The sequence below is a fragment of the Gopherus evgoodei genome, chromosome 10 (genome assembly GCF_007399415.2).
Source record: "Gopherus evgoodei ecotype Sinaloan lineage chromosome 10, rGopEvg1_v1.p, whole genome shotgun sequence".
Classification (NCBI taxonomy): Eukaryota; Metazoa; Chordata; order Testudines; family Testudinidae; genus Gopherus; species Gopherus evgoodei.
This window is the reverse complement of record NC_044331.1, coordinates 32270396-32414574: the sequence shown is the minus strand read 5'-3', so window position 1 is coordinate 32414574 and position 144179 is coordinate 32270396. Positions and strand designations below refer to the sequence as shown.

The window sequence follows — 144179 nt, the reverse complement described above, 5'->3', positions numbered from 1 at the left end:
ATATATTTATTTGCGTTCTGTGAACTCCTCAGACATTGCTTTAGTTGTTGCTTTTAGATGCAATATGTTAACAAGGAGAAACATATTTGATTGAGTGGTTTCCTAAATAATGAATATTAGATTCTGATTCAAAATCATAAATCCATTTTGTGACCTCTCATGGAGAAGTGTTTTGCTTATGAGTCATGTGCCAGATAACTGAGGGTGGGGATCCAAAGCATTAGTTTTCAGCATAAAAGTAAAAATTTTACTATAACAACCAAGGAATTTGAACTTTGGACACAGGCTTGTTAACTTCATGCTGAGTTTGCCCTAATATCTGGGTGTCTGAAAGGCTTAACCTTTCAAGTCTCATAATATATTATGTGCAATCCCAGTTATTGTGCAATTAAAATGGACAGGAATCTAAAGGTTAAATGAATACCCATTATATCATTTGTATGTACTGTTGCATTTAAAATTTCAGATTCAGATAAAACTTGGACTCTACAGACTTCCTGATTAACTGGATCTGTGTAGTTTGCCCTCTCTGATTAGGATGAATTAGGTGTTGGTGTGAACAGAACCAGGGAACACACAGGCTTTTAGCAAGTTGCATTAAATGTGTGGAATGCCTCTTCCCCGAGATACAGATCTTTGAGTGGCCAATGTAGTAGGTGAAATTTGGGATTAAACTAGTGTATCAATGCTTCAACTAATGGCACGACAAGCTTCCCACCAGGGAGGAAAGCTGTTGTCATGTTTGATCCTGGAGTTGCCAAAACTAATAATCTTGGGGGACTTCAGCATATAGGCAGAAGAGAGATTTGGTGCATTGGCGCAGGACAGTTGACTCTGGAGACAGCCTTGGGTAATGCACTTGTAGTCTTGGGCATTACTTATGCAGGTAGATTCACTTTTAACTCTATCTTGATCTGCACTGACACAGAAAGCAACGTGAATGCCACCTTGATCACCTATAGTGACCTCATTCAGGTCAGGGCTGCAAAAACCCTGTTTTGTAATTTTCCCTAGGAGTCCATTGGATCCTTTTCGAATCCCAACCCCAACTGGATTATCTAGGAATTACTGTGAGGCAAATAATACTTTGAAAACTGTTTGGGGAACAAAATCATCCTTTCTTTGGATAGCAGCATTGGCAGCCTGGTAGGGCAGTGGTTTTCAAGCTTTTGTTATTTGCAGACCTCTAAAAAAAACTTCAAATACAGGTGCAGACCTCTTTGGGTATCTTAGACATAGGTTGAAAACTACTGTTCTGTGGTAATGACGACCTTTCACAGACACCTTAGACGCAGGCATCTGCAGACCGCAGGTTGAAAGCCACTGTTTTAGGGCATTAATACAGTCTACTGTCCACAACCATAAATGGTCTGGCCCTCAAGAATCCACAGTAAAGATTTCTGTGGTTTATCAATGACCAGAGAAAAATGAAACAAGAAAGGAGGACAGTGAAAATCTAGAATGGATTCATTTCTTTAACAAAAAGGTATTTTAAAATTCTCTGTCATGGCTGTGGTAAAGATTCAGCTCCATTTCCTCCACTATTGCATCAGTGAAGTTCTGTCCATTGGAACAACACTTTATCCTGTGTGCACAAAATTCATTGTTGATGAGGACTACACAATAGATTGCTCAGAAATAATGTAATTATTTCTCTAATTACAGGAAATTCTATACAAAAATAACTCAAGATTAGGCTAGATTAATCAAAGTGCAAACATAACAGGAACTGAAAGGCTAAGTGAGTTTCTGGCTTCAGCTCTAGTTTCTGATTTCAATTTAACGTTTTAGAGAAAGTGTTTAGCAGACTTTCTTAAGGAAAGTAAGTGTTTGTAAAAAAGATTTCAATCAACCCAAAACCGCACTGGTTATGGAACTGTGTACTCAGCTACTGCTGTGGGCTGTGAACTGATTTCATGGTAGTAACCAAACCATGGTAGGGAGGCAAGTTGAATGAAGAGAAGAGTTTTTGTTGATTCTATGAAGATAGTACCAACTCTTAAACATGTTCCAAATCCTAATCCAGAATAGAATGTTGTGAGAAGCAGTTTACTGGTTAGAGAAAGGATTTGCTAGTGGTGAAGGAAAGTAAGTACTCCTGTGGCCTAAGTCTTGGTTTTTACTACTGACTTGCTTTATGAACATTAGCCACAACCTTTAGGGCCAAATTTTGAAAGGGTCTTACACACCTGCCACTTTGTGCCCAGAATAGATTATGGATATGTGAGAGAAAATTCAGATTACTCCAACTTGTGGATTTTCAATTGGTTACTGCTCCCTGTCAATGTAAATTCTTAGAACAGAATTCATCACCTGGGTATCTCCGTCAGTTTGGCGCTCTCTCAATGGGCCTTGGATAACTTCAGTTGATTTTTCAGTGATCTGGCACCTGTTTAGTTCATGGTTCATGGGTGGTAGATTTTTAACCAGCCCCTCACTAGGCAGATGGAAACAATAAATCATCAAGGTATCATTTTGCCTTGGCCACCTTAGGACTTTGCTTACCCCTGACCTATAAGGTAGAAGACCTATGGCACCAGTGCCACCTTCAGCACACGAGCTGATTTTCAGTGGCACTCACACTGCCCAGGTCCTGGCCACCAGTCTGGGGGCCTCTGCATTTTAATTTAATTTTAAATGAAGCTTGTTAAACATTTTAAAAACCTTATTTACTTTTACATACAACAAGAGTTCAGTTATATATATTAGACTTATAGAAAGAGACCTAAAAACGTTAAAATTTGGCACGCGAAACCTTAAATTAGAGTGAATAAATGAAGATTCAGCACACCACATCCAAAAGGTTGCCGACTCCTGTTATAGGTCAAGGTCAGCTGGAGAAAAGAAGTTTTCTATCTTTTAAACAGACGTGGTGAGCTATTTGGCCATTGATTAGCGTGGGAAAGGGCATATGAATAGGTAAGATCGTCCTCTTCAGTTTCTTTTTACAATAAAAGATTTTTTCTCCTCCAACTCCTCCTCCTCCAATTTATGAGGTTAAGTTTTCACATTGTGTAAGCACATAGGTTTTGCCATGCTGGATCAGACCACTGGGCTTTCAAATCTAGTAGTTTCCCTTCACTAATGGCTATTACTTGGTGCTGCCGAACAAGATGAAAATGCCCTGTAACATAGCTGGCCAGTTGTGCATTGCTTGGTGAGGGATGGGCTATCAGTTTACATCTGGAAGCGTACGATTTTATTAGTCCCCTTTCTTAGCATGCATAACCCTAATGGCTATTGTTCATAAAATGCAATTACCCCTCTTCAACTCCTGCAGTAGCAAGCAATCTCAAACATTATCGCAGCATGTACCACATATTGGTGGAGAGATTTATGGACCTCCTCCTTTCCTATATATGATGATTGTCTGGGACTCCTCTCTTCCTCTTGGCAATTGCAAAATATCTCCATGGCAATGACAGAAATTGTTTATGTACAAAAAAAAATTAGGAAAGTATTTAAATATTTTTCCACTGTCTTTTAATGCAGTTTAGCAGCTGGAAGCAAGGAGGAGAGCCAGCACCATATGACCAGAAAGCTCCCCAGAGGTCACAGTTTGGGAATCTCCCACACAGTAAAGGCCACTAGTTAATGATGCACTGTTTGAAGAGGTATTTCCTTTTGTTCTCAATTTATTTGCCATCCAGTTGAAGTAACCCTTTGTTATCAAAAGAAGAAAACCATCAGTTCAGACGCAATCCTCCAGCATATTTAATACTATTCTCAACTTTAGTCTCCTCTAGCTTTTCTCCTATCTAAATGAATGTATCTTTTACAGTCTCTCATCCTCTGGAAGTCCCACTATATCTGTAATATCCCTCTAAAGCAGGAGTGGGCAAACTACAGCCCAGGGGCTGCATCTGGCCCTTCAGACATTTTAATCTGGCCCTTGAGCTCCTGCTAGGGAGCAGGGTCTGGGGCTTGTCCCACTCTGGCACTCCAGCTGAGTAGCGGGGGCTTGCCCTGCTCCACACATGCCATGGCTCTGCATGGCTCCTGGAAGTAGTGGTATGTCCCCGCTTCGGCTCCTATGCGTAGGGGCAGCCAGGGGGCTCCACGTGCTGCCCCATCTCAAGTGCTGCCCCACAGCTCCCATTGGCCAGAAACTATGGTCAATGGGAGTTGCAGGGGTGGCATCTGCGGACGGGGCAGCATTCAGAGCCACCTGGCCGCGCCTCCACATAGGAGCTGAAGGGGGGGACATGCCGCGGCTTCCAGGAGGTGCTTGAGGTAAGTGCCCCCTGGAGCCTGCACCCCTGAGCCCACGCCCCTACCCCAGCCCTGATCCCCTTCCCACCCTCTGAACTCCTTGGTCCCGGCCCGGAGCACCCTCCTGCACCCCTAACCCCTCGCCCACACCCCCAGCCAGGGTCTTCACTCCCCCCGGCCCCTGAACCCAACCGACTGCCCCAGCCCGGAGCCCTGTCCCACACCCTGAACTCCTCATTTCTGGCTCCACCCCAGAGCCCTCACCCCCTCCCGCACCCCAACCCCCAATTTTGTGAGCATTCATGGTCCGTTATACAATTTCCATACCCAGATGTGGCCCTCTGGCCAAAAAGTTTGCCCACCCCTGCTCTAAAATGTCCCTTTGAGGAGTTGCTAAATGACCTATATCTTTTCTAAGCGATATTGAACACAGTATATCTCATAAGAACATGCTATTGCTAGATATGTCCTCGTATTTCTTCTTGCTTAATGCCCACTAGCATAGTGTTTGCTACTGTTTTTAAACTGTTGCTAAAATGTATTTGTCCGACTGTCCACAATGAGTCTCAATTTTTTTCCCCATGAAAATTCAGAGCCACTAACCTGTACCAGAATTGCTAGATTATTTTTGCAAATGTGGATTACTATATACTTAGCCAAGTTACATTTCAAATGTGAAGGCACAAAACAGACTTAAAGCCAGCATAAATGGTCAACTAAGGATGTATTACCCTTGTACGACAGATCTTCCACTACTTGTAGCGCCCAGCATAGAGGGGGTCCATGGAGGAAACAGTTGCAGGAGTGCCTCAGTATTCCAGCAATTCCCAATTGTCAGATTGACCCTTGGGAGGACCATTGCAGATAGGCATAATTTAGAGAAGCCATGAGACTGTTTCTAAGGCCTGGTCTACACTACACGTTTATACCGATTTTAGCAGCATTAAACCGATTTAACGCTGCGCTCGTCCACACAATGAGGCCCTTTATATCGATATAAAGGGCTCTTTAAACCGGTTTCTGTACTCCTCCCCGATGAGAGGAGTAGCGCTGAAATCGATATTACCATATCGGATTAGGGTTAGTGTGGTCGCAAATTGACGGTATTGGCCTCCGGGCGGTATCCCACAGTGCACCACTGTGACCGCTCTGGAAAGCAATCTGAACTCGGATGCAGTGGCCAAGTAGACAGGAAAAGCCCTGTGAACTTTTGAATTGCATTTCCTGTTTGCCCAGCGTGGAGCTCTGATCAGCATGGGTGGCGATGCAGTCCCAAATCCAAAAAGAGCTCTAGCATGGATCGTACAGGAGATACTGGATCTGATCGCTGTATAGGGAGACAAATCTGTTCTATCAGAGCTCCGTTGCAGAAGACGAAGTGCCAAAGCATTTGAAAAAAATCTCCAGGCTATGACAGAGAGTTCACAGCACAGTGCTGTGTGACAAGTGTAACGGAAAGTCAAAGAATCAAATGGACGCTCATAGAGGAAGGGAGGGGGGACTGAAGACTCCAGCTATCCCACAATCCCCGAAAAGCATTTGCATTCTTGACTGAGCTCCCAATGCCTGTAGGGTCAAACACATTGTCCGGGGTGGTTCAGGGTATATCTCGTCAATTTACTCCCCCTCCCGCCCCCGTGAAAGAAAAGGGAAAAAAATCATTTCTTGACTTTTTTTCAATGTCACCGTATGTCTACTTCATGCTGCTGGTAGACACGGTGCTGGGGCAATGAACAGCAGCATCCTCTCCCCTCCCTTCCCCAGTGGCAGACGGTACAGTGCAGTAGGACTGGTAGCCGTCCTCGTCATCAGCCTGAGAGTGCTCCTGGCTGGCCTCAAGTGAGGTCAGCCGGGGGCGCCTGGGTAAAAATAGGAATGACTCCCGCTTATTCCCGGCAGATGGTACAGAATGGCTGGTAACCATCCTCATCATAGCAACTAGGGGCTGAACTCCATCAGCCCCCCCGCCCATGTCTAAAGAAAAGGTTCTGTACTGCCTGGACTATCACAGCAGCGGGATGCTACGCTCCTCTTCCCTCCACAGTTTAATGTCCTGCCTGGACTATCATAGCAGCTGGAGGCTGCTTCCCCCTCATTTTATCTCACTAAAAAGTCGGTGTTTCTTATTCCTGCATTCTTTATTACTTCATCACACAGATGGGGGGACCCTGCAATGGTAGTCCAGAAGGGTTGGGGAAGGAGGGAAGTAACGGGTGGGGTTGTTGCAGGGACACCTCCTAGAATGGCATGCAGCTCATCATTTCTGTGGGATGTGACATGGAGTGGCTGTGCTCTCTGGTTCTCTGATACACTGCTTTTCTAGCACACTTGCCCCATATTCTAGGCAGGACTGACTCTATTTTTAGATACAACATAAAGGAGAGAATGACCCGGGGGATCATTCCCATTTTTGTCTTTGCGCCCCTGGCTGATCTCAGCAAAGGTCAGCCAGGAGCACCCATGACAGCAGCAGATGGTACAGAACAACTGATAACTGTCATCTCATCGCCAATTTACAATGGCACAGCAGACGGTACAGAACAACTGGTAACCGTCTCTGCTACCTTGCAAAGGCAAATGAATGCTGCTGTGTAGCGCTGTCAGCGGCATCCAGTACACATACGTTGACAGTGACAAAAGGCAAAACAGGCTCCATGGTTGTCATGCTATGGTGTCTGCCAAGGCAATCCAGGGAAAAAGGGCGCGAAATGATTGTCTGCCGTTGCTTTCATGGAGGAAGGAATGAGTGACGACATTTACCCAGAATCACACTGTTTTTGCACTATCATGCATTGGAATCTCAACCCAGAATTCCAATGGGCGGGGGCGACTGTGGGAACTATGGGATAGCTACCCACAGTGCAATGCTCCAGAAATCAACACTAGCCTTGGTACATGGATGCATACCACCGAATTATTGTGCTTTGTGTGGCCACGTGCACTCGACTTTATACAATCTGTTTTCCAAAACCGGTTTATTTAATATCGGAATAATCCTGTATGTAGACATACCCTAACTTGCAAACCAGCCCCTAGTTGGCCCCAGAACAGGCAGGGCCTAAAGGTAGCTTGCAGCTACCTTTGCTTTTCCCTCACTCCCTTCATGGATCCTGTGCCAAGCAGAGCTCATCTTGACTCCTGGACTGAGCCCTCTTGTGGTTTTTGTTTTGTTTTGTTTAAACTAATGGAAACAATTTCATGTCATCAGCAAACTCAAACTCTGTCTTCCACACCATTTAAAAATAATTAAATGGGATTGGTCCTGGCTAAGCCCATGGAGCTACTCACTTTTAATCATTTTCCTCTCTAAGGAGCTGGTCAGTATATTAGTGTAGGAAAAAGTGCCTTGAAGACAAAGTGGGAGTTTTGTATGAAGTATAATACTAGAGATAATTAAAAATAAAAGTATATGACAACCATAACTCAAGAACTGTTCATATTTATGTGTGAGCATTGATTGATTTGTTTTTTGTTAAAAAATACAGGGTGTTTTTAAAATTTAGATTGGTAGTAAAGCCTGTGAAATAGCATCACCAGAGGAAAAGGGGAAGGGCACATTTTTCATTAAAGAATCTAACAACTTGTCCCAGGTTCCTCATATATAGTACATCTCACAATTAGAGCAGGGTGGAATTTGCTCGGCAAATAGTTTCTGTTGAAAAATGCAATTTCATTTGACCCAAAACTGTTTGCAGATTGGTGTCCAGTACACTGAATAGTTTCTACTGAACCAAAAAATCAAAATGTTGGTGTTGAAATGAACCAGTGGTGGTGGTGCCTTCTTTGTAACTTTTAGCCAATAGTTAGGGTACTCTTCTTGGATGTGGGGGAGACAGCTTCAATTCACGTGGAGAAGTGCTTGGATTTGAGTCTCCCATGTTGCAGAAGGTTGCCCTTGTCACTGGGCTATGGGATATTCTGGAATGGGGCTTTCTTAATCTCTCTTGTAGAAGCTGTTCCACTTGGTGTATATAATTAAATAGTAATTATAGTCGGGACTTCAACTGGATGTTCTACATGCTCGGTGAGTACCCTAATCACCAGGCTACAGAGTTACTCTCACTCTTTTCCCTAGCCTAATGACTATTCATTGCCAATCATTGCCCATTCATAGTCAGTCATTCATGAAATGTGTTGTTCGATCTGACTCGAAATATTTTATGCCTTCTCAATTTGCCAAAAAAATTGTGGGGGGAGGGAGAATTCTGGTTGACCTGAAGTGAAACTTTTTTCCAATTTTTTAGAATTGCTAGCAAACCAAAAAAAGCCATTATTCAGCCAACACCTTTTTGACAAATAGCCTGTTCTAGAGATGTACCTCTCAGTACTTAATATTGTCAGAACATAATGGAGGGAGGCTCCTTAATCTTCAGTTGAGTAATACTCTTCTTCGTGGAAGTAAAAAGAATCAGTACGCTAATTTTCTTTCCCAGGAATATGTCCAAATCAACCAGCCCCACTCCCTTGGATGATGGCATGGGTCCAGCTGCAGCTCTATAGATATATTCAAAAAGGCTGTTTATTCCAGGAACCATATGATTAAATCTCAGTTTTAATAAAACTTGTGCCAGAGCATCAGCCTATATAGTCTCCCACATACAGGTGAGATTTTTCTGTAATGAGATGGCGTAATTAGCTAGAAGCATGATACAACCTGTCTAGGTCTCCAAATTGAAGTGTGCACCTTTTATTTCTGCATTCCCTTAGGTGCTGCCATAGTAGTAGTAGTTCTGCAGAAAGGGGCTTAGGAAGGCTGTGGTAATATCCCATACCCAGTATTATACTGATCTAAAATGTTGAAAAATCATCAGAGTGGGGGAGGGGAAGAGGGGGGAGTCTAGGTTCTTTTTCACCTTTTGAGTTCTGAGCATTTAGGGTCATGTTTTCAGGCTTTTCTCTACAACTATGAGGACTAGAATCTTCTTTAAAAATGAAAGCTGAGATTCTCACATAATCATAGGATTCCAGGAGTGTGGCTTTTAGAAATACACCAAATATCATGAGACTCGTCATAAAATTGTGGGAGCTGACAATGCTGCACACTTCCATGATGATGTAATCAATCCCTCTGCACCAACCAGTGTGCATTACGAGGCTCATGCAGTCAATGGAATGTGTATAACTAAAAGTAGCAGGTGTGGGAGGAATGGTGGAATATTCCTCTGAAAAAGCAGTATCACAGATCATGGAAGTTCGGCCAAGTAAGCTGTCATTAATTGTTCCTTACACAGCTAATGCAACTCATTGAGGACTCTCAGGACTACAAGCACTAGTGAGAAACCAGTGACAGCATGGCAGTTTGACTCTGATGTGCTGCTGATGTTGGTGAGAAGGCCACAAAGTGAAGAGGCACGTCAGCTGTGCATGCCTCCCTGGCCTTCTACAATATCCCCATCCTGTGTTTTTAGTGGGATCATGCAGCATAACTAGTCCCCCTCTGCTATCCTGGATTTTCCCTAGTAAATTCTCCCCTTTGGCATATATTTACATGGAAGGTAGAGAACACGGCCTTTTGAATTTAATGCAAATACTTAAGTGCAGCTGCTAATGAGGATTGCTGCCAAATTTCCTCTATGATCAATATTCCTAATGCAATTTACCAGAACCCATTTAAAACCATCAACAGGATAAGATGATGATAAATAAACACTTCAGAAATAAATTTAATGGCTGAAAATTAGTTTTAGAATAATTGTTCTAGCAGTAAAATAAATCACTTTCTATTTTATATATTTATGAATTCATGGCTCCTTTGTAGACTTGAAGGTTTGTTTATCTCATGTCTCTGTGAACTACATAAACGTCATCCTAACCAGTGAACATGTCAGTACCTGCAGAGCTCCACCTACCAAACTTCTGAGCAAGTAGAGTTGTTCTTTCAAGGACAAAATATAGGAACGAATTGTGAAAATGTTTCCCACAGAGTCAAGTGGTTTTTCAACTAGCTCTGTCCATAATGTGTGTTCTCAGATGGCGCCTGATGAGCTTTTACTGGAAGGTAGTTTAGATAGCAGTTTGAATTCAAACATTAAAAAGAGCACCGAAAATAACCTCCACCATATCTCCTTATGCACAAAGAATGCAGAATATCCCCATTGAGAATCACTGGACCATACAAACACCTATTTAATTCAGATTCTTTTATATATAATGTACCCAGTACCATGGGTGTGCATCGTATACAGGTCTATTCTGGTAGCTACACAAAAGGAACATTAATTACCTTAGTGTAAATCTGAGGCTGTCTACACTTGCCATTGTACATGGTTACATGTGCATTGTGCCATAACCCCCCTGTTGACCAAATATAAAGCATGTTCTGAAGGAGAGCACACAATAGGTAAGCTAGCATGTCTGAGTGGTGTTGGTATGTACATGCTGGAGAAAGAGGAACATCTGATTTTGCACTTCTACCTGACAGACCTAGAACCACTGCAGGAACCAGAATCCAAGGTTGATAAATTTTTGCAGTGATTCTCCCTACTCCCACTTCCTAGAAATACCCTCTCCTCCTGCTCCAGTGATACATGCCTGAAACCAGCCTTCCTTCCGCTCTTGACATGATCCCAAGCAACACATTGCTGAAAGTCAGTGATTGTATTGAAATCTCGAACTACAGTAAAGTATTTAGAGGAAGCTATAACAAAGATTTTTAATGAGCAGTCACTATGCCCCTGTGTCTCTGTATTTCTCAGCCAACAGCTTTGCATGGATAGTCCCAGAGCCATGCAGACCAGAGAGAAAGGGAAGGAGGGAGTCAGGAGAAAGAAAGAAGCCAGTCATTGATGAGAACTGTCACTTTGGCATGTTTCACAAGTACTAAGTGTGTGTCTGTATGTAAAAACAAAGTTGGTCTGTCTCTCTTCACCAGTTAAGATATAAACCCCATGTCATGTCTCATATCATCTGTGAATCCAAAGAACAGATGTAAACATGAAAGATTCCCCTCCATGCCAACTCCACAGCCTGACAGGATAAAGACTTTGACTTTTAAGTATGTAATCACATCCCTATTGGTTTGACAGCTTCTATCTCTGCAGCCATGCCTTGGAACTGCTGGTCCCTTAACCCTATTTGCCCACAAAAGTATCCTCAAGTCTTCCTTTGGGACAGCTTCAGAGGAAAGATGACAGCTGTCACTCCATGTCCACACTGTAGATCTGGTATCACTTGCACCTTTCCCTGCCTCCCTTAAGAGGTCAGAAATCAGTTCCTTTTAGGAACACCAGCCAGTCCCCCAGATACAACAGTCAAAAACATTCCAGCTCAGATAAAAGCATTTCTTAGAGGTTTATAAAAGAGAAGACACTAATGAAATACACCTCTTCCTCTTACCGAGTTATAGGTGAAACCGTGTTATATTGAACTTGCTTTGATCCGCCATAGTGCGCAGCCCCGCCCCCTCTCGCCCGAGCACTGCTTTACCGCGTTATATCCAAAGTCGTGTTATACTGAGTGGCGTTATAGCAAGGTAGCAGTGTATGTTAAATATTACACACAGGCTATGTAACCATGCAGTCATTCATGCCAACCCTGCACTTAGGTTACAGACGATTTGTATATTTATCTGGCCCACTATCTGGCAGAAATCTCTTGGGCTAGAGCTCAAAATTGCACCTCTGCTCCAAGAGTGCAGGCTCACTATGTTTTACCGAAACGTTGCTAATGACTACTACAGTGGTTTGACACCCTCCTTCATTGAATGTCCTGTCTTCTTAGACACCAAGTTAGCTATACCTTGCTTCAGCTTTGATCTTGCTTGCTACCCCCCAACGCTGGCCCTGCCTTTTATATGCAGAAAAACTTTGTGGCACAGGTGGGCTTTGGAGTTTTTATAGCATGGGGGACGGGGGGGGTCAGAAAGAGAGGTTGAGAATCCCTGACCTAGGCATCAGAGATAGTAAATAGGAAACAGAGATTTGTGGCAAGTGTTTTAGGCCTGTCTGATTGTATGTAGTCTGGTTTAGTGATATATTTATTAGTTACTTTGTCACCTATTGAGGATGAAACTGAGGGGTTATAGTTTCAAAAGGGCCTAAGGCAGTTACACTCTCAACTCCCATTGTGTTTTGGTGAGAGTTGGGCATCAAACTCTGTTAAGCTCTTTTGGAAAGACATTATAAATATCTTATGTCTACTCTGCCATCTAAGGGCCTGTCTACACTTGCAGGGCTGCAGTGGCACCACTGTAGCACTTAGTGAAGAAACTACCTATGCCAATGAGAGAGCTTCTCCCATCGCCATAGATACTCCACCTTCTCAAGAGATGGTAGCTAAGTTGATGGGAGAAGCCCTCCTGTTGACATAACCGCTGGTGCAGACTGTCCTAAGTTGGTATTACGTCGCTGAGGGGATGTGGATTTTCTACATCCCTGAGCGAAGCAGTTATACTGACATCAGTTATTCAGCTACTCTACTATCAGGGAATACTGGTTAACATGGCATTTCTCACTACCCAAAAAAGGACTGAAAGGGGCCAAGTTTCAGCTTGCTTTATAACCATAATAGTTGGATAAAACAACTTTTAAAGTAGCAATATACAAAACCAGCAATGAAGTGGAGGGGTTTGAAACCATATGGAACCTGATTTTGGAAGATGCCAAGGGAAAAGGACTTCTAAAATTTCTATTGAGGGAGGAAAAAGTATAGAAAATATGAGACGTGAGAGTGTAATGACCTTTTTTGATAAAGGGCACAGAAGACACTTAGTGGGATAATGTACTCTTTGAATTCGTTAAATTAAAATCTGATTTGAATACACTTGTTTAAGTAGTTACTCCTTTGGTGACAGTATTTGCTAAAGGAATATTTATTTGTCCAATTGTTAATTTTAAGCTCTTTGGGACAAGGACCATCTTTCTGTTCCATGTGGTCCACAATTTGGACTCCTAGGCATGACCACAATATAAATAAAAAACCTGAGCATCACTTTTATTCAGTTTTGGTGGACCACAGAACAGGAAAAGGGTATACATGGTATAGATGGTGAGATGCATATGTTTTGTCTAATGTGGCGCTTATACCTTTGAAAATATATGGATTTCCTTGTGTAAACAAAAATGTTTGGGAAAAAAGTGGGACAAGTTGATTATATTTGTTTCAACCTCTTCAGTAATATATTGGGAAAGTAAAAGCAACAAAGTCCTTCTGTAATTTAGTTTTTTTGGCAGGTTGTGCACGTGCCTGTTTGTGTATGTGAGAGAGATCACAGAAAAGGTTCAACAATCCTTGTATCTGAAGAGTTTCAACAGAATGTATTTCATCAACATCAGTTTAGGCTCTGGTTATCACTGCATTCCCTCAACAATGCTTGATTTGCAATTACTTTTCTTGAGTGATATCCTCTAGATCTTGAAACCAAAAAGAAACCTATCTCTTTGTCTGAAAAGCAAAGTGAAAAAATGTTAAACCAAAGAGGTTTCCTTGTTGTAATACTATAGTGTTGCTTGGCGGTGTTGATCTTTTAATCTCTGTGCTATATGTGTGTGTGTGTGTGTGCATGTTTGGTTTGGTTTTGTTTTTTGAAGGGGCATGTTAGAGGTAGATCTGTCAATCTTAAGTACTGATACAGGACAGTTGCTATAATATATAGGTGCTGATATATAGTTGTTTCATGCATTTCACTGGGAAAGAATGTCTTGTCTATGTATTGTTTAAAATGAGTTTGAACCTAATACTTAACTACATTCCTTGGCCATGACAGGACCATTGCTCCAAATCAGTAGGTGTTACAACCTTCCCACCCTTTGGCAGGAACCCGCTGTTTATCCAAACTATAAAATTGGCTATATTGTGAATCGCTGAAATGGAAGAGTAGGTTGCAGGTAGGGTGACCAGATGTCCCGATTTTATAGGGACAGTCCCGATTTTGGGGGCTTTTTCTTATATAGGCACCTATTACTCTCCACCCCCTGTCCCGATTTTTCACACTTGCTATCTGGCCACCCTACTTGCATGTAAGCAGTAGTACAAAAACAGAGCTGATTTTCTAAGCCCACGTCCAGACTAACCCGCCGTATCGGCGGGTTAAAATCGATTGCTCGGGGATCGATATATCGCGTCTAGTCTAGATGCGATATATCGATCCCTGAGCGTGCTTACATCGATTCCGGAACTCCATCAACCCGAACGGAGTTCCGGAATCGACACGGAGAGCCGCGGACATCGATCCCCCGCCGTCTGGACGGGTGAGTAATTCGATCTTAGATATTCAACTTCAGCTACGTTATTCACGTAGCTGAAGTTGCGTATCTAAGATCGATTTTCCTCCCCTAGTCTGGACGAGGCCTAAGACAACTTTTTAAGGAGAAAATCTCTTAAAAGTTTTCTGAAGCTTCTATCTTCTAGTGTTGCTCCTAAGCCATTCCCCAGGAACAGCAAGTTGTGGAGTAGCTATATGTGCTGTTTCCACCACAATTGCTGCTGCTGCCAAAGGCCTAGTTTGCACTGGGAACATTTTTTTTCCTAATTTCCCACTGTTGCTAACACTGGTGTCAGCAACCCAGGGGAACGCTAGTGGAGCCAGCCAGCTGGCTGCTGCCAACATTTTAAGTACTCTGTCATTTAATCCTGCTCACAACCTAATTGTGATGGTGCTTAAAACACAGGAAGAAGCAGTAGTCCATCTACACTAGGGGTTTGTGTATATGAACACTTCGTTTACGACAAGCTGGGGTGTAAATCTACCTTGCACTAACCTGCACTAGACACACTAAGTGTCTGTGTGGGCCCTGCAGCCGCACAGAAAAAGTTCCCTAGTTGGCTTTGATCTGTCCCATTTTGAAACTGGAGTAGTTTCAAGTGCAGTTAGGGAACTTTTACTGTGTGGCAGCACAGTAAATGCCTAGCAGTGATAATACCAGAGCTGAATCAGTCTCAGCAATGGTGGAAGATCTTTGAAAAAATGTCCTTTTTGTCTTTGGGACACAAGTCAGTAAAAATATTCAGATTCAGGCAGAATAACTAGTCTCTGCATTCCAATGACATGCTGAAGCTGCTTAGTGGATTTTCCCCCTTTCAGTGTCTGATTTTCTTTTTATACTTAAAGTGGTGTAATGGACTGGACCAGCCCCCTGAAGGCAGCCAGATATTTTGCTTTAGAAGACAGTGTCAGGAAATCCTCCTGTATTCAGGAAGTTAATTGAAACATGGTTACACACAATAGGGCTGCTTGTTTGTGTATCCTGTGACTGTTTCATTCATTCTGTGTAGACAGTTAGTTCATTCACACTATCAGTTCTTGGTATTTATCAAGTGTGTTTTTATTTCTGTCTGCATGTGTATGTAGGCAGCCTCTAATCTCTGTAGCACTAGACTAGTAGGTCTGTGTTACATAATGAAAGACCAAATAGCTGGGCATTGGTGTTTCAATTTAGAAATCAACTGAACTCAGTTCAGTGTGCTCAGAAAACTCGAAAGCTTGTCTTTAAATATTTGTAATAAATGAAGGGCAGTAACATAGGTAGCAAATTGTAGTGCGGTACCTGCCCTGTTTGGTTGGGGTTCATTCATAGTGTATATCCTACACTGCGTGTGTAAAAGTGCTAATCCCACACTGTGTGTCTGTTAGCACTGGACAATCAGCCCAGTAGGATTTAGCCATAATGAGTGAAGCCTGACCAGGAATGGCAAATTTAGCAATGCAGGGTGAACAAAGTTGCCTTGAAACAGCTTTACTTTATTAGCCGGTGTCTATATTTAATAGAGTTTTTTCCTCATTGAAACTGCACCTGTAATTATAGTCCTACCATGCATGCTTCTTTGGCACCATTGGCAGGTGTTCCTAGGAAGTGGGCAGACCACTCCCTTCCTTTAAATCAGATTCCACTCCTCCTAGACATTACTCTGTATCTGGAAGGACCTTTCTGGGGGGAAAAGAGCCAAACATTTACACCTGGATTGTGAACTCAAAGGATGGGGATCATGGGGGAATTTCCAGTGATGATAGACAAGAGAGGGAGTAGAAAGACTTTGGGAAGAAAGATGAAGTTCAGCTGAGTTCCACTTGGTGGGATATCCAGGAAAATCTGTCACAAGATACAATCAGAAAGATGACAATGAACAGAACAGAGAAGTATAACTGCAAGTAGTCACCATAGAGGAGGTAGCAGAAGACATGCCCAGGGATAAGGGTGCACTGGGAGATAAGGAGAAAGCTAAGAACACACCAGCAGAGAGTGGGAGGGAAGAGGAAGAGGTCTTTTACTAACTACCAAAAATGTTGGCGCCCAAGATCCAAAGAAGTGTTTGTAAAGCACTTTGAGATCCTCCAGTGAGAGGCACTAAATACATACAGAATTTGAGTTCTGTATCTCATCAATGTTTGAGAAGCTGTATTTCAGAAAACATCTGGCCAAAGTGGGTGGACTTAACTAAGGAAAATTGGTCCTAATGTATCATACAAAACAGGTGAATCTTGAAGCAATTTGTTGGGTGTAATTTATTCCACTGCCTTGATGGAATAATTTATGCCTTTGATCACCTTCACTTCTGGAGAACTCTCAGGCTCCATGAGTTAACATACTTTGCAACAAAAGGCAAATGCACATCCTACCACTGAGCAATATCAGGTGGATCTGTAGTGCTGCCTTAAAGATCAAAGGCAGCACAGCAGGCCAAGAGCCATGGTATGGATGAAAGGGGTAGAGTGCTGATCAGCCAAGATCTCTGGCAAATGGCTCTTTTCTTGTGCTTCTCTACTTTTCAGCGGACTTCCTAGCCGCCAGCTGACCATTTCATTTCTCTCATTAGGTTCATCAGCTAGAGCGGGGCAGGTGGCAGTGCAAAGCTGGCCAGTGCCCATGGAACTGTGCAGTGCTTTAATTTTATACAGCATGCATCCCCTTCAACGGTAGCTGTGGTGTAAGTAAGTGTCTAGCATAGTTTACATAGGTGTTGTGGAAATATAAAATGTAGTAGTGTTAAAAGTGTTTCTGATGTACTAGATTATCTTTAACCTCAACCAGTTAGGAAAACAAAGTAAAACCACAACGCTGAATTCAAATAACAGCTAGAGTCAAATTTCAGAACAATGAAGTTCTGCTACAATGTGATTTTGTTTGGTTAAAGTTACATTAGACAATCCCAAAAGGCAGCCTCTACACACTCTCAAGTTGCAGGAGCTTGAGGGATTCAGCTGTTATTATTTATCATTTCATAGATTTTGAGGCCAAAAGTGACCATTGTGATCATGTAGTCTGATTTATAACACAGACCATACAATTTCCCCAAAATAATTCCTTTTGAATTAGAGGATTTTTTAAAATTCCAATCTTAATTTAAAAATTGCTTCCAATGGAGAATCCTTCATGATTCTTGTTCCTGTGGTTAATTGCTCTCACTTTGACAAATGATGTCTTATTTCCCATCTGAATTTTTTGAGTTTCAACTTCAGCCATTGGATCGTGAAGCCCCAAGTGATATTCAGGCCCTGTTGTGCTGTACAAACATATAGTAATAGGCAGTCTCTGAAGAATTTATGGTCTAAATAGAAAAGACAGACAAAAAGTGGGAGTGGGAGAGAGGCACTGAGAGATGAAGTGACTTGCCTAAGGTCACACAGCAAATCAGTAGCAGAGCCAGAAACAGCCCCAAAGTCTCCTAACTCCCAGTCCAGTGTCCTGTCCACTAGAGGACACTGCCTCCCATGTGCTCAGATATAACTGGAGTTCTATTTCTATGATACAAACCTAACTCCACTTGCAATGTATTTCTTACTATAATGATGAATTCCTTAAAATATGAGAGTATGTGAGATCTATCTTACAGACAAGATCTTTCCCAGGGATAATTAAAGCCCTTTAAAAGAGAGCATTTTAAGTAAATTGAATTCTGAGCAGAGCATGACTTTTGCACAGGAATTACATTGCACAGAAAAGAACTCCTCCCATTGATTAGCTTGTTCGGTGGAGCACCTAACATGATGTCTGGCTCTGCTGTGCTGAGTTAGATAAAAGATGGCTTTGATGTACAATGTACTATCCAACATGCAGCAGGGTTACAATTCTATAAGACTTCTAGTGTGTAAATCATTGCAGACCTTACTACTGAAACTCCTACATTCTGACAGAAGAGGTTAACACTTTGCATGTTCACAGAGAATGATTAATATCTACTGAAGCAGGATCCTTCAGAGAAGGTCTGTTCTTTCACAGTGGCTGTGTATGTATGTTTACTGTCCTGAGCACCTGAATTGCTATTTATATTTAACTTCATGTGTTGCCTGTGGTCAATTTAAGAGAGTGGCGAATTTGTATTTTTCTCTGGGTCTAAAGGCTGCTCTTCCCCCTGGGTTATACATCAGTTTGGCTTGAACTCTGTTCATTTGCTGAGCAGATTTCCCTTAAACATCATTCTAAGGGGACAGCTTCACTTTCTCTTAAAGATGTGAATATGATAGGCTCAATTTGTGTCTTCTTAGTTCTGCAAACTGAACAGAAACACCCAGGGTGGAAAAAAGCAGAGGCCAACTTAACCACAGTGGGTCGGGTGGGGTGATTTATTACATACAGCATTGGCCACAGCTAAACTAGAGCTGTGATAAAGGCCCTAATCCGTGTGTGTGTAAATAAGTTTGTGTTTGGGGAGAGGGAGAGAGGAGGATAAATATCTGGAATATACAAACGGGGTGATGAAGATTAGAAAAAAAAACGTGTTGCAAGGGAGACAAAGACAGTTGGGACAGAGGAGAAAAGTGCCAAGAAGTAAAGGTTAATAGGTTAAGTTTAAAAAGATAGGGGCTTCTGATAATGTGATCAAGAACAGGTGAAGAAATAGAAAAAGGAAACACTAAAGGTATTTCTGTGAGAGCTGGCAGTGGATCAAAGCAGAAGTCAAATAGTAATATCAAGCAAATTAAAACGACAGGCGAGTTGGGAAGGCTGGAAGTGAAGAGAGGACTGAGTGAAGTCTGTGGTGACAGGGTAAACAGACAATAAGGACATCCACTGTACAGTGCAGGAAGAGCTGAACTCAGGGCAACCGAAAGAAGAGAGAGAATCAGAAACTAGCAGAAAATACAGCTGTTTTTCCATCTTCAGGGCTCTGGAGAGCCCGAGAGCAGAAAGTGCTCTCTGTTTGATTTCTGTATTGGCATCCAGGAAGCTGAACTGCACAAGTGGAGAGATCATTGTTTGCAGTCATGGTGGTTGTGGTGAAATGGGACTCAAAATTTGACCTAAGTGTTGCCTTTTATTAAAGAGATCATGAAACTAAACAACATGAAAACTAAAAACACCTCCTCTCCTGGTCCTTGTAGACTATGCCTGGCATCGGGGAAGGTGCACAGCTTCTCTGATCCAGCAAAGCTCCAGGAGGCAATCTGTCCTGGGGTGTTGCTACGCAGCCTGCCTAAGTTCCTGGGAATCGCTGCCACAGTACCATCTTCTAGGCTTTGGGTAAAACATTCAAAAGCACCATAAGAGAGTTAAGCTCCTAAATCCTATTTTCAGAAGCCACATAGGCACTTAGCCTAACCAGGGGCGGCTCTAGACATTTCATCATCCCAAGCAGGGTGGCATGTCGCGGGGGGCGCTCTGCCAGTCGCCGGTCCCGCGGCTCTGGTGGACCTCCTTCAGGCGTGCCTGTGGCGGGTCTGCTGGTCCCGCAGCTCCACCAAAGATGCGGGACCAGCAGACCCTCTGCAGACACGCCTGCGGGAGGTCCACCGGAGCCGCGGGACCAGCGGAACTTCTGCAGGCATGCCGGCGACCGGCAGAGCGCCCCCAACGGCATGCCGCCCCAAGCACACGCTTGGCATGCTGGGGCCTGGAGCCGCCCCTGAGTCTAACTCTCATTGAACAAATGTTACTCCATTTGTTTGGCTGCTTGTGGTAGTCTATCTTGATCCCACTTGTTGGCTATTCCTTCTGCACTTCGATCACCTCACTTGAGCCAGTGCATGTTTTAAGCTAACTGTCTCTGCAGCATCAGTGTTCAGGACCCTTTGATATCAATTTTTTGGTGAACCTACACCAATTTACACCAGCTGCAGGTCTGGCAATACATTTAATATAATATTCAATTCTGTATTATTCTAATTACAGAGCTGCTTTCCTCTGCTTTCTTTGCTGCATCTCACATTTGGGCTCTCTCCAGCATTCCCTGAGTTTCATTTACTTTGGTCTTATAGAGGCCATGGAATCTTGAAGACTGTTTTAAACTGAAGACTACAGAATCTCTTTTACTGAAGTAATGTGATTGTTTCTGAGATCAAATCATGGATATGTAACTAATGTAAAAACAATCATGCTGATTTACATTCTGGAAAGGGAATTAGCAAAGGATCTCTTCAAAATGTTTTTATGTTGTAGTTAATCTGGATGTCCTAGATAACAATTCACTTCTTCAGAAGAAGGTTTCTTTTGGAAACTGGCTCATATAGAGATCCTAATACTTGCAACGGGTAATAAGACACTCTGCACTTGCCTTACTTGAGATTTTTAAGAGTACTGAGCCATTGAAAGGGGGACAGGATTCTAGAGAGTAGGGGTTAATAATGTAACTGGCAACAATCTGCAATAAAAGATGAAGATAAGTGGTCCTTCAGTTACAGGAATACATTTGGCCCTCCTGGCCAATAACTTCACTGATGGCTCAGCAAACACAGGAATATGGTATGCATAGTGTGTGTCCTGGTAATCTATTACATATGTGAAACCCACATGCAACACATACAGTATGTATGAGGTTTAACAGGGTTAAGCATCTATGCAGAAGCTAGCCAACCTGCCTATAAATGGATTCAGGCTCCCTCAGGATAATCTCTCTCCCTCTTCTGGTATCTTTGGGAGTGATTGAAAATAGATAAGGGAGAGAGATTATCTTGAGGGCACCTGAAACCATTTATAGGCAGGTTGGCTAGCTTCTGCATAGATGCTTAACCCTGTTAAACCTCCTAATATGTACTGCAATATAAAATTGCTATTATTCTAAGGACTTGTGGTGTATGTTTGATCTATAAATTATTTTACCAAACTGTCAGTGAGTTTTCTAAGGTCAGATTTACACTACAGAGTTTGGTCAATATAAGGCAACTGATGTTGACCTAACTCTAAGTGTCTACACTACAGCATTGTTCCCACCGATGTAAGTCCCTCACTACACTTAACTAATAACTCCACTTCCACGAGAGGCGTAGTGCTTAGGTCAATGTGGTTAGGATTACTCACATGGTCTGTCAGCTCCATGCAGATCTCACACTTGTGAGCCCTTCTGCCAGATGCTGCTAGTCCAGGCTGTCAGCTTCCCACACTGCCCCACTTAAGTGGGTGCAAGCGCTCCTGGTGAGGACATGCACCATGGGCAGAAGGAGGATAGTGTGGACATGAAAAAATGCAGTAACTACTGCAGTGGTATGTCAACCTAGCATAGGTCGACTTCATTGCATAGTATAGACAAGGTCTAAGCACCTGGGGAAGTTACCTGTATAGCTAAATATTCAGTACTGGGTGCTGATAAAACTGGCACAGAAAAGTTCTTCGAGTGCTTGCTCATGTGTATTCCACAGTAGGTGTGCGTGCTCGCCATGTGCACCAGTGCTGGAAGTTTTTCCTTTAGCAGTACCCGTACTGGGGGAGCGCTGCTGCAACCCCTGGAGTAGTGCCTCTATAGCGCGCTATAAGGGGAGCCGCTCACTCCCCCCACCCTCAGTTCCTTCTTGCCACCAGTGAGGGTGCATCGGAACTACTTGCTCCAGCTTCACTTTGCTGCAGCTCGTCCCAGAACTCGTTGTTCATTGTTAGTGGTACTTGTATTCGTTAGTTCAACAAGTTTCGGTTCAGTTAGTTAGCGTTTGGGCTGGGGCATGCCCTGTGCCCCAGGGTTTAAATCATGTGACTCTTGCAGGCATTCAATGCCCAGAAGTGACCCACATGCCAACTGTTTCCGCTGCTTGGGTGAATCCCACATTAGTGACCACTGTAAGATCTGCAGGTCCTTTAAATCTAGAACTAAAAAGGAAAGAGACATCAGACTTTGGGCCCTTCTCATGGAGTCGGCACTGGCCCCAACCTCGACATGAGCAACAAATCTTGAAGAATGCCAGTTCCGGAACAGGTAACAAAGCATAGTTCTAATAATGCTCAGTGATTCAACATCATTCCTCTGACAACGGCCTTGCTGAAGCTTAAGCTAATGAACTTTCATTAGAGTCATACATTTATTATAAAATTTATATAACATTAGTAACAAAATCCTATGCCATTTCACACTCCTTTCCTTCCTTGTCTGCCAAATGACCTCTGTGTCTCTCAATGCCTCTTTAAAAAGACTTTGCAGAACTGTATTTTAGTGTGAATGCACCAAACTTTAACTGGATGATTGTAAGCCTATGTCTACACTACAGACCTTACAGCAGCACTGCTGTAAGGTCTGCTGTGGTGTTGCTCTATGCTGGTGGAAAAGAGCTCTCCTAACAGTATAATTAAACCACTCCAATGAGTGGCGGTAGCGATTTGGTTGGGAGATGCTCTCCTGCCAACATAGCTCTGCCCACATTGGTGCTTTTGTTGAAGAAACTTTTGTCCGTCAGGGGTGTGGGGTTTTTTCACACCTGTCACCTACAGAAGTTTTATCCACAAAAGTGCTAGTGTAGACATGGCCTAAAAGACTTTGAGAATAGAACTTAATCACTTGCATAATGGGCCTCATCATGCTGTTACCTAGCAGCTCTGTGTTCTTGGGGAACCAGGGTGCAGTACCCACCTGGTCCTCTCAGATGTGCTGTTATTGCGTGTTTGTCTGATTGTGGGGCTGGAAGAACCCAGCCCTGAGGAACTTAGGTCTCACAGGACAGCTCCATGGGGAGGGAACCTGCAGCAAGGAGAAGTAGAGCTCGTATGAGTGAGCCACAAGCAGCACATTGATAGAAGTACAGAACCCCACCCCGCTAAGAGTAACCCTAATAAATGAGCCTACCCCAAAGTAACAGGCAAAGCTGGTAACAATGCAGTAAGTGTTACTCCTATAGCTAAATTATCTGTTAGCAACTTCATGGCCTAGAGCACAGGAGTGGGACTATTGGGACCTGGGTTCTAGTCCCAGCTGAGCTGGTGATCTTGGGCAAGTCAGCACCAACTTATGCCTCAGTTTCCTCATATGTAAAATGGGTATACCTAGCCTGACATTCTTTATAAAGTACTTTGTAAGCTATGGATGGAAAGCACTCTCTAAGAGCTGGGTATTATAAAGAATAGCCTGGTCACCCTGTGAACTCCTTGAGGGTGGAGGGGGACCATTTCCCCCTCAGTGCTTCACACAGCAGACACTAGCTGAGGGTACTGGGTGGTGGTTAAGATCTAGGGGTGACACTGCCCGAGTGCCCTGACTTGCGTTGGAGACGTGCCTTCCTGGGAGAGGCTGCAGTGCGCTTGGAGAGATGGGAGGCTGTGCAACCTGCACACTAGCGATATTTAGCTCAGGAACAAAGCGCGCCGATTGCCCGTAACTCCTCTGTAGCCCAAACCAACCAGCGGGCTGGGGCAGTAGGAGCAGAGGCGAGGGCTTGATGCTGTTGCTGTGTAATGCCCACCCTCAGGGCCGTCCTTAGGATTTATGGGGCCCTAGGCAGTATTATTAAACTGGTGCCCCTATGCTGGATGGCAGCCCAAGCTCACAGCCTGGTGGGGGAGGGGGAGAAGGGACTTGACAGCAAAGGATAATGAGATGCCCAGCCTGCCTCATGGTGGCGGAGAGTCACAGTTCCCCGCAGAGACTTGCATGCACTCTCCCTCATGCAGAATGGACATGAAGAAAGTACCTAATTAAAAGCACTAAAATTTGGGAATAAAAAATGTCAGTCACAGGTTTTTTGATATGTCCTGAAGTTTGTCAGAGATTTATTTGCAAAAACTTCATAGTAAGGGTGAGTCAGCTGTCCTGCTGAATACAACATTACATATAATGGAATACATGATGCAGCTCTTCTCTGTTTTACATTTTCTTCATCAGTATTTCTAAGTTGAATTTATATTTTAAATGTACTCAAATCTTAAGCCAGCATTCCAGATTACTACATATTTAACTCACTGAAACAAAGACATTCTTTTAAATTAATCAGAGAGGTTTAGTGTGTTCATAACAATGTTCATTGCTTTTAGAAAAAGGGAACAGTAATTTACTTTGTGTGATCTCCATAACAAGAGACATGGTTATGAAATTTCACCAACTTTAAAAAAATATGTTTCCAAAGATTTTAGGTATAACAAGGATTTTGTTTTACTAAGGTACTGATTTTGCTGGAGGGTTATTTTAAAACTAGTTTGTCGGATAGTCAGAAGTAAAGAAAGGGAACTCTTTGTCCAGCTATCTGGAAGGGAAGGACTGTTGTCCCTTAAGGGCTCTCTTCAGTGGGGTGTGGGGGGAGAGGTGGTGAAGGGATGGACAGAAAGGACAGGAAGACTTGGAAGCACTTTTTTTTTTTAACTATAGTAATTAAAATGTGTATTTTAGATAAGGGAGGTCTTTTGAAGGATTTATTTAAAAAACTATGTGTGAAGATCCACACATTTAAGGCTAAAGATGATTGTGCATCTAAAACTCTATGCAAGCATTTTTTAGAAATGTGATTTTATAATCTTCACCAGCTCACTAATGAAATATTTTTAAAGCAAATTTTAAACTAAGGTCCTGTAGACTGACATGTTCTGTGTAAATATTACATTAATGCACAACTGTTTTTGTCAGTAAAGTCAGAAACTGACAGTATAAAAATTTATTTGGGCATAAGCTTTCGTGGACATCTGATGAAATGGGTTCTAGTCCACAAAAGCTTATGCCCAAATAATTTGTTAGTCTTTGGGCTTGTCTACATCAGAAAGTTGCAGCGCTGGTGAGGGAGTTACAGCGCTGCAACTTTGAAGGTGTACACATCTGCAGGGCACCACCAGCGCTGCAACTCCCTGTTTGCAGCGCTGGCCGTACTCCCGTTTTGTCTCGGGTGTAGAGGATCCAGCGCTGGTGATCCAGCGCTGGTAATCCAATGTAGACACTTACCAGCGCTTTTCTTGACCTCCGTGGAAGGAGGAAGCCTCTGGTAATCAAGCTGGTCTCCTTTCCCGGTTTGCTCTCTCGTTCCCGGAACCCCGAGCAAGCAGGTCTCCTTCCCTGCGGTTTGCTGGGTGGCTCCGGGAACGCGAGAGCAAACCGCGGCGAAGCTGGTCTCCTTTCCCGGTTTGCTCTCTCGTTCCCAGAACCCCGAGCAAGCAGGTCTCCTTCCCTGCGGTTTGCTGGGTGGCTCCGGGAACGCGAGAGCAAACCGCGGCGAAGCTGGTCTCCTTTCCCGGTTTGCTCTCTCGTTCCTGGAACCCCGAGCAAGCAGGTCTCCTTCCCTGCGGTTTGCTGGGTGGTTCCGGGAACGCGAGAGCAAACCGCGGCGAAGCTGGTCTCCTTTCCCGGTTTGCTCTCGCGTTCCCGGAATCCCGAGCAAGCAGGTCTCCTTCCCTGCGGTTTGCAGGGTGGTTTGGGGAACGCGAGAGCAAACCGCGGCGAAGCTGGTCTCCTTTCCCGGTTTGCTCTCGCGTTCCCGGAACCCCCGTTGAAGCCGCCCAACAGCGCTGCAGTGTGGCCACATCTAACACCACTTGCAGCGCTGGTTGCTGTAAGTGTGGCCACTCTGCAGCGCTGGCCCTATACAGCTGTACTAATACAGCTGTAACAACCAGCGCTGCAAAATTTTAGATGTAGACATGGCCTTTGAGGTGACACAAGGACTCGTCCTTGTTTTTGCTGATACAGACTAACAGGACTACCACTCTGAAACCTGTCAGTATATACCTTGGGGTTGGCAAATGCCTGTTAAATGGCTTTATTACCCCTTGAATGTCTCTTTAACAGTTTCAATGTTGTGCTAATAGGTCTGGCAGGCCGGAGGTTTTTTCACTTTTAACTACTCGATTCCCTCCCAAGGAAGGCTCACCAGGCTAGAGCAGCCATCTGAGAGAGCCTGCAGGAAGGGTCAGAACAGGGATAGGAAAACAAGAGGGTGGACACTAAGACCCAGTGGTTCCCCAAATTTTCAGGTGCCCTACGCAGCTGCCTATGTTGCCTATGCCTAAGGACGGCCCTGCCCACCCTGTCTGCGGGTAGCTCTCCCCCTCCCCGCTGGAGGTTGCTAAACCCTGCTGTGCCCAGCCAGCGTGAGTCAAAAGGCAGATGAGTCAGAGGCAGCCTGGGATGGGTGGGGCGCCTCTCGTCAGGCTGCCGCAGGCTGGGTGAGGGGCGGGGGAGAGGCTGGGGAGTGCCAGTGGGTGGGGCTAGGCCAGACTGTAGATGTGGCTCTGTACAAAATCCCCACCCAAGCTGCCACCGTCCTCCCTCTCTGAGTCCTGAGGAGCCCGGCGCAGCCTGTGCTTTGCCCCAGGTAAGTGCGCCCCTCCCCCAGCCTGGCTGCCAATGCTAGTCCCTGCGGGGGGGTGCACCGCCTGGGCATTCACTAGGTGCGGGGGGGGTAGTTAAGAAAAACTCTCTGGGGGACTGCAGCTGAACGAGGCGGCTCCTTTTGCAGACGTTGTTCCTGAAAGGTTTGGTATTTGAAATAGACTCGCTGAGCAAAGCTCTCGGAGCAAGAAAGTTTCCCTGCCTAGTATCTGCAGGGGAGCTGGGCAGTGTAGGGCTAGGAAAAGTACAGCAGTTTCCTCTGCTAGGGACACATCCCGCCTCTGCTTCTGATGTGCAAGATGCAACTTATTTTAAGGGAGCCAGGAGGAGCTTGAAGGTAACTGTAGCTGGCTAGGAATTCCAGGGACGGGGAGAGAGGGGCCGCATAAAACAGCCTTAGGAGGCAGTAACTAGCACCTGTAATAAAGTAATTAACACAATTGCTTATGCTGCAAATACCAGAATCTCTGCTAGACTGTTAGATGTCATGGCTGTTAATCAGAGAATTAGCCAGACTGCAACGTTGGGTGTGGCCTCCAGCGGGTGGAGTGTCTCTTCCCCCTCTCTGCTTTGCTCCTTTTTTCTTTTTAAAATTTTTGCTGCACTGTTCTTTCCCCTCCCCCACCTTTTTAAGGTGATTCTCAGTGTTCTGTTGCACACTCATGTGGCTTCAGATGATCAGATCAAGTCCTGTTTTTAAACTTGTTAGTATGAAACTACCATATTGATATCTCAACATTATCCTCTTCTGGGGTGGAGAAAAAGGAGGTTCGATTAATAACCCTTACTAGGAGGAGCTGGTCCCAAACTATTAAGAAGTCACTTAAGAACTAACTCCCTTTTCTTCCCCTGTTAAAGTACATTAAATCTCTTTGAATGAATGAGTGGTTTTGCCATAGGCAAACGTCACTTTTTGACCAGCAGCTTTGCAGAGTTTATTTTAGACAGTCAGCTGAGCTTTTAACTTTCAGTTTAAATGCAAATTTGATTTAGGTATAACTAAGCTAATGTTAGACACAACAGAATAAAGTGTGACCCTGCTCCATAACCTGAGTAAATTGGCCCACTTGTGGGGCTCTGGGTTACAGAAAATGGAATACTCACGCTTGCTTTCACAGGGCGTGGTGGAGCAGTGCTACTGCAGCTTCTAGCAGTTTCTGCCCCTACACTCTTTCTATATTGGTAGCTCTAGATAACGACTGTCCATAGCTGAGCCTCACTTCTCCTCTTATACCTTCTTCCCCCCACCACACAGATATATGTGCTGTCTGCCATGGAGCACTGTAGTGTGGCTGGGGTGCAGTTCTGATTTATGCCCCCCCCCCCCCATTAGCAAAATTGCTGAGGTGGTGCTGCTCTTTGGGCCTTGTGGGTAGGTTTTGCAGTACCCCTGCTGTGGGTGTGCAAGGAATATGACTGGAGGAATACTGGGGTGCTTTCAGGGGGGCCACGTATAGATCTGGCTCATTACTGGACAGTTACAGTACAGTTTAGGATTCACTATTCATAAAAGTATTGAAACCATATGCATTAGGACTCTGAATAAAGAGCACTTTTGTACATGGAAATAAATGAAGACTGAAAGAGGTAACAGAATTACTCAAGGCTAATGTTCTATGCCACAGAGAGAGTTCAGTTGAAAGATGCACTTACTCCTATATGTGGACACTGCCTGCTTGTCCACTTACTAAGTTAAGTGGGCTCTGCAGGGTAGGTTTGTGGTAGGACAGAGATTTCCTTCTTGGGTTGATGTTGCAGGATTTGTGTTACTTCTGTTGCTTGGTTTGGTGGTACTGAACAGCCCCAGTGAGTGTATTTTTCTAGTTGCTCTTTTATGGAATGTTTTTAATAGGTTTTCCTGCAGAATCTCAGGAATATTCTATTTTAAATATAGATCTAGAGAAGTCCTAGCTTTACTGTTGGTTAAGTACTCATATGGTATAGGCAATTAGCATATTCCTGAAATGGAACGTCTGTAGCCTCTGGATTATGTAGTATTGACCTCTGGAAGAGAGTGAGTCTTAGAATATTGTGTGTTGTTAATAGATCAAAATAATGTTTTTCACGTGGCCTATGAAAAATTTTCCTTTCCAGACAGGGGCTTCATTTGCCCTCCTGAACTCTGGGTGTAGCTTGGGGACACAGCCTGACTTGCTGTATTTCCAGTTACGTTGTGTTCAAATAAATGACTTTCGGTCCTTGTTCTATTCACTTCAAAGACATTCTGTTCCTTTACTTTTTTGTGGTACTTTTCTTCCTCCTCCACACTTTTCCCCTAGCCCCTGGAGCAAAGCTCCTCTGTTGCCACACCCTGTCTTGGTTGGAAGACTTAAACCAAACGGGCTCTTGATTGTAAGAGCTTCTATTCTCTATTTCTCTGCTTCATAAGTCTGAGGACACCCTTCCTTGTCATCCATAAAAGTGGTGCACGTTTTCAGGCTAGGACAATAGGTTAGCTGTCTCCTCACATGATGATTGCTGCTTGTTTAGTTAACATCTGGCTTTTTTATTTTTTCCTGGAACCTATGCATGTTTTCTTTCATGACACATCTGAATTGTGCTCAGAAACCAAGAGCTGTGTCTAAATCAACATTAGCCGCTATAGCACTGTCACCAAATTGCCTGATGGTTGTTATGTGGGTGGGGGATCAGACACAGAGCAACAACAGTGTGGGCAATTGACCTGCAAGTATCTGAACTGTCTTCTCTAAGCAAAGAATAACTGAGAGCTCTCACTTCTCTGTGTATTATTAAAATAAAGAAAATTGTGATTCAGAATCACGATAGCCTTCTGAAGAAAAACAAATTGCTTCAGCTTGTCTACAAGTATGAAGTCTTGCCTTAAAGGTTTGGAAATAGAGGCCCAGATTCCTTCCAGTTAAATGAAGAGCAAGACCGTGCATGTGGTTTTTATTTTAAATACATCCAAATCCAAACAGTATTAGTCAGAACTTCACCAGTAACAAGGGAGTTTACTTGAGGACTGCAAGAGTATCTTGACAGACATGGGGCCAAAATTCTAATGAAGGAATTTGTGACTATCTGCACATTTATTCTGTAATTGAAGATCTTTCTCTGCAACCTTGAATTTACAGAAATCCCCATTATGCTACCAGTTTTCTTTTGATTGGCTTTTGGTTGTTATGGCATTATTTGGTAACTCCATGAACATACCATTTTCTTCTGTACAAGAGGGTGAGTTAGCTCAGTTACTGGACTTGGTTCAAGTTTTGTGTTCCAACAAGCCTGATTCAGTGTGGTTTTTATTTGATTTAGAAATGGCAGGCTTGCAAAAAGCTGCCTGGCAACTGTTGCTGTATGAAAGACTATACTGCAAATGCATTCATTTCAGCTTCCAGTGAAGCTTTTTAATTCTTTGTGGCATGCAAGACCAAAGGATTTCTTAGTCACATGTCTCGAAGATGCTCTAAAATTGACGGTCAGTACAAAGATTGCCTTGTTTGTAACATTTACTTTTATTAAGAAATAACAAGTATTTTTGGCTTTCATAATGTAACTGCCTTATCACAATTCCCATGATTAAGGCTTGTGCAAGACCTTAAGGCTTTCTCTCTCTTTCCTCTTTTTAGATGGTTGAACCTGGATTGTTCTGGATTTCTGTCCTAAGACTGATTATTTCAATGCAGTTGATGTTATCCCAAAGTTCCTCCCTTAGATACCATATCTTAATTATTCCATAGGCAAATGAGTGGAGTTAAAATTCTGTTCTTTTCTCACCTAGATTGCTCCAGACGATTTAAGGATTCTTACTGGTCTGGGTGCTTATAAGCATACAAGCTTTACAGATGCTTAAAACAAGCTAGGACAGTTAGATATGGATGAGATTACAGTAGCTATGTTACGTGAAATAATACAACAGCGTTCCTACTATTTACTGTTATAACAATTAATACATTTTATAATTAAAAAAGAACTGATACCTGGAGTACATATTGTACAGCATTCCATTTGGTATTGTTTTATCAAAGACATTGATGGGAAATAAGACAAGTTTGGAAGGAAGGAAAAATCATTCTTTACGGTTACAAAATTGTAACCATCACAATAAGCAAATCTAGCCGGGACAGCTGTAGAACAGCTGGGGCAGTTCTTTTCATTTCTGTCTTGAACTCTGGGGATTGGTCCTGCTTTGAGCATGGGATTGGACTAGATGACCTCCTGAGGTCCCTTCCAACCTTAAGATTTTATGTGACCTCTTAAGCAAGGTAGAAGAAAAAGCATTTGACAAGTAGGGAGGCTGAAGAAAAATAAACATTCATGATGTCGTCTTAGCCAAATATAATACTGTCGCTAAAAATAAGGTGCTTGGGGGGGGATATGGGCAGAGGTAGGTTTTATTTTTGTATTTAAAAAAATTCGAAGCCTTATTTCTTACCTTATGTAACTTATTACACCAGACCCCCTTTTTCAGTAATAACATTTAGTACTGCAAAGATATCTAGGGACCAATGCTTCTTTTCTTTTGAATGTTTTCCTGGCAAGATCATGTTTTTTAGCAGCACTGGCTGATTGTATCTGCTCATCCCATCTTTTGATGACCCCGCGTGACAGAGAGGGTTGTTCTTTGCTTGGTATCGACTCTTAGAACTCTCATCTGCTTTCAAGAGAGCAACACTTGGAAACTGGGTACTGTATTGTAAGGGGTTGGGATGTACTAGCTCATGGATGAGGGAGAGTTTCCAGCAATTTGGAAATGGATGAGAATTCTTCTAGAGGGAGTCCCACCGCGTATCTCTCCCGTTTGGAACCCCTGGACCTTCTCAGCTGAGCTGCCTCTGAGCTATTGACTCCCCATCAGACTCCTGAGTGCGGGGCTGGCAGTTGGAAGACTGACTGAAAGGCTGTGGGCAGGGTAGGATGTCTGGGAGCAGGGAGATGGATTAGGGGAGTGAGGTAATGGGAAGGGGAAAACTGGCAGCAGGAGGAGCATTGCCGAGGACCCAAGAGGAAGGGAGGGAGGAATTCAGAGTGAGTTCAACCTACTCTCGTTTAGTTTCTTGGTCCGGTGTACTGAGGACAAATATTCTGATCCTACATGTGCTAAATTTGTGCATGTGGGTGATGTACAGGCAATGCTATTGGTCTAAACACGAGAATGTCTAGTTTACAACACCTTAACATAGCGTAATGCCTAAGATTAGTGGTATTAGCAGGGGACTGTTTCTCGCCTATTAGCAGAAATGCCTCTGTCTAATCTAGCTAGTTCCTTTTCCCTGTCTGACGTTTCCACTAGATTTCTTGGTGCTGGAGTCCTTAGAAGGCAACTTTCAATTTTAACTGATGAAATAGTTAATGCTTATTTCAGTGGCACCATCAGAAGGTGACACAAATGGCTACATTTCTCTCCTTGCTAGTGGAATTTGGGAGTGCCTACCTTCCTGCCAGAATTTCAGGAATGCAGTGATGTTGCCCAAACTCCTTCCGTTTACACCCCTCAAAAATATTCTCCTCCTCCTCCTCTTACTCATGATGATTTAGGACCCTCCCAGTCAAACAATACTACTGCCCAGGCAAAGAAACTAAACTTGTCAGGGAAAAATGGTATAATGGCATCAGCTTGTCCAATTGAAATGTTCATTTTTGTAGTTTATAGGATCTATGCACATTAGGCTTATTTTTCATACATCTAGAAGTATGATCATATTAGGTGCTTAAAAACCAATAGTCTTTGGAACTTGGAAAATCTCGGCATGCTTAGTTTCCATCACCAAGTATTGCTGAGCCAAGGCAACAACTACCTTCTATGTTGTGAAATGGATAAGCTTTTTTTTGGCCACGGAAGCTATGCCCCACAATTATGCAGATGATCCTACTCCATTGCATTGTTCCTTTTGGGGTCTGTATTTTGTTGGGGTCCTTAGTATTTGTGATCAGATACTCCTGCTGCTCATCACTATTTGTGTCCCTGGCTTGTAATTTTTATTGTTAAGCCACTAAAGTAGCAAAGTTAGGCAAGTGTTCTGGCTCAGGTGTTCCAGATCAAATTACATCAGCTGCTTCTGTAAAATACAAATACCTTCTGTTCACAGAGGCCATTTCAAGACTTGTGATTTGAGGAATTTAGCCTCTGAGCTGCAGATTGTTTGCCTAAAGCAGTTGTTTTTAATTGCTTTTTGGCAGTTGTCTGAGCCGAGGGTACAGTTTCTCTAAAAGAAATTTGTTGATACTAAAAAAAGTTGATCAGTGTCTCTATGTTCAAAAAATCATTAATATCCTTAGTGTGGTGGTATTCTAGCAAAGCAGTCATTAATTAGAGTCATGACTCAGATCTGATTTTTAGGAAATGGCCCTCAGTTGATGAGTGGTATTGATTTTGAAATGTGTTTGAGGGTTTTTTGGTTTTTTTGGGTGGTGGGTTTTTTTTGTTTTTGTTTTTGTTTTTGGTAGGAGTTTTCTTTGACTTACTGGAGACCTGACAAGTCTGGTTTCTTTGCCTGGATAGTAGTAGTGTTTGACTGGGATGGTCGTCCTAAATCATCATGAGGAGGATTCTTTTTGAGGGGAGGAATTTAGGCAACATCACTGCATTCCTGAAACTTAATGACTGAAATTTAAAAGTGGATTTAAAAGTGGACATCAGCAAAAGTGATTAGAGTAAAAATAGTCTGCCATATAGGAGAGCGAAGGCCAATTCCTATCCAGGTGTGATGTGTGCCATTTATTGTATACTCTTGAGATACTCCCTTACTTGTTACTTCAGCTCTTGCTGCAGGGGTGGCCAACCTGTGGCTCTGGAGCCACATGCAGCTCTTGTACAGGAGGGTGGAGCTGCAGGCGCCAACTTCCCAGTGTGCCAGGGGGTGCTCACTGCTCAACCCCAAGCCTTGCCCTCACTCCACCCCTCCCCTGAGCCCTGCCTTCTCTCCTGCCCCTCTCCCTCATCTCTTGTATGCCACGAACAGCTGATTGGGAGGGAGGGGGAGGTGCAGGGAATGGGGAGGGGGTTGTTTAATGAGGGACTGCTGACCTATTAGTGTGGCTCTTTGGCAATGTACATTGGTAAATTCTGGCCCTTTCTCAGGCTCAGGTTGGCCACCCCTGTCTTGCTGGATTGTCCCAACTAGTTTAATGTGCTGTAGCATGTTGGTGTTAAAAAAAAAAAAAAATGTTTATGAAGTCTTTCTCTTTTTCTCCCTCTCCAGTTTCCTTTCAAGATGTCCACGGTTCATGAAATTCTAGGCAAGCTCAGCCTTGAGGGAGATGTAAGTATCACTGAGGAGCTAGAAAAGAGATTTGGTATGGCTTTCTCTTAAATACCTGTCTTGTTTCTTTTCCAGGATGCCTTTGTTAGGGTTGAGACTGAACTGTACTGATTATAAGGTGTGGCTATAGACTCCACATACTTGAACTGACCCAGACTAAAAGCTAAGTCAGTGATACTCCATCTCTGGTGCTAGAGACATGTGACCCATAGGGCACCACTCACATCTCTTGAGGAGTCCCTGGATTTAATTCAGGCTTCTGCAAAGCTGATGGTGTGGTCCTGGTGCTGCTTGACATGTTAAACGCAGGGAACACTGAGCAGACAGACGAGTTGATGTGACTCCTCCCTGCCTCTCCAGATGGACAGGAGCATTAGAAGCAGGAAGGGGAGAGAAACGCCCCCATAGTTTACGCCATCCAAACAACAAGAGAGGTGGAGAGGACAGAGAAAAAGACTAAGTCTGGGCCAATTCCAAAGTTGGTTGATAAGTGGTGTGAGTTAGAGCTGGTCCGGGAATGCTTTTTTTCCTGCATAATTTTTTGATGAAAATGGAAATGTTTTCATTTACGTCAGAAATGGTCAGCTTTTTGTTGAAAAACCAAAAAAATTTGAAAAACTGAAACATTTCAGTTTTTGGTTACTGAAAGTTGAAGATTAGAAAAATGTTCAATTTTGGTGGGTTCTTTGGTCAAAACACCAGATTTATTTCCCCCCCCCTCCAAAAAAAAAAAAAATCTCCATTCTCTCCCCCAAAGTCATTTTCTGTACAAAACAAAACAGTTCCCCCGCCCCCCAGTACAAGAGTCCGGACAATATTCTACCAGCTCTAGCATGAGGCCATGGATGTTTGCTTACCCCATGTCTGCATTTGTCTTAGTGTATTAGTGGAGCAGTCCCAGAAAGCCACAGGTGGCTCTGTGTGCTTCATGATGTTGCAGTGGTACATGATGATGATATCACAATGTAATAGCAGACTATTGTGCCATGAATTTGTGGTTGCCTGTGATTGCAATCAGGGAGGAAGTGAATCCCAGCTCTGCAGTTTTGACTACCTTCTTCTGGCTGGGTACATTTTCATGGCTGGTACCTGCAGAGCTGTATTGGGTAACATCAAACTTTTTTGCCTATTTTTGGCGCTTGCTCCTAATGCAAGTAAGCAGTAGAGCTGGGTTAATACTGCAAAAATATTCAGTTGACTCATAAAAAAATTTCCTTTGGCCGTTCACATCTAACCAATACAACTGAAATCCTAAATAATAGCAGAGAATTGTCAAGTCAAACGAAACATTAAAATTAACCCTCAACCAGACCCCCCCCCCCAAATCAGGTAATTTCAAGTAATGAATACTGTGACACTTCTTGGGGTTGTGAGGCACCTTGCTACCATCTGCCCTTAGTGTGAGAGCCTTGTCTGTGCTTGCTCTGGGTCAGTCCTGACTCCACCGGTCTTGGTCAACACAATGCTCCCCTCCCTACACAGACTCTGCTGTCTGTCTGCAGGTTATGGATAGGATGTTCCAACCCCCAAGCCCTCTGAGCATCTCCATTGAGTGTCCAGCCCCTGGTCCACTGGCTACTCACAATATTCACAGATTTGCTGCTCCCAAAGAAGCAGCACACTCCAGTTTCACTGAGATCACTTACTCGGATCACTGCTCCGCTTAAAACACTGCACTTTATAGTGAAAACAAGCAGCAGTTTATTTAACAAAGAGAAAAAATTAAAATGATCTCAAGCAGAAGTAATGGAAACATGTAAAATTCATTGGCTGCATTCTAGAACCTAGACATAATGAATATTTTCATTTCTTATAGATCAAGGGTCCCCCCAAAATCCTTCCAATTTTTTTCATGAGACAAAGTGTGCTGCCTGCTTGTCTCCTATGTGAAGGCTCCTGGGTGTCTCTTTGCAACCCCTGATTTACCAAAACAGTCCTTTGATCTTTATTCATCAGCCAGACACCCTCTTGCTCTGTGCTCCTTCGTACAGATTTCACAATCGCTTGTCGATTTCACAATCTTGATTATCTGTTGGCTCAGTACGTAAATAGACTTATTATGAGCCATGATGACCAGACCGAAAGATAACGTCTACTGCCCGCTGCCAGAACAGAACTTATTGAAGGTGGGTCACCTCCTGGTGACCTACCTCTAATTTCAAGGCTTCAAGGACATAATTTCCAGTGTAGATACATGACTTCTTAAGTTATCCATACAGATATTTCACAATGATTAGGATGACTAGTGAACTGCTGTCTCTGAGACCTCACGTGCCACCTTTGGTGACTTATTGAGCATTTTAACTGACCCAAGAGGATCCCTGTAAAACTCTGTGCAACCTCTGTGCCCTCTGCCAGTTGGCATCAAGAGATCTCTGGTTCATGAGGATTTTATGCTGCTCTCAAATATTCCACAAGCACTAAAAGAGGCTAGAACAGTTGTGTAAATTGTTGAATTTTAATTATTTGCACTGGTCAACCCGGTAGAGCAATTCAGCCAGTTAGCTCACACTAACAAACCAAAACAAGTCTTTCCTGCACTCATTTCCCCAAAGGGATATTTGCCTCTTGGGGTGTGCAGAGGGTACCAGTTGCACCAAAAGGAACTGAACAGATTGGTCTGACATGGTCCAGACAGTGATGTTTGTGCCTTTTGCCTCAGACCAGTAGGGAGAAAAGGTTTTTTTATACATGAAAGTTAATCCAGAGTAAGGGAAATGTGACTTCAAAGTGAATTAACTGTTCCTGACTAACTCTGTGTGGAAACTTATTCCAGACCAAGCATGCCTTATTCCAAATTAGTTTAATCTACAAAACCAATTTAGAATAAGACACTTGTATTCTGGAATAAGAGCATCCACGTATGGAGTTAATCAGGAATAGCTATTTAGAATCATAGAATAACTCCCTGCATAGATAAGCCTTCTATGAGGAGGCCCCCTTGTTCAAAGGCATAATAATGCCCATTTCTCAAGCAACTGTTCTTAAGGATGGTCCTGGTTTCTCCTGTGGAACTTGATTCAGCAGCTCTCTCCAGCCCTGCAGTATCTCAGTCTTATCCTATATATGCTCTGGAAGGAGGAAGCTGAGCTGAAGTTAAGTCTGTGACTGCTAGTAGAGTCTGTGTCCTACCACAAAGTTTTCAGAGGCAGCATTGTCTTGTGGTTAGGGGAGAGCACTGGGAATCAAGAAACCTGGATTCTCGTCGTGACTCTGCCACTGACTCAATGTGGCTTTGAGCATGTTGTTTAGGCCACAGTTTTCAAAAGTTACTTTTGATTTTGGGTTTCCAGTGTCAGCTATCTTAAAGAGACCCTGATTTTTGAAAAACGTTGAGCAGCCTTCCCCTCTGAGAATTAGGCTCCTTGAAGATTTCTCAACCTGGGCACCCAAAACCTGAGGCACTCAGTAGCACTAATTGCTTCTGAAATGTTGGCCTTAACCTCATTGTCCGCTTTGTAATGCACTATCTTTGTGAAGCATTTGGCGAGCCACAGCTGAAAGGCACTGTATAAGTGAAAAGCATTATTTCATTCTCTGCTTTGGTCTTCCTCAAACTGCCCATGTGCTTACACTTTAGGGCTGAAACTCTACCACTGGATGCACAAGCAAGACACCTGTTAAACTCAATGGAAAGTCAATGGGAACTACTTGCATATCCAAGGGCAGCATATGACTTTGAGTGCCTGAGCAATTCAGGAAGAAACAGTCATGAAACTTAAATGGGTCCTATTTTTTTCTCCATTGCAGATACCATTTGTCAGCATAATACTCAGTTCCAATGACTCACACAATGCATAGGGAGGGAATGAGATACCAAAGTGCCATCTCGCCTTACTTTTTCAAATCTAACTCTCACAGGCTAGCTGTACCAGGTTGTCCAACTATGCCAAGTTAATGAGCTGAAACATTCAAATTTGTATTGTGTAACATATGGGCTTTGTGGTAGGAATCTTTCAGGCACACAGCTTTCTCCAGGAGTGCATTAAGTTTTTCCATTGACTGTTGTTCGCAGTTAAATGCATAGATTCTGGGAAATCATGCATCCTGTGGTGTGGCTCTGGGCCAAATTCTGGCTGCTTTGATTGAAAGGGCTGTTAATAATAGGGACAAAAATGAATGTTTCTGTTCCATATTATTTTTGCTTCCCTGTCTCTGCAATGTAGCTCAGATTTTCAAAGGAGGGCACAGAGTGTATACCAGTGTTTTTTATCCTGGGTAGATAGTTGTGCAGATATATCTGTGGACAGCTTCAGTGATGCCTTGTATACATGCCCTTCTTTAACAATTTGACCTTAAAGCAGTGGTTCTCAACAGGAGGTTCATCAACTCATCTAGATATTTACCTAGTTTTACAACAGGCCACATAAAAAGCACCAGTGAAGTCAGTACAAATATCATACAATGTAGTGTTTATACTGCTTTATTGTACATTTCAGCATATAGCATATATTTATAATCATGTTGATTTATTTTATAATTATATGGTAAAAATGAGAGCGTGAGAAAGTAAGCAATTTATCAGTAATACTGTACTGCTTTTATATTTTTATGTCCAGTTTTGTAATCAAGTAGTTTTTTATGTGAGGTGAAACTTGGGGTACGCAAGACAAACCAGACACTTGAAAGGGGTACAGTGGTCTGTAAAGGTTGAGAGCCACTGCCTTGAAGAGTTCGAAGGTACAAAGGAAGTAAGTGTCTTAAGTGTCGAAAACCTTTGTCTATTATGTGAGCCCCCTGCTGGTGAATTTGGGAAGAAATCAGACCTCAGGCATTTCGGAGCTCCCTGGGTGCTTACTGGGGTGCTTTCAAGTTGCAATATACCTGGAAAATAATGAGAGATTTTTTTGATCCTGTAAAATCCATCAGCTGTGTGGAGCACAGAATTTGGTCCACTGTACATACTTATTCACTACTAATTCTGATTCCTTCCTCCACCATAGTATTATGAGTGATAGTCTGCCTTTGAGTCATTTCAGCTGTAAATTTGAATTTTCCAGGTTTTTGTCATTTTGATTCAACTTTTTTTTTTCTTTAAGTCTTTTCCATACTGACTTTTTGGAATGAATTTCTTTGAATTCCAGCCAGCACAATTTAAGTTTTTTTTAACATTTTAACGTTAATGGGTGAATTGTCCTCAGAATTACAGTGTGATTTCCACCCCCAGTGATGTTATGCCCACTTGCATGTTCTTTCTCTAATGCCAGATGCACGGCTGTGGGCGGATTCGTGGAACAGTAATACATTTAGAAGGTCAAATGCAGTGGCTCGTAGCTGAATTCGTTATGTTAATAGGATGTCCACGTGTGCATATTGGGGGGGCGGGGAAATATGACCCAATGGTACTTTACCTTTTGGGAATAATACATTAACCACAAGCTAAGTATAAGACTTTAATTTTACTTCTTTTTTTTTTCTGTCTCAGCATTCTCTTCCTCCGAGTGCATATGCCACTGTCAAGGCGTATGCCAACTTTGATGCTGACAGAGATGCTGCAGCCATTGAAACAGCCATCAAGACCAAAGGTAGGGGAAATGGGTCTGTCTCTCTCTGCTATTATACTTGCAAATGATAGAGCTGATATAATATCAATAGGTGCTGGGTTTCTTGACCTACCACTTACTGTCCTTAATCCAGGGCATTTAATTTGGGTGTTCTTCTTAATGACTTGTGCTATTGAAATCTTGGCAGGGAAAGACTTAAGACTGCCAGCAGAACAGTCTTAGAATGACATTTTGTAATTAAATCTGAATGTTTTTAGCAAAGGAAGTTTGGGCTAGTCTATAAAAATCTGCATTTCCTTCCCAAGGTTTAATCTGAACTTTGAAAAAAATGATTAAACCAATTAAACAGTGCATTTTAAATCTTTTGCCTTCTAGGATAAGGAATTCATCATTTCTTTTCCATGGAAAAATGGTCTAATATTTTGAAATGTTGGGTGTAAAAGTAAAGGGACCCAACTGGAAAGTGATATGCCACAATGGAAACAAGAACATCATTTTAGTGTTGCATAATTTGATGATTCATTATTTGCATTCAGTTAGCACCTGGTGGTCCCAACTCATTCTAGGGCCCAGTCATGCTAGGGGCTGTACAACTGTGGGAGACAGCTCCTGCCCCCAAAGAATTTACAATAGAAATTAAAGAGTCACATAGCAGATCTCTGACAGAGCTGGGAATGGAACCCTGTTCTTGTGACTCCGTCTGGTGCCGTGTCCACTGCCTCTACAAAATATTACAGCATTGAAAATGGCCTTTTATGTGGTTACCACATCTCTGCGTATAATTAAATCTCTGAACTGGACTTTTCCCATTCAGATGGTCATCTTTTATTAAAGTTAGACTGTGCCTAATCAGAGCGGTAAATAGCAAATGGGCAAGATGCTGAAATGTTACTGTATCATAGGCCCTGCCTGTGCTGCTCCTCCAACTTCTACCTGAGTTAATAACAAGCTTGTTTGGTTAGCTCTGAGCATGGCCACGAGGGTAATAGTTGTACTCCAGTCTTACAGTTTGCTGCTGATGGGTGCGGTGGCATGCACAAACTAAACAGATTGCAGGATCAGGGCTTGGTTAGTAACTGTGGTAGGTAGCCATGCATCCCCTTGATTAGAGAGCCCACTGCAGTATGATTGTCTTCCAGTAATTGATTATTGTTTTTTGCTGTGTCCTAACGTGCCTGTGTAACCAGTTTGGCAGGTTTTCCATCTTCCCTGCTCTCTGTGCAAGAAGGCGTTCAAGGCTGCTGGTTAGGGCTGGTTGAAATTTTTCCATGGAAACTGTTTTTAATGGAAAATTGGATTTTCAATAGGACTGGGTTTTTTGGAGTTTGTTTTTTTTATTTTGGTTGTAACAAGTGTCTACTTTTTGCAGAAAAATTAGAATCCGTGTCCAAACAAACAGAAAAGGCCTGGAAACCAAAATATTTTGATCTGTATTGTCTCATGGGAGTTGTAGTTTGGGTGCTTTGTGCCAATGTTCTCTGTGGACCAAGCTCCCCAGCTGCACTTCATCTCCCACAATGTAAAGTGGCTATCTGAATACTGTGGGGAGGCTGGTGCATTATGGGAGAAGTAGTCCCACTGGAGATCCCAGTTTACAAAGGAGAATGGGGAGCATGATGCACCTGAACTACAACTCGTGTTTCAGTGGCATTTCAATGTTGAAATATTTCAGTTTTTGGCTGAAATAATGTTTCAGCTTTTCACCAAAAACTCAACGTTTCCCACGGAGAAAAACCCTTTTTCCTACCGCCTCTGCTGTTGGTGCCTCTCAGTGTCTTGCTGGCGCTCTATCCCTGCTGAGGCCCTGTGGAGTGGTTGCCCAGGTTTTCACAGAATGCAGATACAAATGCAGATAGGCAGCATTGTATTTTTGTTGTGGGAAAGAACTGCCTTGTGGACACAACTCCACCCTGTCATCCCAAACTGATGGTAAAAATATTCCATTGTACCTATAGTCTGGACATGTAGGGCAGTAGCAACTTGGTCTCATCCTCCTTCATAACAAAGAAAGGGTGTGGTTAAAGAGTCTTCTCCGCTCAGGATCAGAAAACGGTTGGGTGTGGCTGGAATTGCTGAGGTTTTGCCAAGAAGCCAGAACAGAGAGGCATTAATAAAAGCTGAGCCATTTATCATCTGAAGGAAATGCTGAGTTTCATGAATCTGAACAAAGTCCTCTTTTTATTTCTCCGCATTGTGTCCAGGAAACGTAACGAATCCTGGGATTAAGCCATTGCCTGTTCCTCACAGCGTGACATTTCTATGCGAGGGAAACTTCTTAAAGTTACAAGGGTTATTTTGTAATTAGCTATCGTAAAAAAAAAAGCCACCAGAAATAATAATTTCCCTTTCTCTAAGAGCTCATCCTACCGAAGTAGGAGTGGATTTTTTTAAATCTGAAATTCACATTTGTTTTTAAAACAAACAAAGCTTCTTGCAAGAGAGGGCTGATGAAGGGTATGTGGCACTGCTGTGTATGTGTGTAGTTTTGTGTAGCTTTAATCAACAATATTTTGCAGTGCTGATTATAGGGCAACTTTTAACATTTCAAAAGTACTATGAAGCCTTCTGGATAAAGACATTTACTCTAGCATATCAAGCTGTTAACTATTGTAATTTCCATTAAATATCCTGGGAAATGGAAGGGCTTGTCTTGTCAAGAAAAGCCAGGCTAGTGTTCACTTTCTTTGAACTAGAATAATCAATTCGCTGAATTTGTTTTGACGATCTGGGGAACTGTACCAAAAGTAGTGCCTGATCCTGCAGATACATAAATAATAAGGAAACATACTCATGCATAAGTGGTGTGCAGGATTGGGCTTATATCTGTTATCCAGAAGTCGCTCAAGGTAATAATGTGTGGACTTGTAAATGAAGACTCTCTGGTTTTGATGTTGACTGTTCCATTGTAAGGACAACTACCCAAAGAGAACATGCCTAAGGGAGATAAAGCACAAGAATTCTGAAAACCTATCTTTAAAGTTCCATTTCTTTGTAGTTTGATTACTTGAATATGGAGCTTGGGCTTTTGTTGCGGTAGAAGACCAGTAGAATTTCCATTTGCCAACTCTCTAAACATATGTTTGTTTGCCATGGTATGTCTGCCAGACAAGAAATGACCTAATAGAAAAACCAGTGTAATGACAAGATTAGGAATTACTTCTGCAAACAAACAATGGAAAAGATTTGTGGGATTTTCCAGATCTTTAATAAGAGAGGCTGATCAATATTTATACACTGATAAACCTGCAGGCACCTATACGAACTTGTTTCCACCAAATATCACTGATATTTATGTATCTCAGTAATTATTGTTTGTATAGTGCTTTGAATGTATAAAATGCTGTATAAATGGATTAAGGAATTAAAAGAGAATAAGTCTATATATTCTATTTGGATTGTTTTAAGATGAGCAGAAAGCTGCAGCTTTCATAATAGACTATAAATAGCTAAGTAAACAACTGGATTATGTAGGTAACCACCCACATTGTCCAGTTCAATAAAGCATGGAAAGTTATAGTGGAGATTGTCCGTCATGGTTTCTGGCTTGAGAGCATACAGAAGAGGATTCGTTGCAGCTAAACCCACACCTTTCTTTTTGATCCCAGCGTCTGGGCACCCGTACTGCTGTGAGAACGTTGTGATACTTTTATAATTCTTGGGATACCCTTTTACCTTGTAATTATTTCATAGCAGTACTATTGAGATTGCCTCCCTCAGAGCTTGACAAATTCTGTTAGGAAACATCTGGGTGTGGTTTTGGCACTGGAGTCCTTTTTTCCTTTTCTTTTCTTTTTTTTTTTTTCCTCAGTGTTCTCTTGTTAAGGAACTAGAATGCAACAGTAAACCATTGTCAACTAATCTGAAAACTGACTACAACTAGTTCAGTTGTTGCCTAAAAATCCAAGCAGCATAAATCATACGGCCATAGTTCTCTAATTTGGTGGTAATTTATCCTACCTCTGTCTTCTACCTAAATCAAAAGCATGTGTTGTTTAACGTATAGAATGCATGCACCTTCTGTAGATTACAGAAATAGCATAGCACAAGCATTTCATCTTTCTGATTAACAGCTCGGCTTTTAGGCCAGTATATGTAAATCTGGGATTTACCTTCTGGTAGAAACGCTGGCATGTATCCCCCGGAAACTGAGCAAATCCATGCAAAAATATGACTGAGCATGTAAGAGTTTGTTGCTCTAAATATCTGATTGGCCTTGGATTAAATGCACAGAGTGCACAGCACAACTGTGAATAGTTTACTATGCAAGTCCAAAAACCTAGAGAAGAAAAAACCATCTAAAATAGAAAAGAATGAATCCAGATTACATAAAATGGCTTGTAATTAACTGCAACACAAGCCCAGAGTTAGCATAAATGCCAGTAAACCGATTACCTCTGGCTTATTCCCATGTGTAATAGGACATGTTTATTACAGAGGCCAGGCTTCAATTTTTTTACAGTATTCATTTCCTTGGGAAAGGACTGAGGAAATCATTTGGGACCTTACCATGTGCAATGTAGGTGTTAGCATAGAGCTTCACAGAAAATTGTCCAAGTACCTCTGCCTGCTGATGCATGGCTGCACATGTTACATTGGATAATACAGGTATCCAAACCTAGATGTGCATTCAGAAAGTCAGGTTAGAGAAAAACATGTAACTTGCACTGAATGTCCATGTTCTTTTTAATTAGCAAAGTATGCTTACTATTTGCGTGTGTGTGTATGTAATGCTCATATACCTGTTTAATTCATGAAAATGTGTTGTATCTATGCATACTTACAATTCAGAACAGGTAATGGAGTTGTGTGAAAAATTAATAAATTCGCAACACAAATTTTGCCTTTTTTCCTTTTGAGAATTGAGCATAGTAACTGACTCTTGAAAATAATGTTGCTGAATAATTCTTGTTCTTTGGCATACTTGTCGGCAGTTGTTTTTGATGTTTAAAATTCAAACTATGACAGACTTGTAACCTAAGTATCATGATATATTTGTTCTTTTATTGGATGAGCAGATATCTTACAGTTCTTTGTATTGAATGCTTATTTTGTGAGCACTTTCACACATTCATCTTTTCCAGAAACCAGAGGAGTGACTGTGTCCCCTAATACCTAGATTTTTCCAGAAGATTGTATTCTGTATGGGGATAGTTCTGCATGTCTGTGCATGTTAATGGTATTCTTAATATGTGAGAATAAAAGATTAAAGGGAATCTCCGTTGACATGGATTTATGAAAATCCAGCCTAGCGTGTTCTGGGAGACACTCCCTGATATCTACAAAACTGCATTTAACAAATATATTTTTGAGTGTTAATAGTAGCAGCAAAGAGATGCAGTGCTGTAATATACCTCAGAGAGAACCCTACAAAGCAAAATATAATAGGAGAAATCCTGGCCATATATATACCTCACCATTCAAATCGGATAGTCCCAAAACAGTTCAAGGAGCCTTGGGGCCAGATTTACAAAAATATATTTAGGTGCCTAAAGCTACAGTCACAATAGTAATGCTTCCCATGCACTTTGTATGGTAGAGTCATCTGATTGTCATGAAATAACACATTGGAGGTTCAGAGTTAGCACCAACTTAACTGCAAACCTGACTGAATTTATTTATAGTATTGTATTTTAGGGTTAATGCCAAAACAGCAGCCCTGGCTTCCTTCATTAACATACTAGCTTTCTCATTGGTTCACATTACCCTTAACAATTATGAATGTCATTTCTGTTTCCCCTTATCCTCCTATAAACATAAAATTTCTCATAGACTCATAGGTCAGAAGGGACCAATCTGATCATCTAGTCTGACCTCCTGCACAAGGCAGGCCACAGAACCCCACCCATCCAATTTTATAACAACCCCTAACCCAGGACCGAGTTATTGAAATCCTCATAATTGGTTTGAAGACCTCAAGCTGCATTCTCATTCTTTTATAGCTGTCAGTTAGGAAATTACATAAACTGCGCACCATCTTGTTGCTATCTGTGGTGCATTGCTAGCTTTTAAAACCATTTGGCTAACCTTGTAGTTATTTAGTTCCATCTCTGTTTGCCCCCTTCGCCCCCACCCCACCATGATCCAACCAGAGGCCTGTTCTACACTACACGTTTAAACTGATTTTAGCAGCATAAAACCGATTTAACGCTGTACTCGTCCATACTAAAGGCCCTTTATATCGATATAAAGGGCTCTTTAAATCGGTTTCTGTACTCCTCCCCGACGAGAGGAGTAGCACTAAAATCGGTATTACCATATCGGATTAGGGTTAGTGTGGCCGCAAATCGACGATATTGGCCTCTGGGCAGTATCTCACTGTGACCGCTCTGGACAGCAATCTCAGCTCGGATGCAGTGGCCAGGTAAACAGGAAAAGCCCCGTGAAATTTTGATTTTCATTTCCTGTTTGCCCACCGTGGAGCTCTGATCAGCACGGGTGGCAATGCAGTCCCAAATCCAAAAAGACCTCAAGCATGGACCGTACGGGAGATACTGGATCTGATGGCTGTATGGGGAAACAAATCTGTTCTATCAAAGCTCCATTACAGAAGACAAAATGCCAAAGCGTTTGAAAAAAAATCTACAGGCTACACAGTGCTGTGTGACAAGCGTAACGGGAAGCCAGAGACTCAAATGGATGCTCATGGAGGGAGGGAGGGGGTACTGAGGACTCCAGCTATCCCACAGTCCAGCAGTCTCCGAAAAGTATTTGCATTCTTGGCTGAGCTCCCAATGCCTGTAGGTTCAAACACATTGTCTGGTCGTTGTTCAGGGAATAGCTCGTCAATTTACTGCCCCCCCTCCACGTGAAAGAAAAGGGAAAAAAATCATTTCTTGACTGTTTTTTTAATATCACCCTATGTCTACTGAATGCGGCTGGTAGATGCGATGTTGCGGCAGTAAAGAGCAATATCCACTCCTCTTCCCTCCCCGGTGGCAAATGGTACAACATGCTTGATAACTGCTGAATACCCCTGGCTGGCCTCAGGTGCGCCTGTGTAAAAATAGGAATGATTCCTGGTCATTCCCAGTAGATGCGACAGAATGACTGGTAACCGTTTTCATCATAGCAACTGGGGGCTGACGGAGCTCAGCTCCCTTTCCTGTGTAAAGAAAAGATTCTGTCCTGCCTGGACTGTCATAGCAGTGGCATGCTGGGCTCCTCTTCCCCTGCACCGCTTAATGTCCTGCCTGGACTGTCATAGCACGGGTAGGCTGCCTCCCCCTCATTTTACCTCACTAACAAATCACTTTCTTATTCCTGCATTCTTTATAACATCATGACACAAATGGAGGGGACACTGCCACGGTAACCCAGGAAGGTTGGGGGAGAAGGGAAGCAACTGGTGGGGTTGTTGCAGGGGCACCCCCTGTGAATGGCATGTAGCTCATCATTTCTGCGGGATCTGACACGGAGCGGCTGTGCTCTTTGATACACTGCTTCTCTAGTACATTTGCCCTATATTCTAGGCAGGACTGAGTCTCCTTTTAGAAACCATAAAGGAGGGATTGACTCGGGGAGTCATTCCCAGTTTTGCTCTTGCGCCCCCGGCCGATCTTAGCCGGGGCACCCATGATAGCAGCAGACAGCACAGAAACAGATAACTGTCATCTCATTGCCAAATTACACTGGCAGCAGATGATACAGAACGACTGGTAACCAGCTTTGCTATCATGCAAAAGCAAATGAATGCTGCTGTGTAGTGCTAGAGTATCGCCTCTGTCCGCGGCATCCAGTACACGTACGGTGACTGTAAAAAAAAAAAAAAAAAAAAAAAAAAAGGCGGAACGGGCTCCATGGTTGCCGTGGTATGGCATCTGCCAGGGCAATCCAGGGAAAAAGGGCATGAAATGATTGTCTGCCATTGCTTTCCCAGAGGAAGGAATGACTGACGACATTTACCCAGAACCACCTGCGACAATGATTTTTGCCCCATCAGCCACTGGGCTCTCAACCCAGAATTCTAAGGGGCGGGGGAGACTGCGGGAACTATGGGATAGCTATGGAATAGCTACCCACAGTGCAACGCTCCGGAAATCGACTCTAGCCTCGGACCATGGACGCACACCGCCGAATTAATGTGCTTAGTGTGGCCACGTGCACTCGACTTTATACAATCTGTTTTATAAAACCGGTTTATGTAAAATTGGAATTATCCCATAGTGTAGACGTACCCAAAGTTAAAAAATTGATCTTTGTACCTACCCAAACGAGAGCTAAAACCATGGTGGCAATGGCTGTGTTTAAACAAGGTGGTTACTGGGAGTGCAATTTCCCTGACTGGGGTAGACCATTTATTTGTTTTCCCTGTATGGCTATGTGGGTGCACAGTTCACTGAAAAATCATCCCTTCTCAGCACTGTTATTGCTAGCGTGGAGTCAACCGTGGGTTGGGTAGCTGTACAAAGCCCAGTGCCCTCTTTTGATTTGAAGTACTTAAAAGTTGACGGGTTGCTGTCAAAACTGGTAAGCCTGGACAAAGTCCCGTATTCAAAGACTGCAGAGATACAATCCTCCGCCATTTCATCCAGGCTGTTCTTGAAAATTAGAGGCAAAACTGAGATTCATGATAAATAAACTGATGCACTTAAGCTGCCTCCTGCTGTAAGTGCCCCACAACTTTTTGCTGGGAGACAATCCAAGTATCTGCTGGCTTTTCTGGTACCTAGACGCTTATCAAGACAAGCCCATTCATAAGTGGCCCTTTTAAAAGTCAAAAAAAAAAGGGGGGGGGGGCAATATAAGTCAGTCTGTTCATTTACACAGCTGAGGTTTTTACTTCCTCCTTTCTTGCTGATTAAGCTGCAATGCTGAAGTCACAATGGCAGCAGCAGGCCCACTTATATGACAGAAAAAATATCAGTAGGTGAAAAGAATATTTTTTTGGTCATAAAAAGTTAAAATTTTCAACTTGAAAATGTCTGTTTTCTGAGCCTGGAAGGAGTTGTCACGCTAGAAAAAAAGTACAATATCAGAAGTAACATCATCAACTCTTCATGTTACTCGCGAGTAGAAAAATACAAGCAAAATATGCTCAGCAAAAATAAGTTTGCTTTTAATGAAGATTGAAGGAAACAAGCTTTAACTTCCAGAGCTTTAGTGAGCAGCAAAGTGAGATCAGCCCTTCTGCCCCACCCTATGTTAGCAAATGTGAGTCAATATCCTGTTCAGAGCCGTTATTAGCGTCATATTTCTCTGCACTGAAGTGCAAGCATGCATTTTCCATGAAATGCCAGAGCAATGAATAGACTTGTGTTTCCATCCCCAGAGCCTGTGAACAGGAAACTTTAACGTGAATATTTGTGGCTTTTGTTCTGTCACTTTTCTTATGTTTGCAGACTTTATTTTTCCAGTTTCAAATGCTAGGATTGAAGCTGTGTTTCATCAAACAGTTTTAGAGGTTGGTTGAGTGCTGCAGTGAATCATTGGCCGAGCAGAAGCTGACATGGTGTGTGACTGTAACCAGGCTGGGCTGGGCTTGGCTTCTCCCCAGTTCCAAAGCATATGCTGCTATGCCCAGTCTTGCAAGGAAGCTTTTTTTCTTAATTGAGGTTAGCAAACACACAGAACAACAGTCTTTTAACTCACTCCTTAGCCTGAGGCCTCCCGGGGGTTTCTGGCATACCTGCTCCAGGCAGCTTCCCTGTTGGTTAGCTCTGCTCCTTACCTGGAGCACCAGCCCCAGGGCTGCTTCTCTGGTCCCTTGCGCCACTGTGGTGTCACTTTCCCTCCCCAGGGTGCAATCTCCCAGCTGCCCATTAGCAGCCCTTTATAGGCCCAGGTGTAGCCTAGCCCTCTTTAGTTGGCTGGATTGGACTGCTCTGTTCTGGTTCCAGGGGAGCTGGGCTTAACCTGTCCATAGGGACCAGCTACCCTGTGACAGTGACTCCTGGCCTAGCAGAGGTTGGGGGAGAGGGGGCTTTTTCTGCACTGGGGCAGTGAGTTGCGTTAGGAAATAGTCACGTTTAAAAACACATTGTGGGTAACTCAGGCTTGGCTACACTGGAGAGTTGCAGTGCTGGTGGTGGCTTTACAGTGCTGCAACTCACTCACCATCCACATTTGCAAGGCACATACAGCGCTGTACCTCCCTGCCTACAGTGCTGGCTGTACTCCTCCTTGGCCTGGGGAATAACGACTGCAGCGCTGGTGATGCAGCACTGCTCCGCCAGTATGACCACCAAAAGCGCTGTTGTTGGCCTCCAGAGGTATTCGGAGGTATCCCAGAATGACTGTTCAGCCAGTCTGCTCATCAGTTCAAACTCTACTGCCCTGGCCTCAGGTGACCTGCCCTTTAAATGCCCCGGGAATTTAAAAAATCCCCTTCCTGTTTGCTCAGCCAGGTATGCAGTGCAATCAGTGAATCTTTCCAGGTGACCATGCCTCCACGTGCCAAACGAGCCCCAGCATGGAGCAATGGCGAGTTGCTGGACCTCATCAGTGTTTGGGAGGAGGAAGCTGTGCAGTCGCAGCTGCACTCCAGCCGTAGGAATTATGATACCTATGGGTAGATATCAAGGGCCATGCTGGAAAGGGGCCATGACCGGGACGCGCTGCAGTGCAGGGTTAAAATGAAGGAGCTGAGGAGTGCCTATTGCAAAGCCCACGAGGGAAACCACCGCTCCCGCGCTGCCCCCACGACCTGCCATTTTTACAAAGAGCTGGATGCGATACTTGGGGGTGACCCCACCGCCAATCCACGATGGACACTTCAGAGCAGAGTGGGGGGGGGAGGAGGAAACCGAGAGTGAGGGTACTGGGGTTGGGGGAGACACCCCTGAGTCCTTGGAGGCATGCAGCCAGGAGCTCTTCTCAAGCCAGGAGGAAGGTAGCCAGTCGCAGCAGCCAGTACTTGGTGGAGGACAAACAGAGGAGCAGGTTCCCGGTAAGCAGCTATTATTTTCAGGATGGAAATTTTTCAGGAGAGGAGGGAGGGTTAGGGCTGCATGCATGCATGCCTAAATGTGGAATAGACCACATCAATAGGCTATCACGTCGCAGTAATCGGCTTCAGTAATCTCTTCAAAAGTTTCAGCCAGAGTATGGGCAGTGTGCTTGCGCAAGTTTATTGGGAGAGCCACTGTGGTCTGCTAACGCGTCCATGCCACTGTGCCGTGAGGGGTGGGGGGACCATTGCAAGACACAGGCAAGCTGCATAGGGGCCAGGGCAGAATCTGCATTGCCGTAGAAGGCCCTCCCGCTCTTCCCAAGTGACCTGCAGCAGCGAGAGATCTTCCAGGATCAACTCCTGTGGAAAATGTTGGGAGAGTGTTCAGTGTAGGTGCCCCATGCAGCTGTTTGCTTTCCCCAGCGTACAGAAACCCCGAGGACAATACAGCCCTGAAGCAATCAGTCCCCCTTACTCACCATTTCGGGGTTCCTGTGGGTTATGTGTGCTCTCTTTGGTGTGGGAAAATTATGCTATTGTGAAGACTGTAAACTCTGTCACTGTTTATAACTGTCTGATATAAACAATGCTGCCTCTGTTAAGTGTTGCCTTTCCACAAGCAACCTTGAGATCTCGGCTATCCATGTTATCAACAGCTGAAAGACTCCAAAACCTCCGGAAGAAGCCGCGAAAAAGCAAAGAAGACCTGCTGCAAGCAGTTATGGGTCACTCTGTCACAGAAAATCAAAAAGTGCAGGGCTGGAGGGAAAGGGAAAGCAGGATCTGCCAGAAAAACACAGCGGCCAGGAAGAAAAGCACAAAGCAGCTGATAAGCATCCTGGCGCGCCAAGTGGACTCTATCCAGGCGCTCGTAGCCATGCAGGCAGAGCACTATTGCACCGCCCCCTTGCCCCGTCCAAAAGCTCTTTCCCTTGTGCCCCAATGTTAGCTCAAAACCCCCTTCCCGAGCATCCAGGTTCTTACCACCAGCTGCCTTCAACACCTGTACATTCACCAACCAGCCCTGAGAACTACGACCCTTAGCCTCTGCACTCAACCCCCATCACCATGCAGTATAGACATCCTGAAGTGCAGCAGTCATTGCACAGCATTCCAGACAGGACATATTCAAACCTATGACTGTACAGTTCCCCACCCCACCCTCCTGCCCTTTTAGGTTCCCAGAATATTATGTGTCTGTCAGTAAAGTTATTTTCTTTTCAGTAAATGAATTCTTGGCTTTGAAAACAGTCTTTATTATTGCAGAAAGTAAAAAGATACCTTAGCCCAGGAAAGAAACAGGCACTGCAAATCAGCTTAGGAAATACAGATTCCTACTAACATTGTAACCACTGCACTTTACTCCCGTGCAAGGCACCAAACAGTACTGTTGGTTTTCAGGGTCAAATTCCTCCCTCAAGGCATCCCTAATCCTTACAGCCCTGTGCTAGGCCTCTCTAGTAGCCCTGCTTTCTGTCAGTGCAAATTCAACCTCCAGGCGTTGAACCTCAGAGGTCCATGCCTGACTGAATATTTCACCCTTCCCTTCACAAATATTATGGAGGGTACAGCACGCGGATATAACCGCGTGGCTGCTGCTTTCCCCCAAGTCTAGCTTCCCATACAGAGAACAGCCAGAAGCACACTCCACAGTCATTCGGCACCGGCTCAGCCTGTAGTTGAACCGGTCCTTGCTCCTGTCAAGCTTCCCTATATATGGTTTCATGAGCCAAGGCATTAATGGGTAAGCGGGGTCTCCAAGGATCACAATGGGCATTTCGACATCCCCTACTGTGATCTTGCGGTCTGGGAAAAAAGTCCCTGCCTGCAGCTTCCTGAACAGGCCAGTGTTCCGAAAGATGCGTGCATCATGCACCTTTCCAGGCCAGCCTGTGTTAATGTCGGTGAAACGCCCACGGTGATCTACAAGAGAACCATAGAGAAATACCCCTTCAGATTAACGTGCTCGGATGCTAGGTGGGGTGGTGCCAGAATAGGAATATGCGTCCCATCTATCGCCTCTCCACAGTTAGGGAAACCCATTTGTGGAAAGCCATCCACAATGTCCTGCCCGTTCCCCAGAATCACGGTTCTTAGCAGGATGTGATTAATGGCCCTGCAAACTTGCATCAACACGATTCCAACGGTCGACTTTCCCACTCCAAACTGGTTCCTGACCGATCGGTAGCTGTCTGGAGTTGCCAGCTTCCAGACTGCAATAGCCACCTGCTTCTCCACCAGCAGAGCAGCTCTCAATCTCGTGTCCTTGCGCCACAGGGTATGGCTGAGCTCCTCACACAGTCCCATGAAATAGGCTTTTCTCATCCGAAAGTTCTGCAGCCACTGCTCGTCATCCCAGACTTGCATGATGATGTGATCCCACCACTCAGTGCTTGTTTCCCGAGCCCAAAAGCGGCATTCCACAGTGCTGAGCATTTCCGTGAATGCCAGAAGCAATTTTGTGTCATACGCATCAGGCGACTCGCTATCATCATCGGACTCCTCATCACTTTGGATCTTAAGGAATAGCTCAACTGCCAAATGTGATATGCTGGCGAGACTCATCAGCATACTCCTCAGCAGTTCGGGCTCCATTTCCCACAGAAATTGTGCTGCACAGAAACTGTTGAGAGAGTCACAATGGCGCCAAACGTGGACAGAAAAATAGGGAGCGCTGGGATGTGAAGCAATGCATCATGGGATGTTGGGACAGGAAACAGAATGACCCATCCCCTTCCCACGGCGCCAGAATGGGACGATGTGCTGTGGGATAGCTGCCCATAATGCACCACTCCCAACACCGCTGCAAATGTGGCCACACTGCAGCGCTGGTAGCTGTCAGTGTGGCCACACTCCAGCACCTTCCCTGCACAGCTGTACGAAGATAGCTGTAACTCTCAGCGCTGCCCACCTGCAAGTGTAGCCAAACTCTCGGTTAGTATGTATTTGTCTCTACAACATGCCAAGAGGTTCTTAACAACCATAGTTAAAACGCGTTAGCACACTTTTTACTGCAACTCATTTTTCCCAATGTAGACAAAGCCTGTGTGAGTAAGAGGAAGAGAGCTGACTTTTATCTGCCTGGGCTATTAGCTCATAATAGAATCTGAAAATGATTGCACCGGTTTAGCAAGCCTGGTATCTTGTCACTTAGATCAGTTACAGACTTTGTTATTTTCCTGGCGAAAAAATGGAGTCAGGAAAAAGAGAGAGAGAGGGAGCCTGAGTGTTCAGGTCTGCAGCACAAGGTGAAATGGCCACATTATCTCTCTTCTAAGGAGCTGAAAAGAGCTTGCCCAAGACTGTCTACATATATCAAACTTGATGCTGAGCAGGTTGTTAACCTCACCTTAAAGGCAGGCTGCTGGAAGTGTGCCCTGCCCTGCCTCACTTGGAAGTTAAGCCTCAAAGGGATAACTTCCCAGGGATTTTTGTCCCTGGATGTGTACTTAAAAGTAGAAGGGGAGAAAGCAGCCTATGATCCGCAACCATGAACCATCGTCACTCTCTCTCTCAGAGCCCTGTTGAGGCAAGAGTTTCTTCGCATGTGAGTAAGGAATGCAGCTTGTGGATTTCATTGTAGAATCAGGGCTGAACAGTGAACAGATCACCTTTTACTGGAACTTGTTAGGCTTAGAATAAACACAGAGTTGTTGGTGCAGTTTGAATTACTGCACCAAGCAGGGTAAGTGGTGGTGTAGATTGCAGTGCTTGCATCTCGGTCAGTCAAAGAGCTCCTCTGTTAGGTCATCAGTTAAATGAATTCTGGAACTATGCAGTGTAACTCTAGTCATGTCGGTCCCAGGATATTAGAGAGGCAAGGTTGGGGAGATAAGATCTTTTATTGGACCAACTGCTGCTGGTGAGAGAAGCCAGCTTTTGAGCCATTACCTCACCCACCTTGGCATTCTGGACCTGTAATTTTAATCTAATGAGAGTTGACACATCGTGAACTTCCAATGTGGACACTTCACTGAGCTCAGTGATTTCAGGAATCGGAAATGAAAAGGCAGCCTTCCTTCTCCCACTGGCGCGGAATGGAGATCCAAGGGAGTTGGGTGGTGGGGTAACTGTAGTCAGAGACGACAGTTTAGCAGTGATGGGCCTTATCTTTGTCATCCTTCAAGCTAGACTGGAAGTGAATGGAGTAGTGTGTAAAGTTTGGAAACTGTCTCTTGCTACCCATTTTTCACAAGAATCTGACTCCTTGGGAATCCTGAAAGATACAGTCGTTGTGTTCCGCTCTCAGGCGAGGAGGTTGTAGTGTTACTAAGCTACAGCGGTGCTATGAGGAAACAAGTTGTGTGCAGGATTCCCAAGGAATGTTGTGGGTTTTTTTTTTTTCAGTGTAATTTTAAGAAGTAAAACAATGGAAGCAGGAGAAAAACCAATGTAAGGAAAGTGTCCTGTTTGTTTTGGCTTGTAGAAGTTCCCCTTAATTGTCTTTTGTAGCTAGCAGCATTTGTATAATTTTATTTTCTCAGGCTTTCCCTCTGTGTCAGATGCTGCACCTCAGTGGGTATTTACTGGGTCAATAATTCTGACAGAACACTCAGAGAATGATTGTTACTAGCTAGGTTTTCCTGAGAGTGGGTGTGTTCTGTATGTAACTACAGTTCTGTTCTGTAGTCTCCTGTTTGCATTACAGACACCATTGCATGCATCACAATGTCCACAGTTTTATGTAGGAAGCTGTTTATAATACGGTTTTGGAAAACTGAGCATAGTAAAGACTTTGGTTCTATTTTTCAAAGCTAGCATCTGAGTGAGAGCAACCCGATTCTGAATGTGGGCTCACAAATTGACACACAACTCCCAATAAATACCTATTTTACATATCAAATATCCAATTTGAGTGTCCAAATGCAGAACTGTGCCCCAATTTTAGACACTTAAGTTTAGAAATTGGATTCTCTGTATATAGATTTGCCTCTTCTAAGCCCCAGCCTCTCAATCAGACAGTACAGCTACAAAAGGCATCATTACATCCATGACTAGGATCAAATAATCAGCCACTGGAACTCAATCAAATGAAAACTTTAGCGTGTTGTTGGAACATAACACTGTGAGCACCTTTTTGACTCCCTTTCTGGCTGTCTGGACATGTATATACTATGCTGCTATGTTCTGGTTGGAAGAATTTGATATCTGGATATTTCCTACAACTGTAACATTCTACTTCTGTCTTTCTTTGAGAGGCAGCTATGCTTAATCAGTACTGTACATCTGATATAAATGGACAGTTTATCTAGGGACTGACTTGCAGCTGAATTGTAGTATTAGGGACACAATTAAATGGGTGTTGAACATTTTAGGGGTGGACTGGTAAATATTTTCTGCTTCATACAATCCAATCCAGGTTGGAATAGGTATCATTTCTCCTCTGTAAATCAGATGTTCTTATTAAAGGGAGGTGGAGTGTGAAAATTAAATTAGAGATGCAAGATTCTGAATTGAAAACAAGGTTTCACTTAAACAACAATATATCTTTACCCCAGGTCTTGTGAAAATCTGACCGCTTACCATATTTGGATCAGAATGCTTTGAACTAACCTAACCTCTGCAGATCAGTTCAAATCCACTCAGCATCAAAAATTTGACTACACCAACTCTCTTTTTTTCCATGCAAATCTCATTAATCCGTTGTTCCCTGGAAGCTCCAGTACTTTTTGTTAATGGTGGTGTGATGGTGTTTCTTTCTATTCCCAATGACTGGTGGCTAATGTTTTTTAAACAATTGTTTCTTTTGTCCTGTAGAGGTTGGGTCACTCTACATGCAAAGACCTTCGTTTTTACATGAAGAGATTCACCAAAAAAATTAGTTGGGACAAAGTCACTGCTTAGTGGCTGTAATGTAAATACTGATTTTTCTGTTTGAGTGAAGTATTCAAAGAGCTAATGCAAGGAAGCCCCCATGCATCTATTTGAATACATTAATAATCAATTATTAAAATCCCAATTGATTGGCAATATAAAAGCATGGTGAACGGGTTAACTGCAGTTCAGTTTCCTCCTCCTTTTTCAGATGTTTAGGGGAAGGGCTATGGACCTGATCCTAAGCCCATTGAAGTCAGAGAGAACTGTGGCAATTCATTTCATTGGACTTTGGACTGGGATGTATAAGAGAGTCTGTTTGCAAGGCAGAGAGGTGAGAGCCCTTTGGGAAGGTCAGGCTCCATGCTAACACTGTGGGTTGACTAGCAGACCATGGAGTGTTGGCTGGTCAAGCCAGGTGCCTCCAATGTAGGTTCTGTTGGCAGGCAGTGAATCCAGCCCTGTATGTGAAGCCTAGCTGTTAATGAATCCAAATTCTCCTCTGTATTGTACACACACTGATGTGGAAACATTCATTTCAAATGTTACTAAAACGTCACTGTTTTGTAGCTCAACTGCTACAAAAGATAGATGCTCAGTTATCCAGTCTATCCTCTAGTCTAATGCAAAAAGTTAGCCTGCGTCAGGAAGCAATGTGTGTATATAGCGCCATCCAGTAGCTATCAAAGGGTATGAAAATGTTACTAAAGCAAATGTTAAAATGATACAATACACATGTTGAGAAAAGAGTGTCTGTACATTTGGGTATAGTTCTAGAGTATCCACAAATACAAAGTTGGTTTTTAAAAGTCCTATGATACATACAGTACATAGCAGCAATAACCCAAATTTAGGTGAATATGTTTAAGAATACAATGTAGATATTAGTATCCAAATCTACACTGCAATGTAAACCCCAGGGTAGTAGAACTGAGCAGACCCGGGGCTTGAGTGTTTATGCTCATTTGTAACCCCAGGTTAGGAATTGTTGAATCCTGGGTCCCAACTTGGAACTCCAGCATAATGCATGATGCGTGCCCAAGTCCAACCATCCACATCCCAGACTTCCTAGCACCTTCCCAAAATGTGGCTGCTCTTGCTGTTTGTGGTGCAGTGTCAGAAAACTTGACTGTCCAAAGGACAAAAGAAAATCAGCCCATAGGATTGTGGGATACTTTTGGTAGACTTGCAGGGTATGTCTACCCTGCAATTAGACACCATGCCTGGCTTGTGTCAGCTGACTCATGCTCGCTATGCTCGGGCTATGGTGCTGTTTAATTGAAGTGTAGACTTTTGGGTGTGGTCTTGAACCAGAGCTCTGGGGCCCTTCCAACCTACACTGCAGAACAATAGGCTTGCACTCTGGGTCCCAGCTTGACTTGAGCTCAGACTCTGCACCCCTTTAGGGTCCTGGGTCCAAATCCTGGATTAGTGTGATTTGTGTTTAGACGGAAGGGGAGTTAGGCTTGAGCCCGAGTTTGACCCTGAGCTTACATTGCAGTGTAAACATACAGAGGCTGTAGCCTTTTGAGCCTCTGGGCTGCTGAAAAAAAGGGAAGGTGGTGGCCTTTTTTCTAATCACTGTGTTTGGAATATTTGTGAAGTGCCCGGGGTGAACTGGAAAAATAACTGGTTTATTATGAAGACTAATTGAAATTGCTGAATTGAAACTACATGAGCAGGCTGTAATTAATTGCATTTCACATCACTTTTACAGGAAATACTCTGACATGACTTTCCTAGCAGGAGACTGAGTGACACACATTCAGGCAAGCAGGAGATAGAAGTAGCACATCATTTTTGCGTTCCAGGTCCAGTTTTTCAAACAGGTGCAGTCTTGAGTGCACCCACATTTCTAAGTCCATGCACAGATAGATTTGCATGCGTTATATGTGCACTTGTTTTGAAAATTGGTGCTGTCATCGGCTGCATTTATTATGAGTGCAGGATGTTTTTGATAGTAATGAAGCCCGTTGTGGGTTGCATACACTACATTTCTAGCAAATCATACTATTTTAATAACCAAGAGACAAGTGCAAGATGGGATTTCTCAGTCATCCTTTGCCTTATATCTTTGTAGGTGTGGATGAACTCACCATCATCAACATTTTGACAAACCGCAGCAATGAACAGAGACAGGATATCGCCTTCGCCTATCAGAGAAAAACTAAAAAGGTACCGAGAGCATAAAGACTGGTTTATGATTGGTACTATTCTTCACATTCGTAGTTAGGTTTGAAGTGATCATACTGTAATTGATTTCACTGGGAGGACAACTTGCTTTTACCATGGCTGAACTTGGATCAAGATAGTTTGAGAAATAGCTGGTGATAGTTGATGTATTACTCCTGTAGGTATTCCAAAGTACCAGGAGTGCTGCTGATGGGGATATGCTACCATTGCTCTAAAGCCAACCTAATTGCAGGCAGGTTATGACACTGTTGGAAGCAAAAGCTTTGCCTCTGCTGCCAGATTTCCAGGGTTGTTAAGCATGCACACCTGTAACTGAAATCCCGTGGAGATGGGGTTCTTTGCACCTCCAAAACATCAAGCCCAGTGTTTTAACACAGCCAATCGTGTTCTCCTCAGTAACGTAGCTAGGGTGGGAGTGGGGCAGCGGCCACTCTCCCACTGAGCACAAGTGGCGCCATTTTAATTTTTACTCACCCCGGTCTTTGCCAACACTTCGGTGGCGGTCCCTTCACTAGCTCCTTGTGTCTTCGGCGGCACTGAAGGGCCCACTGCCAAAATGCCGCCAAAGACCCACGGAGCGAGTGAAGGTCCTGCTGCCGAGGTGCTGCCGAATACCCAGAGCGCCGCCCCATCAGTAAAAGTGCTGCCGAATAAGTAAAAGCGCCTCAGCGAGTGGTGCCTTTTTTTGATATCACTCCCCCTGTTCCCTCCACCTGGCTGCGCCACTGGTTCTCCTATGTTGCAATAAGAACAGGAGTACTTGTGGCACCTTAGAGACTAACAAATTTATTTCAGCATCCGAAGAAGTGAGCTGTAGCCCACGAAAGCTTATGCTGAAATAAATTTGTTCGTCTCTAAGGTGCCACAAGTACTCCTGTTCTTTTTGCGGATACAGACTAACACGACTGCTACTCTGAAACCTATGTTGCAATGTCATTCTAAGCTGTGTCCGTTGTGTGCATAGCAGTATATGTGCTTGTGTGTGTGAAAGTCTTTTTTGTTCAAGTGATTCCTGACATTCTGGGACGCAGTGAAAGGGAGAGGAACTGAGGAAAGATTATGCATGTTCACGTTGCTTAGTGGAAGGAAACTCTTCCAGCTTTCATTCACAAAGTCCATCTAAATGGTGACTGCAATTAGTTATGCAGTGAAGCATACAGGTACTGAACGAAGTCAGCTCACCGGCTAAATTATCACCAGCTGTTATCCTGACAAGACTATTCAGTGTACCAAGCTGTTGATGAAAAGGATCCTATAAAATATGTATCGCTGTCTGTAAAATGAGCCTTGCTAGCAGGGAGCTGAGAGATGTTCCCTTGAACAAGTTTTAAAATCTTACTCTAATTGAAGTTTTATGCCCACATAAAAGAAGGAAAAACATGTATAGATTCCCATTGGGTTCTGACAGCTGTCTCTCTTTCGGATTTGTCAGACACCAGATTGAAGCCCTGAAATCTCAGCTGAAACCAAATACAAATCCAAAGCTACGTTTTCAAAATTCACAAACTTTTGTGCATTCCTGATTTAGACGATCTTCAGAATTTTTATCCAGATGTCGATTCCCTTCATTTATTTTCCACCCTTTCCCAGCCCACAAGCATGCTAAACATTCCAGTTAAAAGATGGGATTGCATAGGTGTCAAAGGTAAAGTGGCCTGTGGAAACAATGGAAACTAAGAAAACAGACCTTCCAATGCAACTGTGAAAACAAATGAGTCAGTGTTAAGAGAGCAGGAAGCAGCATGTGAATCCATGCATCCTGTCTGATCATTCAGGGCTCCCCTTGCCCAGTGCTCTTTAGGGATATTCTTATGTGGATTTCCTTGGAGACTGCTTATATTGCTAAAGTAGAGTCCCTCCTAAGGTGGCGTTGGTACATTATGCATGCTGTGTCCTGTTGCTTACAGCAGAGGTCCTCAAACTTCTGTTAATCGTATGGATCTCTGTTTTAAAGGGTGTGTCTCATAAATCCACCTCCTTTCCCATTCATGAAAACTCAAACCCTGTTTGGACCCTCTTTCTCTTGGGGACCAGCATCCCTTGCCCATGTAGCTGCTAAAGCCTCCCTTTCCAGATGTGTTCTGGAAGTTATCCAAAGCTGCCTAGGGCCTTGTCTGTGTGTGTCTTTGCACAGAGCTCTGCAGCCCCTGCCCCTTGTAACTCTATAGGGAATCCGTTCGCCAACAGTCGTTTGGGATTGTGCTGCCATAGTCTAATAATCTGGAAAATTTTGCTGGTTGTAAGTGTGAGATTTAATAATGAGCAGCTTGGCAAGTGTTTGCTTCCTGCTGTTTCCCTTTGGGTTCACTTCTAGCGGTGGCAGAGAATGGCAGGAAGGATCCCCTGCTGGATATGTGGGAATTATGCTGCTGCTAGCTGATCTTACCACTGTCTCCCTACAATTCCATCACTGCAGTTAGAAATAAGGATGTAGACGGAGTAATTTCCAGCCCTTCCATTAGCATTTTATCCCAAACCAGGGCTGTACTAATCTATCTTTGGCTCAAGTGAATGAACACTTGTCTTATTCTCCTAAAGGATCTACGATGAATAGCGAGCTAGAGATCTCTCAAAGACAGACCCTGGAAACTCACTTAAACTGGCACCTACAGTGTGCATAACACACAGTTTTTGCTGGAAAAGAGACTTTCTGGCTTCACAGCAGATTCTTGTGGTCAGCTAAAAGCTCTGTTTTCCTGAGCCCAACTGGTCAGGAAATGCCAGTAGCATTGAATGAAGCTCCCAGAGCTAAGGGATCACTTACTGTAAGCATAAGAGAACGTTACTGATATTTCTCTCTACATCCGGCTAGGGAGCTTCACTTATGATAGACTTAGTCCTCAGCACTTCATATACCTAGCCGTGGTGCTTGCGACCACTTATTCTGGTAATGACGGCATGTGCAGGGTTATGGCATCATTGCCCTTGGCTCACTGCTTTGAAGCTGTGCATAAAATGGCTGGAAGATATTTAGATGCATTCTCTCTTTGAGAGAAGAGGTATCAAACGAAACATTAATGTACTTAACTCTGGTCCCCATAGGAGTGTTGATGTGTGCTTCATGTGTCAGTGTTACCCTGAAATTGTGCCTGATTTGTTGCTTCCAACACTGAAGCAGAAATTTGTTTAAAGGAAACTAAGAGCATGTGTATATGGTGCAGCAAAGCAAACTGGAAGGGTGTTTTCTAGCTGCCCTGTGTTAACACCTGCTGGTGTCCTCTAATAGTGCTCATTTATGTCAGCATAATCCTGTTTGGAACTGGATTCCCATCAACACAAACTAGGTGCCTTTTAGCGTGCACCAGGAGTGTCTACGTGGGGAAATTAGAACATTCTACAAATCACTCCCTTCTAGTGCGCTTTGCCAGTGCCATGTAGACAAGCCCAAAGTTTGAAAGCTGAGGGGAGGAGAAAGAAATTAACACTCCTAAACTCATTTGAATTAAACTGTTTTTTCTAATCCCATTGGTTTGTATGCTTTTTAGCCTTTACACTGAAATGCAAAGATTAGACAGCACGCACAATTAATTGGATTCGATCATACTCTGCTGGAATGGATTAAAGAGGCTCTTTCTCGCTTTCTGAGCTGAGCTTCTGCAGAACTTGGTTGAGGTCATAATGGCCTTTCTTTTGTTTCCTTTTTACCAAAACTTGTTCATATGAGACATCAAACAGCTGCAATGAACTCAACTGTGTCCTTTTAAGAACTCCAAATTAGGGAGGTTACTAACTGACTTGGGTCCAAAACTGATGATAAGGATTTGGAGTTTCTTAACTGCATGGCAGTGCAATTAATCTGTGTAATTTAAAATAAGACCTGAAAACTATAAGATAATGTGAACTCTAAGCTGTAGCTCCTGGAGTTTCACCACATCTTAGGAAATGGACACATCTATTTATTATTCTCTCTAGCAGTGAGGATTGGTGCAGATTGGTGATAATTTCCTTTAGGGAGGTGAAGGAAACTCCACTTGCCCCATTTTTCTTCTCTAGACTTCACTGAATAAAGACCCTGTCTTCTGTTTCCTTGTCCATTCTCCAGGAAAAGCAGTAACACTCTTGGAGATTCACAATCACTGAAGGCAGAATTGTCTGGAGGTCAAAAATGAGCTTTAATCATTTTCTCCTTTTATTTTTGTAAAGGAACTTCCTGCAGCACTGAAGTCAGCTCTCTCAGGTCATCTGGAGGCAGTGATTTTGGGCCTGTTGAAGACACCGGCTCAGTATGATGCTTCTGAACTGAAAGCTGCCATGAAGGTAAATGAGCGCTGAAATTAAAGTTGCTCCAAGTCTGTCATCATCCTTTGGAATTGCCACCTAAGGCCATGATTTTAAAAAATGGCCACGTATTTTTAAGTGCTACAGTTTTCAGGTGTCCAATATAAGGCACTCAGAATCAGTATCCACTAGTTAAATTCTTGGGCCAGGTGAGATTTTTCATCTAAATGTTTGTCACTTATATTTTTAAAATGCCTTTGAAGAATGAACATGCAGCTAAGGACATAACTGATCAGCTGCTTTGAATAGGCACCTGTACAAGAACATTTGGAAAGCAAACTACTTTCCTGATTGCATTTCTACATTTTTTTAAAGTGTTTACAGTATTAAAACAAAATAGAGAAGTTGTTAGCGAAAGTCAAAAACTCCTATGATAGAACATAAATCATTTCCAATTACTGGGTCACATCAGTGATAGTGAGAGAGTGTCTCATACCTAGTCCTTTCCCTCCATAGAATCTGAACACAGGGACAGATAAGTCATATTTCTTATGCACCCCTAGGAGCCTCTGAAAGGACGACTTTGAAAACTGACTCTAACTTTGTGCACATGCAAAAAAAATTGTGAACACCTACCAGTGCCAGGATTTGCTCTTAAAATCGTACAAGAAAACTCATATTTTGGCTTTCATATTTCTAAATGTCATTTAAATTTTTGTATGCAATGTACTTGTAGCCGTTTCGGCACTAGGATATTAGAGAAAAAAGGTGAGTCAGATAATGTCTTTTATTGAACAACTTCTGTAAGTGAAAGAGACAAGCTTTCGAGCTACACAGAGCTCTTCTTTAGGTCCAGGAAAGGAACTGCCAGCGTCACAGCAAAAAATGCAAGGTAGTGCAGATTGTTTAGCATAAGTAGTTAGAACCTATTGAGAGAATAGGCCCCAACTTTACCTGGCACGGGTGGGTGTTGTTGCCCCCCACACCCTCCCCACCCCAACTCCACCCCTTCCCCGCCCCCATTCTAACCCCTTCCACAAATCCCCAGGCCCACCTCCTCCCCCGGGCACGCCGCATTTCCCCTCCTCCCCGGCAAGCCTGGGAGGGAGTGGGGAGAAGTGGAGCAGCGGTGCACTCAGGGGAGGAGGTGGAGATGGAGCAGAGGTGAGCTGGGGGACTGCGGTGAGCTGCACCCACCAATTTTTCCCCGTGGGTGCTCCGGGGCTGGAGCACCCACGGAGTTGGCGCCTATGGTTGCAAGGGACCATTCAAGGTAGAGTGGCTCTTGCTGGGAGTTCATTTACTAGACCTGAAGAAGAGCTCTGTGTGGCTTGAAAGCTTGTCTCTCTCACCAACAGAAGTTGTTCCATCAAAAGATATATTACCTCACCCACTTTCTCACTTAAATTTTTGATATTCTTGGTTAGGTAAATTTGGGGTTTTTTTAATTTATTTTTTTCACTAATTAAAAAAAATTGTGTGAACAATTTATATTAAAGTTGGAAGCAAGAGACTGAACTAGTTAAGACATCCTCACTCAGAGAAAAATGTCAGATACAGGTAATAACAAAACCATTTAATAAATCAGTCAAAAGTTGGTTCTTTTGGACAATCAAATGCTGCCCTCTGCTGGCTGAAACAGATACGGGTCTGTATTTTATTCTACATCATATATATAGACCAGGGGTCAGCAGTGGTGTGCCGAGTCTTTGTTTATTCACTTTAATTTAAGGTTTTGTGTGCCAGTAATACATTTTAAACTTTTTAGAAGGTCTCTTTCTATAAGTCTATAATATATAACTAAACTATTGTTGTATGTAAAGTAAATAAGGTTTCAGAATGTTTAAGAAGCTTCATTTAAAAGTAAATTAAAATGCAGAGCCCCCTGGACTGGTGGCCAGGGCCCAGGCAGTGTGAGTGCCACTGAAAATCAGTTTGCGTGCCGCCTTCGGCACCCATGCCATAGGTTGCCTACCCCTGATATAGAATGAAAACCAAGCATCTATCTTCTGATTATTTATATGTCTCTAATTATGGACAGTCACTGTCCCAGTACTATATTTGTAGCCGGAAGATCAGGCTGCGAAGCTGTCACCAGAACCACTGCTTGTAGCATTGTGTAGTTGTTATACTTTCAGTTGGTGACTGAGTACTTGTGTCCTCTTCATAAACTCATATGTCCAGGTCTTCCCCTGATACAAAGCTTGCTATCCTGAGCCTGCTGTTAGAGTTTTCAGCGGTGGTTGTTAAATGCTGCCATTCATGTATGAGCTTTAATTTAGCTTGACTCATTAAATTTTTTTTATTTGAAGTTTGCTTAATAAGCCAAATCCAAGGAGAATCCTAGATGAGAAAAGAAGAAATCCCCACAGAATTTATTCATAAAAAATCATTATCATGTTCATTGAAAAATATTTATGGGGAAATAAAATACATGAAATCCCCCATAATAACTAGCACAGAGAAAAATGACCACAAAAGAAGAGAGAGTGAGAGCAATTTTTGGTCTTAATCCTCATGTTGGACCAAAAATCACACAGCTATTTCTGTATTGGTGTCTTGGAGACCCTTCGTATGTCAAAATTGGGAAGAACCCCCCCCCCCACATGGGATGCAATTAAAATGGACACAGTTGTAGCCAGTGAACTATTAACAAGTTAAAACTCTCCTAATTTCAGCAGCACACTGCACAGTGCTTGTGTTGGGGGGCTAAGTGTCCCCATGATCAAATGCATTCTAAAATAAACCACATATTACACAGGTGTCAGAGTCTAACTGACTCCATGTTTAGACAATAAAAATAGAAAGCAACAGTAACAATATAAACACCACAAAAACATAGAAGAAGCATTAATGACCTAATACTTTGAACAAATAGGTGACATGTTCTAAACATACAAAGTTTCTACCCTTTGCACATTTTGATGTGCTTTTCTGTCTCGTTCTCTGGAACAGATGCAACTGTTGCGCTGTCTGGAGTGGCTCATGACTGTGTATGCCTGTCTCAGTGCAGATGATAGTGGTGTGTTCTATAAATAGATTTCACCAAGCCATTAACAAATGTGAGCTGCTTTAGTGACTTCTGGTTTTCTATAGCCAAAACCCCAAAACGGGTAGGGTGATGAAACCGGTGTGGAAAGCTTGATCTCATCCTACTTTGAGAATACCTAATGTATGAAGAGGCAGAGGGTTGGCACCGGAAATGTGTGTTTAAATTTGTATGCATTGGGATCAGATATACTCCAATACATTAGAAGGGCTTTCAGCTGTCTTGGTCTAATATGTTTGGATATGTTTAGCTTCGGATATCACTATCTTAAAAACAAGGAGCACCAACAAATTGCCATGCACAGGGCCAAATGTTCAATTCTGGCTTTAAATTAGCCTTAAAATGCAAGTGCAACTCTTTTTGTATGGATGAAATCCACATTTGCCCTTGTAAACAGGCACGTACATGCACAGATCAGGCAGATGGGCCTCAAACTCATTTATTTGTGCTGGCACATGCAGGTTTTGGGTCTGTTTTTTTAACCCGTAAATAGGATGCAACCAAAAATTAAGATGATTTGTTAAGCTGGCTGAAGATTTGCCCCACACAGTCTCCTGGAGTTTCAGCATTAAGGGTACTTTTTCTAAAGATCTTGAGAGTTTGAAATGGGGGGGAAGGTCTTGTTAATATGTATAGCCTGTTTTATTCCAGAAAAAGACTAATGTTGAGGATTAGGTTGTGGTAACTACAGTATTATCTCAATTCCACCGCCCCCAAAAAAGAGAATGTTTATATGAACATCAATATATCTGAAAGCAAAACAAAAATATAATAAGTATTTTTGTTGTTAATCTCTAGTCCTTCCCCAGATATTTATTAGAACAAACCTAATGAGGAGATTTTCCTGTTTCTGTTGTGTGGACCTTTTTGTAAATTGTTTGGTATCAGATACTTCTTGTTTTTTCTATTATTAAAGACATGCTTACAGAATGGTGGGTTTCTTCATAGTTTACTCCATTTTTTAGATGTAAAATAATGCAATGTGAGGAGTCTCTTCCTGGGGTTTTGACCTGTAGATAGATAACCTTTGACTCTTCTGCGTGGCTCAGGCTGGAGGTATACCCCGACTCAGAAAAGGCAGTAAGAGGATCAAAAGCATGCCATCTAAGTAACGGAAGCTGTTAGAGGCAAAAAGACATCCTGTAAAATTGTGGATGTCTTATCCTAATTAGGATAGTAGAAAGGTGCACAAAGTCCAGCAGGTTCAGTGTAAAAAATATAATAAGGCAGGGCAAGAAAGAATTTGAGAAGCAACTTGCTAAAGATGCAGAAATTGATGGTAAGAATTATTTTAAGTTCATCAGAAGCAGGAAGTCACTAGATGACCAAGATGTTAAAGGAGCACTCTAGAAAGACAAGACCATTGCAGAGAAGTAGACAAGGTTTTAGAACACATTGCTCAATTAAATGATAAGAAGTCACCAGGACCAGGTGTCATTAACCCCAGAGATTTGAAGGAACTCAAATACAAAATTGAAGAGCTACTAATTATAGTATGTAGCCTATTGCTAAAACCAGCCTCTGTACCATTCTAGCAGTCTGCTCATTTTTAGTGTCAAGTGAAAATTTACCTGTGTTTCAGGGTTTGGGGACTGATGAAGATACTCTCATTGAGATCATCTGCTCCAGGACAAACCAGGAGCTTTGTGAAATTAACAAAGTCTACAGGGAAAGTAAGTATGTGTTAGTGTTTTCAACACAGTGAACTTAGGCCCTTCCATTTTCTCTTTTTGGATGAGTGAGGGGAAAGTTTGGCTTTCCTGGGGATTCTCATTATTCCTAGTGTTTTGGTCAAATACAACGGGCAGAGGTATTTATGCTGGCATAACTGATGAAGTTTTCAGTGTAATTAAACATGACCTGGACAAACTGCCTACCATAAATACCTCATCTAAGACCTTCTGATTTATGGACCCACAGGTGTCAATGGAGCCCAGGATTTCACCCACTGCCTGCCCTTTCTAATAACCAACTATGCACGAATTAGGGTGCCTTGATGGCTAGCTGGAATTATGGCTTCCAAATGTTGTTTTCACTTAACCTTTTTGCCTTGAAATTAACTTGAATCCCAGAAGCATTTTCCATGGAGGAAGACATTTGTCTCTCAAGGTTTGGTGCCTTGGAATTAACTGCAGGCCTTGTGGTAAACAAGTATCCACCAATCATTTCTCTCATGTGAAAACAGCCGCAATCTGTTTTCTACTTTTATTGTAAGGAAAATAGAATCAGAGTAAGTGAGAGCAAAATCTTAGTCATCGTTTTGGTCCATGTCGAGCAGCTGATTTTGGAATCTATCGAAGAAGCCTTTTTATCACCTTAATTGATAGAGCTGCCAAAAAAAAGGCATTCAACGAAATCTGGATAAGACTTGGTAAAAGCATGGATTCTCCCCCCCTAACTTTGCTGAAGGATATTATTCATTCCTAGCTGCATTTCTCAGTTGAGGGTAACCAGATTTAAGTGATTTGAATGTAAGTTTAGTATCCAACTTACATTCCTTAGTATTCCTTACGATTTCTTATGATCCTTTCATGTTTCAAGTCACATTCATCACAAACAGTAACAAAGATGTCCAATGTGTTCGTGGATAGCAACAAGTGTCTTATTTAGTTTTAATTGGAGAAAATTGTCATATATTTGTTCTTTGATAGCTGCAAACAATTCTATAAAGTAGCAGTGGCTGAATCAATAAAGTATTAACAAAGACAGCTGTGTGTTAATGGCATAAGATGAAAATAATATAGTGACGAATTGGATGAAACCATGTAGATGGTAAAATAGAGGGATCCAGGCATAGGTACCTCTAGAGCTCCAGAGGGAAAGTAGTAGCCTTATAGCAATGCAGAAAATTGCTACTCTAATAAGAAATAAAATGCTTTAGTGCCAGCCAGAAACACAGACAGCGCTCTTGTATTTAAGCATATTTATTTAAACTATGGCTATTTTGCATAAAATTGTCTCTTAGCTGCATGCAGTCTAAAAAATCCATGATTGATGATCTGAATCTGCTGTAATAAAACACTTACTCAAGAACCTCGGTGTGGTGTGGTTGTATTTAAATAATAAGTGCTGACAAAACAAGCCTGGATGGCACCAGGGATCCCACAATGCCACCCTTTGTACAACCTCTTGCTGTGTTTTAATAGACTAGCTGGTTATTCGTATATGTCTTCCTAATACAGTATCTAAAGTAACTTCCAGGTATCATCCCTCCAGTTGACCTTGATAAGGTGTGGAGTAATGTTTGTGGGTCAGCAGTAAATAGAAAAATATTTGCTGTGTTCTAGTGTACAAGACAGAACTGGAAAAGGACATTGTGTCTGACACCTCTGGTGACTTCCGCAAGCTGATGGTTTCCCTGGCAAAGGTAAGATATTCTGAGTCAGTATGTGTTTTTTCTCTGTCTAGTTTTCCTTATTCTGTCATGTTTCTCAGTCCACTAACCAGTTGTGAAGGGTCATGTACATTGATTGTGACTAGCTGTATCAGAAATCCAAGCTCCTGACTAGATAGCAAGTTTGGATTCATGTGCATCATCACTGCATAACTGACAATTTGAACGAATGTGATGCAGATGCTGAATGACAGTGCAATTTGGCAAGAAAGTAACTACATAACTGCTCTTTGTAATGGAGATGGGACATGTTGTAATGCTCATTTGGCAAATGTTGGCTGACATGAACCAAGAGAAAAAATGTAAATAGCAGCTTGCACTGTTTCAATTTGGATACATTTGCTAAATGTTTGTTCTTCTTGTTTGAAGGGTAAAAGGTCTGAGGACACTTCTGTGATTGATTATGAGCTGATTGACTTAGATGCTAGGGTAAGTGCTAGTGATGAGTGGTAACTCCCCAAAGCGTACTATGTCTTTAAAATAAATCTTGCACATCTCTGAATAGACGATATAAAAGTGTTGCTTACTTTTTCACATAGAGAGAGGTGCATGTATTCCCTAGTATATTATGGACATAATATTGGTTTCAGCATGCACTACTCATGATCGTGAGAGCTCAGCCATTTCCATGTAGGGTCTTCCTTTCCCACCGACACCCATACACAGCTGTCTTATTGCTTCCATGGATACGTTGACAAAGAGAGACTTCCTAGTGGAGTTTCATAATAGGTCAGTGGTCCTCTGCTGAGATTCAGAAATGATGATGCCCAGATGATTCAGAGAGAGAATCTGGAGAAATCTTTCTTTTAATGAACTACATTTATTGACGTTTTTACATAAACGTCCCATTCACCTGTCACCATTATACCCAGGACCTGACTGTTCTTTGGGAGGTCAAGAGTAACTGATGTCAATGGAATTATAGTAAAGTAAAACCTGTATTAGTTGAGAATCAGGTCTGTAAGTCCATTCCTTCTGTATGCATTCCCTTAAGTGGTTAAGTAAAGTATGTGTCTACACTTAACCTTCCCCTCTGATTTGGCTCTAGTAGGATAGTGGCTCCTTCATTTTACCCCTGGTAGCTAAAATAGCACTTTTTATTCTAATCACAGGACCTCTATGATGCTGGTGTGAAGAGGAAGGGAACTGATGTTCCTAAGTGGATTAATATTATGACTGAAAGGAGCATTCCCCACCTCCAGAAAGGTACTGTTGAAAGAAAAAGAATTCCATAGCAGGGAGTTAGAAGGAGTTGGTCATTGCTTGGTTGCAATAATGATTTAATCAAGCTTAAGAACCCAGGAAACAGGGAGATGTTTGTGAAAAGTTTATCTGCTGAGCCATGGCTATTTAAAAAGAAATGCATTTGTATCTCTAGAGTAAATACATTTTATGTCCCTGTTCGAGCATGCATAGACACCCAGCAGCAGATCTTAAAAGCTACACTTTCAAAATTGGTCTCTAAATTCACTCCTGCAGTCTTGCGCAAAGGCCTACATTTAGGCACACAATTGCTATATGTAAACATCACACGTGTAAAGCTTATGTCAGTGGCTCCCAAGAGTGGCCTCTGGTGTTTACATAACCACCATCCAGGAAACTCCTTTGAGAGGTTCTTTTATTTCTGAGGTCCTAAATTCGACAGTGCTAAGTAGATGCAGATTGGACCAATATCTATCTGATGGACGGTCTGTCACAGGGATTTTCATATATCCTAGTGAGAAAACCAAGCTAATACATGGTGACATTTTCCCAAATCATTGATTAATTGAGAACTTCCTGAAATGTATCTGTTCATTCACGGTTATGAAAAGGAGGTAGCATAGTATCTAGATATTGGTGGTCAAACTTCTTAATGTCCCCTGGCCCCTCTCTAGTTGCACTGTGCAGTTTTTTGTGCACACAGTCTTTCTGCTCCCCAACTCAGGTACACTTCTGTTCTTTTAATTGTTTTCTTCCTTATTATAGTGTTTGAGAGGTATAAGAGCTACAGCCCTTATGATATGTTGGAGAGCATCAAGAAGGAGGTCAAGGGAGACCTGGAAGTTGCCTTCCTTAATCTTGGTAAGTAAACCATCTTTAAGATTGTTAAGAGTGGCTTTCAGTGTAACCTTTCCAAGGCTCTCACAATCTACTTGCTGAGATGAGGCAGAACCCAGCTGTTTAAAGTGGATGAGCTGCTGTTAGTTCATCTCCAGTTTATAATCTTCATTGGAGACTGAATTGTTCCTTCAGTTCTTCGTAAAAAAGGGGTGTTACAGCTCCAATCTGATGCAATAAATATTTGCTTGGGGTTTGTTCTTTGGAAACCTAGAGGGTTGAAAAACATTGGAGAGGGTGGGTGGCTGGAAGGGGGGATGTGTGTGTTGTGGTGAAGCCAGTCCATGGATTTTGGAGACTAGAAAATGGAGGTTGATTTGGGACTGTATTCTATGAAATGGACAAGAGTGTAAGGGTGAATGTGATGTTTGGAGTGTGGAATGAGATTGAGGTGGTGGCATTTTGGTGGAAGGAAGTTATGGCAGTGGGATATTTGTTTCAGATACACTGAGTTGATAGAAACTATGGTAGAGCCAGGCTCTTGTTTAAGACAAGAAATGAAGAAAAGCCAAAACCATGAAGAGGAAATCTATTTGGGTGTCATCTGCATTAACATTTTCAGAGAGTGTGTGACCAGAATGTGTTAGACAAGTAGAGTGTGGGTCAAAGACTGAATCTTGGGGGGACATCATAGTGAGATGTGATAGCAGTTTGAGGAGACCAAATACTTTATTTGATTTTAGGGAGCTGGGGTTACATTGCAAACCTTCCTTGATACAGTTACTTAAACATATTAACTTCTAGGTAACAAATGTTTCAGACACAAATCATTTGTCTCTGAGGTTTTGTTGGTTGGTTTGGTTTTTTGGGAGTGGGAAGCCATATCTTTCTGAAAACCCTCTCCTAGTTCAACTATCAGATCTATAAAGGAGGAATCTAAGCCTTTTTAGTTTGCAGATCTGAGTGTCTGCAGGATATTTAACCAATAATATGTTCTTCACTTTGCAGTCCAGTGTATTCAGAACAAGCAGTTGTATTTTGCTGACCGATTGTACGACTCGATGAAGGTACGGTGGACTAAAGAAGGTCTTGTTTCTTAGTACTGAATTCTTTTGCTCCTCTTCATAGCCTAATTCCATTTTAATCTTTAGTCTTCATTACGTCTATGATTGTTTAGATGGCACTGGAACGCCAACTGAGGGCATCATGGCTGGCCTTCTTCAAAAGAATGCCTTAAGAATTATATGCATAGAGAAACTAATCTAATGCATCTTGTCCATTCATGTCAGCAGACGTATTCAATGCAAAAAATAATAGACTAATGGCACCTGCTTGCAAAAGTAGAACCCACAACAAATGTTATTTCAAATCTTCTGTTGTCATCAAAGCGTAGAGTAGTGGTGAACATCAGTTAGCTTTTCCACGCTCATCTCTCATGTGATATTTTCCCTTAGGCCAGGAATGTATACCTTGAAGAAATATTAGTGTTCACTTTTTCCAGAATAAACTTAGTCTGGAGTTTCTGGGTTAAGCAGCGATTAATGTGGAGAAAAGTGACAAAAGCTGGAGTTACTTAGATAAGCTAGGAGTGCAGATGAACAAACAGAACAAAGCTTGACACTCAAATTAAGTACAAGCTATAGCCCAGTCCAATTCCCACTGAAGTGAATGAGAAATGTATCTGGCCCATAGGTAGGTAGGAGTCAGAAGAGACACCATGCACAGAATACATAGCAAGAGAAAGTGAGCATAGGAGTGGAGTAATGAAATTTTGGAAAGTGCATGACTACAACCCAGCAGTTACCAGAATTCTGGGATGTTAAAATGCAGGCAGTGAACACAAGTCACAAGAAATTGTTTTAGAGCCCTGTTACATGTTAGATCACCTTTGTGTCCTGGTTCGGTCACCACACCGTAGAGAAGGTGCCCAAGGATGAAACAAGGTTGATTGATAGAAGAGGAAGATTGTTTTATATAAGAAGACTATAAAAACTCAGATCTAGAAAGAGAATTATTAAGCAAGTATGAGTGAAACTTTCCAGATGCCAAAGACATTAGTGATGAGTCTCTTTGAACTGATAGTTTAATCTTAGGACTCAGACCCATGTGCTTTAAATGGGTTCCATGGAACGGTGTCAAATGGTTAGGACTCAGACTGACTCAGCTGTAACTTAAAATTGTTATAATGTTTGGGGGGATGCCCTTTGGAGACTAAATACTTTTTTAAATTGCTCCACTGAAATACAGTCACTGTCATCATTTTGGGGAGGTGACACTGAAGGAGAGTGCTTTTGCAGGTTCTAGAGTAACGGTTAATTAGCCTTCACTGAACAGAGAAACTGGGAATTAAACACACACCCACACCCCAGAAATAAAACCCTATTAAAACAGAGCACTAAATTGCATGCAGTGCTCTCCCCGTGGGGAGAGAATGAGAGACCACATGGGACAAATGTTAGCCATATGGTATAATGCATTACTGGAATGTTCTTAGATAAGGTGATGAGGGTGGGGTAAGAACTGTAGATTAGAATGAATAGAGAGCAAAGCCAGTACCCTGCTACAGTGCCAGTTCCTGCACGAGCTCCTGGTGTCCCAGTGCTGGTGTCTAAAGATATAAATGTACTGCTTCTGCTATAATGGAAAATGCTCAGTAATATATTGACCAAATGGAGGACAGTATTGTTTGGAAAATAAGCTTGATCCTTAGATTTTTAGGAGGGTGTTGTGAATGCAGAAAGGGGTAATTGGTTGTGATCTTTTCCTGCAGCAATGTACAGCTCATCAGTAGATTCTCTCCCTCCTTACAAGACACTGGTTATTTTGTTTTTTCACTTCACCGTACTCCAGCTCTCAATGTAAATCTGCTTTTAGGGCAAAGGAACCCGTGATAAGATCCTGATCAGGATTATGGTCTCCCGCTCGGAGGTTGACATGCTGAAAATTAAGAGTGAATTCAAGAGGAAATATGGAAAATCGCTCTATTATTTCATCCAGGTAAATCACAAGGCTCCTTGTTATAATCATTGTATGGGATTTTCAGAAGCACTCAGCATTGGTCTAATTGCACCCACTGAAGTCATTGGGAATTTTATCACTGGCTTCAGTGGGAGCAGTTAGGGAGCAGTGCCGAGCGATTCTGAAAAATCCCACCCTTGGTTTTTAGGTGCTGTACACTCAGATAGTCTAGCCAGCAAAATTATATGCAGATTTTAGGCTGCATATGCTGACTGTGCACCAGGCTGGGGGAAAATGTCCACATCCCTGGGGTAAAGCTCGGTCTTCCCAGAAAGCCAAACAGAGGGGAAAAAAAGCCACAGACAGGCTTGCTCTGGAGCTGCCCAAGGAAGAAGAGATCATGTACATTCCTGCCTGATTCCAGGCTGTGCTGTCTGTGGAAGTTACTGTAGGCCTAGAGCTAGAGTAACTGCTGTCTGTGGCCCATGAGGAGTGGGGGGAAGATAAGTCTCTAGCTATTCTTTCCCTTCATAAATATTAGATGGAGAACTGGGAACTTTGTTTCCCTGGTTACTGACCTCGCAGCAGCGGCTCGTGCCTCTGATCACCAGATATATTATGGACACACACACGCACACCTGTCGTCATGTTATGGACACACACATGTCACCATGTAGGAGTCTCAACTTCCTTCTCCCACCCAATATTTGTATGAGTGGTGCCTGGCAATGGGGTGAATTGAAATCAGAATCCTGAGTCCAACAGGCCCATTCTTTTACCCTCAGTGGAATGCTGAAACAAGATATCCGTTCTGGGTGAAGTGGCACCTTCTGAGATGACTTATGCTACGCACCATCCACCCATGCACCACCCACTCCTGCACTATTAGTGCACTCTCCTACAGCATTCTCTGAGACTCTGGCCCTGGGAAAGAGTTAGTCCTGGGGGCAGCATAAAGCTGAAATAAGTATGTGGGTACTCTTTTCCAAAAGGGGGAGTACCCTCTCAGAGTAGGCAATGGTGGTCCCAGCTGTGGAGCCACCCCAGAGACAGTTTGGGGCCAGATAGTCCTTTACATGTTGTTGTTCAGTGCCCATCCAGTTTTCAATACAGAGCGAGCATTGATGTTGCTGACTACATCTTATGCTCTTGGTTCATATACAGTGGGAGTTTCCCTGTCCCTCTTTACTAGCAGAGAGAGCAAACATCTTTCATTTACACTGAATCTCCTAAGAAAAGGCCATATTGTTATATTGGGGAGTGACATGCAATGTATTCCATTAGGGACTAGATGGATATTAAACTGGTTCACACAAGGATTCTAACCACCACTTAGATACTAAACTCTAGCGTTCTGTTATGGCTGTGTATTCTGGCCAAATGCCCATAGCAATGGAACACAGTCTGCTGAAACTCCCAGTTCACTCTACAATAGGGCCCAAAATATTGTTAGACTGCACCAGCTCTGCAATAGTTTTACTGGGTTGCCTCAAGCAAGTCACTTACTTTTTCTGTGCCTCTGCTCCCCATGAAGCTAGAGGATCGGAAAAAAGGAGGTAACACTATCCATCTGGTCTATTTAGACTGTAAGAATGTTAGGACAGGAACTGATTCTTACTCTGCGTATGCATAGTAAAGATCAGTTCCTGTCCGAAAGATCTTACAGTGTGTTAGTCTATGGGATTGTCTATGCTTAAAATGCTGCGGTGACTCAGCTGTGCCACTGGAGCGCTTCAGAGTAGAGACTGCCTGCTCTGACAGGATGGATGGATTCTACCTCACTGAGAGACAGTAACTAAATTGATGGAAGAATTCTTCCATGGACCTAGCACTGTTTACACTGGGAATTAGGTTGGCTTAACTGTGCTGCTGAGGGGCCATGGATTTTTCACACCCCTGACTGACTTAGTTTAAATTACCTAATTTTCTTGTGTAGACCAGGCCCCTTTCATGAATGCTGCATTGTTTTCTTACTGATTGTATTACAAATAAGACCAGGGCTCTATCCAGTGTTCAGGAAAAGGGAAAAGCAGTGCAATTCCACATCCTTTGACTTAGAATGGTAGAAATGTTTTTTGTGTTTTGCTTAATTGAACCAAATTGGAGAGTGGATGGGCAGATGAGGGTTTGATAAAGAAGCCTTTCTGCCAGGAGATTACTGATTCAAATCTACTCCAGGTTGGCAGCGATCAGAAGAGGTTAGTGAATAGCCAATAGATGGTAACCATAGGACAGAATTGAACCATGTCCCTTTGCGCTCTGCCCTTAGGTTGTTAATTTTATACCAAGTCCCACTTTTATCATAGTACATGCCAAACACTATAGAAAACTTCAGCCTACAAATAGGCCTGGTCTACGCTACACGTTTAAACCGATTTTAGCAGCGTTAAACAGATTTAACGCTGTACCCGTCCACACTACGAGGCCCTTTATATCGATATAAAGGGCTCTTTAAATCGGTTTCTGTACTCCTCCCTAACGAGAGTAGCAGCACTAAAATCGGCATTACCATATCGGATTAGGGTTAGTGTGGCTGCGAATCGACGGTATTGATCTCCGGGCGGAATCCCACAGTGCACCACTGTGACCGCTCTGGACAGCAATCTCAGCTCGGATGCAGTGGCCAGGTAAACAGGAAAAGCCCCGCGAAATTTTGATTTTCATTTCCTGTTTGCCCAGCGTGGAGCTCTGATCAGCATGGGTGGCAGTGCAGTCCCAAATCCAAAAAGAGCTCCAACATGGACCGTACGGGAGATACTGAATCTGATTGCTGTATGGGGAGACAAATCTGTTCTATCAAAGCTCCGTTACAGAAGACGAAATGCCAAAGCGTTTGAAAAAAAAATCTACAGGCTACCCAGTGCTGCGTGACAAGCATAACTGGAAGCCAGAGACTCAAATGGACGCTCAGGGAGGGAGGGAGTGGGTACTGAGGACTCCAGCTATCCCACAGTCCCCAGCAGTCTCCGAAAAGTGTTTGCATTTCTTGGCTGAGCTCCCAATGCCTGTATGTTCAAACACATTGTCCGGCATGGTTCAGGGAATAGCTCATCAATTTACTGCCCCACCCCCCCCCACGTGAAAGAAAAGGGAAAGAAATCATTTCTTGACTTCTTTCAATGTCACCCTATGTCTACTGAATGCTGCTGGTAGACGCGATGCTGCAGCAGTGAAGAGAAGTATCTGCTCCTCTCCCCTCCCCGGTGGCAGATGGTGCAGTAGGACTGGTAACTGTCCTTCTTATCAACCCGTGAGTGCTCCTGGCTGGCTTCAGGTGAGGCTGGCCGGAGGCGCCTGGGTGAAAATAGGAATGACTCCCGGTCATTCCCAGTAGATGGTACAGAACGGCTGGTAACTGTCTTCATCATAGCAACTGGGGGTTGAGCTTCAATCAGCCCCCTCCCTTTCATGTGAAAAGAAAAGATTCTGTACTGCAGTGGCATGCTGGGCTCCTCTCCCCGACACTGCTTAATGTCCTGCCTGGACTGTCATAGCACCGGGAGGCTGCCTCCCCCTCATTTTATGTCACTAAAAACTCAGTGTTTCTTATTCCTGCATTCTTTATTACTTCATGACACAAATGGGGGGGGACACTGCCACGGTAGCCCAGGAAGGTTGGGGGAGAAGGGAAGCAATGGGTGGGGTTGTTGCAGGGGCACCCCCCGTGAATGGCATGTAGCTCATCATTTCTGCGGTATCTGACACAGAGCAGCTGTACTCTCTGCTACACTGCTTCTCTAGTACATTTGCCCCATATTCTAGGCAGGACTGAGTCTTTTTTTAGAAACCATAAAGGAGGGATTGACTCGGGGAGTCATTCCCAGTTTTGCTTTTGCGCCCCCGGCCGATCTCAGCCAGGGGCACCCATGATAGCAGCAGATGGTACAGAATGACAGATAACTGTCATCTCATTGCCAAATTACACTGGCAGCAGATGGTACAGAACAACTGGTAACCATCTCTGCTATCATGCAAAAGCAAATGAATGCTGCTGTGTAGTGCTGGAGTATCGCCTCTGTCCATGGCATCCAGTACACATACGGTGACTGTAAAAAAAAAAAAAAAAAAAAAAAAAAAAAAGAAACAAAAAACCCGAACGGGCTCCCTGTTTGCCGTGGTATGGCGTCTGCCAGGGCAATTCAGGGAAAAAGGGCGCGAAATGATTGTCTGCTGTTGCTTTCCCTGAGGAAGGAATGACTGACGACATTTACCCAGAACCACCCGCAACAACGATTTTTGCCCCATCAGCCACTGGGCTCTCAACCCAGAATTCTAAGGGGCAGGGGAGACTGCGGGAACTATGGGATAGCTATGGAATAGCTACCCATAGTGCAACGCTCCAGAAATCGACGCTAGCCTCGGACCATGGACGCACACCGCCGAATTAATGTGCTTAGTGTGGCCACGTGCACTCGACTTTATACAATCTGTTTTATAAAAAAGGTTTATGTAAAATCGCAATAATCCCATAGCGTAGATGTACCCATAGACTCCTACTTGAACTTTGTCCTGCAAGGCCATGGTAGAGTGTAGTCACCCTGGGACATCATGTAACCTTCATTGCTTCATAAAGTTTCATTTTAATTTTTCATCCCTCATTTTGCAGCAAGATACAAAGGGTGACTACCAGAGGGCGCTGCTGAACCTGTGTGGAGGAGAGGATTGAAAACTGTGACCAAAGAAATCCATGTCCACAGATGTGCTTTTCTGCTCTTCATCTTCCTGTAATCCTCGAAATCTTGTAATCCTCGACTTGCCTAGCTAACTTGAATTTGCCTCTGTATTTGCGAGACTGATGGTATTGTTTGCTTTCTTGTACTTCTCTAGATGACAGTGCATTGCTTGGCTTTACCAAAGTTCTTATAAGCAGAAGGTCAGAAAAATGACCATTCCAAGGATAAAGAGTTGAAATGTGTTTGTGAAAGACTCTGCCTTGTTATTATAAAGTTTCTGTTAAAATACAAATAAAACTGAATTTTTACTTTAAGAAATCAGGTCGTTCTCTTGGGTGCATTGTTTCATAGCATAGGTTGGTGTGTCAACAACTGAGGGTTTTTTTCATTCGGTTTCAAATGCCCCTCTTGAGCTGGGAGCATTCAGTGAGTAATTCTTATCTTGGCATTTTTCTTTTTCTCTTTAACATGTCCATGTCTAATATTAAAGAGGAGCATGCCCTATTTTTCAGATTATTCTTAATTCATTTAGGAAGAAAACTGTCCCATACTGGATTGCAGGCAGAGCTACAGTCAATGGTTAATTTCCTGGGTATTCTTGATCTGGAGGCTCTTTCTGGCCTTCCTTCTGGTCCCCTTTGACACACTTCAAGTGGTAAAATTAAATCTAGTAGTGTAAACTGCCGAATGAGTAGGCATCAGAAACCAAATCATGTTAGTATCTACATTTTATCAAATCTGACTTGTAATTAATTAATAGCTAAATTTCCTCTCTCTGTTTTCATAAACGTTTGTAACTCACTTCCCCCATCCAGCAGGCTCTGCTTTATATCAGTTCTAACATTTTCTAAACTGTCAATGTTGCAACCCAATTGTCAATAAGTGCGATGGGTTTCCAGTCCTGATGGAGATTCTGGACCAGATTTTCTGAACAGGGAGCAAGGACTACTTGTGTCAGAATCAGGGCATCAATGTAAGGATGTGAGGTTGGGGGTCACAGCTAAATGAGAGGCGTAGAAAGGGCCTAACTCCAGGAATGCAAAGTAAAACATTTGGCAGGATGCACAGTTGTAATTCGGGGAGAGGGGTGTGTCACTGAGGGGGCCCTTCGGGATTGGGGTCACTGGCTGTCCTGCTCCTGACATCTGGGTATCATCCCCTCACCCCAAGTGGGACCGAGCCCAGCTGAGCCCAGAAACAGAATGAACAGTCATGTGGCCCCCCCACAGAACAACTGCCCCAATGGCGGGGGGGCAGGGGAGGGCAAACATTTCCACCACAGGGAACCACTCTGTAAAGCAGCCACCATGCTCACATGGACAAGGGGGAAAGTTGAGGGGTCAGGGGAAGCATTGGAGGGGCTGTCGGTCACTGCTTGGGGAGCAGGAGAATGGGGGTGTCAAGGACTGGGGAAGGGGGGAATGTGGGGGATTAGGGATAGAGCTCTGCATGGAAAGCAAGGGTTGCTACTGAGACTGGGGGCACAGCTGGCTCCAGACTGGGAACGGGGGTCCTGATGCTTCACAGCTACCTTGCCAGGGGTAGCTGCTCTCAGCCCCCAAACACAGGCGCAGCAGTGGCTGCTCCAGCCTCTCCAGCTCCTTCTCTTGCCTCCATGCCCAGCAGCCAGGCGGGGCCTGAGTCACCAGCCCAGCCCTGTAGCACTCGCAGTCTCTGTCCTGGGGCACAAGGGAAGTTCTGAGCAGCACATTGTGACGTGCAGTATGTGGAGGTTGCTGCACAGCCGCATGGTTTGCAGGGAATGCTGCTGTGACATGAGGGGGCCAAAGCACAGCTGCCTGGCACTTTGAATATGACAGACCTGAGCTAATGCCTAAAAGGAGCTGGGGCCCTAGCCTGTCCTCCTGCTTATCATTAGAAAGGGGCTATTTCCATCTTCCCAGTGGGAGGCGCAGCACTCTTCCAGCCTTGGAAGGGCCTATGATAGCAGACTTTAAAAACAGAAACACTTTGGGCTCAGAAAAGCTATTTTCTAGCACTGTTTTAAGGTTTTCATGACACATTTCGGGCCTCATTTTATCCCTCCCTCTCCAGGGCCCAATTCCTTGCTTCGGATGCTTCTCTTCCTACCAGCTGGAGTCTTTTGTCCTTTATACCAGGATAACTACATCTGTGCTAGGGAGCCGTACCACTAACTATATCGGTAAAAAATCACAGCTCTTACCTACCCTGTTATACAGATACAAATCTGTGTAGGCAATGGGCTCCAACCCTGCAATGATGCACTGGGCCCCTTGTGGCCACAGGAAGCTCTATAGGGAAGGGAACCCCAGTATGTATCTCAGTGCAGGCTCTGGGCTTAACCCTGTATACTGTTTGGATGCTGTTATATACAATTACACAGTGCTCAGCAGAGAGGCCCCAAGCCTTGTGTGTGTATTTGCGTGTGCGCCTGGGGCGGGGAGGGGGGTGTAAGACATAAATAGTTGTAATAGCTGCTAAGGGAGGACTTAGGCTCTCCTGTGTCCCTCAGATGTTACCTGACCTGTAGCCTTATTGCAAAGGCTGTTCTACTTCCGGGAGATAATTTAAGATTTTTTTTTTTTAAATTGACCATTCTGAAAGGCGACGATGCACCAGAAACAGTAGCCCGGTTCACATTGCTGTTAAAGCATGAAGCGTTTTTTTCTTGCTGCCATACAGTTAGCTTTACACAGAGCTGATGATTTGGTGTGGAAACACTGCAACTACCAAAATTCAGCTGCAATTTCGGCATCCACATGCACAAATGTAATAGTTTTTCAGGAGCACTTCCAATTTAGTGCTTGATGGAGCATTGTCATTGACACTTGTTTACAAAAACACCTTTCCTTCTAGATTTGTACATTAAAACTACTTGCCGAGACAGCAATTCATTAACTTAATATAATTAGATAAATCAGGTCTATAAACTTTGCTTTCTCAAATGTGGTCCTCTAAAACAAATCAGATGGCAGACATTTTTCCAGTCAATGGAATGAGCAACTAGAATTTGATGGCTAACACGTTCTGCTTCACTGCAAGAGGATATTCAAAATTCCCCTCTCTGGAATTTCCATTTAAGTCGTTAATGAGAAGCAAAGTTAAATAAACCTATGTGAATTAGAAGGCCAGTGTCATTTTGTCTGAACATGGAGCAGAAATAAAAGCAGTCATGAAAACAAGACCCCCACCCATTTCAAAAAGGCCAAGAACCAACTGCCTCAAGCATCTTTAGTTTAATGCAGGTTTTCTTTTCCTAAAGCACCTTTCTCAGTGTTTGACTGAGGGGAAAAAAAAAGTCCAAGCACAATCAGACTGTAGTATAAAAAAGCTTTAATTAAATATATAAAAATATTTTAGCTTCCTTTTAAGTGCTGGTATAAGTACAAACCTAAAATGTTTGTTTTAAATCATGCTGTTCATACCTCCACAATAGTTCCTTGGTGAGACTCCAACATTGGTGACAAATTTGCAAAAGCTGTTCCTCATCCTACATCTGATCCATGCAATGCAGAGTGGGTCTCTGTCCCTAATGGACTTATGACAAGATTAGGCCTCTGTGAGATTTGAGAGTTAGCGTTGTAGGCTGGGCGATGCTGCAATACACTAAAAATTTCACTCTCTTCAAGTCCGGTACCTAAAACACACGTATAAGTGGAATTGTAATTTTTTAAGCAGTATAGTTTCGAGCCCTATTTTATTAAAACTGGCCACTACAACATTTGCCATCCACTTTGCTTGGAAGAGACATTTAAAATACATCCTTGCAAATCTGTGCCATCCCAAGCATAGACAAGGCCTGGTTGTCATGGCCTTCAGAAGTTAGTCAGCAGAGCATTCACGCTGTAGTTCCCCTCCCAATGGTTCACAAAGGCCACAGAGAACCCAAAACACTAGCTTAGCAACTAATAGTTCTTTGCAGTTCAACAGCCCAAACTGCAGCACAATGAGGTAACATCTTCTGGGGGGTGTTTGATTGGGGAAACTGAGGTCCTCCAAGAGCAAGTGGGTTAAATGGAGATAAGGAAATCTCTAGTGCTCTTCATTCTGCCCTGTACCTTTCTCTGAAAGCCATCCACCCCTCTAGCTAGCCACAGACCTTACCAGCCCCTCGTACTATGATAGCTGAGCACGTCACAGTTGTCAATGTGTTTATCCTGTCGCTACCCCTGTAAGGTAGGGGAGTGCTAGTTTCCCCATTTTATTGAAGGGGGATTGAGGCACGAAGGGGCTAAGTGATTTGCCCAAGGTCCCACGGGAAGTCTGTAGAGGAATAGAAAACTGAACCTGGCTTTCTTAAGTCCAAGGTTAGGGCCTTAACTGTGGTGGAGGGGGGACTAGCCTTCCTCTCCAATTAAAATACCAATTTCCCTAAAACCCCACAGGTCAACCATCCTGCCCCTTCCCCTTCCCCAGCCATATTAGAGGACAGATGAATGGATTTGAAATGTAGGGCAGGAAAAACAAGTGTATTGTGACCATGATACAATGCATTATGTCACAATGATCATATTCACCTCGAGAGTCTTGTGTTATGTGCTTTGTCCACAAAGCCAGACCCAAAGCTCCTGAATGAAATTGGTGGGCAGCAAATCTACCAACCAACCTACAGGTCCCATGGAATAGGCAGGGTTACAAACTGAAACGTGGTAGGGCTCCTCAGAGAGCGAGCCACATGGGCAGAGCTCTGTGAGTGTATAAAGGCTTTCGCAGGCGGGTTCAACCATCAGTAGCCCGTTCCATTGTCTTAAACTATTCCTCTTGCTCTTAAAGCTGAGGTAAACACATGCTGTCCTACTCACAGCATATAGTGTACTCAAGAGCTTGTTACACAACAGAGTGCGTTTTGACTACAACATCCTTGGGGCAGAGCTAATGGCATCTTATGTGCTGGAACAGGGCTGAGCACAACAGTGTGCAAGTCCTGCCAGGCCTCTGGGTGCGACTATAACATGTTTACTAGTAATAATGATGATGACATGTAGCTGTGCAGGCAACATGGCTAAAGCAGTGGCTCCCAAACATTAACAACTCGAGAACCCCTTTCACAAAAATATCTAATCTCATGAAACCGTGCCTAAAAAATGACTATTTCCAGGGATTTGCTCCCTTACTGGAGCATAAATTATAGAGGCAGTCATCTTGGAAAGAACTTGTTTTTTTATGACATACTATTTATTATTTATCATTACATTATTAATTTTATTATATTATGAACATAGCATCTCTTCGAAGATCACTCTTTTGTAGCTCATATCACTTTGATTAAGCCTCCTACATGTTTCATCACGGAGTACCAAACATGAAACAGCATGAAGGTATTTAAGAAGCCAACTCAATTAAAGCGTTTCTCCAACAAGCATTTGGGTCTTAAGCAGTCCAGGCAAACAACACAAAACTACAACAAAGCTTAAACTGCCAGGAGGTCGTGGGCCTTGGGCTGCCAGCCCCCACGGAGCTTGGGCTGCTGGCCCCCCACTCCTGGGGTCCCTAGGGATGGCTCTGTCCACCATTACAGAATTTTTTCCAAGAACCACCCTGATATATTTTGCCAACTCCCAAGGGTTCATGAACCCCAGTTTGGGAACTACGGCTCTAGAGGCACAGGTGGGACCAGACTACAGCATTGCACGTTACTGATACAGCCCTTCCTTAACACGAGCAGTTGTTCTTAAGTCCCATCTAGGTAAAGATACTGCTCTATAAGTAAAATTTAAGCATATTGGTTGAAATCCTAGGAAAACTCCCATTGATGTCGATGGGGCCAGGATTTATCCATGATAGCAGTTTTTTCTCACTGTGTTTCTTTCACAGATAAACAGTCAGGCCAATTTTCAAAGATATTTAGTCACCTGGAGATGCAGCTAGGCACCCAATGAGATTTATCTGTATCTTTAGGTGCCTAAGTACCTTTGAAAATCTGGCCATCAGGCCTTACTCTTTCAAGCCATTGCTCAGGTGACCAAATGCTTGTCTACACTGGTCTACAGGAGTGTGAATACCAGGGCGTGGCAAAGCACTGCGCTGTAACGCCCCCATGTGGATATTGCAGGCATCAACTAAAAGGGTCCTTGTTTGCTTTAAAATAGTTCTCATCAAACATGATTACATTAATAAACTATGGAGTAGGAACCTTTCAGTTTGCACCCAAGGGTGTTACAGCCCAGCATTTTCATGTGCACTGCTATTCCCACCCCGGTAGTCCCAATTGTGGGGCAGTGTAGACAAGCCATTAGCCGCTTGAGCAAATGGTTGAAAGAGGACAGGGCAGTATAGACATGGGCTAATACACCTTTCTCAGGTGAGGAGGTCCAGTGAAGTCAGATATCCTGCAGGTGGACAGAGTGGAGTAACACAGGAGATTGATGGCCCAATCAGGCACTCAGGGCAAATTGGGGAAACTATATAAAAGAGCTAGCTGGGGTTAGGTACAGGCTGGAGTTATTAGAGGCTACTTGCGAGAGAGCACCAGCCCCCCCCCCCCCAACAACAACAACAACAACAACAACAACAACAAACAACAACAACAACAAGAAGTTAGGTTTGCTGCTAGATTATCTCATATTATCATGAGAAATATGGGTTAGTTGGTAACTCTACAGTCTTAGGGGCTAGTCTAGCGCCCCATTCTGTCTTTGATTTCAGTGTTCTACTGCAATAGCCCACTTCTGTTAACGTCCACTTTCTCTGGTGAGGTACCCAGTGCTGAGGCAAGTGTTTTTCACTCTTATTTTTCTTCTAAGCCTTAGTCAGGGTGCTATTAGGTTAAGAGTGCTAAAATACTTGTAAGTTTTTATTTTATTGGTGTCTAATCACAATGGTGTGTCACCGCTATTTGACATAAATGTGATGGGGCATTTGCCCCAAACTGACCTGTAAGGGTTAACAGAGTCTTAGGGAGGCTGCCTGAAAAGCAGCCAATAGGAGGGGGGCCTGTCAGGGCCTAGCAGATCCATATAAGAAGAGCTGCAGGACAGAGCAGGATCAGTAGCTACCTGAAGCTTGAGGAGGGAAAATCAGGCTACTAGTAAGAAGGACGGTGCACCAACACCTTGGACAGGGCAGTGCTACTAGCAGGGACTGGAGATGTTAAAGAGAGCTCCTGGCTGGCTGCTAAGACTGGCATTCTGAGGCCCTGAGGTAAGGGGGAAGAATGGCTATGGCTTAGGGAAATGTACTGAGAAGTTGGAGGGGATGTAGCACACAGCTGCCACCTACAGAGTCCCTGGGATGGGTTCTGGGTGGTGTTCCCTCACTCTTTGACACTGAGAAAGCGGCTGGCCTGTTGGACCGCAGTACTGGCCTCTGGAAGAGGGGCAAGCAGGCTGTGGCACAGCTGGAGGGCTGTGTCATGAAGAGGATGCCAAAATCCTTGGAGTGATGTGGGTCCAGGAGCAGAAGTGACAGTGGGTGAGACACTGCTGGCCTGTGACACTGATCCCCAAGATGACCAGTAGGAGGCACGAGCATGGTGAGTGGTGCCCCATCACAATAATTATGCTTGTTTATGGCTCATGGCTCTGTCTGTCTAGGTGTTTACAGAGCTCCTGTTCTTGTATTTGTGAGCTTAAGGGCCAGGTGCCTAAATACTTTTGAAGATCTGGGCCTCAGGTAGTAAATAAATCACAATCACAATTCCCTGGTAAGGCAAAGGTGATAGCCCAATATTACAAATGGGAAACTGAGGCATAGAGGGCTAGAGTGGCTTGGTAAGAAGACAAGACATGCACAGCTTAGTCAAGAAGCAGACCTGGATTTCTGCGTCCTGGTGCTTACACTGCACATTTGACCTAAATCAACATCTACTTCTTACATTAAACAGAAGTAGACCTTTCTTGCTATCAGGTCTCCAAATGGCTTAAATTATGCCTTGCTGTGAAGGAGAAGGGTTTTTCTGCAGTGTGTAGGCAGGAGCTGCTTTCCACTGCTTGCCCTTAAGTCTTCAGGTTTGATTTTTGCTGAGTGTAGTGGGCACTGATGAGCCCCTCTGGAGAAATGTCAGCTAGGAACTATTTTCTCCAATTATATACAGGAGCCCCAGAAACTGACCTGTTCCCCTCTAGGGACAAATATTTGCATTCAAATAATACTCTTGGAACCACAGCTTGGTGTTGTCAAGACCCTTAGGGGCATGACACACAAACAACTTGATCCAAAATTGTTGTTAGAGATGCAGTTTAAGCAGTTGCTCACAAGAGGGCGCTCAGAGAAAGCTTGAAGCTTCCTCTGTCTTAAAGAAATATAAATAAATGGTGAACTCTGGTCTCCACAAACATTTACATGTTCAGACTCTTGACTAATCTTTTCTAAAGCTTAATGTAAAAAGAAAAATACTGTTTCAACTTAATACTTTTCCCAGAATGTAAAATTAAAACCATGTTTAGTGGGAATAATTACCCCAGATACTGATTGATCTTTCTAACTCTAGTGTAAATTATAGGGTTTGGAGGCTCATTCTAAACAAGTCCTTTCATTCTAAATATTTTTGTGTTGCTCAAAAACAAGAGAGTTTTAGAAACATCCCTTTAAAAAGCAAGTTAATAATGGTCCTAGCTACAAAGGGACTTCTCCTGCAACAAGCGGTCTTTGGAGGCAATGTTTTTGGTCCTGACAATTATTTGAGGCTTGCTGATGGAAACAGGTTCTTTCTAAAGGATTCTCATTCTTGCTTTCTCAGTGGGAAATTAAATACATCTTCACTTCTTTTGCTGTATTCATATTAGCAGTTGAGGGTTTAATTGCTAGCAGCTGAACATCCTTTGCACTTCTGCAGTCTTTACTGATAATAAAATAATTAGAATAATATATGTGCACATGTGCTATTAAAGTGAATTTGCTAAAGAAGATGCCCCTGATTTTTATAGGGACAATCCCCGACTTTGGTTTTTTTCGTATAGGCTTCTATTACCCCCTCACCACTAAGCTGATTTTTCACACTTGCTGTCTGGTCACTCTAGTTCCAATTATTCATGGCTGTTAACATGCCCACTCAATGACTTGTTTACACTCAGGAAACTCTTTTTAAACATTTTTAGTAGAGAGAGAGAATCCATTTAATTAGGTGGAGTGACTTGTTTATGCCCAGGTTATATAGGTTAGTGTCTTAATGAAGAGCTGCAACTTTTCATTGTGGCTTTTTAAAGATAATTGTACTTATTTCTTAATGGGAAACTCACATTTCACAGCTCAAAAAGGTTGATCAAAAGTACAGGTAGGTTAAGTGTACTGTGTGGTTTCCTGTGTAATGGCTGGCTCAATCTTGCCAGAAAGCAAAGTTCTAGGAACATACTATTTTATACGTACGCATTTTTAGGTAATAGTTTGCTCTTAAACATAGTATTAAGAGGGCTAGACTTCAAACCAATATTTTGAATATAGAGATAAAACTGTCCCCTGAAGATCTACTTTTTGTTTGCTTTTGTTTTTTTCAAACGATCTGTTTTGGTGTGACACCTTCTAACCTGTGAATGAATTGTTCTCCTGTTTTTTTAAGGTAGTCTGAAGGGGAGAAAAAAGAGTGCTTGTAAAATATTAGTGTATATGCAGAGATTATATTTTCAGAAAATATAAACTTGATATTACTTTCATTGGCTTTTCATAGTTATTACAAAATGTGGCTCAATACACTTTTATCTTACTGGGATAAATCTAATAAGCTTATCAATTCAAGTATCTCTACTTCTGTATCTCTAAGTAAATCAGTAATGCAACAGCTACCTGTTTTAGTATACTATATAATGGTATAATCTTAAAAATATCTGTGCTAGAAGAATAAATGCTCCTATGTGAGTTAGAGGATTTTTTATTGTAAAGCTAATTCTGAACTGTCTGTCCCCAGTGGAACACAGGGTATTCCCTTGGGGGAGGAAGGGAGAGGTAGTTTGGTTCTTTTTTTTTTTTTAAATTTAAAAAATTGCTTAGTTGTTCCAGACAGTGTCTATTACAATTGACAGATTACTAGAAGATTGCTCTCCGGACATTTGGAAACCTATAGTTTGTGAATATATTCTTAATCACAAAATGAAATGCTGGTTTAATATCCTCTGCGTTCAAGAAGAATACCCTTTCTGGAAAGGGGTGGGGGAGGTGCAGGGGGACAGTATAACAGCTTAAGTTAATATTAGATCTGTGGGGTTGGTTGGTTTTTTCTTTAAAAGCAAAAACAACCACCAGTTGGTTGATATTTTCTGGTTACACTAAAAGCTTGAATGTTAAAAGATTTTAAGTGGGAAGAGGGGAAGCTGTTCCTCCTCTTTCCTAGACTAATTTTAACAAGCAGACTGTGTTGGCTTATTGGTTCAAGACCTGCCTAGGTGACAAGTGATTGTGTGTATGTATTTGTGTGTGTGTATGTATAATGAGACTGAATCTAATAAGGTGGGATTTGGTCTCTTTATTGTTTTGTGCTCAAAAGACTAGGATGTACAGAGAGGAATCAGAAGAGCAGTCACTTCAGGATAAAGCTGCTTTTTCTATAAGTAGTGGTGATACTGATGCAGTGTTTTTTTTGCTTTAAAACAAAAAAAACATGTTACAGGAACTGGAAAGGCACCAAAAGGCTCAAAATAATGAACTACAATAAACTAATGGATGGACTGACAAATTATAGCTGCATTGGAGAGCGTCCCATTTGCTGTGTCTCATGCATACAGGCGACAGAACAGAGCTTGTGAGATTTAGCCTGAATGCCTTTTTATAAAAATCAGTCCAAACCTGTATTTAGTGTATTCTGGATTAGTTCAGGTCAAAGCCATGAAGCCAACCTTGAGTTAGTTGAATGACCTGCTGTGATGCCTCTCTCAACTTCCAGAGCTAGAAATCAGATTAAAAGGGAGCTAAAATCACAAACAATGGAACATTCACCAATACAGATGAGTTTCTAATATTGGAAAGAGCAGATTATTTTTGTCTGGTTTAATAAACAAATGAAGCCCATGAAGGTGTGGATAAGAATATTTTTAGCCTGGGCATTGTTTTATATGTTAAGCCATAAGCATTTGGGTGCTGCATAAGATATAGCTTGTCAATACAGAGAGTGGTACCAGTTTAACTTAAAGTGGGATTTTTAAACTGATCTAGTTCAACCAAAGCAAGAGGCAAACTGAGTTAGCATCCAGTTAAACCAAAGTAAATTAGGAACAGATTTCAGTTAAACCACACAGGGGTTTACAGCAGTTGATCTAAACCAGTGCAAATTTGTGTGTTGGGTAGGCAGGGTCTGGGTAGTGAGGGTCTGGCAATGTAATTTTCTACTACTTGTAATCCCATTGATGTTAATGGGCGTACTCTTCATGCTAAGCACAGCTCCCACAAGTGTTTGCAGGCTTGGACTCGCAATTGAAAAACACTTACAGAAAGGAGCTTGTGCTGACAAAGATCTAGAGCAAATGCTAATGCACAGAAAAAACACAATAAAAACTATAACTGCAGTATGAGTTAGAGGACAGAACAAGAGCTCTTAATTTGAACAATATTGTCCCATTCAAACACTAGTTATATTAGTGAGTCACTTATGTTTTAGTTCATGCTTGGCAGGTTAGAGCCCTTTCTACAACTGGTATGAATCATACATTTTAGAAAGCACCTTAACTGTTCCTAATATTTTTCTGGACGCTTAAACAGAAATAAAAGCTTTCCTCCTACCTCTGGTTTTATAACTGCATGTTTGGTGATTTGGAAAAGATGTGATGTAATCTAAAATATCTCTTTTGGCTTTTTCTGGCATAAGAGTGTGGAATGAACAGTGCAGAAGGGAGTTAGATGAAATCACTGGATCTGAACAACATTCATTCCCAGCACTGAGAAATACTATTTTGTATCTCCCACCCCTTCCAAGTGTGTATAACCAAGTATTTATTTTGGCAATATTTCTGCCACATGCATCCTTTCTCTATTTCGTTCCTATAATGGGCAAATTAACCTCCAGTTCTTGTGAACTTTACTGTCTGAACAAGAATCAGCTTTTGTACAACAGAATGCAACTCTTTGGTCGGTTCATGGCGCTCCTCTTTTTATTGGGTATTTTAGGTCTTACAAGTCTGTGTTTGATCCTAAATGTATTGAGATATTAACTGTCCTATGTGCACTTTGGCATAGAAATGTAGGACTGTAAAGAATCTTGAGGGTTATAATGCAGAATATTAGCCTTCTTCCAACATTGTTGGCTCATATTCAATTTGTGATCATACTAAACCCCCAGATCCTTTTCAGCGCACTACCACCATCTTGCCATTTATTTCTCATTTTGTAATTGAGCATTTGATTTTCTCCCACCCATCTTACATGTAGGCATAACACGCTCATTCATATCTACACAGGGGAAATCCATCATGTTAGAAAGCATGTTAACTAATGTGCTGTTCAACATGATTTAGCATCAATTGTATAACAGGACAAGTTGTGCCTAAACTGTCAGCTGGTCAGCCCTACAGGAAATCAGCTAATACATTGTAAAGCAGAACTGTACTCATTTTTTACTGTAGGCAAAAGCATATGTTAACACACTTTCTAACAGGATACATCTTCCAGTTTAACCAAGACTACGTGTTTTAGTATTAAGACCGTTTTAGACACTAATAATCAATGTTAACTCATCAATTTGGAGGTAGCAAGGTCTTATTAGTGTCTGAGAATCTGGGTTCTTGGAGTCTATTTCCCACTTTGTTCTAGGGCTTGCTGTGTGACTTGGGTGAGTTACTTATCCTGTCTGTCTCAGTTGCTCCATGCAAAAAATTGAGATAATGTTTGTCTTTGTGAAGCTTCTAGCAATCTCAGAGTAAGTGTTTTACAAATCAAACTGATTCCAGTTGTGGTGCTAATTTATTATAATGGCCTATATACCCTTTCATTCTCAGGTCACAGCTTGAGCTCCAGCCAAGGTCTGTAGTAACAGGAATGACTGTCAGTCATCTTTTGACTCAAACTGTTTCTGTGATTAGTTTTACAGCCTCAGTCCAATTCTCAGTGAAAAGGACTTAAATGCTTGAATGTGTGCCTACTATGCATGTATGTACGTCTGCCCCTCCCTAACTTGCACAGCTGGGCTTTCAATATGGTTTTGACAATTTGGAACCATGTATTTAAAAGCAACAACACAAATTGCACTGAGTATGACCCTGTTGGTGGTCTCACTAGAGAGGTCAGGAATTGAATGAACATGTAAGCTATACTTCCCACTCTGCCCTAAAGGTCACCCCTCCAGAGCAGGGCATTATGGGGAAGTTTGCACTGTTATGTTGATGTTGCACACATTGAAGATCGTCAAGACAAACATCATTTATGCTGCATTGCTTCATAACATCAGGTGTGAAGTAGGCATGACTGGCATACACCAAGCAGTATTAACACACACAAAATGGGCATTACTTGGCAAAGTCGGGGAGAAGTATCCTAATAGGCGTAGAGATCCGCTGAAAGGTTGCACCATACTATTGAACCAAGAGGGAAGTGTGAGCTTCAACAAGAGTTGAGGGAGACAAGATGCTTTTAGGCAAAGATGAGGTTATTGTCTGTCATTTTAATTTAGATAGACCTAATAGGCCAGACTTTCAGTTGGTTTCCACAGCATCATGTGTGCCAGCATCTTATGTGCTCCATCTGAAAATATGGCCTAAGTTCTATTCCTCACATTCTTCAGTAAGAACTGTAACATCTTGCATTTAACTAGGTTGCAGGTACTGTGTATGGTTCTCCAGGTTGCATTGCTCTTTTCACTTGCACAGAACAAAAAAAACAGGAAAGTTAAATTCTGTAAGGCTCTAATATGAAGTCTGTGGAAAGACTGCCATAGATTTCAATGGGCTTTGGATCAGGCTTTAAAAAGCAGAGAAGGAAGACTTTTTTTTGTGCTCCCCAGGTCCATTCATTGCTGAAGGAGATACTGAAGCACTCTGCATTGTGCTAGTGTATGATTTGCCATTAAAAGATTCAGAGGGTAATTAAACTACTTCATATTCAGTATAAAAGTTTCCAGATGGATTTTGTGGCACCAACGGTGGTGATACATATTCAGAAAGAAAGTCAAACAAATGTCATTGTAGCAGACGCTTCTGCTGCAAACACTGATTGGGTTAACTTAAAATTTATTGTCATTTAGTGAAAATATTAATGATAACATAACCTTTAGTGATGCTTCATCTTTTATTGGCCATAGCAAAAAATGGAGTAAAGGGAAATAAAATAGTACTTTGTTAGGTCAGGGGATAGATTTTATGCTTCTGCAAACTGATAAAATAAGTGGGTCATGAAGATCAGAGTGCCTGCCTCCTATTTCTTCCTTTTTTTTTCCCCCGTGTATATTGAACAAGCCCCTCTTTGTGGTAGTCTGGCCCATGGGAACTCACCAAAACACCAGGCCCCTTTTCTTCAGGGGTATCAAGTCAGCTGTTTAGATCAATAAGAGTATAGGGGATGCTTCTGGTGCAGAAATTAAGCAGTTTGGGAGAGAATTCAATAGAATGGATGCTTGACATGTGCAAATGGGACATCTGCTCACAAGGGATTCCAGAGCTATGTTTGAGCTAATTCAAGGCACAGGGACAGTGTTAAGTAAACTGGATATTAGCATTTTACCAGGAGTGGAATATGCAGGCAAAAGATCTTGAACTACGACAGGCGGTGTGTGACACTAATTTAGCATGCCAGTGTTCAGATTTATTCAAAGGGGAAGTGATGTCTGTCTGAGGGCTCTTTGGTAAAATATGGTTGGCAACCTTGGTCAGGGAAGTAAAATCTTGTGCATTCCATAAACAGGAAATTCAGGTAGGTCCCAACCGGCAAAGCACTTAAATGTATGTGTAACTTGGAGCACCTGAGTAATCCTATTTGTCTAATCTGGGACTGAAATGCTTCAAATGATGCATATTTATTGTTTAACCCCCAGCAGTCTGTTTGGAGGCCAGTCTTCTGCCCATGGATTTGATTCTAATTAGCATTCCTGGCCACCTTTTTTCCAGAATTCACCCTGCCCTACTAGTGTGTGGTGTGTTTTTAATTATGCAAACATCACAAGGCTGACAAAGATCAAGAAAACTGCATTGCTCATCAAAAGCACAACTATTTTTATGCAACTGGTGGAGTTGAGGGCAAATTGGTGGTGATTCAGGTCATTTTTAAGCACCTTCTGCTCCCACTCCTGCACTCTTTATTAGTATTTTTTAACCATAAAAGCATAAAATGGAGAAGATACAAATCAGCCATGTCTGTTGCTGTTGAAGTATATATAATATGGTCCATTTTTGAGTAAGGATGCAGAAAGCAGTTTGTGATCCAGGTTTTCTATCATAAGCAAACAAGGGAATGAGATGTAGATGGAATGACTAAGTTGTGTACACAAGTGGTTGAAAGACTGTGTACAAAGTAGTTATCAAAGGTTGCTTGTCAAATAAGGCAGGTATATCTACTGGGGTCCTGCAGGGATTGGTCCTCAGTCCAGTACTAGTAAACATTTTCACTAACAACTAAATTCACTAAAACTTGTAGCTGACACCAAGCTGGGAGGGGTTGCAAGAACTTTGGAGGACAGAATTAGAATTCAGATCATTTTCCATTTTGAAATCAGCAGGATGAAATTCAGTAAAGATAAGTGCAAAGCATTGCACTTATGAGGGAAAACTCAAATACGCAACTACAAAATGGGGAATAATTGCCTAGAATCTGGGGTTATAGTGGATCATAAATTGAATATGAACCAACCATGTGGTGCAGTTGTGAAAAGGCTAATACTGTTCTGGAGTATATTAATAGGAGTATCATTTGTGATAGAAGGTAATTATCCCATTCTTCTCAGCACTGATGACACTTCAGCTGGAGTACTGTGTCCAGTTCTGCGTACCATACCTTAAGAAAGATGTGGATGAATTGGGGAGAGACCAGAGGAGAACAACAGCAATGATAAACAGCTTCGAAAACATAACCTTTCCTCATAGGTTAGGTTAAAACAAAAAACCTCTAGGTATGTTTAGCCCTGTGGGAGGGAGGAAGACTGGGGGTGGGGGCAGATAAGTCTTCAAATATGTTAAGGGCTATTAGAGGATGGTGATCAATTGTTCTCTATGTCCACTGATGGTAGGATAACAAGTAATGGCTTCAAGTGCAGTAAGGGAAATTTACATATTAGGAGAATCTTTCTTACTATTAGGGTAGGTAAGCTCTGGAATAGGTTACTAAGGAAACTAGTGGAATCCCCATCACTGGAGGTTTTTAGAGCAGGGTAAACAAATGCCTTCCAGGAATGGTCCAGGTATTCTTGGTGCTGCCTTAGTGGAGAGGGGTTGGATTAGATGACCTCTTGAGGACTCTTCAAGCCCTATATTGTAGAATCATAGATTAAGGTAAGAAGCGACCATTATGATCATCAAGTCTGACCTCCTGCACGATGCAGGCCACAGAATCTCACCAACCCACTCCTGTATCAAACCTGTGTCTGAGCCATTGAAGTCCTCAAATCATGGTTTAAAGACTTTAAGGTGCAGAGAACCTTCCAGCAAGTGACCTGTGCCTCATGCTGCAGAGGAAGGCAAAAAAACCCAGGGCTTTTGCCAATCTGCCCTGGAGGAAAATTCCTTCCTGACCCCAAATATGGTGATCAGTTAAACCCTGAGCTTGTGGGCAAGACTCACCAGCCAGACACCCAGAGAGAGAACTCTCTGTAGTAACTCAGATCCCACCCCATCTAACATCCCATCAAAAGCCATTGGGCATATTTACTGCTACTAGTCAAAGACTAATTAATTACTAAAATCAGGCTATCCCATTATACCATCCCCTCCATAAACTTATCAAGCTTAGTCTTGAAGCCAGATATGTCTTTTGCCCCCACTTCTCCCCTTGGAAGGCTGTTCCAGAACTTCATTCCTCTGATGGTTAGAAACCTTTGTCTAATTTCAAATCTAAACTTCCTGATGGCCAGTTTATATCCATTTGTTCTTGTGTCCACATTGGTACTGAGCTTAAATAATTCCTCTCCCTCTCTGGTATTTATTCCTCTGATATGTTTATAGGGAGCAATCCTATCTCTCTTCAGCCTTCTTTTGGTTAGGCTAAACAAGCCAAGCTCTTTGAGTCTCCTTTCATATTATGACAGGTTTTCCATTCCTCGGATTATCCTAGTAACCTTCTCTGCACCTGTTCCAGTTTGAATTCATCCTTCTTAAGCATGGGAGACCAGAACTGCACACAGTATTCCAGATGAGGTCTCACCAGTGCCTTATATAATGGTACTAACACCTCCTTATCTCTACTGGAAATACCTCACCTGATGCATCCCAAGACCACATTAGCTTTTTTAATGGCCATATCACACTGACAGCTCATAATCATCCTGTGATCAACCAATACTCTGAGGTCCTTCTCCTCCTCTGTTACTTCCAACTGATGCCTCCCCAGCTTATAACAATAGTTATGTTGTTAATCCCTAAATGCATGACCCATCCCTAAATTTCATCCTATTACTATTACTCCAGTTTACAAGGTCATCCAGATCTTCCTGTAGGATATCCCAGTCCTTGACTGTATTGGTAATACCTCCCAGCTTTGTGTCATCCCTAAACTTGATTAGTACATTCCCACTTTTTGTACCAAGGTCAATAATAAAAAGATTGGTCCCAAAACCGATCCCTGGGGAACTCCACTACTAACCTCCCTCCAGCCTGACAATTCACCTTTCAGTATGACCTGTTGTAGTCTCCCCTTTAACCAGTTCCTTATCCACCTTTCAATTTTTATATTGATCCCCATCTTTTCCAATTTAACTAATAATTCCCCATGTGGAACCATATCAAATGCCTTGTTGAAAATCGAGTTAAGTTAGATCCACTGCATTTCCTTGGTCTAAAAAGTCTCTCTCCTTCTTTGAGAAGGCGATCAGGTTGGTTTGGCATGATCTACCTTTTGCAAAACCATGTTGTATTTTGTCCCAATTACCATTGACAATGTCTTTGACTACTTTTTCCTTCAGAATTTTTTTCAAGACCTTGCATACTACAGATGTCAAATTGACATGCCTGTAGTTGCCCAGATCACGTTTCTCCCCCCCCCTTTCTTAAAGACAGGAACAGTGTTAGCAATTCTCCAGTCATACGGTACAATCCCCGAGTTTATAGATTCATTAAAAATTCTTGCTAATGGGCTTGTAATTTCATGTGCCAGTTCCTTTAATATTCTTGGATGAAGATTATTGGGGCCCCTGATTTTTGTCGCATTAAGCTGTTCGAGTTTGGCTTCTACCTTGGATGTGGTAATATCTACCTCCATATCCTCATTCCTATTTGTCATCCTACCATTATCCCTAAAATCATTATCCCTAGCCTCATTAAAGACAGAGGGAAAGTATTTGTTTAGATATTGGGCCATGCCTAGATTATCCTTAACCTCCACTCCATCCTCAGTGTTTAGCGGTCCCACTTCTTCCTTCTTTTTCTTATTTATATGGCTAAAAACCAATAGTAAAAGGTTCTAAATTCCCTCTGCAAGGTCCAACTCTACATGGCTTTTGGCCTTTCTCACTTTATCCCTACATATTCTGACCTCAATAAGGTAGCTTTCCTTGCTGATCACTCCCATCTTCCATTCCTTGTAGGCTTTCTGCTTTTTCTTAATCACCTCTCTGAGATACTTGGTCTACAACTCCTGCTTATGAATTCTTCCTCTTTGCTTGGGATGCAGGCTTCTGGTAGTTTCTGCAACTTTGACTTGAAGTAATTCCAGGCTTCCTCCACCTTTAGATCCCCAGGTTCTTCAGTCCAATCCACTTCCCTAACTAATTTCCTTAATTCTTTAAAAAGTTAGCCCTTTTGAAATAAAAAACCCTAGTCACAGATCTGTTTTTTGTTTTATCCTTCCATTTAGTTTAAACTGAATTAGCTCACAATCGCTTGAACCAAGAGCCAACTATTTCTTCTGTGAGGTCCTCACTACTCACCAAAACCAAATCTAAAATGGCTATTCTACCACCTTTGCCTTTTTCTCTTTCCTAAACAGCACATACCCTTTGTGATAGACCCAGGCCAGTTGGGTACAGCAGAAAGATCACCTTGGCTTAACCACGAGATCTTGCGTGACCTACAAAATAAAAAGGCATCATATAAAAAATGGAAACTAGGTCAGATTACAAAGGATGAATATAGGCAAATAACACAGGAATGCAGAGGCAAGATTAGAAAGGCAAAGGCACAAAACGAGCTCAAACTAGCTATGGGAATAAAGGGAAACAAGAAGACTTTTTATCAATACAGTGGGTGGGGCATTCACTCAGGCTAGGGCTTTATAAAGCTGTGCACAAGCCACGAGGGAGCTTAGCAAACAGGAGCTGCTAACAGGGAGTTTCGCAAGGGAGTTCTCCAGGTGAAGGAGGAGCACATACAGCATCTGTGGGGTAAGTGACTGTCTGCAGTGTGTGTGTTCATGTTCGGGGGTTACTTGCTGTGTGCTGAGCTTGTGTTTGTCAGTCTGTTTGGTTGTTGTGGTGGTTTGTTTGTTTGAAGGACCATGTGCTGTAGCTGGCAGTTGGAGGCAGAACTACCAAGGAAGGTTTGAAAGCTAGAAGCCTCTGGTAATTGGCTGAGCCTTAACCAGTGGGCGGGGCATTCACTCAGGCCAGGGCTTTATAAAGCTGTGCACAAGCGGCCAGGGGCTGCTAACAGGGAGTTTCGCAAGGGAGTTGGGAAGGGAGTGGGGGTCCCTTGTTGGTCTCACCTGTGACCCATTGGTCCTCTAAACCTATAAACCAAGCCACATCCTAAACCTTTCTGTTTAAAGCAGAGCAGAGCGGACAGGGAGCTGCAGATGGGAATTTGAGCGAGTTTGACAGAGGGAGGCTAACGATGGTGAGGAGGACCTGCAACACTTGTGGCAGCACTGCTTCTGTCTCCTCCACCTGCGCCTGTAGCCAGACAGAGCACCAAAGCATGGATGCTTTTACCCAGATTCTGGTGTGGGCTTGCAAAGACTGTAACTTGCAATTTCCACTTACTGATATCCAGGCTGGGGGGGGGGCATCCAATGTGAAAGGTGCCTACTGGTGGAATCTCTCAGGCAGCAGGTGGGAGAGCTACAGGAGGAGGTGGCTAGGCTGAGGAACATCCGTATCCATGAGCAATTCCTGGACAGTATCCATGTGGAGACCGCTGACATAGCTGTCCCAGATCACAGGACTACTGACACACCAGTGGAGGAGGAGATGGCTCAGGGTGGACACTGGCAGCTGGTTACTTCTGGCAGCAGGCAGTGCTCCACCCCTGCTGCGAACCCTCCTGCTGTGGTAAAAGATAACCGTTATGCTCGTCTTGATACAGGAGAGAAGGAATCACCCCTAACAGTTAAGGAGGCGAAGCCTCATACCCCTAAGGCTGGGAGGTCTGCTGCCACCACTGATAATAAGAAACGTAGGGTAGTGGTGGTTGGAGACTCTCTGCTGAGGGGGACGGAGACACCCATCTGTCGCCCTGACCGTTCATCCCGGGAGGTATGCTGCCTGCCAGGGGCCCGTATCCGAGATGTTACAGAGGCATTGTCGAAGATTATCCGGCCTTCTGACTACTACCCCATGCTACTCATCCATGTGGGCACAAATGATACTGTGAGGTGTGACACTGAGCAGATCAAGAGTGACTACAGGGCTCTGGGAGTACAGGTTAAGGAGTTTGGAGCGCAGGTGGTATTCTCTTCGATTCTTCCTGTCGAAGGTAGGGGCCCGGGCAGAGACAGATGCATTGTGGAGGTGAATGCCTGGCTGTGAAGATGGTGTCGCCAGGAGGGCTTTGGCTTCCTCGACCACGGGATGCTATTCGAGGAAGGACTGCTAGGCACAGATGGCATTCACCTTTCGAGGAGGGGAAAGGCCTTATTTGCGCACAGACTGGCTAACCTAGTAAGGAGGGCTTTAAACTAGGTTTGACAGGGACTAGGTTTGAGCAAACACCACAGGTAAGTGGGGAACAAGACCTGGGAGATGGGTTGGAAACAGGAGGGAGCACGGGCTATAATGGCAGAGAGAAAGGAGGGTCAGGGAAAAGCTGGGAGGCAAGATCAAACCAGTATCTTAGATGCCTATATACAAATGCAAGAAGTATGGGTAATAAGCAGGAAGAACTGGAAGTGCTAATAAATAAATACAACTATGACATTGCTGGCATTACTGAAACTTGGTGGGATAATACACATGACTGGAATGTCGGTGTGCATGGGTATAGTTTGCTCAGGAAGGATAGACAGGGGAAAAAGGAAGGAGGTGTTGCCTTATATATTAAAAATGTACACACTTGGACTGAGGTGGAGATGGACATAGGAGATGGAAGTGTTGAGAGTCTCTGGGTTAGGCTAAAAGGGGTAAAAAACACGGGTAATGTCGTGCTGGGAGTCTACTACAGGCCACCTAATCAGGTGGAAGAGGTGGATGAGGCTTTTTTCAAACAACTAACAAAATCATCCAAAGCCCAAGATTTGGTGGTGATGGGGACTTCAACTATCCAGATATATGTTGGGAAAATAACACCGCGGGGCACAGACTATCCAATAAGTTTCTGGACTGCATTGCAGACAACTTTTTATTTCAGAAAGCTGAAAAAGCTACTGGGGGGAAGCTGTTCTAGACTTGATTTTAACAAATAGGGAGGAACTTGTTGAGAATTTGAAAGTAGAAGGAGGCTTGAGTGAAAGTGATCATGAAATCATAGTTTGCAATTCTAAGGAAGGGTAGAAGGGAGTACAGCAAAATAGAGACAATGGATTTCAGGAAGGCGGATTTTGGTAAGCTCAGAGAGCTGATAGGTAAGGTCCCATGGGAATCAAGACTGAGGGGAAAAACAACTGAGGAGAGTTGGCAGTTTTTCAAAGGGACGCTATCAAGGGCCCAAAAGCAAGCTATTCCGATGGTTAGGAAAGATAGAAAATGTGGCAAAAAATCTAAGTGGCTTTTATTTTGGGAAGAAAATTGTTCAGTGTGGTCTGTTAGGGCTGTGTGCATGCCTAGATGTGGAATAGGGCATTGATGTGCTCTCGCATCATGGTAATCAGCCTCAGTGATCTCTTCAAAGGTCTCAGCCAGAACTTGGGCAATGCGCTTGCGCAGGTTTCTTAGGAGAGCCGCTGGGGTCCTTGTCCCAGTCAGGCTAACATGTCCCCACCACTATGCCGTGAGGGGTGGTGGGGACCATTGCTGCACACAGGCAAGCTGCATATGGGCCAGGGTGGAAGCCATGTTGTAGCAGAAGACCTTCCCTTGCTTCCCAGGTCACCCTCAGCAGCAAGATATCTTCCAGGATGAGCTCCTTTGGAAAATGTGGGGACAGTGTTCAGTATAGGGACCCCCTGCAGCTGTTGGCTCTCCCCAAGCCACAGAAATCCAGAGGACAGTACAGCCCTGAAACAATCATTCTCCTGGACCTTCTGCATACTCACCATTGTGGGGCTCCCATGGGTTATGCGTGCTCACTTTGGGATGGGCAAACTAGGCTGTTTTGTAGACTGTGCTTGCCCTCCTTAAGTACAGGGGAATCATTGCTCTGTCTGGTGTGAACAATGCTGCCTCTGTTAAGTGTTGACTTTACCTTTACAGATGCAACCTTGATCTCAGCCATCCATGTTATCACTGGCTGAGAGGCTGCAAAGACTCAGGAAGAGGTCGTATAGAGGCAAAGACATGCTGCATGAAGTAATGCAGCAGTCACTTAATGAGAATCTAAAAGCAAAGGAGTGGAGGGAGAGTGAAAGGAGGATCTGCCAACAGAATGTGCATCGCCAGCACAAAAGCATGGAGCTCTAGCAGCAAAGCACAGATTGGCTGCTAAACATCATGGAGCACCAAATGGACTCGATCCAGGCGCTCATAGCCATTCAGGCGGAGTACTACAGCCCACCACAGCCTTTGTTACAAAACTCTTTCCCTTGTGCCTCCATGTCATCTCCAACCCCCTTTCCCCAACATCCAGGTTCTTATTGCTACCGGCTGCCTTCAACACCTGTAGCTTCAACACCCAGCCCTGAAAACAATGACCCTTACCCACTGTGCTCAACCCCCATCACCATGCAGTATAGCCATCCTGAAGTGCAGCACTCATTGCACAGCACTCCAGACAGGAAGGCTGAGTATAACAGAACACAAGCAAATCTGTAACTGTACTGTTCCCCATCCCACCCCCTTTCCCTTGCTGTTTCCAAAGCAGTTGTTTCTTTTCAATATATGGATTTTTTGACTTTGAGAACATTTTTATTGCATAAAGTAAAAGATACCTTAGGCCAGGAATGCAACAGGCACTGCAATTAAATGTAGCAAAGAGATTCCTACTAACAGTGGAACCACTGCACTTCATTCCCATGTAGAGCACCAGACATTATTGTTGGCTTTCAGCCTCAAATTGCTCCCTTATGGCATCCCTAATCCTTGCAGCCCCACACTGAGCCCCTCTAATAGCTCTGCTCTCTGGTTGTTCAAATTCAGCTTCCAGGTGTTGAACCTCCGAGGTCTATGTCTGAGTGAAGCTTTCACCCTTCCCTTCACTAATGTTATGGAGGGTACAACATGTGGATATAAACACAGGGATGCTGTCATCGGCTAGGTCCAGCTTCCCATACGGACAGCACCAGTGGCCCTTCAAACAGCCAAATGCACACTCAACAGTCATTCTGCACCAACTCAGCCTGTTGCACTGCTCCTTGCTGCTGTCAAGGCTCCCTGTGTAGGGTTTCATGAGCCATGGCATTAAAGAGTAGGTGGGCTCTTCAAGGATCACAATGGGCATTTCAACTTCACCTACCGTGATCTTCTAGTCTGGGGGAAAAACGTCCCGGCTTGCAGCTTCCTCAACAAACCAGTGTTCCAAAAGATGCATGCGTCATGCACCTTTCTGAGCCAGCCTGCATTAATGTCAATGAAATGCCCACCGTGATCCACAAGTGCCTGGAGAACTATAGAGAAATACCCCTTCCGATTAATGTACTCAGAGGCTAGGTGGGCTGGTACCAGAATAGGAATGTGTCCGATCAATCATCCCTCCACAGTTAGGGAAACCCATTTGTGCAAAGCCATCCATGTTACCCAGAGTCCTGGTGGTTCTGAGCAGGATACAATTAATGGCCCTGCAAACTTGCATCAACATGATTCCAACAGTTGACTTTCCCACTCCAAACTGGTTAGCAACTGATTGGTAACTGTCTAGAATTGTCAGCTTCCAGATTGCAATAGCCACTCGCTTTTCCACTGTCAGGGCAGCTCTCAATCTCGTGTCCTTGCGCCGCAGGGTGGGGGCAAGCTCATCACGCAGTCCCATGAAAGTGGCTTTTCTCATCCAAAATTTCTGCTGTCACTGCTCGTCATCCCAGACTTGCATGGCGATGTGATCCCACCACTCAGTGCTTGTTTCTCGAGCCCAAAAGCAGCATTCCGAGGTGGTGAGCATGTCCATGAATGTCACAAAAAATCTTGTGTCATATGAGTTACTCGAGTCAGTATAATTGTTGCAGTCCTCACTGTCAGTTTGGATCTTAAGGAGTAACTCAACTGCCAAATGTGACATGTTGGTGAGACTTGTCAACATATTCCTCAGCACTTTGGGCTCCATTCCTGCAGACCGAAAGGGAAGACAGAGTGCGCAGCGCAAAAAACATTGATGGATGGCGCCAAATGTGCACAGAAGCAGAGGGATTTCTGGGATGTGAATTAATGCATTATGGGGCATTGGGACAGGACCCAGAATGCCCTGCCCCCTTCCCACAGCACCAGAATGGGAAGAGGTGCTCTGTGGGATAGCTGCCCATAATGCACCGCTCCCAATGCCGCTGCAAGTGTGGCCACGCCAGTGTGCTAACAGCTGTCAGTGTGGACAGACCGCAGCGCTTTCCCTACTGTGCTCTTCAAAGGCTGGTTTAACTCAGTGCTCTACGTCTGCAAGTGTAGCCATGCTCTCAGTTGTAGTAGGTGAGTTATGTCAGTGGGAGCTACATTTTAGCGTGGACGCTTACTGAGTTAAGTCCATGTAAACTGCTTTATGTTGACCAACTCTGTAGATCAGGCCAAAGTCACCACTCCCTAGGGAGCAGAAGTACAGAAGAATCTCTGGCTGCAGCTCGGTGGTGGCACAGGGGAGGTGGGCTTGCCACAGCTGCAGTATGGTCAGAGGAATAAAGAAGTTTGCTATTACTCCCAAGGTGAAGCATGACAGCAGTGTGTGTGGGGGTGGGAGGGGCCTGTCTTTGAATAAGTGAATTGCTTGTTACAATGAAACTCAATTTATAGTGAACTGTCCTTTATAATTAACAACCCTCTGTTCATGCACATTGCTGAAACCCAGACACCTCTGTCAGCTGGGTGGTACACAGCACACTGTACATTATGGTGGGAGGGGAAAGGAAGGTCTCTAAATACCCAGTTATATGGTGCAAGGAACCCAAACAGGGAACTCTCCCTGTCATTAACTACAACCTGACTGTCTCTTTTTCAAAAGAGTTGTGAAGAGATTTCTCCGCACTAGTTCTCCTGGGTCAACTCAGTCCTGAGCTTCTCAGCAGGTGGTGCTCTTCAGTCTAATCTATTTAGAAATGACCATTGGTCAAACTTGAATGTGGTCACAGAAGGAAGGAGATGTTAGTGGAGAGCCATGCAAGTATTACTGTATGTGGCTCTCATTTTCAGTTGCTGTTTGGAGCCCAAGATCATTTTCAAGGCCTGTTCCACTAGCTAAATATGATGCTTTAATTCATAGGTCCTGGAACTAGGAGTGCTACCACACCTCCTGGTTTGAAGTGGTTTCCAGCATATTCCAGGTGTAAAGTTTGGTTCAATGGCTCTCAGCACTCCCACTATGCAGATTATTCCAACAGCCCTGTGCTTTATTAAATATGTAAAACCACTTGATTGTCAAATATGTACAACATATTGAAGTCATCTGAACAGTACTGCTTGGCTGCAGGCAGGGATTTGCTGAGTCTGCAGAACCCTGCAAGGCATAGAAGCAATCTACATTGCAATACACTGATTCCTGCAGGAGCATGCTGCACTTCATCTGTTTTCACTGTACCTACGAGAAGCAGTGGTGGCTGCAGACAGCAGCGCTCCAAGCGTGTGCCTGGGGCAGCAAGCCATGGGGGGGGGAGCACCCAGCCGGTCCCTGCGAGGGCGGCAGTCAGGCAGCCTTTGGTGGCTTGCCTATGGGAGATCCCCCAGTCCCGCAGAGTCGGTGGCAATTTTGCAGTGGGTACGCCTAATCGACGGGACTGGGGACCTCCCGCAGGTGCACCGTCGAATCCGCAGGACCAGGGACCTCCCTTAGGTGTGCCACCGAAGGCTGCCTGACTCCCATGGTTGGGGTGGCAAAAAAGCTAGAGCTGCCCCTGCTGAGAAGGGATGGTCAGGAGGAACCCTAGCTGGCTTGCTGCCAATTCTGAATAATGGATGGCCCCAGCATTTACATTCTTCTTTTGTGGAGCCAGTTTACACCTTGTCTTATTGGCACCTAGAGCCCAAGGAAATATGATTTGGAGCCAATGTTGGCTCTATCGCTCCAGTATGCTTTGCTCAGGAAAAACCAGGGCTCTTTCAGCTAGGCCATCTGGCCCTCTTGAATGTGCTTATTAGTAATAGTGGAGGTGGGTCTATTAGCTTGGGACAAGAACTCGGAAACAGATGCTTTGTTTATGTGTAAAACATGGCTTCGAGCCAAAGCGCTAATCATGATTGCCTCTGAAGTGGTTCTAATCATCTGTATGAAGCTGCATCGGCTCTTATGTTGTTTAAACAAGCTGGTAGTTTAGAGGTTTTGTGTACAAGATATTTGTAGTCATAATTTCTCCAAACAGGTTAAGGCAAACATTATGAGAATCAGCATATTAATGTGCTGTGTTTCAAATTAGAATTATAAACACACTTTCCTCATTGGATTCCTAATCTGCTTGGAAGAAGCCAGATGTTTACTGATGACACCATTATTTAGTAGGATCTATCAAAGTAAAACAAATGATTGTTGTTTAACTGGAGGAAAGCCTAGTTTTAGCTAGAAACTCAGTAAAACTGCTCTGAGGTGCAGCTGACTAAAGTCATTCTGGTTGTTCAGGCAACAAGCCTGATACAAAGGCATAAGCTTTATTAATGCTAGCTGCACACTTTACATGGGAAATTGTAAAGTACTAGGGTGAAAAGATGTATTGCTATGAGTTGTTGTTCAAAATTTTCTGTGGATTTTTTTAATTGTTTCAGTTTTTAATTTCTGGAAAAAATTTTAAATGGAACTTTTCAGCTCTTTTCTGCCCCTACCATGTGACTAATTGAACATCACATGGGGCAATACCAAAAACAATTTAAAAAAAGTCTCCACATAAGGAGCTGGCTGACTTGGTTCCTTTAAAGTTTCTGTTTAAAAAAAAAAAAATTAAACAAACGGAAAAAAATTTTTAATGGAATGTTTTGCAGAAAATTCCATTTTGGGAAGAATGGACACATTTCCATGGTGGTTCCCCCCCCTCCCCCAAAAGAAAGTAACTGGAACATTTACCTTCTGTCATTCTGTGACAAACGTGAACTGGGTAGAAGAGACTTTTCTATGTGGCTTCTTGAAACTCCATTTGATTTTGAAATGTATTCACATGAATTTGTTTTGAAAGGTACTTTGTGATGAAGGTGTTCAGGTGTCAGACTGACCTTTTCTGTCCTGTTTTGAGTAGCTGCTTCCATATTTCTGTCTCTGCTTTCTTAATTTACCTGATGAAATGGAGGGACACATTTTTGCTTTTAATCATTAGTATCATCACTAGATAAGATTTATTCATCCTAAAATAGTTTTGCAGCAGAAGATGTGTTTTTACTTCATTAGTCTTACTTGCTTTGCTAAATTGGATGGTTCAAACACTTGTTTAAAGAAAAAATAAGTTGGTCTTATATTAAGGCCATACTTCAGCAAAGCCCCGAACATGCTTAAAGTTAATATAATACCTAATTCTTTTATTTAAGCATGTAATAATGCTTTGCAGAAGAGGGTTGGACTTAAGCATGTGCTTAACATTAAAGAGATGCGCTGCTGTATTGGGACCTTTCATTCCATAAGAAAAAATGCAATATACTGTATACATTGCCTCCTGATCCTATTGCACTAAAGTTGAGCCAGAATATCCCAAATAAGTGACCCCCGGCTCATTTGAGAATGACAAGCTCTGTAAAGAACATATATTTTTTTCCTCTCAGTGGGATCCAGTGAAACTTGTCCATCACTGTCCAAAAGTGAAAACTGAAGGATTGCTGAAACAGGATTGCAACCAAGGGTGTATATGATGCAATGTGAATTGCCAATCTGCTAAATTCGGCACTTAGTCTACTACTTGGTGAGGGGAAATTTAGTTATGCAAAGAAGTGACTGTAGCAGAGGTACCTCAGACAATATGATAGTGTCTGTACACTGTATACAACCTACGTGCATATGGTATAAAAAGAAATACATATTTAAATGAAGTGATCTGAAAGGTGTATTTTAACCACTCATTAATAAATGAGTTGTAATGTCTTAGGACGCTAGGTGGCATGTAACTGCTAAGAGTGAATAGTAGCTAACATCCACAAACCTTGTTAATTAATCCATTATATCTCTCTGTGCTCTCCTACTTGATTGTAAAAATGGGTTTCAGTACATAGAGGCTCTGCACCGTTCTGATAGCAGAGCACTAAGACATACACACTCTCTGCTGAAATCATGTGAAAGGTTCAGACTTAAAATCAGAAACATGAGAGTTCTGAGCTAAGTTTGTAATATTCCTCTTTTGTGGATAGACACTGCAGCCCAGAAGGTGTGCAAAAGTAACTGTTTGTTTTCACCTCACCTCTCCCCTTCCGCCCCTGAGTATAATTGCTTAATTGGTAGAAATCCCTATCACTCTTATTTGTGATCTTACATGGTCCTTAAGCCAGACAGACAAGCTGGAAAGTTATTTAATTTCTCTTGTGTCAGAAACTGAACCTTCAGAGTGCACATAGGGCCATAAAATAAATAAGCATTCCTTTTAAATCAGCTTAATTCCTCATTTTCACAGCTACTTTTTTAAAAAAATGCACCCTGAGTTTCACTTCCTTTAAATTTTTTTTTAAACTGGTTGATATAGTTAGGATGTTTTCAAAGTTGTGATGGGCATTCTCTCTTTAGCATGCACAGTAAGTGTGCTTTGGTGTGCCTGGGCTGGGTTAGACTAAAAGTGTGCTGGTATGTGCAGAATTTTATTAAAGCAGTGTGGAGTTTTCAATGTATTGGGTATATTAATGGCTGCATTGAGTTCTCCACATATTCGGTTCATGAATGTTATTGAACTTGTGTCTTGGTAATGAATTGAGGTTGTAAAATATTCCTGTACTTAGAGGAACATCAAATAGACAATAATTTGAAAAAAATAATTGTGGCTCTTAAACTATTGCAAAATTATGATTTGTATCATGCTGTTGAGGTGGGTGTTAGACTAGGTGGTGGTGGTCTTTTGTTTGGAAGTCAAGACAACAGCAATAAGTATTTGTAAGGCCAAATTTCTGTGGTCCTTAATTAAAACTCCCATTGACTCATGCTCAAATGAAGACCATGGTGTTTGTCCCAGAAGGAAGGGAATTTGTCCATTACAGGTTGAAAATGCCTAAAAGAGTCCAGGTGGATTTTCTTTAGTCAATGGAGCTACTTTGACGAGAAAGCCCCTGTTTGATGTGAGGGAAGTATCTGACCCTAGCCATTTTAACAAATGTGTTTCTAACATGTTAGAACAGAGAACCCAGCATAGTCCAAATGGAAACATTTCTGTTAATGAGTCTATTATGCCATATTGCCCTTGGAAGTTGTTAATTATAATTAATTACCTCAAATCTGCTGCTAATCCATTTGTGCTTAGAAAAGACACGAATTAAACAAAAAGTCAGTCTTTGGCTACACACTTTAATATTTGAAGTAACTCCACAGTTGACTGATCTTGATTTCATGCATGCCTACAAACTGATTCAGCACCTTTGCCAAATTCAACTACTGCAGTTGAGGCAAACTACTGGAAAAATATTTGTATTGTGAAGGAGGAATAAGGGATGCTGCTGCAGGTTTGCATTAACTTGGTAGCTACAAGATTTAAAGCTAATTTTAAAAATTGTATTTAATGACTGTCAACTGTTCAAATTTTTGAGAATACAGATGCATATGAGGTAGACCCCTTCCCTCCAGTATTGTTCTAGTAAATTGCTGTATAGATGATAAATGTTACTAAAAAGCTGTCCAGGCAATTAATTATTGGGTCAGATTCTCAGTTGATGTAAATCAGTGTGGCTCTGGAGCTATATCAGCTTACCTGCTGAGGAATCTGTCCACAAAACTCTAGCAGTGCCTCACTGTATAATATAATGGATTAATTGGCTTCTTATTGAAGGTAATTCATTCAGGAGCCCGTTGTGTTATATTTAAAAGATGTTTTTTTTGCAATGGCTCAGACACCAACTGGTTGAAAATGTAGGCCATCACTAAGGAAAAGTGTTTAGTATAAGGCACAGGGGGAAAGGTAGGTTTGTTTATTTTTTCATCCAAAAGAGAAGTGATCACTTGTGTCAAACAATTTGTATGTGGTGTTGTAGCCATGTCAGTCCCAGGATGTTGGACAAGATGGGTGAGATAATAATTTTTATTGAACCAACTTCTGTTGGTGAGAAGTTCTGGAGCAACACAGATTTCCTCTTCAGGTCTGGGAAAGGTACTTGGAGTGTCGCAAGTTTCAACAGATAGTTGTTTAACACAGGTAGTTGGTCCTTATTCGAAGGGACTGTTAAAGGTGAAGTGGTCCTTAATGCCCCTCTCCTCATAGGACAAAAAGGCAGGTTAGTGATTTACAGATTGTTGTAATCAGCCATATATCCAGTGTTTCTGATCAGTCCCTGATTTTTAGTGTCTAACAAAGTTATGAATTTAAGCTCCCAGGCTCTTTTTTGAAAGTGTTGTGCAGGTTTCCTATGAGGATTAATAGGTCAGATACAGAGTGATCGCTTTGAGAAGTGTTCAGCCACAGGTGATGTGGTGGTCTTGTGTTATCACTTTTCCATGTTAAGTCATCTCTCGCCCCCCCCCCCAAATCCATGGGCATGGAAAGATACTGTCTCAAACATGGCCCCTAGTCCTAATATAAATCTGTCTTGGGGGTGTTAGTTGCTCCTTTGCCACTGAAAGACCATCTGTGGGCCCCTCCCAGACTCTGTTTATTTCAGTAACATACATAGTATAATTTCAGATATAACAATAACTCTCATAATTCAACAGGATAGTAATGTTCAACATGTCATGACTTCTCAAATGATACCTCACAAGGCATACTTCTGATGCTAAACTATTTGTTAAATCTTGTATTTAGCTGAGACACAGAGTACCTCTTCCAGACCTGAAGAAGAGCTCTGTATAGCTGGAAAGTTACTGTCTGTTGAATAGGTTTCTTTATTATTGCCTTGCTAATGCAGTGAGGGGTAGACTAGCGTAGTGTAAGGGGAAATTTTCAAAAGTATTTCAAATGATTTAGGAGCTTGAAGTTCTGTTTTCAAAAGTGACTTTTGAAAACAGAATTTAAGCATCTTACCTGTACTTCATAACTGATTGCAAGTTCATATTACTTAACTTTTGTTTGAGAATGGGATTGTTGAACATCACAAGGTTGTTTGATGTTTTGTATAGTTTCCTGCAAGTGCTAGGCCACTAATTGCTTTAATCATTGCATTTTGCCTCTGGCTATCAAGGGTAGGTAACTGTGTCTCCCTTTGGAGAAAAAAAACAGATGCCTCTCTCAATTTGGTTTGGAGAAGCCACAAGAATAATATATTTAGCAGATCAAGCAGTCATCTTTTGGGGTCCAAGGTCTAGGGTTTTCAGTGTTATTTTTGTTTGTTTGTTTTTTTGTTTGTTTAAGCTCCAAGATTTTCTATTCTGAACTATGGTTTGCTGTTGAGGTACTGGGCTATATAGTGGTTCTGGGCTATATAATTGACAGAACTTCGAATGCTTTAGAGTGGAAAGTGACACAATAAGTGAGATCATCTTATTACACTTGCAAATTCTAGTTTGTTTCAATTTATATCAAGAACTAGGTGCTTGTAACCAAGCTAAATTGTCACAAAATAGATAATATTTAGAGGCAGTCTTATGTACCTCCAAGGTGTACGGCGTGTGGCACTTCATATATGGAGATATACCTATCTCATAGAATTGGGAGGGACCTCGAATATTACCATGAGCAGCAGGTATCATAGGTCCGGGGAGGCTGTGCCTCCTCAAACTGCCTGGCATGGCCCTGCCCACAGTCTGCCTCAAGTCCCTTCCTGCAGTTCCTTCCTGCTCTTCCCTAGCCCAGGCAGGCTGGGGCTGGGGCTTGGGCGGGGGTTGGCCAGTGTGCCAGCAGAACTCAGGAATGCACCAGGGCTGGGACCAGAGACCCACTCTGGGGCTGGAGGCTAGCTTCCCCCAACAACTGGTTCACCAGCCACCCATGGTATATTACCATCTGGAACTGTGATGTATTCTTTATTCTAAACAAATGCTAAATATCTGTAGAGCAAGTGTTGTTGTATATAGCTCCTTGCTTCCACTGTCCCTCAAAAAGAGCTTGATCTCAAGGTTCATCTGAGTGATGTTTAATTGCTTTTGTTGACTGATTTGTTGAAGAGGGAGAGTTCTGCAGTGTCTGAAATAAATGAATCTTCCAGATATTGTGGCTTTCTGGGTATTACAAAGGGGGTAGAGTGGGAATAAGGTCTTGAGTTTTCTGGATGATGAAGTATGTCTAAAGGGTCCGGCCAAAGGTCCATCTAGCCCAGGATCCTGTCATATGACAGTAGCCAATGCCAAGTGCCCCAGAGGGAATGAACAGAACAGATCAGTGATCCATCCCCTGTCAGCCATTCCCAGCTTCTGGCAGCTGTTCCATACCTCTAATAATTTTTGTTGTCCCTTCCTGAACCTATTCCTCTCTCTCTCTCTCTCTCTCTCTCTGTATGTATGTATGTATGTATGTATGTATGTATATGTATAATGGTCACCCTGACCAAAAGATGTGGGCATATCAGGGATTTTTAGAGAGGTTATATGATGATTTCTGTCTTGGTATCTATCCCCTTTTTAAGAATTCCCAACATGTTTAGCTTTTTTTTGATTGCCACTGCAATCAGAGAACTACCCACAATGATTCCAAGAGCTTTCTTGTGTGGTAACAGCTAATTGAGACCCCATTTTATATGTATAGTTGAGCATTTCCGCTGTGAATTACTTTGCATTTATCAATATTGAATTTCGTCTGCCATTTTGTTGCCGTCACCCTCCTCAGAGAATCCTAGTAGACTGAGGCATGATTTCCCTTACAAAAACCATGTTGGCTCTTCCCCACCAAATCATGTTAATCTGTCTGATTGTGTTCTTTGTTATAATTTCAACCAGTTTGCCTCCTCTGATACCTCAAACTGAGACAGTTCCTCAGATTTATAACCTAAAAAGAATGGCTCAGGTTTGGGAATCTCCCTCACATCCTCAGCCATGAAAACCGATGCAAAGAATTCATTTACTTTCTCCACAATGACCTTATCCTTGAGTCCTCCTTTCGCATTTCAATTGTCCAGTGGCCCCACTGGTTGTTTAGCAGGCTTTCTGTTTCTGATATACTTAAATTTTTTTATTTTTTGCTATTACTTTTTGAGTCTTGGGTTAACTATTCTTCAAATTGTTGTTTTTTCCTCCTAATTATAGTATAGCTCAAAAATCTCATCTCTCCCTCCAATAAAAGATATTACCTCACCTACCTTCTCTCACATTATGATGAGAGTTTGCAGTCTTGTTGTACAGGATTGCAAAATGGCACACACTTGAGATAATCTCTATCCCACACTCCTAGTAAGCATGGGAATTGGGTTTTTTATGCTGCATTTGTAACCACCTGCATGGAACTTGGTGCGAGGAAACAGCAGGAATCCAGTCTCTGTGCATGTGGCTGGAATGCAAGCTGTAATTGCAGTACCTCTGTAAATATTTCTCAAGAGCTAGTTTAATTTTTAGAAACATGGAGTCCTGTCCTGTTGTTGCCAAACATGCAGTGCATAAAGCAGCATTCATGGTAAGAAGTATCTCCTCATAGATATCAACATATCTGAGCTAGTCAAAGCTTCTACACTATTCTGCTGCTATCTCTCCTCCTCTTAGACATGCTCAGTCCTCACCTGATCTTCCACATCACTCTTCTAAACAAGAGGAGAAACGTGCTCTAGGTTTCAGAAGGCAGCCAACCCTTTGAATAAAGGACTATACTTTTAAACTTGAAATTGGTTTGCCAAGTGTCTAAGCCTAAAAGAAAGTGGTGACGGCAGCAGCAGGCAGGCAGGCATAGCTAAGAGATCCACGTGGAAAACAGAATTAGACTTCTAGTTTGGGGAATTTTGTTAAATTTAATGCCTGCCATCCTCTAAATGTGTAAATTAATGGAATATGATTTCACTAACAAACATGAATAGCAACAGGGGTGGGACTAGGCCTAACGGTTCTATAAAGCGTTTAATTTCTGATACTGCTAAATGTTGAGGAAAATTGATATCATTTAGAACCATCTGGTTTTAAAAAAATTGTTAAAAAGCTGTTGGTGTCTGGTCTCTTATTGCTTGTTGAGGAAATGAATTTGGTTCAGTTTTACTCTTAGCCACTAACATTTCTTCAGTATCTATTTCATGGAGTAAGTAGATTGAGGTGTTTTTTTGTGACTGGGCATAGCTGTAGATAGAATTCATTAGACCTGAGTCTCATCAGCACAGCAACTAGACACCCACGAGATGGGAGGGTCCCAGAGCCTGGGCTCCAGCCTGAGCCCAGAAGTCTACACAGCAATGAAACACTCCCGCAGTCAGAGCCTCCGGATGCAGGGTTGCATGGCATGGGCAGGCAGCAGGTGTCTAATTGCTGTGTAGACATACCCTAAGGGCCAATTCCCAGCTCTGTTCTCCTGTTTTGAAGTAAATGGGAATATTTTAAGTAAGGTGCTGTTCAAAGGAATGAGAATATGGTCCTATGTGGTGCTCTGTATTAATGATCCAGATTCTGACATCTTAGAATGTATGTTGCTTTGGTAAATATTTGACTTCCAAGGAACAATTTATGATATAAGACCCTCCTTGTTGTGAGGGAAGTCTGGATTATAAACAGTATGTACTTGGGTTAAGGCAATGGAAAAATTTGCCTATGTTGCTGGGGATCTACTGAGCTTCAGTAGCTAGCTACTGTAAAATGCTCCTTGGCAATATTGTTGGGTTTCTCCTGTCCAATATCTTTACTATTATCATTATAGCCTGAATACTCAAGGGGGAGGCAGGGGGGACTCCCTGCTAGTACAGCACCAAAGAAGTCAATGGAGTTACTCCAGGGATTAATTTTGATTTAAATAAATCTTCCAATCACATTATTTGATTGCATGATATCAGCAATGTGATTGGAGGATTTACTTAAATCAAAATTAATCCCTGGAATAACTGAGTAATAAATGCCTAATGTAGGCACCATATTGTATGTCTGCCTATATGCACAGAGTTCCCCTACCATCAAGGAGCAGATACTTTAATAAAGCAAACTACTATTTTTTATTTTTATTTTTATTTTTTTTGCACTATGGCTATAAAACCTTCACTGATCCTTGCCTTCTGAAAAGCTCGTTGTATTGAGATATAGACCAGGGGTAGGCAACCTATGGCATGCATGCCAAATGCAGCATGCAAGCTGATTTTCAGTGGCACTCACACTGCCCGGGTCCTGGCCAACAGTCCGGGGGGCTCTGCATTTTAATTTAATTTTAAATGAAGCTTCTTAAACATTTTAAAAACCTTATTTACTTTACATACAGCAATAGTTTAGTTATATATTAAATTTATAGAAAGAGACCTTCTAAAAACGTTAAAATGTATTACTGGCATGCGAAACCTTAAATTAAAGTGAATAAATGAAGACTCGGCACACCACTTCTGCAAGGTTGCCGACTCCTGCTATAGAGAGACACTGCAAAGAGAGAATGGATGCTAATCTCCTACTCTGTGGTCTTGAAGTTCTTGCATGCCAAGCTACTGTCCATGAAGTTTCTTTAATAAGGATATTTGGAAATTCCATTGTGTATAAAATGTGTTTCTCAGGAAAGAGGTCCTTGAATGGAATATTTTTTCCCCTCAAAGTTTTTGAGTGGTTACTTGGATCCTTTTTGGCGTTTCCTTATTTTGCTTCACTCCCTGATGTGTTCTTGTGGAAAAATCAGACTCCAAATGCCTTTTCTGCCTCGGGTGGCCTTGGATATGCAAATCTGCCTTGAATAGCTGAGGAATTGATAACTCTGGCCTACAGCTTTCACACAAAGGAGACAGATTTGTCTTCTTTACCCCCTGTTTGTCTCCTCAGGAACTCCATTCCTAGTTGACAATATAAAGCAAAAAAGAGTTTGCTCTAGGCAAAAAGTGAGAATGAAAGAGAGGCGGGGGAAAGAAGTTATGCTTCAACCCAAATAAATTGTTTAGTGCAATAATTTTGATACATGTCTTTTAGTATTTTCTCCTAGTCAAATTAAAATGGAAAGTAAGAAGTTTATCTTCCAAATATATTCTCTCCCCTACCCACAATTACTGGATTTGTTTGTAATATGTCACTATTCAGGTGAAATAAAACTGAGTGGGCCAGATCCTGACTGATTTGTCTGTTACTAAACTGAATATGTTAAAGGGAAGCTAAAGCTGTACGGTCAACATAGATGGTAGAAATGGGGGAAGTAAAATGAATGTTTGGGAATGGAGAGGCTTAATCAGTACAGTTCTTGGTCAGGCACTTAAGGTTGGTTTGCTATTAAAAGTTTTAAATGCTCAATTAGTGGGGTTAATCCTTTTGAGGACAGTGATTCTTTTTAAACTCTCCTTAGCTGGAAATTGAGGTATGTATCTTAATTTGCTTAAAGCATATGGTTGAAAACAATGGAACATGAGCATTTTGAAGAAGCATTTGATCATTCTTTTATGGTCTTCAGTTCTGTTTGGCTAAGACAATGGTGTGACATACAATATTGGACAGCATGCATGTGCGCACGCTCTCTCTCTCTTATATATAGAACAAATTTTCAAAACTGGTTGTTGAGAGGTATTCGACATCTCTCGTCTTATGGAAATTTCACCCTGTGCTGATACCACTGCTCTACAGCCAAAATGCTTCTGAAATAAATGTAGTCCAACTTTACTAATTCTGGGTCACTAAGAACGAAAATGATGCTTAAAATTGTTGATTGGCTCTAGTTTTCAAGATATGCTATTGGGTCAATATATACAACCCTTGACTTGGGAATGGTGGCGGATAAGTGAGTTATAAAGGGAAGGGATCTCAATTTAAACCAGAAATGACTAAAATACATCTTTGACTGGATCTATGAATAAATCTATGACTGGGTTTGGACAGTACTTGCTTTTAGGCAAAACAATGAATGATGCAATCTGAAGCTGGTATTGCGTCATACATGATATGAATTGCATCATGTTATTCCTAGACGTCATGGATGATGCAATCATAACGAAGCTTACATCACTCTGCTGAACAAATTGCCCTATATCAGCTCTAGCAATCATACAGTGTGGTGCTCTTATTTGTCAGTGTTTGATTTTGCAAAAGGACACATTTCTGTTTAGCCAAAGTGAGCAGAGATGCCTCGTACTTGTGTGAACAGTGCAGATAACTTCTGCTATGTTTGTGATGAAGTGACTTTTGCATCACAAAAGCGCAGTATAACCACTATGATTAAGAAAGCCTATCACCTTTATTTTGGCTGCAAAATTGGAGATCAGGACAAGAGGTGGGCCCCACACATATGCTGCAACACTTGTGCAACAAATCTTCGCTAGTGGTTGAACAGGAAAAGGAAATCTCTGCCTTTTGCAGTGCCAATGATTTGGAGAGAGCCAACAGATCATACCAGCAATTGTTACTTCTGCATGGTGCCTCCAGTTGGGAACGGTGTGTCCAAGAAGAAAAAGTGGACTGTGCATTATCCAAACATTCCATCAGCTATACCCCCAGTACCCCACGGAGAAGGACTGCCGGTTCCTGATGCACCAGAATCATTCTCACTTGAGCCGGAAAAGGAAGAGGATGAGGATGAAATTTCTGGTCCTGAGCCATCAGTGTCACAGGACCCACATTTTCTCCCATCCTCCTCCTCTGAACCACGCCTCATAACACAAGATGAACTGAATGACCTTGTCAGGGATTTGGAACTACCCAAGAGTAAGGCAGAGCTGTTGGGCTCCAGACTACAGCAGTGGAATCCTCCTGGCAGGTGATGTTAGGGTTTCCATTTCCGTGCCGTCAAAGATCTTGTCCCCTTCTTCTTCGTGGAAGGTGATCTTGTAGCCTGAAACAACATCGATAGTGTGATGGCAGCCCTCAACATCGTTCACGATCCAGATGAGTGGAGACTGTTCATTGATTCATCGAAGACTAGTCTTAAAGCTGTTTTGCTGCATAATGGCAATGTTTTGCCATCAATTCCAGTTGGTCATCCAGTCCATATGAAGGAAACCTATGACAACATGAACAACTTTTGAGATGCATAAACTATGACCAACATCAGTGGCAGCTTGTGGCGATTTGAAGATGGTTGCTCTCTTGCTTGCTCTGCAGACTGGATACACAAAGTACTGCTGTGTTCTGTGTGAATGGGATAGTCGTGCAAGAGAGTCCCACTACATCAAGAAAGATTGGCCACTCCGACAGTCATTGGAGCCTGGGAGGAAAAGTGTTCAGCATCCACCACTTGTTGAATCAAGGAAGATTTTGTTACCACCCTTACACATCAAGCTGGGTCGGATGAAGAACTTTGTCAAGGCCATTGACAAAACACAAGCAGCTTTCAAGTACCTCTGTGGAAAATTTCCAAGGTTAAGTGAAGCTAAGATAAAGGAAGGTGTCTTTGTTGGTCCTCAGATTCATGAACTTCTTCGAGATGATGCATTTGACCATGCACTGTGTGGCAAGGAAAAGACGGCATGGAAAGCCTACCAGTTAGTGGCAATAAATTTTCTCGGAAACAAGAAGGCAGACAACTACAGGTTGTTGGTGGAAAACCTCCTCAAGGCACACATAAGCCTTGGTTGCAACATGTCACTAACGATACATTTTTTGCACTCTCATCTAGATTTTTTTTTTTCCACCGAACTGCGGAGCAGTGAGCGACGAGCATGGCGAGCGATTTCACCAGGACATTGCAACAATGGAGAAACTCTATCAGGGCAAATGGAGCCCATCAATGCTTGCAGACTATTGCTGGACAGTGACAAGAGATGCTCCATTTAATGAATACAAGAGACAAGCCAAGAAGCGCCGAGTAGACACTGAATAGGACTAAAATATGTACATAATAGTTTTTTGCCTTTTGTTTCATAGTAAATTTTATTTACATAACCCTTTTGCTGATTTTTAAAGTGTTACATAAACAGGACAGGTGAAATATTATCATGTAAAGCAACCATAAAAACCTAGGTTTACAATTTATGATTAAAACTATACTATCTACACAATATACATAGACATAAAATGTAAAACTTAAATATCTTAGAAACAGTAGCCAATCAGTTGTTTTAATTGTCATATTTGAATTCAGCACATCAAAATACATAATAAATATCACATTTTATCTCTGAAGCAGACAACTTCTCAAATTGTAGACCAGGGTAAGAGTAGTTAGCAATGAAAGTCAGTGCTACCAAAAGTTTTAAATTGCTACTATTTTTTTACATGATATAGTTTAGAGTACAAATATGAATGGCAATACTGTAGCTTGGTGACTGTGAAATTGGAAAAGACTGGCACTTATCATGCAAAAGCCTCTACAAAAGTTCAGCAGAGAGAATTTTTAATGTACTAGAAGTGCAACAGCTGCACTAAATTAGTAGCTACCTATGGAATCCATAATAGAACAGACAAGTGAGGCTTCAAACAGAATTTACATGATTAGCTGCACCTACATTCCAGCTACATTTTGTTTTACTTTATAACCTTCACTCTTTTTACTTCCCTTACTCTGAAAGCCCAAATGGACTTGTGCTTAATAAACAGCCATTTACTAAAAAATATTCTGCTTCTCAGTGAGGTTTGTGCATTATTAAACAATAGGCTTTTTTAATCTACTTTATATTGAAAAGTGAATTAGCTCTTATGTGAGATGCTGTTTGATAGCAGTGCTTTGCTTAATCGCCAAATTGGCAGCAGAAGTACAGGTTTTCTTACACTGGCACACTACTGTGCCTCAGCAATAGCTGGAGGGACTGCCAATGTGCAGGAGAAGAAGCCCTAGGAGTTTCATTCCATCACCGTGTCAGTTCTTGCTGCTCTTGCTAAGGTTGGGATTGAGAACAATGGTCAGAAAATTACTCCAAACCAATCTAGGCAAGTGAGGAAAGTAATGCCCTCCAGCTAGTTGTGAGGGATGCATCATGCAGCTATGAAATGGTCACTCTAACGTTAGCTTAAAAAACTAGGCCCTGGTCTACAACGGGGAGAGGGGAGGATCGATCTAAATTACACAACTTCAGCTATGTGAATAACGGGATGAAGTTGACGTACTTAGATAAACTTACTGTGGTGTCTTCACTGCAGTGAGTCAACTGCTGCTGCTCCCCTGTCAACTCTGCTTGCACCTCTCGTGGTGCTGGAATACAGGAGTCAACGGGAGAGAGGGAGGGGGGCTATTTATCCCGTCTAGATTAGATGGGATAAATTGATCCCTGCCTGCCGATCCAGCGGGTAGTGTAGACAAGTTCTATGTTCTCTAATAATCAGTTAAATAACAGCCAAGGTTATTTTTCACTGTGCTGTCGCAGTCATGTGGGCCAGTAACTAGAGCAAATGCCTGAGAGTCAGGAAGCATTTCCTTGACCTATTGACCTAGATTCTTGAACAAATTATTTAACCTTTCTGTGTCTGTTCTCCCATCTATAAAATGGTTATGTTTTACTTACCTCAAAGTTTTTTTGCAAGGTTTAATGAGCATTGCTACAAAAATGCAAAGAATTATTACTAGCAGTCACAGTATTTTTAATTCTGTGGCTGTTTATAATAAATAGCCATTAAAAGACTGGCAGAGTTCACCTAGTCCGACTTTCAGCAACTCACGCCACTACTATGACTACAGTTGGTCAAAATTTTGGACTTTCTGTCCCTTGGGAAATTCCAAGGACTTGAAATGTGGCTTAGTTCCAAACTGGGAATAAAAATATCAATCTTAATGAAAAATCCCAAATCTCATTTTGATTTGAATATAATATTGAAATGATGATTAAGTGAAACATTTTGGTTTTGATGAAATATTGTTTCAAATTTCCAGTGAAATTTTTTTAACAGAAATGATATTTCTGTGAAATGTTTAAATTTAGTGCAATCAGCATTTTCTGATGGGGAAAACTGTTCTGTCAGAAACATTTTGACCTGCTCTATTACCTAATTGACACTCTACCAGAAGGGAATTGTACAGAAGCATGGTGAGAGGTCCCCTTTGGGCCCAATCTCCAAGTCCCAGAGTGAATTCAAAAGCTTCAGCGTTTGGGGAGCAGTGAGATTAGGGTCTAAATTAATTCCATAGTAGTATCTGACACTGGTAATCAAAGTCTAGGTTCAGATTTTTCCCCCCTAAAATTAAAACCCAAACCAGAAGACAGACTGCTCTGGGTTTTGTTTGATTGTATTGTGCCATTTCCAAGCTTGGATGCCTGAAGCTGGACCTCCTATATCTGATTTTAGGTGCCTAAATATAAGTGACCTTTTTTTTTTTTCCAGAATTGCTGAGCATCTGTAGCTCCTTTGTCAGTGCAATATTTAGTTTGTTTGAATCCAGTCTGTGCCATCACAAGCTGTATTTAACATAACTACAGATGTTATCCAAGTACAATACATGTCCATATGTCACTCCTCCTTCCCACCCCCTAAAGAAGTCAACCTATGGACAACATGCAGAGTAATTTCTAGTCTTCAAATTTTTATGAAATAACCTGTTTTAGACCATCTATTTAGTGCCTGGTCTTGCAACCACTCATCCATATGAGTGACTCTACTCATGTGCTTTAGTATTTGCAGGATCAGGTCTGTTACATTAACTTTCCCATGCTGTTAAGATTTAGTTCAGCCCTGCAGTGAATGACACATTTCAACCTTTGCCATTACAGAAAGAGAGAACCATTGCACCATATACACATACATACACATCATTGTATCAATTGTGCTTCCTCTGGAACAGTATTATGAAATGGACATAAAATGAATCTGAAATTGTAAATGAGATTTTTTGATTCTGCTGATTTAAGGAAATTGGTTTAATTTCAGACAAAGGTCTGCAAATGTAAGGTGTTTGTGGGTTTTTAAAAAAATTCCTTCATCACTCAGAAAAGGCTTTATTTACAAAAGCAAATGCCTTGATGTTTCACATTTCAATTTTTTTTATCTAAAATCAATTCTCACATCAAAACCAAATTTCCAACCTGGACGTGTTGGGACTGGAAAAAGCAGATTTTTGGGGGGAAGCAAGGGGATGATGGGAGAAAGGAAGTCATTAGGCTTGCAGAATTTGCCCAGAATGGAGTTACTGACCATTTCAAACTCAATACCAACATGTAAAACATTCTGTTCCCCAGAAAATCCAGGCAAGCATACAGGAGCTCTAATTGTCTTCAGCATGCATTTAATTAGATTTAATAGGTTGTGTATTTTATGTTAGCTGAATGCTAATTTTTTAGATAAACATTTATTGCCTTTTAACAGCTTTGTAACAATATGTGCATATCTAAGAGCATATCAGAGAGATTTGTTACATAGCTGTTATATCTCAATAAATACATTTTAGGTAATCAATGAGTATTTAATGTGCAATTACTGTCTTATTAAATCTAAATTGAATGCCTGGCTTAGAAACTGAGGGCTGGCTCCTCCAGTCAGATACATGAGCACACATCACTGCAGATGTTAAAAAGCTGATTTGTCAGGAAAATCAGGATTTTAATAAGGATGTCAAAAGTGTCTTTTCTCCACTAAACTTCCACTTTGAAGCTTGTCACATGCTTGGCTTATGCACTTATGATGATTTTGATTAAGTGCACCAGATTTTCAGCTATGATATAGGTCTCATAGCCAGTGGTAATGGCATATCCAAGTTCATGTTAGTTGGAAGATGCCATCTGGCAAGGAAGTCTAAGCCTCAGCAAGACACTCTGGGCAAGTGATGTTTCTCAGTAGCTGAGTCAAGAAACAAATGACCAGAGATTTTGTGGGGGGCCCTGGTTGCCATCAGAATGCTTACAGGGAAATGGACTACTGGGAGATTGGGATATGGAAGAAGGCAAAGAGAAAAATGTTTCTCAGTTGTGGCATCTCTTCTCCTCCCAATTTTGCACTAGATCACCAAATTCATACCCAAAGTAAATGGGTCCAACTCATTAAGTTAAATTACATATTGCTTTCACCATGTTTGAATTTGGGCTGGAGTCTAGAACTTGCCATAAATTCAGCAACTGCGCTAACATTGATGTGTTTTCTTTAGTAAACACATGGTATAGATGTTCAGTGTTGTAACTATGTTGGTCCCACAATATTAGAGACAAGGTTGATGAAGTAATATTATTTATTCGACTAAGTTTCTTGGTGAAAGAGAGAAGCTTCTGAGCTTACACAAAGCTCTTCTTCAGGACTGGGGAAGGTACTCAGAATGTCTCCTAAATACAAGATGGAATAGCCAAGGTGTAAACACACAATGCAAGAGATGATTCAAGGTGAAGTGGGCAGTTAACACCTCTACATTCATAGGGCAAAGGAGGGCTAGTGGGTTTTGAATGAGCCATAAATCCAGTATCTTAAATTCAGGTTTGTCTAGCAGAGAAATGAATTCAAGGCCATGTCTATGCTAGAGAACTTGCATCGGTACAGTTGTGCCATTGTAAGACCTCCCATGTAGCCACTCTATGCTGACAGGAGAGAGCTGTCCCATTGGCATAATTAAACCACCCCTAAAGCTGCAGTAGATAGGTTGGCAGGAGAGTGTCTCCCACCAACCTATTGTTCACACTGGTGCTTCTTTCAATGTAACTTTTGTTGGTTTGGGGGGGGGTTGTTTTTTTACACCTCCCTCCCACCCGACCAACACAAGTTACACTGACAGAAGTGCTAGTGGAGATGTATATACTGGAACTTAAACTCAGTTAAATGGACCAGATCCTCAATAAATGCATGAGAATGGCTCTCCTTGACTACTTTAGGAAGCCTCTAAGAGCATATTATGTCTTTGAATGCACACAGTGTCTAATCTCTACGTGTGTTTAAACTCCTTGAGTTTGTATTCATGTTACTCTCCCGTCAGCCTACTTTATCCACCTCCCTGAGAGGCGGTAGCAGGGTTGATGGAAGAAGCTGTTCCAATGACATAGTGCTGTCTACACGGGGTAGGCAGGGGCGGGGACAGTGGGTTAGTTCAGTAGATCATCATTCAGGACTGTGGATTTTTCACACCCCTGAATGACAGTTAAACCGATATAGGTCTGTAGTATACACCTGGCCCAAGAGCCTGGCTCCTCTTCCTATCTGATCTACAGCAAAGTTGTAGTTAGCTGTGGCAGCACAGTAATTTCCATGGAAAGGAACTGCTGTGTCCTATGGACAGTGTTGATTCCTCCTTCCAGTTCAGTTTCTCCAGGTTCAGTTGATGGTGAATAAGCAAAGGAAGACTGACTGACTGTGCTGAGCCAAGGTACACTAGTAAAGTTTAACCCATCCTGTACTCTCCAAAAAAGACAGCCAGAAGCACAGGTGCCAACTCCATGGCATGTCACTCCTGGCCACTCCCACTTTCTCATCGCTTCTATTATGACATGACCTGGTGGAATGCATGGACCTGGGAAGAGGTAGCAACTTAATTAGGAAGGAAGAGTGACCCAGTATCCAATGCCTGAACAAAGGGAATTTGTTTGTACCAATGTTCTCTCTTGCTTCCCTGGCACTGACACAGGGGCAGCTCTAGGCATTTTGCTGCCCCAAGCACGGCAGGCAGTCTGTGATCGGTGGCTTGCCTGCTGAGGGTCTGCTGGTCCCGCGACTTCGGCGGACCTCCTGCAGCCATGCCTGCAGGAGGTCCACCGAAGCCACGGGTTGAGTGGACCTCCCGCAGGCAAGCCGCTGAAGGCAGCCTGGAGCCGCCGCTGCACTGACGTCTTCACTCTCCTGCACAGCCCCTAAGCTTTAACTGAGTTTTGTTTTGGTGGGTTTTTTTGTTTTTGTTCTTGTTTTTGGTTGCTGCCTCTTTTACTGATACAGGCGACTGGATGTTTTTATAAGTATGCTCTGAAATGCACAGAACTGTGGCCAATGTTTGAAATATTTTCTGGTTTGCAGTTGGGGAACATTTGTATATTCTGGAGGACTTTTCTGAACTAGTTCTATGTGTTCATATGTACAGAAGATGCAGTGTGAAAATGAAGTTTTCTCATTGAATAGAATAGCCAGTTGCTCCATAGTAACATAATGAACAAAACAAGGATCACTGGATCATGGGGTTCCCTTGTGTCTATGGCCTGCTTTACACTACAACGTTAAGTTTATATAAGCCACCTTGTGTCAACCTACTTGTACTTGTGTCTGCACATTTGTCTACCCTCAATACTAAGTTCTGTTTACAGTAACAACACTTTCCCAGGTGATGGTGAGCCATGGTTGATGCAGCACAGGTGTAGACAGCATGTTACCTATCTGAACTCTAACAGTCCTCCAGCAGCTGTCTCATAATGTTCCACTGACTGCTGTAGTCACAATTGTGACTGCCCAGGACTCAGAGACCAGACCACTTCCCCCACCCAATGTAAAACCCCACACATTTTTGAAATCCCTTTTCTTGATTGTTCAGCTTGGGGAGCACGCCTAGCAGCTCTCCATTATTGTGTGCTACTCCCCAGCTGACCACACTGGCTACACATCCAGATGCGCTCTGGCTTGGAGTAGACTGGAGATATTGGATCTCCTGGGCCTGTGTGGAGAAGACAAGGCAGTGCACGTACAGCTATGATCTAGCCAGAGAAATGTGGACATCCTATGAGCAGATTGCACAGGGGTTGCAGGAGCAGGGGTATGACTGGGATCAGCAGCAGTGCCACAAGAAACTGAAGGAACTGTGGCAGGCATATCAGGAGGCCAATTCAATCCAGTGCTGAGCTGCAAACCTACTGCTTTTACAAAGAGCTGCATGCCATATTTGGCAGAGACCCTGCACCCATCCTGCAGACCACTGTGGATACTTCCAAGGAGCCAGAGTCACAAGCTCTTGGCCTGAACAGAGAAGAGGAGGAGGATGAGGGACATGTGACCAGCTATTCTGTAAGCCGGGTCCGGTTTGAGTCTCTGTCACAGTCTAGTCAGTTCTGGCAGTTGACCACCTGTGAGCCCAATGTAGGGGAAGGAGCCACAGGTAAGTGTGTAATTGTATTTCTCATTTCAATGATGTACTGACGGCACTATCCCAACTTAGTAGGACACAACTGTCAACTGTTCATTAAATTACTCTACTAGAAGAGGTAGTTATTTGCTTTTCATTCCTCTGCAGAGTTAGAGGGAGGGGCATTATGAGCAGTTTACATACCCAGGGATGTTCCTTGAATCCTGCTGAGAGATGTCAATGAATGTTTCATAGAGGTACTCTGCAATTCTCTCCTTAAGGTTTCTAGGGAGCTGTCTCATTTCTTCCCATGAGGCAGGACACTTTCTCACCCTAGTCGGTGATAACTTGAGCAGGCACCTTTGCAGTAAACAGATTACCATCATATAGGCCTGAGTGACTTTGGGATGCCAGCAGCAGTTGTACTCTGTGCCTTGGTCACCTTCCAGAGTGAGATCTGCTAAAATGGTCACTACTTGTGGAATACAGTGTCAGTATTCAGTCCCATTGCCCTATGCTTACTGTTTCATGTAACTTAGCAATTCCCTCACTCCTTTCAGTTTCTTGTGACTATATTGAGTAGGGTACCTCTGTTTCATCTGCAGCTGCTGCCATTGTGGCCTGGAGAGGTACCCTCTCCACACTTGTGGAACACCTAAGCCAGAAAAGGAATAGAAAGAAGAGGACTTCAGATGACATGTTCAGAGAGATATTGCAAGGTTGTGCTGCACCAGACAGAGGGTCTGGAGGGTGAATATTGCAGACTATATGAAGGAGAGAGCAGACAGGAGTCCCAGCAGGAAAGAAGGAGATGCACCAGGACATAATGCTGCTTCTCCAGCAGTGCAAACAAATGCTGCAGACTCTTGTGGACCTACAGGTTCAAAAATCATGAGCTCACCTCTTTTTGCAGTCCATGGAGAACTCCATTATACCATCTCCCTACACGCACCTCCAATATTCCATGTGGCAACAAACTACAGCACGTTGGAGTACATTAAGGGCAGCCATAGCTTCACATACATGTAACCGAGAGTCACGGTTGCTTTAGCAACTAAAATGGGCATGAATATTTTCCCTTGAGCTCAGTTCCATTAATATTAAAGGTTTTAATGTACCTTTCAACTTCACAAATTTTTCTTTGCACAGATTTTGTTACTGAATAAAATTCAAGATCTGGAAAATAACATTTATTAGTTCCCAACATATGGTGCAGAATGCCTAGTAGTTCTAAAAGCACCCAGATCCTGTCACACTGTACAGTAACAAGTGTCTCAGTGACTCACAGGGTCAGTGATAGTGTAATCATCATATACAGCAAGAACCATAAAATGAATTGATGCATTGGCAGTTTTATCTTCATAGATGTACACCAAGCACCAGCTATTCCAAACAGGCTCTAGAACAGCAGGGCCAGGCAGAGCACAGTACATCTGCTGTGGCTCGCTGTTGAAGTGCTCTTTCAAAGCCTCCCAGAGCCACAGAGTGCTATGTTGAGCTCTCCTAGTAACCCTTGTGTCTGGCTGTTAAACCTCAGCAGACAACTGCTTTGCTTCTGCCCTCCAACCTGATGGCAACTTTCCCTCTGTGCTTCATGGATATTATGCAGGACACAGCCGGTAGCTATAACCATTGGGATTTTTCCACTGAAAGCCAATCTTGTGAGTAAAAAAAATGCTTATATCCCTTCAATCTAATAAAAGCTCATTCAGCTGTCATTCTGCACCGGCTGAGCTGATAGCTGAATCTTTTCTCGATGCTGTTGAGCTAGCCAGTGCACAGATTCATGAGCCCCAGGGCCAATGGCTAGGTCCCACAGGATTGCTATTGGGATTTCAACAATGCCAGTGGTAATCAACCAGTTGGGAAAGAGTCAGTGTTCATAGCTTTCTGAACAGTCTGCGTTCTTAAAGACATGCACCTTCCCTGACCAGGCAGCATTGTTGATGAAGCATCCCTGGTGATCCATTAATGCTTGCATAGTCACAGAAAAGTAGCCTTTTCTGCTGATGCAATCTGTGGCAAGGTGGTCTTGTGCTTAAATAAGGATATACATGCCATCCTTTTCCCTATTGCAGTTCAAGAACTCCTTTGCCACAAATCCATCCACTATGCCCTGTACATTGAGTCCTAGTGCTGCATAGTAGGAGATAGAATCATAGAACTGGAAGGGACCTTGAGAGGTCATCTAGTTCAGACTCCTGCACTCAAGATGGTTAATGGCTCTGCATACTTGCATGACAGTGGCCCCCACAGTGGATATTCTAACTCTGAAATGATATCTAACTGACGGTTAGCAATCCAGCACTGCAAATTTCAGTAGTACAATCACAGTTCACTTCTCCACTGTTGGTGCAGTTCTCATTGTGGTGTCCTTGCACTGAAGGTCTGGAGTGAGCTTGGCACACAGGTCCAGAAGTGTGGTCTTGCACATCTGAAGGTTCTGCAGCCACTGCTAGTCATCCCAAGCCTGCATTATGGTATGATCCCACCATCAGTGCTCATTTCTCAGGCCCAGAATCAACACTCCACCTTCTGCAGCTTCTCTGTTAAGGTCACCAACAACCTTGAATTGGTTTTTGCTATGTCCTACAGCACTCTGTCTTCCAAGAAATCATCAGATTCCATGCTGATTTGGTGGTTCTTATGGCTCTGCAAATACTGGAGGATCATGTTGCAAGCACAGGACACATTCATGACAATAGTGCAGAGCTGTGTAGGCTCCATGCTTCTGTTAGAGATGGCAGAGAGCAAGGAGGACTGTGTGGGCTTGTGGGATTTTTTTTTAAAAAGGTGTGAAAATTATGGGACATAGCTAATGTTATGGAATGGAGAACAGTGCATGCTGAGAGCTTGACCCTTTCTCTGAGTGTAGCTTCTGCCCCGCCATGCATTGCCAAACTTCCCAGAAGACAGTGTTCTGAATGGTGGTGAGTAGCACCTTGGGATAGCTACCCATGGTGTACAGCCTCAGACTGACTCCTGATGAGTATGTGAGGAACCAAGTATGCATATGTGCACCAGTGAAACACTAACTATGGTGGCTTTATGCAGATGTAACTTGTATCAGCAAAAGTTTGTAGCATAGGCTTCCCCTGTATATGCCTCAACAGCCTCCTATGTTGAGAGGAGGTCAGATAGTTCTGGGTATGCTTGCTCTCTACCACTCGGAGATTTTCCCCATACTGGTTTATGGGCCCTTCTCCACATCAAAGTTGTGCAAAGAAGTTATATCTGGGGAGAGGCTCTGGCCTGGTAACAGGTTGGTTAGCAGTTGTCTTGAGAGGGTACTTTCTAATATAGTAGATTTTCTAGAGGTTTTTACCTAAATTAATCTCTATAACAGAAAAAACGCTAAAGAATATTTTTACAAATGCTAGAAAGTGTATCATTCCTAGAGTAATGATGAGGCACTAATTAGCCACATGATGTGACATCTTATTCTGTGACAGAGACCATAAAACAAGGTTCATTGGTATGAAAGGTACAGTCAAATTAATTTCATTCCTCCTCACTCCTTACACAACTCTTCTTTAACTAACAGTTGTAAATAAACCATGGATCCTTGAGTGATATAGCTGAGTTTGACTGAATACATTCTCTCCGGCTGAAATATAAACCCAGATGCTGATCACTTGTGGTCATGAAAGATGCCTGCTACCTGTTGTAGCTGCAACACAGACTTGTGCACATGCATAGTGTCTGCACATCTGGGACCTCACACTTATGAACCTTTGGACCATTGTATCTAGAAAACATCAATAAGGAGATTTAAAGGCTTAAAGACAAGGGCTCCTTAGCAATGTTTGCAAGTTTAGGGGTATTAACTTCAGTATATAGGTCAAACCTCCATACAGGTGATAACATACTTAGGTAATGCTGCCTCTCTAAATTCTCTTAGCAGCTTCAGTTGGATACTGTCATCATCACTTCTTGCCCTCGCTGTGTGCTATCAAACAGCACTCGCTGGTTTCTCCCCAGGAGGTGAATCAAGTGACTCTCTCTCTAATGTAGACAGGTGTTGGGAAGCTTAAGAGATAGACTTGAATGTTGCAATCTGCCCCAAATACAGACTAGTATAGGGAACAAATTGTGACTTCCCCTCACTCCCTCTCTATGGCTAGCCAGCTACTCTCACCAGTGGAGGCCCACTTTCTTCTGCTGCTCCTTTTTGCCCCCTCCTCAGCCAGTGCTCGCTTTCTCTGTTGCAGCCAGAGTCACAATGAGAACAGGGTTGTGATGGTCTGCAGATCCTGAACCAGGGCCTGCAGGTTCTCTGCTGTAGCCACAACACCTCCTGACAGCTCTACGAGTGACTGGAGAATTGAGATCTTTTGATCTACTAGTGGTATTGCACACAAGGACCTGGTGGGAAGAGCTCTGGAATCCTGATTGGGCTGGGTACACTACTTAAACCAGAAAGAGTCACTAAGCTGTCTTCAACAAGGTGGATCCTGGCTTGCTGCTGCTACACACTCTGCCATCTGCCACTTGTCTCCCAGCCTCGTCCCTGGCTCCTGGTTTTGACTCTACCCTGTTCCTGGCTCCTGCCCTCTGCCTCATACCAGTCCCTGAACCGTTGTAACTGACTGCCGACCCTAGGCTATGTCTCCTTTTGGCTTCCAACTCAGTTCTGACCCATGGCTTTGAGTTCTGGTTCCTGTCTGACTCCTGACTCCAGACCTACCCGTTGACCTCTGGTTCCTGAACTCCATGCTGCCCGCAAGGTCAGACTGCCCATGTCCAGGTTGCTGGTGCCCATCTTCCAAAGACCCTGCCAAGGGCTGAGCAGCGGAAGAAGCGAAGCCTAACTCACTTTCACTCCTGTGGTTGGGTGAGTGATGGCTGTGACAATTCTAGCCCTAAGTAGCATTTGTCAAGCACTTTGAGATGCATGGAGGAGCTACAGCATCGCAAATCCTGTGTTAGTCCAGCTTTTTGTTTGTTTGAAGGTACTTTATGTACACTTGAAAAAAACAAAGGCCCCAAAGTAAAGCACTAAACCAGAGACCTTTTCACCGGGCCAGCGTTCTCCTTTGTTCTAGATGCAGCGCGAGTTCAAGCTCAGTGCGCTCGGATTCACAGCTCTGAAGACCTCTTCCAGTCAGCCCAGCTTCAAAAACTAATTAGTTTCCTGGGTGAACATTATACCTTGTTGCAGCAGCTAGGAGATAAAATGGATGCTTCTCGGGATGCACTGAAATGTAAATGAACAGGAGTTTTTTTGTTTTTACATCTGAGTTCTTGCCTCTTAAAATTTTTATTATTTCCCATCCAAGCTTACTGTTTTTGTTTAATCTTGGCATTCCTTTTCTTCTTCATTGTGTGCTCTTGTTCTTAGGGATATGCAAACTTTATTAGTCAGCTCTGCTTTCAAGCTCTGTGCACTTTTGTGTTTGAGAATTGGGAATCAGGTACTTTTACAGTTAGCCTAAAGGGAGAGCTGGGCAGGAGGAGCTTTTCTGAATAATCAAGGTTGACATCTCCAACGTTGTTCCTTCATTATAAATATTGTTAAAGGAACTGTGACCATCATGGGCTCAAACAGAACAGAGCATGAAGGGGAAGGAAAAGACAGCCTTTGATATCTGCTCTTTACTAGTTATCGCTCCATCGATGACAGTAGTGCTGGCAGGTCTTTTAGATTTGGGTGCCTTTTTTTAGAAAGTTTTACTTCTATTAGCATAATTTATTCTGTCTGTGAAAGGCTGAGTTCATCTCACAAATTGTAAAGGCTGGGAACGCTAGCTCATGTTAGTGCTTGTAAATTTTCTAAAATGCTGCCTTCCTAATGGAGGTGTAGAGTGTCCTGATTATATCAACCACTTTTTGCTGCCTCCCTTTACTGGATTTATTAAATACCTTAATTATTAATGAACACATCTCAGTAACTTACCTGCTCATTTCACTTCCCTTATATCTCACTATATGTTCTTTTAACGAGCACCTTCATACAAGCGTAGCGCTTTCATAGCACCTTGTTCTAAGTTGGTTTAGTTGCTTTAATTGTTTTGGAAATATTCATCTCAATGTTTTATTAATACTTATTTGTTTGCAAATTGGACCCTTGATTTTTCTGAGTTAATTCTTTTTTTAATTTTAGTCCTTTTCTCTTTTGTCAGCTTGAACTTAATTTTGGTATCCTAACCAAGCAATAAAATGCTGGACAGGGAATCTATCCTTTTTCAGCTGGATTAGTCCTAAAGTTTAGAATAGCTTATTAGCGTGGGTGATATAGGCCTCTGTATATAAAACATGCTGTTTTATCAATTACAAATCAGATGATATTTGTAGCTTTTTTTATCTTCAGAACTATCCCACTTCTAGACTATAGTAAAGGTCTTTGTTACTGAGTTAATATGATGAATGTAGTCCCTTACTCCCATACCACAGTACTGGTGCGTTTTCTTTCTTTTTAGGTTACTGAATGCTAGAGATGAACTTGTGCTGACATACAGGAGGTGTCCAGGTATCAGTAAATGTACCCCACTCCTTGCACAGAATGGAGTATCCTCTAACTGATCATGTAGCCAGGACAAAATTGGCAGTGAGTATGGCATCTAAAGAAATTACCCCATAAATGACCTTCTGGGCATGAACGAAGCATTAGTCTCAACAGCCTTCTGTACCCCTGCCAGAGTGTGAAAGAGAAACCACAGAAAAATATGAGGAGCAGTCGAGATAAAAGGAAGAGGACTGAAAAGAAAAAACACATATATTGTTCTAATTGAGCTGAGGAGGAGGGACTGGGGATGATGACATAGCCTGCAGCTCTTTGTTTATCAGCCTGCATCTTGGGTTTGGGAGGCAGGGAAAGTATGGTGCTTTTCTTGAAAGGTTTTTCAGTTTGGTTATCAGTCAAGAAGTCAGTGATTACACTAAGCACTATGCCAAGCATGGTATAAGGGCCTTTTTTTTTTTTAACTGCCTATACTGAGTTTGCTTTGTTTCTTGATTTCGCATTTTCCTAATTGTAGTAAAGTCTGTAGGTCAAGTCACTGAGTCAGTGGAGCCCTGTGCCCTGTCTCTGAGGACCGAGTTTGCCTGCAACTGGTGATAGGAGGGATCTTTTTTTCCATACCACTTCTTAAGTAAATTATTTGCATTAGTCAGTGAAGACTGAACAGAAGTAATGGGACTTAACATGTCTAACACACAATGTCAGTTCAATGTAGGTTTACACAAGTTATAAAATTAGGGGGAGAACACCCTACCTATGTAGGTTGTAGGAGAGCACCTGCGGGAGATCTGTTAGACTAGACATCCATTTATTAATATTCAAGTGCTGTGACAAATTAAATGTTCCTAAAATGCACAGAATGGACTACATGGCCCCCCGCTACTCCCTTCCAACCCAAATGAGCATGACCATTGCACATGGCCTGTACTGCAGGTCAGCTGTGGCTTGTATACATATGTTTCTCAAGTGTTTAACTGAATGTTTGACAGCTACCTAAGACAAGTCACTGCTTTAAAAAAAAGATTGTGTTACATGGTCTTTTGGCTCCACTGAACCTTCAGATTGCACCCATTGACATCAGCAGAGAATTTGGACAAATTCTATGAGAATAGATATTTTGGTTTGTTAATGTTCATAATGCCTTAAGTTTCATTTTGGGAATTTTCAGATGGAAAGAGGTAAAAAGTGGTGTCTCCCAGGGCTCTGTACTGGGCTAGGTCCTAGTCCACTTATTCGTAAATGATCTGGAAAAGGAGTAACACTGAAGTGGCAAAATTTGCAGATGATACAAAACTACTCGAGAGTTAAGTCCTAAGCAAACTGCGAAGAGCTACAAAAGGATCTCTCAAAACTGGGTAACTGAGCAACAAAATGGCAGATGAAATTCAATGTTGATAAATGCAAAGTAGTGCCCATTGCAAAACATAACCCCAACTATACATATAAAATAATGTGGTCTAAATTAGCTGTTACCACTCAAGAAAAAGATCTTGAAGTCATTGTGGATAGTTCTCTGAAATCATCCACTCAATTTGCAGTGGCAGTCAAAAAAGCAAAAAGCATGTTGGGAATCATTAAGAAAGGGATAGATAATAAGACAAAATATACTACCTCTATATAAATCTATGGTATGCCTATATCTTGAATACCACGTGTGGATGTGGTCGCCCCATCTCAAAAAAGATATTTTGGACTTAGAAAAGGTTCAGAAAAGGGCAACAAAAAGGATTAGGGGTGTGGAACAGCTTCCATATGAGGAGAGATTAATAAGACTGGCACTTTTCAGCTTGCAAAAGTGGTGATTAAGGGGGAATATGATAGAGGTCTATAAAATCATGACTGGTGTGGAGAAAATGAATAAGGAAATGTTATGTACTCCTTCTCACAACACACAAACTAGGGGTCACCCAATGAAATGAATAGGCAGGAGTTTTAAAACAAACAAAAAAGTATTTCTTCACACAACGCACAGTCAACCTGTGTAACTCTTTGCCAGAGGATGTTGTGAAGGCCAAGACTATAACAGGGTTCAGAAAAGAACTAGATAAGTTCATGGAGGATAGGTCCCTCAATGGCTATTAGACAGGATGGGCAGGGATGGTGTCCCTAGCCTCTGTTTGCCAGAAGCTGGGAATGGGCGACAGGGAATGGCTCACTTGATGATTATCTGTTCTGTTCATTCCCTCTGGGGCACCTGGCATTGGCCACTGTGGGAAGACAGGATACTGGGCTAGATGGAACTTTGGTCTGATCCAAAGGGCTGTTCTTATGTTCTTAAACAATTTGGGCTAGCAAACCTATTTTTCCTAGGTGTGTGTATGGAAAAGTGATTTCCAGTTGAGAACAACTGAGCAATGCTCCCACTGGCTAGGCTGTTAGTGCACCCCTTTGATGTGAAGAATAAGTACCAGGAAAGTCTGTAAGCTTGGCCCAAATTCTGTAGGGGTGGGGGTGGGGGTGGGCGGGTGTAGGCTGCACATGTTGGGCCTGACCTCTGTTTGCCTGGGCCTTTTGTAGTCATTTGCACTGAGGCTGTAAAGCTCTGCCCAGTCAGAATGGTAGCATCTGCACTGGTGTGAATAGCTACATCACTTGCAGGATAATGTAGAGCCAAGTTCACAGACAGCCAGCCAAGCTGCAGGACAATTAAATCAGCATGGAGAGTCTAGCCACTGTTTATCAGAATGCACACCATGTTTCCCCAAATGCCAGCTTACCTACATATAATTCAAGAAGCTTCACTGTTCCAGCTGATCTGGAAAGTGCTGTATCCAAATGCCACATTTCCAGGTTCTAATTCTGCTTCAGTTTTTTCTTTGAGGCATCACCCCTCAAAACAAGCAAATATTTACTTATGTGGGCATTCAGTGTTTTTGTTGTGGTTGTGTGCTACTGCTGTTTGGTGCTTTTGGGGCTGATATTGTAGATCAGTGCAAGCAAACCCTTTATGAACCTGGAAGCAACCTGTTAGCACTCCTTGCATGATAAAAACATACATGTATTAATACACTGGCTTGTGCACCATAATTACAGTTAACCGCTCCCCAGAAAAGGGAGCAAAAATGCAAAACAGCCCCTAAGAGACATTTAATTGGCAACTTGGGGATTCTCCTTATGTAAGAGAATTTGTGAGATTGACAGTGTCTCCTGTAAATCTCTCTGTCCTCAGTTTCTGATCCTTTGCTACGCTTTCGGCATTCTCTCGTTAGGTTATGTGACAGAATCCCTTAGCCTAGTAACTGATCCTTCAAGACCTTGCTTTGTCTAATCAGGGCCACGATGACGCCTGGAAATAATGGGGAGACAAGGTGGACAAGGTAATATCTCTTATTGGACCAACGTCTGTTGGTGAGAGAGACGAGATTTTGAACTACATGGAACTTTCTTTTGGGAAATAATGTGAGATGCAGGTGAATTGATACTCCTAAAATCCAAACCAACTCACTGCATTTTGGGTTTCTGCTCTGAGACATTGACTTCAATGCCAGCTTACACCAGCTGAAAATTTGGCTCACGAAATGTTGCATGTTGTTTGGCTTTATTCTGGGGAAATTCTCTGGGCTGATCTAACTCTGGCTTTTGAGTTAGTTTTGCATATTATAAAGGTTTGCATGTACATTAAGTGTTTGGGGGTCTGCTAATGAAAAGCATTATATAAGAGCTAGTATTTCTATTAACTCCTCTTCTCCCTTGAGTTTAGGACTGAACAGTGGCATGTCACATGGCTGAAGATGAAGTTTGCTTCCCCTTCCCAGGATTCTAGAAACACTTCTTTTTGTTAAGGTGTTTATTTAAATTTGTACTTCCTAAAGCTAAGGCATGATTTGGCTTGCTAGGGTGCTATAAAATCAGGGCCAAATATTGGCCTTCTATCCTATTAGCTTGTTTTCATTTACTGGCTTGAAGTGTTTGCATGATCCTCCTGATTTATAAAACAGGGAACTGTGACTAAGGGACTGGTTATACCGTTGCTTGATAAACCTTTGTAAAGCAAGGTGGTGTTGCGAGTAATGGACTCCATTCATTATTAGCCCAGTTGATTTTCATTTACACTTGGCTCTAACAATTAGCTTGAGCAGGTGTGAAGGTGATGGAGGGGCTGGGACGCACAAGGTCAGCCACTGCTCTGTGATAAATTAACCATTATTATCGGCAGTGAAAGTGGCTCTTTATGCTTGTCAGCAGCAAACAAAGGAACAACATATCTCACACAAACTCAAGTCAGGGCCAGGGCTGCAAATGTGATGTGACTCCTTCGTTTTGTCTGCTAAATAAAGGCAAGTCCTTCCCTTGAGATGTCGCACCTGTGTCTCACTTCAAGCAGGCAGAATAAATGGTTACTTGGGCGGGGGAGCCACCTTGAATTGCAAACCATATTATAATGGCTTTTTCTGTGGACAAATTCCAGTCTGTATTAGAAAACAATCAGGGAAAGTCTGGCTGTGTCTGAACTATGAGAGTAAGCTTTGAAAAATTAATCAAAGATAATTTGGGGCTGATGTTCTCTTTTATTTCCTTGTGCTCTTTGTTTTGGTTTTTAAACTGAGCCATTTTGCAAAATACCCAGAACTATTCTGCATCACATTGACCTTTCCATGGACAACTGCTCTCTATTAATCTTTAACTATGATCCACTGAACAGCCCAAAAGATGTGCAGTTCTAAAAATACAGTGATGGAATTCTAGAAGTTTGAGATCTTCTGGTTCTCTTTCCCCCCCCACCCCCGTTTTGCCATATTTAACTTATGGAGCTTTCCTGTGATTCAGTCTGGGGGGAGGAGTGTAAGGACGGGAGCGGTGTTGCTTGATTTTGGACAAGTACAAACATAAAGAACAGGCAAATTATTTAAGAAGAAGATGTCCATGACCAGTAAGACCATTGCAGTCAGTTTAGACTTGAAATTAGACGAAGGTTTCTAACCATTAGGGGAGTGAAGTTCTGGAACAGCCTTCAGAGGGAAGTAGTGGGGGCAAAAGACTTTCCTGGCTTTAAGACAAAGCTTGATAAGTATATGGAGGGGATGTTATGATAGGATTGTTAATTTGGGCAATTGATCTTGGATTACCACCAGATAGGTCTGCTCAATGGTCTGCGGGGAGATGTTGGATGGAATGGGAACTGAGTTACTGCAGAGAATTCCTTCTTGGGTGCTGGCTGGTGACTCTTGCCCACATGCTCAGGGTTTAGCTGATCGCCATTTTTGGGGTCGGGAAGGAATTTTCCTCCAGGGCGGATTGGCAGGGGCCCTGGAGGTTTTTCGCCTTCCCCTGCAGCGTGGGGCATGGGTAGCTTGCTGATGGTTTCTCTGCAGCTTGAGGTCTTCAAACCAATTTTGAGGATTTCAATAACTCGGTCCTGGGATAGGGGTTGTTATAAAATTGGATGGGTGGGGTTCTGTGGCCTGCCTTGTGCAGGAGGTCAGACTAGATGATCAGATTGGTCCCTTCTGACCTATGAGTCTGAGTCTATGAGTAAATGGCTAGCTAGCAAGTCCTTCCTTGTCTGTTACATGGCTGCTGGGATAGAGTATAAAAAGCAGGGGAATGATATGGTCTCTCCTCTCCACTTAAAACAGAGAAATACTTTGGGAATCATTTCCAAGTGTTTTCAGTTGATTTGCTTCTTTCTTTTGAGAAAGGGCTTTAATGCCTGATGCTTTATTTCCATTCCCTGGCTAGCGAAACAGTCCTCCAGCTTCATGTCAAAACTATATGTGCGTCCACACACAGGGCTATCTTGCAGTTGACTGGAAGGATGGGCGTTTTCGCAACTTGTACCTGCTCCCATATTTATGCAGGTTGGGGATCCTCAAAGGAGCCTTACAGCTTGTGTTAGCTCAAGTTGACTCCTCTCAAATTCGCCAAGCTCAAGTGAAGCTGGTCATGCTGCAAAACAACATTTGATAAGCACAGAGCAACTGAATGAGCTGCATAGAGTAGCTGAGGCCCTAGTGCATTATTAGTTTGAGCTCAGCAGCAGTCAGGCTTGAACCCAGACCTGTGAGGATATGGCTACACAGCAAAGAAACACCTATTGTTGACCTATGCCAGCTGACTATGGCTTGGGCTGTTTCATTGCTGTGAAGGCTAGAGCCTGAGTTCTGGGAACCTGCCACCCTGCAGGGTCCTAGACATACCTAGAGGGGCCAGCTAGCTTCAATTTAAAGTATCAGTTAACTTGAGCTAGAGATTTTTGTGTGAGAACCAGAGGACAACATGTGACCTAAATCTTGAGCTAGCACGGTGGTGAAGAAAAGCCTTCTAGGAGTTAGGATCTCAAATCTCATTCGAATCCAGTAAGATTTGGGTGCCTAACACCCTTGGCTTCTTAGAAAAGCTTTAATTCTCAAATGTATCATTCTTGAACATGGTACTTCTAGAAATATCTATGAAAATATCCCTGTATGCATGTATACATACCCCATACATGTATTTTAGAAGAACTTGTAGTTAAATGCTATTTTGAGCTGACCTTGTTCTTTTGTGACTTTTTTGTTTCGTTTTTTCCTTTGCGGGAAACAACTAACCAGAGTAATTGGAAGTTAAACCTGAAATTAATAACAATGTGGGAACATTTATTGCGAACTGTGGCTGTGGCAGTTCACTCTTCATGGGGTGTATTCTAGGCTTCAAAAACTCAAAGCCAACAGGGACATGAAACTGAAGAATTAAAAGCTGGAGTTGACTTCAGAGGTAGGTGAATGGGGGAAAATATACCCTAGCCAAAATCACAGGGCTTATTTGTCTGTAGAGTGAAATGTACTGACAGATTCAGACATACATCAGTACAACCTCCAGGCATTTTGGGGACCTTCACAGATAGGGTATATCTATGCTGCAATTAAACATGCCCTGCTGGCTTGTGTCAGCTGACTGGGGCTCGGGCTGCAGCTCCAGCCTGAGCCTGAACATCAACCCCACTGCTCTAGCTTTGGGAGGGTGAGTCGGCTGAAGGGAGCCAGCAGTGGGTGTTTACTTGCAGTGAAGACACCAGTGGGAAAGGGGCTTAGAGACAGAAACACAATGAGGTCACTCACCACACATAGAATGAGCTACACGGGACAGATGTTTGTCATGTTGATTAAAGTACTTGTGGAAGCTGTGCAGATACTAGAGGGTGATATAAAAACCTATGTACAAGAAAATAATTGAATGGAAACTGCTGCCCTTAGTCATGTGAGTTGTTCCCTTAAAGACAATGGGTAAAATCCTGGCCCCGTTCAAATCAATGACAAAACTCTTTTTGACTTAAAGGGGCAATGATTTCATTCCATGGCACTAGTTCTCTGATTTAAGGCAACTGGCTCAAAAGTGTTCTGGAACACAAGTATGAATTTCTTGACTTCTAGGACAAATAGCTGCTACTGAGAGATTACACAAAACAAATAGAGCTGGTCTAGCGGGGCTACTCCTCAGGATTTAATATAGAATTTCTCCTTCTTACCTGTAACTTTTCAAATTTGTAGTTGCATGTTTTTTTTCTTGTGTATTTGCCACACCCTCCTGTAGATGGGGAAAGGAATGCTAAAGAAATACCTGGATAAATAAAGACCTAGGAGAGTGTAGAGTTGCTTTTGTGCTTGAGTTTATCGTGTTCAAAAAGCCATTGGAAACCCTGAAAGGAATTTGGGCAGCACTACTGCAAGCAGGAAGCATCACTTCTAGAAGACAAACAGACACTTCACCACTGTGACAGAAACAACCCTGCTGACAACCTTTCGGGAACTAAATGTCCTGTTATACTTGGGAGATGCTAAAGACCTATTGCAGATTACAGAGTTGGGAGTTAAAACATTTTTAAAATGCATATAAATGACTAAAATATGCTGTTTGTGTCAATTCCCTTCAACTTGCTGATGGCTGTACTGTTTGCTTGGCTTTTCATTTGTGCAAAAATTGCAGTGGAAGGTTAATTTTTTTTCTATTCCGTACGGTAGGGGAAAAGGGAAGAATTGTTCCTTTTTGTCAAAACGTTCAATAAAATTTTCCAGCAAATTTCAAAATAGATGTTCTTTCTACCTTTCTGCATGCAGCAGGTCAGCAGTGAATGACACCATTGCCAGCTGAACTAGTAGTGTCCAGTGTGAAATGAGGGGATGCTCCAAGATATCACCATCATAAAAACCACTCCTATCCAGGGAGAGTGCAAGGATGTATTGCGCCCTAAGTGAAACTTCCTCCTTGTGCCCCCCTGAGCCCTGTGGCAGCTCTCTGCTCCTCACTCCGCGGCAGCTCCCCGCCCTTCCTCCGCCCTGAAGTGCTGCCTCCTGCGGCAGCTCCCCACGTCCTGGGGAGCAGTGTGGCCGCTCCCCACCCCAGCTCACCTCTGCTCTGCCTCCTCCTCGAGCATGCCATCGCCAAGCACCATTTCTCCCACCTCCCAGGCTTGTGGCGCCAATCAGCCGTTTGGTGCTGCAAGCCTGGGAGGGAGAGAAGCAGAGCGGGGCGGTGTGCTCAGGGGAGATGATGGAGCAGAGGTGAGCTGGGGTGGGGAGCGATTTCCCCTGCACGCTGTGCCCCCCTTACTTGCTGCAGGCGGCCCTCCCCGTGCCTCCCTACTCCAGGTCCCTCCGCCTAAATGCTGATGACCACCGGGGTGGCCGAAGATGCAGTCACCTCCGAAGGACCCGAAATGCCGCCCCACAAATGCTAGCACCCTAGGTGACTGCCTAGGTCACCTAATGGGGTGCACCAGCCCTGCCCCCATCACCACCTTCCACTACACCTCTACCATGATCTGAAGAGACTGCTTTTGTGAGAAGCGGCCTGGAACAAGAGTTCAATCTTACGCTGTCTATCATGTAAAGTAGATAGACCTTTCTATCTAGGTACTTGTAATATACATACTATCTGAGGCCATGGGAAACAATAGGAATGGAGAATCTGTTCTGGTATCCTTTCTTTTCTAGAAATGGTCTGTCCAGATCATTGTTGCAGCACACTGCGGACATGGATATGTAGAACTCTTAAGCCTTCTTCTCTAACCAGCTCTCTGCCCTGTTAATTCTGTGCCATCTTCTGGTTTCACTGGCTAGGCACAACTACAAAACTCTGTTTGGCATTGCCAAGTGTTCAATGTGAGGTGACATGCTGCCTGGGTACCTTGCCTTTCAAACTAGTGCTGTGGTTTTTTTGCTTCACTTCTATTGAAAGTTTTAAAAATGTTGTGGATTTGTGTTTGGTTTTGCTTCATTCCACACTGGCTGCAGAATATATTGCAATATTATAATCACATATGCATATATTTACTGCACACAGGGAATTTCTGACAATCACAGTATGTGTGTGGTGGTGTTGTAGCCATGTTGGTCCCAGGGTGATAGAGACAAGGTAGTATTTTCTTTGGACCAACTTCTGTTAGTGAAAGATACAAGCTTTTGAGCTACACAGGGATCTTCTTCAGCTCTGTGTACTTCAAGAGCATGTCTTTCACCAACAGAAGTTGGTCCATAAAGGATATTTCCTCCAACTTGTCTCTCTAACCAGTACCATAGCTCCTTTCATCCTCAAATGTCCAAACTACTTTTTTCTATATGAGCTTGTACTCTTAACAGTGAAATTGTAGGGATGAGTGACAAGAAACCCAGGAGGGTTCCTTTCATGTATAGTCCTCCTGGTGCTTCCCCAACATGTGAGGTTTGCAGAAACCATAGAGATGTAGCCATTGATCCTGGGATACCTATGGGGAATTTTATTTTGAATCTCTACTACGTATCTCCATTCCCCCGCTCCCCCCAATTCTTCTGCCCTGTACTGCCCTTCTCTCTGACTGTACAGCTGAAGAAAGATATCTCTGGCCCCCAGTGCCTGTGCAATACAATCTGCAGAGGATTCTCTAGTGAAGAAATTCTTTCCAATTGCAGTGGTTCCTTTCTAAGTACAGTTCTATTGCATACATAATCAGCAGAGTGAATGCAAAGAATTTGATTTGTTTCCCCTTGGGGTAAAGCAGATGATGGGCAATGCTCTTCATCTATATGGCCTTGCCAATTTAACCACCTCACTCTTGTCCCCTGGGCCCTCTGCTGCAGCACCTACCACCCTTAATGAGCTAGAAGGTTGCCGAAGGGAGGGTGGCATGCCTGCCCTTAGGTGCCTTAGTGTGCTGCCTCCGCAGAGCTGGTGCTGATCCAGAGCGTGTGAGACTGGAAATGGAAACTGGGGGAAAGAATTGTTCCATACAGCAAAAATAAAATCATTTATAACAGCAGTGTGTTTACAAGGGAAAAGAAAGATGCTACAACTACATGGCAGCAGTTTTGTATTGCATGGCATATGCGGAAACCAAGTATTTGCTTAATCTTTTGATCTGTCAAATGAAAGGATTGATCACATGAGAATAACTAGTACACATGGGTTTAATTACCACAACTAGGTAGGCAAACAAAGTATGCAAAATAATACATTTACAGTGTGTGTGTGTGTGTGTGTGTGTGTGTGTGTGTGTGAGGGGGAGAGAGAGAGATTACAGCTGGGCAGAAAACAGATTCTCTCCCCCCCCCCCCCAATCCATGTCAAAAATAAACATTTTCATAGAAAATTCCTGAGCAGCTCTAGCGGATATAATTTTTCTTACAGAAATTTTTGACAAGATTTTAAGTTAAAATATAAAAGCCCCAGACCCTAATTCCTTATACTCTGTGCACACAAGCTCCTACATACACCCTTTAAAACTGACCAAAAATGTCAAATTTCTGATGGAAAATCTGAATTTTATTTCCAAAGACAGTTTTTCTGAAAAAGAAAATTGTTTTTCAAGTGGTTTTTAAATCCTTGCCTGCAAACATGAAGGCATAGATCCATTTTAACCCACCCCTCTGACATAGATAATGCTTTAGACAAAATAGCTTCTCTTTAATAATATTTGGTGCTTCACAGGTTCCATCATGTTCAACATCCATGTATATTCCTATCATGTTCAATGGGATACAAAGATATTCTTGTGTCACTCACCCAAGACCACACTGCAAGTCAATGACGGAGGAGAGATTAAAGCATGAGGGCTCTGGGGTTCCATTTCCACTTGCTAATCGCTGGACTACATCATCTTGTACTTAATATCTAAAGTTATGTCTACACTTATGGTAGCATGTGGTGTACATACAGTGCATCCTCTGCTTAGTGTGGGTTTGAACAGCAGTGTAGATGGTGAGGCACTTGTTAGATGAGTAGAATAAAGACGCATTAAAATCTTAGGGTTTATACCCTTCACTGCTCTCTACGTGCCCAAGCAGTGCCTTCTATGTCCACACTGCTATTTTTAGCAGTGGAGTGTCCTGCTGCCTCCTCACTGCCAGATCTTTTCACTGCTCCATCTAGTTCAGGGGTTCTCTCAACACATTTTTGGTGGCCTCAGAGTGCAGCTGCCAACTCTTGCTTGTAGCCACTCTGACAATTTTTCCTAAAATAATTAACTTTAGGAAAAACAAATATGCACCATATACGTGTCCAAATCATGATTTATTTATGTAGGATTTTTTTTTGCAGACTCATTAAAAGTAATATACAGTTGTCTTTATTCTTTACTGGACCTAAACAGAATAGAAACACAAATAAGGTGCTTTGCATGTTCTTTTTTTTTTCTTGTTGGTTCTTTTTTGGTTGCTTTTTTTTTTATTTAGACGTGCTAGCCACTGGGTCTGCCGTGAAAAGTGATATTAACAACCATTACTCAGCCCCGGCAAGCCCAGGGACAAATTAAGCCCTGGAGGGGGAGAAGTTACAGAGGTAGTGAGGGCCAGGAATAATGGGGCCCTAGGGGAGGCAGTGAGGACCAGGGGTGAGCTCAAGACCAAAGCCTACCACACTCCAGGCAGGAAATAGAGCCCAAAGCCCTATGCCCAGGGGACAGGACCCTTGGCTGGAGCCCAAAGACCCAGAGTTGAAGCCCACCACCCCCAGGAAGCTGAGGACCTTACTGGCTGCCTGTTCCTCCAGCTTATGTGTCTCCCTAGGGGAGGAGCTGCTACTTCTCTCTTTCCCCGCCCCACCCCAAATCAGGAAGGGGAGAGAGGAGGGCTGACCAGGAGGCAGTGGCCTCAAGAAAAGTCTCTGGTGGCCACATTTGAGAAATGCTGAGGTAGCTGCTTTTCACTGTGGCATGTAGCTACACATACTACATACCACCACCAGTGTAACAAGGTCTAAAATATTTAGTGTTCTGTCAATGCAAATTAACAGCGGGAGTAAAAATGTAATAAATCCGAGGAGTGTGCTGATCTTAACAATGCTGCTGCACAAACATATGGATTCCGTTTGAAACAATAAATAAAAGTGAATTGGTTCACACAAGGGAGGGTCAAAATAAAAACTTTTAAAATTTACTTACATGTGTCTCTTTAATATAATCTGAATGTATAGAGATCAAATTTTCAATTAACACACATTGGTTGAATTCGCTGAACTTATCTGCAAAGGTTGAAGAGTTTTACTTCCACTTCCCTCCCCTGCAGCCTCCCTACTCCAAGGCATATCTGAGCATAGGCAAGCATTAGTTTAGGAAGTTTATGATTTGAAGCAGATATATGTTAGATTGGGTGAGATGGCAAACTCAGCCTGCTGAGGCTTCATCGTAAGCTGAGAATTTAAGCAGAGCACAGGTCACTAACATTAAATGATGTGCGAACCTCCAGATGTGAAGTTCAGGTTGAGCTCCCAAAGCTTGGATCTGTTTCTGAACCTCTGTTCTAGAGCTATCAGATTAGAGATCTCAGAGCTTGCTTTTCGATTTTGTTGGGAATTAGGAAGTGCAGAACCATGCCACAAGAAAAAGATTTTGACCGTGTCAAGC

At 42.8% G+C, this 144179-nt stretch overlaps 1 protein-coding gene across 2 annotated transcripts; it reads left to right on the top strand.

Moving 5' to 3' along the window:
- The first annotated feature begins 26462 nt into the window (after positions 1–26462).
- Positions 26463–78861, top strand: ANXA2 (annexin A2). 2 transcript variants are annotated; one of them, XM_030578489.1, is made up of 13 exons: positions 26463–26569; positions 33750–33809; positions 39235–39334; positions 58096–58190; positions 62352–62465; positions 67058–67148; positions 68763–68842; positions 69239–69298; positions 69982–70075; positions 70838–70933; positions 71918–71976; positions 73784–73906; positions 78474–78861. In XM_030578489.1, the coding sequence occupies exons 2-13, from the start codon at positions 33762–33764 to the stop codon at positions 78531–78533; spliced, it is 1020 nt and encodes a 339-aa protein (XP_030434349.1). In that variant the 5' UTR covers positions 26463–26569; positions 33750–33761; the 3' UTR covers positions 78534–78861. The 2 variants fall into 2 exon arrangements, with proteins under 2 accessions (XP_030434349.1, XP_030434348.1); XM_030578488.1 differs by lacking the exon at positions 78474–78861 and having other exon boundaries at positions 73784–74044.
- Positions 78862–144179: the final 65318 nt, after the last annotated feature.

Coding starts and splice junctions, on each gene's coding strand:
- ANXA2 (XM_030578488.1), top strand. CDS start 33,762: ATGTCCACGGTTCATGAAATTCTAGGCAAGCTCAGCCTTGAGGGAGAT. Junction 58,191..62,351: donor ATCAGAGAAAAACTAAAAAG/GTACCGAGAGCA, acceptor ATTTTTGTAAAG/GAACTTCCTGCAGCACTGAA. Junction 70,934..71,917: donor AGTTGCCTTCCTTAATCTTG/GTAAGTAAACCA, acceptor TTCACTTTGCAG/TCCAGTGTATTCAGAACAAG.